Genomic DNA, 144,179 nt, shown 5'->3' with positions numbered 1-144,179 from the left:
AATCACCCAAGTATATCTGCGTGTCAGTAGTGAATCCTGTCTGTCTCGGTGACTCTCTGAGAGGCTTGGGAAAGAAAATCTTTTGCAAGTCACCGTGACTGTATAAACTGAGATTAAGTCTGCTGTTTTGACAGGAAGATTGGCTTTGGAAAAACACCATCAGCAGTGTTATCTTGAGTACTTAGGATGACACGAACACCTGTTTTTGGATAACCTGTCTTTGAGATCAGTGGGTTGATGCCATTTAAGTAGAAATAAGGGAAGTCAGAGATATCTAATGACATTTTGACCCTGTTTTGGGTGTTGATGTTTTTGTCTGTCTCGCTTTCCTCCCAGTGTGGACTCTCAGATACTTACTGTTCAGGATTGACACAGTTCTCCTCACATCTTGCCCAAGGAAGCTGTAGGAAGGGAAACAATCTCAGACAGGGAAATGGTCTCATCTGCTGTGCTCAGCAGTCTATGAGTCATCCCTCATGACTGCGCTGTCAGGTCAGTTGGTGACAGCAGGGCAAATACAAGGACAAGGTCATGGGGTCAGTCATGTTTAGGACGGTTTTCATCTCTCCTCTACCTGATCTTTATTAAATTCACAGTGGGAAAACCTGGAAGAGCAAATACCTAATCTGTTTTGGTTTTGTGGTGGTGGGTGAGCATCACCGCCTCTGTGAATGAGAGGCAGCATTTATACCAATTTGTTTGTCCTAGAAATTTCCTGATCTGTCTCTCGGATACAGTTCTTGTTCTCCTAATTCCCTATCAGTTAAAAATTGAATTCAACCCCACCGCTCTTCTTTATTCCCTCTGTACATCAATAACTCACCGTACAAGAGAAGAAGAGGGGAAAGGGAGGGGGAAAACTTACTGATTGAATAGCTACTCTATGCCAGCCAGATTGCTAAGAATTTTTAAGATTTCATAACATTTCATCACAATAACCATGCTGGTGGGTACATTATTTTGAAACGTTAAGAGACTAAGGCATAGAGGTTTGAGTAACATGACCGACTGCATACACCTATTGAATTGGCCAGAATTCAGATCAGACTCTCCCATGTACACGTGTGGAATGAATCACTAGAACCAGGGACAAGTCTGCTCTAACAGCTGTTGACATTGCTGTCAGGTCCCTTCTACTCCCAAAAAAGGAATGTCCCACTCCTTCTTTTACCTTATATTTCAGTTGACTTTCTCCTTCAAAAACCTCCCTAGGTAAACTTCTGTTCTAGAAACTGTCTCTCTCTTCCAATAACTTGGATGACTTGATATTTCAGGAAATCAACAACAAAGGCCACAAAGTTACTCTAAAAAGAGGCAAGAATTTGTACTTATTGGGAGTTTGTGGGGAGGGTGGAGGCAGGCAGGGGACACACCTGCATATGACATTGGGTGAAAAGGATTTGTAAAAGAACAAACAGCTGGTCTCTGCAGAAGACATTTGAGAAACTCCTGGTTTTGTTTTAATTTAAAATAATTGGCCACTAAGGATGACAAAGTATGTGTTTCCTCAACCCACCCCTGGTACTTCGCTTTGTTTTCTTGACTAAAGTTTAAAAAAAGCCTAAAGTGCTCAGCCGATAAAACGCCTCTTTTCAGGCCTGTTGCAAAAAGAGAAGAAACGAGAAAAGAAAGGAAGGGAACGACAAGGAGGAGAAGAAGCAGTAAAAAGAAAATACAAGAAAAAGCAAGAAAAGGCTATGGTTTCAGACATTCCGTTAACTGGTGTTTAGGAAGTAAAGTAGCACCCTCTCTGTTAGGAGCTGTTCAGGAATCTGAAACCAGCCCATTTCTTCATTTGCTTTTCTTCTTAATAGATTTCATATCTGTGTAAACGTCCCCTTGAAAGTGATCCAGAATTCCTCAGTCCAATGACTCTTTCTCAGCTAATGAGTTACTCAGAATCTTCTGCTTCTTAGTGGGGAGAAATAAAAAGTGCAAAGTATTTTAAAAGAGTTTTCTTTCTCAACTTATCTCTTATCCAGAGGCACCTAAACTGCTAGCGTAGTATTAGGGCTGATATGGGAAACACTAGGGGAATTATGTGCTTGGTTTTAATAATTTACTTGGTTTTTTTTTTTTTTTTTTTTTTGGCCATGCCACGCAGCTTGTGGGACCTTAGTTCTCTGCCCAGGGATCGAACCCATGCCCCCTGCAGTGGAAGTGTGGAGTCCTAACCACTGGACCACCAGGGAATTCCCAGTAACTTACTTGGGGTTTTGAGGGATAGGTGAAGAGATGTTAAAAGAGAGAAATATACATGAGACACTTCTAAATTGTCATTGCTCTCCTACTAGTATATATGTCCTTCTTTTCACTGATGTCATTAGTCACACATGCACTATATGTAACCCTATAATACTAAGGGAACATTCTAGTTATTCTTTTCCCTACCATCCCTTTGGTTCTATAAATGTCTCCCCCCTCATTCATTTCCCTCCAGGTTCTTCTGAGAGTTGATTTATCTGAGAAACAAAGAAACAAACAGAGGTCTTATGTCTGCGTTTTCACAACTCACCTGGATGAAATATACCAGGGCAGAAGCCATCAGGGCTCGGGATTGCACTCGCATCGGGCTGGACTCCTACTTCTCCAGGTCACGCACTGGGCGTTCGTTGCCTCCTTTCCATGCTCTGTGCCATGTCTGACTTCTTGACCTAGAGGACCTAAGGAGAGAAACTCTTCTCAGCAATAAATTGGTTTTTCCTCCTCTCTCTTTCTCTTCTCTTACTCCCTCGGGCTGTTATTTTCTGTGGTTTTTCTCTCTCCTTTCATCCTAGCTTCTTTCTCTATTTCTATTCCTGGTTTTAAGGTCTCCACGTTTGCTTCCCTGTGTCTTCTCTTCTTCCATTCTACTCTTAGCCCTTTCTAGATGTCTTTAAATTTCTCACACTGCCTCCAAAAAGAAGACGTTCAGGAAGGACACATCAGCCCTGTGAATTAGATATTTTTCTAGGCAGTGCTGGGAAACTGGACTTGAAGGAGGATCAAAGGCACGTTGAGGGCGACCACATAAGTTCCCTTCTCCATCAGAAAAGGAGTAATATTCTTGGTTCTTCACCCAAGCACTCCAGGGTGACTGTTGCCAGTTGAAAGTCACCCTGCCAATCTCCATTCACTCCCCTCTCCGTGTGATCAGCCCGCCTGTCTTGCTCTCCCCTTCAGTATGCAGGCCTCCCCTTCACTATGTTGATAATCAACTCTCCTGGTTCTGGGTCATTTATTCCTAGACACTGGAGTAGGGCTGAGAGGTTGCCAAATGAACTGGAAAGCTATAGCATCTTTGGAGAAAGCAGGTGGGGAGATTAGAATTTCTATGTGCTGTCCATGAAATAACCCTCCACCCTGGCTTCAATTCCCATTGAAATAGTTCGAGACATTTTTAAACAAGATTCAAGATCTATATATCTCTCTCACGCTCTCTCTGTCTCTCTCATATAATGTAAAGTCAGAGCAGAAATAAGCACACATGGAAAGGACATAGAAACTTTGTAAAGACGCATCTCTATAGGAACAAATGAATGCTGTATAAACGATGCATGCTTAGGCCAGTAATCTTTTAATTAATACAAAGTATTAAAATTTTTTAAATACAAAGTCTTTCATAAGAAAATTGGACATTTGCTTACAGTGATCTATCTTATAAACATTGGGAAAAAAACAACTTTCAGATACTAACTCTGAAAATCTGATTTTACTGAGTTGTTGAGGGGAGACCGTTGGGTGGGGTTGATTCTAAAAGCCCGCCCACCGCATAACAATGTGATATGAGAATGGAGAATATAAACTTAATTTTATTTCTTAGCTAAGGAAATCAAATAGTGAGAGAAAAATCTGGTATGATACTGGTGATTCAAAATCATTCATTTCCAAAAATAAACGAACACTACATTATATTTGTAAATGTAAGAGTACTTTCCAAATTTTAGCAGAGAATTGGGCCAGGTAGGAGGTATTTTACAGGGTAAGAGAGCAGAATTCTAATCTAAACCCTCCACTAAATTATTATATAGTTTCTTCAGTTCTCAGTGTTCCCATTCATTAAATAGGAGTGGAATGCCCACTGGATCTGCCCTAGATGTTGCTTTATGTTGCATCATGAAGGCATTTTGATTGGAATATTTCTAGTCAGAGTGTCATGTACATGTTCATATAGCATCATTAACCTTGCCCTTCTCTTTCTCTTGTCAGACAGGCAGTAGGGCATCATGGCTAAGAATCCAGCTTGGTTGTCTGGGATTAAATACAATACTTACTTGGTCACTTATTAGGTGTGGGATCTTAGGCAAGTTATTACATCTCTCTGTTGGCTCAGTTCCATCCTATATAAAATGGATAAAATAATGTTACTTCATACACTTATAGAGATTAACTATGTTAATGTGTATGAAATACATATTCTAGTCCTGATATAACAAGTATTTTGTAAGTGTTAACTAAGATTGCCTTGATTTCCACTCAATTTTAACAGTAACTTTTCCCTTCAATATGCTAGTAACTGATGTCCTCCTGCCTCTCGTGTGTATTGTCACCATGACCTTGTTTTAGCTGTCCTAGCATTCCCGTTCTGGAGTATTTCCCCTTGGTATCCTGGCCCTCTCTTCTCCCAGTCATGCCAGCCTTCACCTGCATGAACAGGTTTGCCCATTAACATTACTTTTTTCCCCCAATTGCACTTTTCTGCCATGTGTTTGCCCTCCAGCTTTCTAACAGGTTAGAACAAAATGGAATTCTGTTCATGACCTTCCTGTTACTTTTCTTTCTTAGAATTACTACTGCCCCTTGCCCTCCCCCCACCCCTCCCTCCACTGGATTATTCCCAGGAGAAAGAGAACTTCTTGTTTATCCTAATGGAAGTGATTATGCCTTGTGGCAGTTTTAGCTCTGAGCTCAGTCCCTATCAAAGCATCCGTGTAGGGAATGATGAGACAGGAGAGAGGATTAGGGTGGGAAGACTGAAGAGGTCCACCCTGGAAGGGCAGGTGCTGAGGTAGAGGGGCATGAACTCATTACAACCCTACACAGTCTTGTGGCTCCATTACGCTTGTGAATTATTAGCTTGTACCCAGGTTGTTAAGAACATGCAGTGGAACCAATGGAGGGCACTGTACCAAAGCCTTTTCACCTATGCTTCAGGGAATTGTTATACAACAGTGATAACAAGTGGGGCGAAAGAATTTCTTACTTCTGGTTCCTTTGATTATTCTCCTTTTGACCTTGCCTAGGTCAGGTGACTCACTGCAGGTTCCCTTCCTCTCTGTGCTTCAGTGAAATAGAGGCTAGGACTTTTATTCCTCTGAGACAGCAAGAGTGAGCTATGAAGAGCTGACAGTGGGTTGGACCACAGCCATGGCTTCAAAAATAGATAATACGCCAGGAGAAACCAGTTTTATCTTCCATCTACTGGAAGCTCCACTAGGAAGACATAAAATAATAGTGTCTCGACTTTATGAACCATGATTGCAGCCTGTTTTTTTTTGGCCATACCACACGACATGTGGGATTTAGCTCCCAGACTATGGATAGAATCTGTACCCCTGCAGTGGGAGCTCAGAATCTTAACCGCTGGACTGCCAGGGAAGTCCTAGATTTTTTTTTTTTCATTTTGTGTAAGCAGCTTAAGTATTGAGTGGGAACCTCAGAGGCACTGAAAGTCAGTGATAGGATTAGATTTAAGGAATTTTACAAAACAGGAGGATTAAGATTATTAACTTTATATATATACCATGTAACACATTACCACAAATTACGTAAGCAGCAGTGTAAAATGACACACATCTTTATCTCACAGTATCTGCGGGTCAGAAGTGTGGCACAGCTAATTTGGGTCCCTTGCTTAAGGTCTCACAAGGCTACCATCCAGGTGTCTGCTGGGTTGTATTCTCATCTAAAGGCTTCACTGGGGAAGGATTCATTTCTGGGCTTCCCTAGGCAGAATTCATTTCTCTGTGGCTGTAAGATTCATGTAAGCTGTTTCTTTAAATACAACCAGGGAGAGAGAGAGAGGGAGAGGGAGCGCACAGGGAGAGATCCATACTTTAGTGAGATATAGGCTCTACACCTTATGTAACCACATATATGTGATCACGGACATTACATCACCTCTGCTGCACTCCAAGCCACAGATCCCACCCACACGCAAGAGGAGGAGATTACACAAGCAGGGATAATGAGAACCACTTAAGGTCTGTCAAGTCTGTCCAGCTATCTGCCACGTAAAAATTGTAGAAATTATTCCCATGGGTGTTTCAAAAACAGAAGAAACCCAAATGTCCCCCAGTGAATGAATGGATAAAGAAAATGTGGTATACCTATGCAGTGGTATATTATTCAGCCTTAAAAAGGAAGGAAATTCTGACACATACCACAACATGGATGAACCTTAAAGATATTATGCCAAGTGAAATAGGTCAGACACAAAAGGACAAATACCATATGCTTTCACTGGTATGAGGTCCCTGCTGTAGTCAAATTCACAGAGGCAGAAAGCAGGATGGTGGTTTCCAGGATCTGGGAGGACAAAGGAATGGGGAGTTGTATTAGTCAGGGTTTTCCAGGGAAATGAAAACAATAGAATTTGTATATATAGAGAGAAAGGGATTTATTATAAGTAATTGACTCATTTAATTATGGAGGCTGGCAAGTCCAAATCTGTAGTGTGGGCTGGCAGACTCAAGACCTAGGAGAGCCAGTGGTGCAGTCCCAGTCCAAAGGCTGTCTCCTGGAGAATTTTTTTCTTTTTTGGAGAAACGGTAGTTTTTTGTTCTGTTCAGGCTTTCAACCGATTGGATGAAACCCACTCACATGGGGAGAAATCTGCTTTATTCTACTGATTAAAATGGTAATCTCATCCAAAAACGCCCCTGCAGAAACACTCAGAAGAATGTTTGACCAAACATCTGGGCACGTTGTGACCCAGTCAAGTTGACGCATAAAATCAACCGTCATAGGAGTTCTTGTTTAATGGATACAGAGTTTCCGTTGGAGAAGATGAAAAACGTTCTGGAGATGGATAGAGGTGATGGTTGCACAACAATGTGAATGTGTTTAATGCCATGAAACTGTACACCTAAAAATGGCTAAAATGGTAAAAATTTTATGTTATGTAAGTTTTACCACAATAAAAAAAGAGAGGAATAGCTTAAAACCTACAGGCTAGAATAGCAAATAGCAAATAGAGTAGCAAATAGCAAATAGAACAGCAAAATATGGCCATGTTGAGGGGCTAGATCACCCAGAAGATGGTGACTGGTCTAGTTTTCACACTGTCCGTGTTGTAGCACTTCTGCATGAGCTTCTGTTTGGAGGGACATCAAGAAAAGATTTGAGGGTGCCCCTGATGTGGGTATCCTCTACTGCATACCACATTTAAAGTCTACTATGAAGTGGATATGCTCTGCCTTGGTGATCTGAAAAGTCTCTCACTGAATCCTTTGAGAGAGATTCACACTGCGTTTATAGTATCACTTAGAAGAAGTCACCTATGTCTTTCATGATCTGGCATAATTGAAAGAACAGTGAACTGAGTTCTTGTCTAGCATCAGGTAGAAAAGAGATATTCAGTAACCCACTTAAATTTGGGGGACTTTAGTTCCACTTTCTCAAAATAAAAGAATTGAGATAGATTTTTCTTAGATTTCTTTGTAGTTTAAACATCCAGTTTATGCTGGGGATGTCTTCACAATTAAGAATCTCGTGTTAACTGTCAACTGTCTGTAGAATATTGGCACAATTAGTATGGTATGCTAGGGTGGTAGAAAAGAATGAGATTTCCTTAATAGAAGGGGATCTATCCTTACTTTTAAAGGGCTTATAATTTAGTTGGAGAAATGGAATAACATTAATGAAGTTGAAAATCAATACAGTGCATGTTAGAGTGTATAAAATGAGGGGAGAAAAAGAAACTGATGATGACAATCCGACCTGTAGGTGCTAAGGTGAGAGGATTTTTTAAAGAAAAAAAAAAGTTGTGTTTGAAGGAAGTATAGGACTTGTAGAGCTCACCACCAAGTCCTGGACTGCTTAGGGAGATTCCTGTGAGTGTTGACCCAAAGGACAACGGATGATTATGCCCTCCTGGGTCTCATGGGTGAAGTGTGGAGGTGAATATCAGAGATCTGGGCGATCTAGCTCAATCTTAGGCCTTCTGTAAGGAATGTATTTCTTTCTGGTCTTGTGTCTTTCTTTGGGTATTTTTTTTTTTTTTTTTTTTTTGCGTTACGCGGGCCTTCTCACTGTTGTGGCCTCTCCCGTCGCGGAGCACAGGCTCCGGACGCGCAGGCTCAACGGCCATGGCTCACGGGCACAGCCGCCCCGCGGCATGTGGGATCTTCCCGGACCAGGGCACGAACCCGTGTCCCCTGCATCGGCAGGTGGACTCTCAACCACTGCGCCACCAGGGAAGCCCCTTTCTTTGGGTATTTTAACTACATACTCACATGCATCCTTCTGAGATACTTCTTCCTATAAAAAGCTATGAGGATGTGATGGGCTCACAAGAAATATGTGTCATGTCCATTTCCTCAACAAGGGTACCTATATGTCTCATCTTAATCCACTAGAATATTGATGGCATCTGAAATAGCGTCGCTGTGGGAAATGATAAAGTGTCCACTTCACTGTGGTATCATTTCAGTATTTATTAATCATCATTAAAATAATTTCCTGAGATCCTATTTATGTGAAAGTCCCCATGGCAAATGCAGTTATGTATCTAATATTGCTTCCTGGCACTCACAATCAAGGGAGGTGGTGTGGGGCTTGAGGGATAAAGGTAAGAAACACTGATTTGTTACAAGCTGATTGGACTAGGATATATTTGCGAGTTGCTGAGCCTCCTTTGTGATCTGTCTCATAGAGTAGCACTTTAAATGATCAACTATTTTCAGTTTGGCCTCAGATACCCTGCACAGAAAAGGGGAATAAAAAAAATTTAGGGAGGAGGAGAGAAACGGAGTCCTAATTAGGCTTTCATTTTGGTGAAAAATTACTAGTGAAAACTATTCATTTTCCTAATAGTTTCCTAGATTTTGTTTATTTACATATTTTTCTCCAATCTTTTATGTATTCCCTTCTTTTTATTTTTCTCCTGGTATAGTTTAAAGCATATACTAGCTATCATATCATTTTTGCCCATAAATACTTCAGAAGATATCTCTAATAGATAAGGATTTTTTTTTAAAAGCATGTATAACTGCAACAAGATTTTTTTTTCTGGTTATGAGGTTGTGAGGGAAAAATAGGTGAGAATTCTATCAATGAATACATATAGTATCTTTACTGGGTTCCCATAGAAGTCTTTGTGACTCAAGGCAGACATATAAAATGTGTTCTTTGATGAGCAATTCCACTGTGTTGAGTATTACTACTGCTAATATTAATAACTACCATTTATTGATTTCTTATTATGTTTGAAGTACAAAGCTTAGCATTTTCACCCAATATCTCATTTGGACACCTATAGCAGCATTATCAACAGTATCAAGTGGACATTATAATGTCCTAATGTATAGCCAAAGACATTCCCCAAGATTAGAGACCAAGGGAATAGCAAAGGAAGGATATGAAACAATCTCCATCTGGCCCCAAAGTTCTCTCTGCTGCTATGTTATACGCCATTGTACGAAATAGCACTCCTAACTAAGTTCTAAAATTGCCTAGGTTATCATGGCTAGAGAGATAAGAGTCCTAAGTGATTAATCCCCAAATTCCTAAGTCTATAGCTGATGAAAAAAAGTCAGAACTAAAAAGGAAAATGCGAGACGTATGAAAGACTCAGTATAGAGATAGTCCGCTACAGCGAAATAAACAAATATGGATATTGGCATCAAGTAATCTGGTCTAGTGCACACTCTTCCACAAATTTACTGTGAATTACCCTTTTAAATTTCAGTTTCCATATCTGCAGCGTGGGTGCAAATTCCTCTCCTCTAATGCTCATGGAAAATACAGTTTTCCCTTTCATAAATTACTTAGTGAAATATCCTGAAACACTATCAGAATCACCACTTTCCCCTCCTGCAATAGACATAACCCAAGAGTTTGCGTCAGCCAAGTTCCCAGTATGAAGCAAAGCCTCTCCTTCCTCCTACCAATGACTGAGTCATTGTACTAGATATCAGTAGCTATTTAAACACTCCAGCAGGAGCTCACACATTTTTACTTTGTAGAAGTCCTCGGCTGCTTCACTCTCTCATTCTTGGAATAAATTTGGAAATGACTTTTGCTGACCTGAAGAGCCAGAGTATGAAGGGTCAACTGGATCAGAAGCCAAATGGAGAGAGAGACAAAGGTACTAGGGGTGGATAAATATGTACAGGGACAGAATTAGGTTAGAAATGTAAACTAACTGAATAGAGGATTAGAAGACTACAACACCTGAATGTGGGAAAATATTAAAGAGTTAATAGCACTTACTTAAAGGAAAAACAAGTCAGATGTAATGGTGATAACGAAGATGATGTTGACGAATAAACTAACTTGGTATGAATGATGCTGTAGTAGAGGGTGATAACTAACTTTTATTGAACATTTGCTATAGGCTATTTTCTATGATATTCACTTTACATGCATTATTTCTCTAAATCTTCACACCTTGAGATTAGGACTAATCTTATCTCCCTTTTACAGAGGACTAACTAGGGACTGGGAGGATTAACTAAATTACCCAATTTTATGTGGCTAGTAAGTGGTAGAGCTAGGATTGATCTATAAGACGGAATGAACATTGACCAGAGAGAAACGTTGATTGAAAGATTTACTCAGATATTTGCCTCCAAGGCTAGGATTGGGCAATTATTTGCAAGACACGTAACTGTCTTCAACTTCTTTTCTGCCAAGTTGCTATACACATTTCTGGGAGCTTAATAACTTTTGAATCAGAGAATAAACCACATTGCTTCCTGTCAAAATTTCTATTTTGTTTGGGTCATCTGTAGAGTCTATTAGGAGTGCTTCTGACACGTGAGAACTCTGTGAATATATTTGACCACTGATTGATTGGAATCATCATACCTTCATGCTGGAAGTTTTGTGATGTGACGTTCTAAGTCACATAGCTACTGACAATTGGATTAAAGACCTATATTTGGATCTTAACATTTGTGTGATCTTAGGCAAGTCTCTGAATGGTCAGTTTCCTTGTTTGCATATAGAGGATAACATTATCAGTGTCTTATTTGTTTATCCAGCAAGGTGAGGAGTCCAAATCCATTACATGAAATGTTTTCCCACTGAACCAGTAATATCTGTGCTTTTTAAGTGGTGGACCTCATAATAAGATATTCGTACACCTGTGAGCTACATGATTGATTTATTTTTATAATAATGGTGAATTTTTCTCTTGTAACAAGAAGGCCACAGCTGGTGTGAGTATACGACATGATGTTAATATGAATCAAGGGAATATTGAGATTTCATTCCTATTTTTCTTTGGTCAATAACCCCAGTTCCAAATAAAAATTGAATGGCACAAAATTATGTATTAGTTCTTTGAGGTTTTCTCAGTTGGTTAACTGACTAAAGGCTTATTTGCTTGATATCTGATATTCGTTTATGGTATGTTACTTATAACTGTGTGTGCGTGTGCACATGCGTGTGTGCGTATGTGCATGTGTTTGCACGCGTGTGTGTGCACACGTGCATGCGAGCGTGTGTGTGTGCGTGCACACGTGCACGTACAGACACATGGTCCCTATTAAAAACATCAGGCTCTCTACCCTGTGGAGGAAGTTAATCTAACCAAGCTGGGCTGAGAGTTTCTTGAAGACTCACTGTGGGGACAGCAGACAAAGCATAAACTTTAGATTCTAGATTTGGAGTCAAATATCTGGTATGGAATCCTGGCTCCTAGAGTTGCTAGCTGCATGACCATAGGTAAATTACTTAAATTCTTTAACTGTACATAGTTCGCATCTGTACATGTGAATAATGAATTATTTGCAAATCCATTGGGAATACTAGAGGTCAGTAATGCAAAGCACCAGGTACAGACAGTACTCAAAGAATTGTTTGATCCCTTGCCTCCATCACTTTTGTCTTTCTGAATCTATCCTCTGTCACTTTAGGTCTTCGTTTTCTTTCCTCTCGGAGGTGGTACCCTGCTGCTATGGTTCTAGGGATCCTTTGTCTGGGATTACTGGTGACGGTTATATTGCTGATAATCCAATGTAAGTGCTGAAGCCGGGAAAAGATGGAGAACAAAAAATGAGAACTTATAAACATGGTTTATTTGTTGGTTTCATAACAGCTATAAACAGCCTTCATTTAGATACATTTTAGGCAAATTGTTTTAAGAGTGAGTGGGAAGATGAATGGGTATATTGTGCTCTTCCCTCAAATAGATTGAGGCATGGGATGAAGATTATGAATGGTAGGTTTTTGTTTGGTTCTGTTTTCATAACTTCATGGATAAAGCCTATTTAAACCTCAGAATAATGAGGAAGAAAATAATTTGAAGTTACTAATCCACAAGGTCACCCAAGGGGCCCAAAAGTAAAAGAAACTTCATTTAGTTCATGCTGAGTTTTAATAGAGATGATTAAATACCAATTTAAAGTTAAGAACCCAGAAATACAGTCTTCATAAAAAAAACATTCAAAACAAAACATTCTTCAAATTTATAATATGGCCATTTAGGAAAGAGGGGATGTTGAGAGGAAAAGAAATGAAAGGAACCATGAAAATGGCTAAGAAAGAAGGAAAATGGCGTTGATTGTCCATCTAATACACCTGTGTATTTAGGTCACAGATCTGAGTTATTCATCTCTAGAATCCTAGGCTCTCTAGAGCCCTAGAATCCAGGTTACTAAGGCCTTTGAAGTGCTAATTTGTTTCTCGGTTGTTTAAGGTCTCAAACAACTTACGTTTTCAATCTATGAACACTTTCAATCTATAAAACTTTTCCTACTGATCTGGGAGAAGAGCCCTTGACTCAGAGATAGTCATTGGAAGAGTCTTCCTCTGAGGCTTGGACCACTCTGCAACAGGGTCAAATCTGGCTTTCAACCCAAGAGGTCTACTTTGTACTGAACCGTCAACCTTCTAGAACTGAGATATTGAACCCTTAACATTTGCTGCCTGCTTGATTTCACAACTTTCCTTTCATCTCCACCCTTCCTAAAAAAGCAGAACAAAAAAACCAAAACCAAACAAAAAAAATAACAAACTAAAACTGAAAAATATGTTTTCAGACTCTTGTGTTAGCAGCTTAAAAAAATTCCGTGGGAGGGTTTCTCAAAAACGGGGTGAGTGTCACAGTTTTTAACTAAAATCAGGAAATGTGGAAGGGTAGAGAAAGGGCAGAGGAATTAAGACACAATTAGAGTAAGTCATTAATGACAAGTGCTACTAATAGTCACTGAGTCCGGTTTGTGTCTGACTATCTTAGATCGTCTATATTTTATTTATGCCACTCGTATAAGACTTATCCCGTGATTCCTTTTAACTTGTGTGTAACTCTCAACAACGAGTAAAATCCTGTCTTATTTTTTTAAATCACAAGTATCTGTGACAGTTCCTCACATTAAAAAAATATTGCATAAATATCAAGTAATTTCCAAATCTGTAATTCCTGAATAAATTTGGGTCATTTTGAAGCAGTCTGTTGTCAAAAAAAATGGTTTGATTTAGTTCTTTGATTTCCTCCAAATCCTGTGGAGGAATTTTTACTGGGGTTGGAAATGGAGTCTTAATTCAGTTCTGATTTAGTATCCCAGGTGTCTGATCTAAAGCAACAGCAAGCAAACCTTACTCACCAGGAAGATATCCTGGAGGGACAGATTTCAGCCCAGCCCCAGACAGAAAAATCTTCCCAGGAGTCACAAAGGGAACTCAAAGAAATGATAGAAACCCTTGCCCACAAGCTGGATGAAAAATCCAAGAAACTAATGGAACTTCATCACCAGAACCTGAATCTCCAAGAAGCTCTGAAAAAAGCAGCAAACTATTCAGGTATGAGGGAGGGAGGGGTGAAGAGAGACTTCTCTGTAAATCTTAACATTTTTTGGAAATATCTCTAGGCACAAAATTGGCATATTGATATATGTATCCTTTTTTGTTCATCATGTTCTACACCAGAAGTCCTCTCTTTTTGTCATCCTCACCCTATCCCGTGCCAAATTCTTGAGTTAATCTGATTCAATCAACCATACTTTTTGGTGGATTTAAGTTTTCCTGCCTCACAAGAGCTTCTCTTTCTTTATAACTTTCTGGTTTTGAGATTTTTCTGGAAGAAATCCCTCACCTTTACCCTTTGCACAGATTCTTCTCTCTTTCCATTCCAAGGTATCTTAATCATTGATTTCTTTTCCTAAGGGTCTTCTTGGTCCTGGGGACCCCTTCCTCTTCATTAGCATTATTCTATGGGACTGTTTCTCATAAAGTGTACTGCATCCATGTAAACTGAATCAATAGAGGTGAGCTGGCTTGTGTTAAGTAGATACTTCAAATTAGACAAAGTTATGAGACCCAGGAAGTCAATGTATATGAGAAGAACTGAGTTGATCTCAGCTGATTAGGTACACTCAGGATCTAGGAGGCAGATAGAAACATTTATAACATGGAGATAATAATGTGAACTCAATATTACAGAAGTGACCTGTACAGTTAGTATAGTTTTTCTACAACGTATAATTAAATCAGGTATGTGCTTTTAATCATGGGGAGAATTTGAAAGTGGGAAATAGAGTCCCTTTCAGTGGTACATTGCTTTCTTGGCATTAGTAACTAGCTGTCACTAATAAACAGAGATTTCTGCAGCTTCTTGCTTGTACAGCTCACCTTAATCTCAACCACGTAGTTTTGTTGAATAAAGATGATAAAGGAACAGTTTATAGGTACCCATCCATTTATTTTATAGAGGAAACCCAGGGAAGTTAAATGATAATAACGATAAGTAGTTTTGTATAAAGTTTTGCAGTTTATAAATCCCTTCAGTATGTACAGGGTTATTTAAATTTCCAAAATTAGCAGACGTTTATAGACAAGCTGATTTTTTAGCAAGTGTCAAACATGTATTGAATCTCTTTAAGGAAAGAGCTGTTTAGGACATAAAACCATCTCAAAGAAGGCTTAAAGGAAGGAGGCTAATATATCAAGGACAGGAATGTTTATATAAGCAGACATAGCTACATACCAAAAATGGTTTATTTCACAGGTGGGGCTGTGAAATTAGGCTTGTTTTTATCAGTTGTATGGGAGTAAAATTATGTCAGGATTGTTCAGGCTCGTATCCCAGAGATGCCAAGTGTGGACAGCTAATCAAAAATAAAAGGTGATATGTCTCTTGTAGCAGATACACCAAGTAACGTGTTTTCATTCCTTGGCAGTGTCAGATAAAAGCCAATTAGTAGAGATGTCAAATAAAGCACGGCTGTCCATTAAGCAGCTTTGAGAAGATTCTGAAAAACATTAATAATAAAATACTATGCAAAAAAAATTATGCCAGTTTTCTCAAGTTTGAGACAAGTTTTATCTTTCTTACTAACCAGTCTGTGGTCCTCGGTATATGTATGAAGAGGGCAAGACGCTGAGAAATTGGCATATGTGACTTGCTTGAGGTCAGCCAGCTAGAAAGATACAGAGTCTTCAAAGTAACAGACTACATTAAAATTCACCACCTGAATTAGTGGTGGTTCTCAACCCTTCGTGTACGAAATTATCACCTAAGTAGCTTGTTAAAAGTGGCAAGTTCCAGATTTACCCCAAAACCCTGTATCAAAATATCTTGAGGGGGCATCAAGAAATATTTCCTCAGTTAATTCAAACTCAGGAGTTTGAGAGGTAGTGTAATATAGTGATGAAACACACAGATGCTAGCGTTAGACTGCTCGTGTTCAAAGTCCCATTTTCTCTATCTTTCAAATGAAGAAAATTAACCTAACTCTTACATACTGTGGTTATGAGGATTAAATGAGCCAATACATAAAAATGACTGCCAACCATTTTTGGCACGTTGGTTAACACAGTGGTTATTGTGTTTGTTAAATAAAAAAATAATAATAATTAAAGGACATACAGGTGGTTTGAATGCCACATTTTAACATTCATCTTTTTCACTTTTTCGTGGCTTGGAAAACCTACCTAGACCTTTCTTTTAGTTCAGGAAAACCAATATACTCTTTCCTTTGACACAGTAAGACAGGACTAGGCAAATTAATAAGTTAGGAAGCTTGCATTCTTTGCTTTCAATCCGGGCTTATGTATAGCCTTCCTCATTCACTTTCTTCATTCATAGTTCAGTCCCTTCTACTTTGTCCTCTCTGATAAAGCCTATTCTTACAAAATTATCTGATGGTTTTATGCCACAATGAAAATTGAAATTAAAATGTTGCCTTGCTCTAGGATTTGAGGTTTGTTTTTTTTTTTTTTTTTTTGGTCACAGCATAGAACAAAGGGCTTTGTTCCCCAGTAAAGAGATTCCAAGTGTTAGTAACACATGGAAGGGATGATGATGATGAAGGGGAGAAGAAGGGGGAGGAGAAAGAGGATTTGGGGATCGTTTAAAATATCTGTAAAACACATATCTTGCCTATTGTCTAAGCCCTGAGTTGAGTTTTTTGGACTCTCTGGGAACTTTCTGCTGAAAACTTTCCCCTACTTTCTGAAATCTTATTTAAATTGAGACGCTCTCTTTGCACCAATATACTGTTCTCCCTAGAACAGTTCTGTCCAAAAGAAATACAGTGTGTGCCACATATGCAACATTAAATTTCCTACTAATCACAGTAAACATGAAAAATAAACAGATGAAATTAATTTTAATGACATATTTAACCCAATATACTTGAAATATTATTTTGACACTAATCAGTATAAATATTATTAATGGGATATTTTATATTCTTTTTTTCATAGTATGTTTTCAAAATCAGGGGTATATTTTACACTTACAGAACATCATCTCAATGCAGACCAGCCGTACCTCAAGTACTCAAGAGCCACATAGGGCTACATGTCCAGAATCAGGAGGCACAGTATCTAAACCCAAATCCATCATTCAAAGACCTGAAGTTTTAAAATATATAAGCATATCTTTTTTAGTAGCAGAATACCTATTACATATTCATCCCCCCAACTCTCACTTCCATGATTCCAAACGTAATTTTTAAAAAATAGATCAGATTCTAAAATTACATCCCAGCTCAAGCCTTGCTTTTTAACAGTCTTGCTTTTTAATTGAGTTTTCTAAAATCAGAATGCTTCATTTCTTTTTTCTGCAGAAAAGGGAGCAATAAAGACCCTAGGCTATTTAGGTATTTGCAGAGTCTGGGTATAATTCTAATTAAGAAGAGGTGGTAGCATGTGAGAGTCCTGAGAGGTGAATTGATTTAAGAATTGTAGAAATATTTTCACTCAGGCATAACTCACTAATTAAGTATATTACATTTCCCAGGTCCTTGTCCCCAAGACTGGCTCTGGCATGAAGAAAACTGTTACCAATTTTCCTCTGGCCCATTTAATTGGGAAAAAAGCCGGGAGAATTGCTTGTCTTTGGACGCCCACATGCTGAAGATTAATAGCTCAGATGATCTGGTGAGTTTTTAATGGACGTGTGTTGGGCTGGAATATTGGTTTACAGGGAAATAGGTCAGGTTAAGGCCCTCCTTGAGAATCAGAATATGTACCTGTTTTCTAGCCTAGGCTGGCCACTGGTTACGTGCATGACCTTGGATGGACAGGTTATGAAGTATCTCTAGGCTCCAGTAGACATTTCTGTAAAGCCATCAGGAGGATGTCTAAGAGCTCTTTGGGTTCTTTCGTTTTGTGAATCTAATTTAAAAAGTCCACATCGACTCTTTCATCAACTCAGAAACATGACTTCCCACAGGAATTCATCCAGCAAGCAATCGCCCATTCCAGTTTCCCATTCTGGATGGGGTTGTCTCTGAAGAAACCCAACTACTCATGGCTCTGGGAGGATGGTTCTCCTTTGATGCCCCACTTGTAAGTTTCCTATTCTTTGCTGAACCTACTAGTGAAGTTACTGCCACATTCCACGCAACGTCCTCTTCTTGCTGGAAAGAAGCTTGGGGAATTTCTGAATATCTCTCCCCAGCTCTCTCACACAGGGACTTGCCCGTTTACCCATTCAGATCTTCTCTTACATTTTCCTTCTCACGTTTATTGCGGACTTGAAGCTTTAAGACAAGGCTAAGTGCCTGACACAAGGTGGCAGTAAATCTAAATTTGTTTTTCTCCCTGCCTGCAGGTTTAGACTCCAGGGAGCTGCTTTCCAGATGTATTCTTCAGGCACCTGTGCATATATACAAAGAGGAGCTGTTTTTGCTGAAAACTGCATTTTAACTGCATTCAGTATATGTCAGAAGAAGGCAAACCTATTGACAGTACAGTGAATGTGAAGGCTCTGGAAGAAAAGGAGAAGACCTTTGAATTTTCTTCTGAAAATTAAGCTATACTTCGTCACTTAGGTGCAAACCATAAAAGCCCTGAGGACTTCCTGTTACTAGCTAAAGTGCAGAACTCCTTAGCAGAGACTGGGGCCCAGCTGCTTGACACCTTGATAGCAAAAGTTTTAATTCTCTATGTATATTTTTTTTCACCTAGCTTGTTCCAAGCCCCCCTGCCAGTCTTCAGTGAAGTCCATTTTCCTGTTTCTAAGAACTTGTTGCCTAACTCAAGGTCACAAAAATTTTTCTGCTATGTTTTCTCCTAGACATTTTATAGTTTCAGATTTTACGTGGGAATCTTTAACTTCTGGGGGGATAATTTGTAAGTCACGTATGGATGTATGGAAGTTCTTTTTCTTTTCCTTTTTGCATGTGGATATTCAATTGCTTCTGCAACATTTGCTGAAAAGACTATTCTTTCTTCACTACATTGCCTTTGCACTTTTGTCAACAATTATGCATACACGTCTGGGTCTATTTCTGGACTCTATTCTGTTCCATCGATCTATTTGTGTATTCTTCGTGCATAACACCATTACGATATTTTGGATTCGGTAGTTTTATAATATATCTTGAAATCACATGGAGGTAGTTCTTCAATGTTGTTTTGGTTAATCTATGTCTTTGCATTTCCGTCTTAATTTTTGAATTGGCTTGTCAATTTCTAAAAAAACTTTTTGAAATTTTGAATGTGATTTCACTGAATCTATAGATAATTGGGGGAAATTGAATTCTTTAAAATACTGATTTGTTCAACTCATGGATTTTCTTTATGCGATGTTTTGTAATTTTCTCTGTATAGATGTTTCACATATTTTATTAGATTATCATCATGTATTTCACATTTTTTATGCTACTGTAGACGGTACTGTTATCATTGTAGTTTTTATTTCCAATGTCCTTTGCTATTGTATAGAATTATAATAGTTTTTTATATTAACCTTATATCCTGAAACCTTGATAAGCTCACTTATTTCTTTTAGTAAGTTTGTGTGTGTGTTTGCGTGTGTGGTGTGTGTATGTATTTCATTGGATTTTCCTCATACATAATCATGTCATCTGCAAATAAAAATATTTTTATTTTTTCCTTTCTGGATGATTTTTATTTCTTTTCCTTGCCTGATTTCATAGACTAGACCCTCCAGTACAATATTGAATAAAAATGGTGAGAGTGCAAATCCTTATTTTGTTCTTGATCTTGGGAATAAGGCAATGTTATACCATTAACTAAGGTGTTAAGTGTATATTTTTCATAGATGAATATTATCAGTTTGAGAAATTTTCCTTTTGTTCTTAGAATACTGAGAGGTTTTATCAGAAATGGGTATTGATTCGTCTAATGCTTTTCCTATATCTGTTGAGATGATCATATCGTTTTTCTTTTCTCTTTTTAGTTTTTTAACATGATGAATTAACTTAAGTAGTTATAGAAGTTTAAGCCAGCTTTCGATTCTCGAGATGTATTATCATTTTAATATATCACTGGATTAGATCTGCTAAACTTTGGCTTAGGATTTTTGCAACTACGTTTATGAACGACATTTCTATGTAATTTTCTTTTCATGTAACAGCTTTGTCTGGTTTAGGTTTCAGAGTAGTACTCCTTTATGCCAATTTTCTGGAAGATTTTGTGTAGAATTGGTATGATTTGTTCATTCCATATTTGAAGCAATTTGCCATTGAAGTCATCTGGGCATGGAGTTTTCTTTGTTTCACAAGATTTTTAATTATTTACTGTTAAAGGTTCAGTTTCTTTAATAGATGCAGTGTTATTCAGATGATTTATTCTTGAATGAGCTTTGGTGGTTGGTGTCTTTCAAGGAATTTGTCCATTTCATCTAAGTTGTTTAATTTTTTTGGCCTAACACTTTTCTTTACATTTTCTCATTACTTCAATATCTCTAGAGTCTGTAGCGATGCTACTTCTCTTATTCCTGGCATCGTTAATTTATGCCTCCCGTTTTTTTTTTGCGGTACGCGGGCCTCTCACTGTTGTGGCCTCTCCCGTTGCGGAGCACAGGCTCCGGACGCGCAGGCCCAGCGGCCATGGCCCACAGGCCCAGCCGCTCCGCGGCACGTGAGATCCTCCCGGACCGGGGCACGAACCCGTGTCCCCTGCATCGGCAGGCGGACTCCCAACCACTGCGCCACCAGGGAAGCCCTATGCCTCCCCTTTTTAAAAAAAAATCAGTTTGGCTCTATAATGTTTGCTCTGAACTCTATTTGAATGAAATTAATACAGGCACTCCTTTCTTTCTCTGATTAATGTAAATATGATATATCTTTTCCCATTCTTTTACTTTTAACCTACTTTTTGTCTTTTTAGTTAGAGTGTGTTTCTTTTAGGTGACAAATAGTTGAGTGCTGCTGTTTTATATAATTTGACAATTTCTGTCTTTTTTTCTGTGTGTTTAAGCCATTACATTTAATGTGATATTGATGTAATTAGATTTAAGTCTACCATCTCGATATTTCCTTCCACTTTCTTTCAACTTGTCCTTGTTGCCTTTCCCTCTTTTCTTGCCTTCTTTTGTATTAATGAAATATTGCTGACTCTCCCATTTTATCTTCCTGTTGGCTTATTAGCTATTACTCTTTGTTATTTTAGTAGTTGTTTCAGGATTTATATACAAATCACGACTCGCTGCAGTCTACCTTGAAGTGATACTATACAACTTCATGTCTACGAATAGAACCTTAGAATAGCATACTTCCATTTCTTTTCTCCCAGCCTTCACACTAATGTTGCCATACATTTTATTTTTATATCTGTTGTAAACACCACAATGCATAGTTAGCATTTTTGCTTAAATAGTAAATCATCTTTTAAAGACATTTAAACCGTAAGCAGAAAAATCCTACATATTTGCCCAAGTAGTGACCATTTTGGGTGCTCTTCATCTCTGTTTTAGATCCACATTACATCACGTGATATTTTAAGTTTTCTTAAAGGACTTTCTTTATCATTCCCTATAGTGAAGGTCTGCTTGTGAGGAAATCTTTCTTCTTTTCCATCAAGTTTGAAAAAATTTAAGCTGCTAGGCTATTACCTCTTCAAATGTTTTTTCTGCCCCGCCTCCCGGTACCCCCTCACTCCACCTCTTTTCCCTCCCCGCCCCCCGCCCCTATGCACACACACACACTGTTGAGGGACTCCAGTTATGTGAATACTGGGCTGCCACAGTGCCCTAATGCTTCTTTCTTTCTTGCTCTCTTCCCTCCCTCCCTCCCTGTCCTTGTTCTTTCCTTTCCCTTTAAAATTATTATCTCTCAGTGTTTCATTTTTGTTAGTTTCTATTATTATATAATCAAGTCCATGAATCTTTTCTACTGAGTGTCTATCATTAATATCACACAGCGTATTTTTCATCCCACACTTTGTAGTTCTCATCTCTAGAAGTGTGCTTTAAAAACAAATCCTCCATGTCTCTATGTAGCTTTCTAAATCTACGAACATACGAAGAACATATTAACTATTTTAATGTCTGTGCCTTCTAATTCTAACCTCTAAGTTGTTTTTTTGTAATTTTATTTTTTAATTGGAGTACAGTTAACCCTTGAATGATGCGGGGGCTAGGGGCACCAGCCCCTTCATGAGGCGGAAAATTTATGTATAACTTTGTAGTCAGCCCTCTGTACCTCCTTTCCAAATGTGGATTGGGTAGTATTGTAGTATGGATTTAGTGATAAAAATCCACATATTCGTGGATCCATGCATTTCAAACCCACCTCGTTCAATGATCTACTGTATAATTGACTTACAATATTATATTAGGTCAATGCGAGATATTTTTTGTTCCTCTAAATATTCCTGAGTTTTATTGTGAGAACAATTTAAGTTACATAGAAACAGTGAGATGCTCCTGAGTATTGCTTTTATGATTATCAGGCAGTACCAAAGAAGTTCTCAGTCTGGGGTTAACGATTCTCCACTACGAAGGGTATATTTTCTGAGTATCCCACCCAATACTCAATGGGCTATGATCTGGTCCAGTCTTGCTGTTGGGAAAGGGCACTGTTTCCTGCCCCACGTGAACTTAGGCATTATTTCCTTCGTTTATTTTATTTTATTTTTTTAATGATATATCTTTCCATTTATTTAGATATTATTAAAAATTCTCTGCACAGCAATTTGGAGCTTTTAATATAACACTCTTGCACATTTTTATTACATGTATTATTGTATTTATTATTAGGATATTAATAGTTTTCTTGCTATTGTAAATGACAAAAAATCGTCTATTTTTGCTCGTATATATGAATACAACATATATTTGAATATGGAGTTTTGTATCCAGTAAAGTTGCTATAGGCCATGAAATAAGATAAGACAAAGAATTAAAAGATATTAAGATTGGAAATGAAGAAATAAGACTGTCATCTCTTGCAGATGATATCATTAAGTGCTTGGAAAATCCCCCCAGATCTACAAATTATTAGAATTAATAAGTAAAAATAGCAACTTTACTGGAAACAAAACCCCTTTGTTTATTTTTGATGGTTCTTTCTCCAAACCCTCTGGTTACTCCCTCACACTCATGCTCTGAGCTGTAGGAGATTCTCTGCGGGTCTCTAGGGTTCTCTCTCTGTGCAGCTCTCCCCTCTCGTACTCTCACCTGAACACTTGCTGCCTTATGTCTGTCTCAATTCTGGGGTTTCCCAGTAATCTCCTCAGTTCCCCTTCCCTGTGTGTGGCCTGCAAACTCCACAAGTGTGGTAAACTGGGGCAATCCCGGCACTCACCTTGTTTGTTTCCATCTCTCATAGATCGTTGTCTTGCTTTGTTGCTTGATATCCAGTGTTTTGAGAACTGCTGATTCATGCATTTTGTCTGTTTTTGTTTGTTTGTAACTGTCAGGTTGGAAGGTAAATCCAGCTGTTGACTGAAAAAAAAATTGCACAACGTGAGTGTTGTGAGTTAAGTTTTATTTGGGGCAAAATGAATATGTCGTCCCAGGGGACGACATTTCAGATAGCTCTGAGAAAGTGCCCCTAAAAAGTAGGGGGGAAGGTCAGTGTTATATACAATTTTAGTGAAGGGGGGATGTGCAGGCAGGCACACATTTTGGCAGAGGGTGGCTGCTTGTCACGAGGAGCGGACGACACCATCGATGATTTTAGTGCTTTTCTAGGTACGAGGAGATGCAAGAATTGGGCTCATAAAATTTTCTCCTGAAAATATCTAACTATCTAAAAACCTGTTCTGCCCATTTTTCCCAGAGCACAGAGGGCCTCATTCCTGATCTCCTCCCTGAACTCCTTTCAGGGGTGTTGAAGGTCAGCAGCTGCTGTGGCTCATGATTTAAACCTTGTAGAGGTAGATGGCGAGTGTCAATTTGTAGGTGGCACGGTCTTTATTACCCCATTTGGCTTTGAGCAAACGTCCAAGAGAAGGATTTTGTAATTAGGGACTTTAGTTTCTCTTTCTGTTGGAACTACTGATATCTCTAAACAAAAACATCTTAGGCTGAAAAAAGAAATCTAGTCCAGATTGGAAGATGAATTTCTTGCCTCTGTGTCTGGTATAGAAATTTCAAAGTTGGTAACAGAGCTATCTTATTATTATTATTATTATTTTTGCGGTACGCTGGCCTCTCACTGCTGTGGCCTCTCCCGTTGCAGAGCACAGGCTCCGGACGTGCAGGCTCAGCGGCCATGGCTCACGGGCCCAGCCGCTCCGCGGCATGTGGGATCTTCCCGGACCGGGGCACGAACCCGTGTCCCCTACATCGGTAGGCGGACTCTCAAGTACTGCTCCACCAGGGAAGCCCCAGAGCTATCTTCTTTAGCCAAGCTGACAGTGCCAATGAGTCATCGTTCAGTCACTTCTACTATTTCTGTCTCCAGTTCTTCCGGACGTTGGCAACATGTCTTCCTAAACCTTAGGTTTGGAGGAAACTGCCTTACTCTGATCTATCTTGGGGATATATCTCTCAGTTTATAGACTGCTGCTTGATCCCAAAGACATAAATATTCTTATCCTTGCTTGTTACTATTTAAATGAGGGCTACAACTACAGCCTTGGGCTACAACTGCAGCCTTGGCCTTCAGTCTATTTATGTATGCCCTGAAAGCTAAGACTGGTTTCTACATTTTTAAAGCGTTATTAAAACAAATATGCAGAAGAGACTATAAGTGACCCACAGAGTCTGAAATATTTATTCTCTCATCCCTTGCTGAGTTTGCTGACCCCTGATGTAAATAGCTTACTGTTTAGGCCATGTTTATTTCTCATTAAGGGAATGAACTCTGAATTTGGACTATCTGAGTTCAAATGCCAGTTTTTTACATCTCTGTTACCTAAGGAAAGTTACTCAACATCTTTATTAACTTGATTACCTTAACTGAAAGATAGGAATAACACTAGTAGCTCATAGATCTTCATTTTATTTCTAGCAGGTCATAGATATATGAGGATTTAATGGGATAATGTTTATATAATAATTCATGTAGTGCCTAGGATTCGGTTAGAATTCAAGAAATGTTAACTATTCTATTAGTTCATTTTTTCCTTGCATTTATAGTGTCCTACGAGTGTTTCTGGTTTTGGTAGTAGGTTCTTAATCTCATACAGCAAATTGACCAAATAACTCCTTAACTTAGTTTAATGGTGTTTATAAACATTGTTTAGGATTCTTTTTTGCTGTTGTTGTTGTGGAAATAATGTCCTGTGGAATACCTCCTGACTTGCCTCTTGTTTCGTGAACCATAAAGAGTATTGTCCAGCATTTCTTCAGTTTCTTCTTTGTGGAGATTTTCTGAGTTTATTAGGGCTTGCAGGGCATTTGGGTCAATGAACATAGATGGTATCCTATTATAGAATAGATGGTATATAAGTGAATATTATTTAAAATACCGAATTATCTTAGAGTATTTCACAGAGTTAGGCTGTTCTGGTTTGGAAAGATGAGCAGAATAGGTATGCTTTCCTGCATCTATTGTTCAAGTTTTTAAATCTTAGCAAGTAAAATGAGCAAATTTAAAATATCTGATCTTTATACCTTAATGTCTCCAAATGTACCTTCTTTGCACCTATATTTACTTCCAAAATCCCCTCCATGATCAGTCATCCTCATCCCAGTGATGTGCAAGGTATTAACCCATGAAGGATGCCATGAACCAGAAAGTTAATGAACTGCTCGTTTCCTGGGAGCAAATTTTAAAAATGAGAGAGAAGTACATGGTCCTGAGCATTTGCACAGTTGCGAAAACATAGAATTTTAAGTAGGAGGATTAGGTATTTGACTTGTACCTGAACCATAAGGAAATCTCAGTGGCTTTGAAAATTATTAAATTGGCCATTTGTAGAACCCATTAAACTTAGTGGTCCACATTATACTCCAGTGAGGAGCCACATGCCTCAGCTCTTCCCTAGTTCTTTACCCCATTAAGAGCACAGCTGACAGACGATTTATAATTCTACTCTTAGAGAATATACATAATTTAAGCTTAGTAAAGCATCCTATAGGACAGATAGCAGGAACCTGAATATATTCATAAACATATATGTGTTTGCTAAGCTCTTTTCGGGGATATGCTTCTACAACACTAAGTCTTTTACTTATTTACAACAGACCCCAAACATTAAAAAAAGTATAAATAGACAACTTTTTCTCAATATTATGCCCATCTTATTAAGCATGTGGGTTGTATATTGGAAATGAAGTAGGATGCCTAATATAGAATTTTCAAACACCTGCTTATATACCTCAGTAACCTAAACATCAAAATAACAGTATCAGGCTATTTTACTTTCTCCGAGTTATTCTAATTTGCTGTGACAGAGATGTGGATTAGGCATTTTTCTCACTTTTTTGGGGTTACACATTCACTTATTTAACAACTCTCACTCAGATGCTTTCTTTCCTTAGTCCTAACAGAGTAGGCAGTAATTAACATACAGAGAGCCTATCCTTAGGGTCCTTACAGTCTCGTGTGTAGGAAGAAAACAAGCAAATTAAAAATAGCTACATATGTACAATTTTATTCATTCATTTAATATGTGAAGCGCTACTCTAGATGCTGGGAATTTGTAGTGAGCAAGACAAGTTTCCTGCTCTCCGGAAACTTATGACACACTGAAAATTAAAAGTATAGTAAACATATGTGGTTATTATTGAAGGAATCCAACGGCTGCTCACAATAGAATAACTCCCAACAACTACAATTTCTTAGGAATAAAGTAATACAGATGCCTTTAAGCAGAGTGAAAGTCACATTTTTATTATGAGTCAGGTCCACCCTGCAGAAATGCTTCTGTTTTACTCACAAGTGGATAAAACAGAATAACTTCCTCTAATTTGCCTTGAAATTCATAATATAAAGCAGCAGATGGCGCCATCACCTCATTCACTTCTGCCTGATTTTGCTAAATCTTTTTAATGAATTCGTATTGACTCAGCTCAGATCACACCCCACAGGAACTCTGTTTTCTTTTTTTAGTTACCCTGTATCTTTCTTATTCACCATCCAAGGATACTAGTTGGGCTTAAAGACCCATCATCGTTTTGCTGGTGAGGAAACAAGCAGAGAAAATGAAACAATACATCTAAAGTCACTCAGTTAATCCAGTGACAGAATCAAGAGGGACATGGTTCATTCATTAGCTAGAATGTGGACTTTGAATTTAGAAATTCTGCCAATAACTTGGAGATTTTTTCCCCCTCTGCAATTCAATTGCCTTATCTCAGGTTGTTTCCACTTTTAAAAATAAATGAATAGAATATACCAGGTGAATAGCTTCCAAATATTTTATGGGTTCAATAAAATTATGTACTAAATTCCCAGATATAAAACAAGTAAAATCAGGGATGCTCTGGTTGTATTGATACTGGGACAGTCTAGACACTTTCCTGTTTGGCTTGTACTGCACCACATTTTGCTATATTTTTCTTCCTATTAAAGATGATACAGAGTTTAAAGGTACAGGAAAAGAAGAAAATATAGTCAATGTATTTGACCAAAACATGACTGGCCAATACAGGGACAATGCCACAGGTAACCTAAAACAAACAAACATACATATGAGAAACACCTCCCACTTGAAAATAACACCCACCATTCTTTGTTTTCCCCTGCTCTCCACAGTCAATTTAAAGACAACTTGGGTGTGATTTGGGACTAGAAATTGGAATTACTAACAGTTTAGCTCTTAGTTCATAAGAAGTATAATTGTTAGTGTTCTTGCCTATTTCCCCCAATAGACAGGACCGTTAAGACACTGGTCTAGACATTGGGCATAGAATACTTATAGAGACAGAATGCTTGTCCTTTTGGAGTTTATAAGCTGAACCAGACACTAGCATTAGGTAATTTTAGGCTATAATATAGGTAGGCATTTATATATATTTTGTACGTGTATTATTATTTTTAAAGTATTTTTGCTTACTTCTTCTAATCTTTTATACCTATATTTACTGATAACCTGCAATGAATCAGAAACTAGTCTAGGTTCTCGGGATATATGTGTGAATGAGCAAGGAATGAACAAGCAAGGTTCCTAACTCATGGGGCTTACAAACATGGAGACATGGCGAGTCTAACTACAAACAGATGAGATGTATTCCAATAGCGTGAAGTACTTCAAAGAAAAAAAGAAAAGCTGTCTGATGTGATTCAGTGTGATGGAGAGGTGCTGTGGTCATATTCTACGTCAGACTGAATGATCAGGGAAGGCCTACCAGAAAGAGTGATATTTGAACTAAGAACTAATTATGAAGAAAAACCCCACCATGCAAAGTTCTCAAGGCAAAGCATATTAGCCAAAGTATAAACGCAAAATTCCTGAGACAGGAACAACTTGATGTGTTTGTGTGATCAAAAAGAATATTATATGATATAACTCATATGTGGAATCTAAAAAATAGTACAAATTAACTTATTTACAAAACAGAAATAGACTCACAGACATAGAAAATGTCTGTGAGTAGAAAAACTTATGGTTACCAAAGGGGAAGGGGTTGGGAGGGACAAATTGGTAATATGAGATTAACAGATGCACACTACCATATAGAAAATGGATAAACAATAGATAAACAGCAAGGATTTACTATATAGCACAGGAACTATATTCAATATCTTGTAATAAACTATAATGGAAAAGAATAAAAAGAAAACGAATATAGACACACACATGTATATACATATATCTGTGTATCCAAATCATTTTGCGGTATAAAACTTAGAGGAAAACATAGGCAGAACACACTTTGACATAAAGCGCAGCAATATCTTTTTCTATCCATCTCCCAGAGTAATGGAAATAACAAAAATAAACAAATGGGACCTGATTAAACTTAAAAGCTTCTGCACTGCAAAGGAAATCATAAACAAAATGAAAAGACACCCCACAGAAAATATTTGCAAATGATGCGACCAACAGGGGATTAATTTCCAAAATTATTACAAACAGCTCATGCAGCTCAATACACAAAAAACAAACAAGCCAACCAAAAAAAGGGGCAGGAGACCTAAATATTTCTCCAAAGAAGACATGCAGATGGCCAAGAGGCACATGAAAAATGCTCAACACCACTAATCATTAGAGAAATGCAAATCAAAACTACGAGATATCACCTCACACCAGTCAGAGTGGCCATCATCAAAAGATCTACAAACAATAAATGCTGCAGAGGGTGTGGAGAAAAGGGAACCCTGTTGGTGGGAATGTAAATTGGTACAGACACTATAGAGAACTGGATGGAGGTTCCTTAAAAAAACTAAAAATAGAGCTATTATATGATCCAGAAATCCCACTCCTGGGCATTTATTCAGAGAAAAACATGTTTCAAAAAGATACATGTACCCCAATGTTCATTGCAGCACTCTTTACAATAGCCAAGACATGGAAACAACCTAAATGTCCATCAACAGATGAATGGATAAAGAAGATGTGGTATATAAATATATATATATATATATATATATAATGGAATATTATTCAGCCATTAAAAAATGAAATAATGCCATTTGCAGCAACATGGATGGACCTGGAAATTATCATACTAAGTGAAATAAGTCAGACAGAAAAAGACAAATATCATATGACATCGTTTATATGTGGAATCTAAAAAAAATGGTGCAAATGAACTTATTTACAAAACAGAAACAGAGAATGAACTTATGGTTACTAGCAGGGAAGGGTAGTGGGGAGGGATAGATTAACTAGATTACTACCGTTAACAACAGTTTAACATATGTAGAAATGAGAGCATGACCAGGCTAATTCAGCGGTACTGAATGCAGTTCTTTAAGTTGTTTTATTGGTGCAATATTCAGTCTAACTCTTGATTCAATTTATTGTATTTTTAGTTTATAAAACGTGTTTTCACTTCTAAGAACTTTTCTCAGATTTCTCATTTTTCTTTGAAGAAAAAACTTGCTGTATAAATGTAATTTTCATTAAATCTCGCTGAGAATGTGAATTAGTTACTTGTTATTTGCTGGGTTTTGTTTGTTGTTTGGTTGGTTAGATTGGTTTGTTTTTCACCTGTTTCTTACATTACAGTTTAACCAGGGGTATTTTTCTCAGAATATGCAAACTGTCTTTCCCCACTCCCTCCTGCCATCTTTTTTTTTTTTTTACTTTGCTGCGCCTCAAGGCTTGCTAGCCGGAGCTTAGTTCTCCGACCAGGGATCGAACCCAGCTACTGCAGTGAAAGTGTTGAGTCCTAACCACTGGACCACCAGGGAATTCCCCCTCCTGCCTTTTAAAATGCTGAGGGATTATTTTTCCTAGTTTGTCAATGGTTTGTGTAATCACTGTTTAATTGTTTTAGTCCTGGACAAAAGAGAAAGCTAAAGTTTACATTCACTGAAAATTTTCTTTGACAACTTAGAGAGTCAGTTGTTTTTGTAGGATTGTGATTAAACAGAGGACTGCAGTCAAAGAAAATAAGTTATTACATAAAGATTCTCCCATTGTGCGTGGGGGGTCTGAATCAATAGTAAAAAGCTTTTTATTACTGCCTAGAAGGTGCTGCCCTCATTCCTGTTCTCTAGTTCTACTTAGTTGACTGACCTTTCTTCCTTAAGCCAATTTATTCACTCTGAGAAAAAAATCCCTTTCTTTCCAGCTCTCCTCTGCTTTCCCAAGGGCTGCATTAGCGAACTGGATGTCTGATGGAGGTCGAGATTAGATCCACACCACTATTTTGTGTCTGTGAAAAGTTAGTAAAACTTTTGTGGCAGGCTAGGTAAGACAGTGAATTTTATTTTTTTTCATTGACCTCTCTTCCATGTCGATATGTGTTAATGAGAACTGTAGAACTCTTGGAACAGAACAACTCCATCCAAACCTTTGCACTAAGACATTTGACAAACTCTAACATGGCTTCTAGTAGTTTAAGGCTGTGTCCTGGAATGATCCCAGATCCCTTTAAAATGCCTGCCTGAGAAAGTTCATTGCTGCCAGGAGAATTTACTGTTTGTTCGTGAGAGAGTGGCATGGACATATACACACTACCAAATGTAAAACTGATAGCTAGTGGGACGCAGCTGCATCGTACGGGGAGATCAGCTCAGTGCTTTGGGACCACCAGAGGGGTGGGATAGGGAGGGTGGGAAGGAGGGAGACACAAGAGGGAGGGGATATGGGGATATATGTATATGTATAGCTAATTCACTTTGTTATAAAGCAGAAAGTAACACAACATTGTAAAGCAATTATACTCCAATAAAGATGTTAAAAAACACACACACATACACAAAAAAATTAAATTAAATTAAAAAAATAAAATCCTCTCTCTGCCCTTTGAGGTGTAAAGCTACCACCTAAAACTTTCCTCAGGGTCCTGAGAGCCATCTCTGAAAGCAAACAGGGAATTAGTTAGGGAGATAACCTGCCCTCTCCCAGTCCCCATGGGAGGGTAGGGCCCTAGCTTCAGTGGGGCACAACCTTGCTGCAATACGCAACACTGTCTCCTGTCCAAAGGATGAAGAAGCTTGTTTTTCTTCCAGAGAAGCACCAATGAACAAATCCGCATGGTCTAGTCACATGGATTAATCCTCCTAATACCACTCAGTGCCTTTCCCTTAGCACAGCCCAGCCTTTAAAAAGTCGCTAGTCTTTTGTTTGGGGGAAGTTGAGTTCAGTTTATGCTGGGCCCTTCTCTCTGTTATAATCGTATTACTGAAGGAAATCTGTCCTCACCAACTTTCTTTTTTTTAACATCTTTATTGGAGTATAGTTGCTTTACAATGCTGTGTTAGTTGCTGCTGTATAACAAAGTGAATCAGCTATACATATACATATATCCCCATATCCCCTCCCTCTTGCGTCTCCCTCCCACCCTCCCTATCCCACCCCTTTAGGTGGTCACAAAGCACCAAGCCGATCTCCCTGTGCTATGCGGCTGCTTCCCACTAGCTAGCTATTTTACATTTGGTACTGTATATATGTCTATGCCACTCTCTCACTTCGTCCCAGCTTACCCTTCCCCCTCCCCATGTCCTCAAGTCCATTCTCTACGTCTGCGTCTTTATTCCTGTCCTGCCCCTAGGTTCTTCCTGACCATTTTTTTTTTCTTAGATTTCATATATACGTGTTAGCATACAGTATTTGTTTTTCTCTTTCTGACTTGCTTTACTCTGTAGGACAGACTCTAGGTCCATCCACCTCACTACAAATAACTCAATTTTGTTTCTTTTTATGGCAGAGTAATATTCCATTGTATATATGTGCCACATCTTCTTTATCCATTCATCTGTTGATGGACATTTAGGTTGCTTCCGTGTCCTGGCCATTGTAAATAGTGCTGCAGTGGACATTGTGGTACATGACTCTTTTTGAATTATGGTTTTCTCAGGGTATATGTCCAGTAGTGGCATTGCTGGGTGATATGGTAGTTCTCTTTTCAGTTTTTTAAGGAACCTCCATACTGTTCTCCATAGAGACTGTATCAATTTACATTTAATGAGTGTCTGGTTTTATCTTTGACAACTGCCAGTAGTCTCTTCCATTCTGCTTGCTTTGAAGTCTTGTGTACAGATGGGTACCTCTCTAGTTCCTAGCAATGATAAATGTTTTTCCATATCTCATTAACTTGGGTATTACTGTGGAAATTGGCAAAGAGGAAACATTAAGCATTTAACATAGTATTTCAGTTCCAGAATTCCCCGTTAGCTGTTACTTGCAATATAAGTGTACAGAATGGTGAAGGGGGCAGGGTAGCATAACAGAAAAGATCATGAGTTTTGCAGTAAGAGTGGACTTCGGTTTGATTCCTTGCTTCATTATTTTTATTAGTTTCTTAAAACTGAGCAAGGGAGTAAAATTTCTATGTCTCAGTTTTGTCATTTGAAAATAGGACTAAACAACAAGGTCCTACAGTCTAGCACAGGGAACTGTATTCAATATCTTGTAATAAACCATAAGGAAAAGAATATGAAAAATATATATCTGAATCACTTCGCTGTACACCAGAAACTAACACAACATTGTAAATCAACTATACTTAAGAAAGAAAATAGGACTAATAGTGCCTATCTCATAGACTTCTTGGAAAACTGAGATTGTATAAGAAAACACATGCCATAGGTAGTACTTAGCTCATAGTCATCGTTGAATAAATAATTTTCTACTTTGTATTATAAATCTCTGACAAGCCCCAAAGAGATTTGTTTCCTCTCTCTGTTGTTACAACAATGTACCTCCTTATGGTATCCTTCATGAACCTATCTGTGGGTTTCCTCCTTTACTCCATAAGCTTCTTCACAGGTATCATTTATCCTTTTATCCCCACCTCCTGTCAATCGAAAAGATGGGCATTTGATACATGTTTACTGAAAGAGCAGTACATGAATGAATGAACAGTTGTAACAAAGTATTGGTGAACTCAAGGGACCAAAATTGTTTTAAGTTTACATAGGCCAAGTCAATTAATGATGTCCAGTTCGGTTGTGAGAATAATGAAAGTGGCATAAGACATTAATGGTTTCATTTTTCTTATGTTTGATCTGAAACAAAGATCTATCTATTGTGCTACCTTATAATTTTCTTAAGCATCATCAGTCTCAGAAACAGGATCTAAAGGTACCAATGGGAAATTACCACTGCACATTTTTCATTTCCTGCTTTTGGGTATCTGGTTGGACTGCTTAAGCTCAACTTGTTAAAGCCTAGTAAATGCCTCCCCCACTTGACTTGACTCATAGGTCCTCTTTTGCCCACAGGCAGTTGTCTTTGGAGAAGAGAAGAAAGAGTTCTCGTATGCTGAGGCAACTCAGGAGCTCAATAGAACAATGGAACACCATTCTTCCGTAGAAAATTTGGATGAAGACGGATATACTCAATTAGACTTCAGCTCTTGCAATACCATCAGGAAACCTGTGGTCTCAGAGGAAGGTATATTTTTTTCTTTCTGACTTCAACATTTACATTCTCATCAACTAAAACTGGAAGTGGAAAAAATTGGAGAGACTTGCGATTTGTCGGGCTTTTATTAATATATTGTAAAAGGTTTTCAGAAGTCACTGAAGATAATTTGAACGTGCACTAACACTTTTGGTAACCATTCAGGGACTAATCATCAGTACAGCTGATCCTTGAACAACACGGGTTTGAACGGCACAGGTCCACTTATACATGGTTGTTTTTCAAAAGTAAACACTACAGTACTACACGATCTGCTGTTGGTTGAATCCATGGACTCCAAACTGTGGATATGGAAGAACTGAGATACAGAGGGCCAACTCTAAGTTATATGGAGATTTTTGACTTTGGGGAGGGGCGGTGCCCCTAATCCCTGTGTCGTTCAAGGGTCAACTATGTATAAGTTAATTATTATGATGATAGAAAATACTCACAATTTCTCTGTTCTATAGGAACAGACACTTCAAAAATAAGAAGTTGGTAATAAGTGTGATGAAATGCAAAGCTGAAAGAATTTCAATAGGAGTGACTTGTTTATTTGACAGAAAAGAGTAAATTGCAGAATGGAGGTCAAAGAAACACAGAAGTGTAAATGAACAACATCAGGATATTGGAGATAGAAGAATGAAAAGATGGAAAAAACAACTTGTGATTTTATGGAAAAGGCCAAAGGGAAGTCAGAAGTCATAGGGTTTAGAATCCTGAGCCTGTTTGTGTGTGTGTGTGTGTGTGTGTGGTAATGAGATTGATTTGGAATTTTTTTTTTTTTAAACAAAAGGGAGTTCTTTGTATGCCCGTGAAGAAATATATATGTATTAGCCAAAAAGATCCCATTATCAGGACATGAGTCTTAGACATAACGTAAAAGAGGTGAAATCTGGGGAAGGGCATTAAAAGATTTCTCTCTTCACTGAATGAGCAATTTAATCTCCTCTATGGTTCCCCTATTTGACAATTCTCTGAAATGCTTTTATTGCTTATTCTCAGTTTTTAAGTGGTGATATTAATATATAGCGAGTTTCCTGTTATCAAGAGATTATTCACAGGTTTTGACGGCAGAATTTACTCTCTTCTGCTTTCTGTTCATTCCCATTGCACAATCATTTTCCTCTTGTCACTTATGCAATTCTTTTCTTGGGCAACCTGATGGGGAAGAGTGGAAAAACTAGATGATGCAAGAGGTAGGGAGGCATGTGTGTGTTTATAGATGTGTGTGGACAAATTGTGTTACCTATAATGTGTTAGTAGTCCCTAAACTAGGTACTTCTACATATGTTAACTTAATGCCCACAATAATCCTTTGAGGTATTATTAACCTAATTTTTCACAAAGAGAAATGGAAAAACAGAGGAAGTAATTTGCCCAAGGACGTGCAAGAAGTAAGTGAAAGGAGAAGATCCCTTAGTAACCAGCATTATTTCTGCTACATTAAGCTATCTCTTCTAAGAATAGGTAGGATTTCTTGAATCCTGGTAGTGTCAAGAACTATAGACATCAATGTGGAGCTGAAATTAGGAGTGCATAGATATCAAGCTTCAGAACCTGAAGAGGTATGCTAAAGGTGGAGAAAAATTCAGACTAATCCTAGATGACTAGCTTATCTGGATATCAGATTTTGATGAACTGTAGAATTAAAGTGCTCTGCGATCCATCATCTAATTTCTTTATTCAATTTCTGCTCCCTATGGTGCCTCAGGATTTTGTGCTGCATCCCCTCGTTGGCGTCCCATTGCTGTGACTTTGGGAATTTTATGCTTGGTAATGCTGGTGATAACTGTGGTCCTGTGTACCATGGGTGAGTATTGGTGGGAGAGATTAACAACAGACATTTAATAAGCATTTACACTGTTCCAGGCACTCTTTTAAGAGCGTAACATAATCTAATTGAACCTGTATATTGACCCTATTGAATTGGCGCTATTAGTTCTCATTTTATTTCTAGGGTCATAAACTAGTTATTGGTAGGATCATGATTAGAAATTTGGGTGATCTGTCCTAAAAACTCATACTCTTAACTGCATGCTCTCCTTGAATAGCTGGTTTCAAAGCTATGGAATTCCTAGGATAAATTAATGAAAGCAAACCAGAGGAGATAAAAAGGAAGTACAATTGGTGCTTATCTTCCTAACGAAATAAATCCTCTAAAGAGACTATAAGCTATTTTTTATGTCTTATGATTTAAGGAAATTATTTTATACCTGATCTTTACTCTAAACTCCTTTGGATAATATCAGGAAATACCTGAGGCACTTATCAAATACTAACTAGTTATTTTGTGATGGATGAATAAATTTCCATAGATTTTATTGCTCATGCATTCAAAATTGAATAAAGTATTATTGTACCTTCAAAGAGGCTATATGAAAGATTTCTTAAATAGACAAGTGTTTATTGAGTACATTCTATGTTATAGGCACCAGGCAGGTTCTCAAGGAACTCTCATTTTTAAATAATAGAAGAAAGATAGAAGATTTATTACTTTTTCAAATCATTCATGGTACCAATTGACTGTATTCCATTTGCTTCATTTTTCTCTTTTGTATTAAACCATCTTCATGGAAGTTATTTCTTTTTTCTGTATATTTCATCTATCATCTATTCTATCTATCTATCTATCTATCATCTAACTTTACCTCTCCATCAGCAATGTATTATCTATCACTAATCAAGTATGTATCCCTTTACATTTCAACAAAAATATGGTTTTGGGGATTTGAATTCTCAAACATAGCAAAATGACTTTTTCTTCTGTAATTACTATTGTTGTTGGTATATGAAGCTATCTGGAGACCCAGTTCAGGGAACAACCTGTTGAAGGATAACAGCTTTCAATCAAGAAATAAAGAGAACCACAGTCAACCATCTTTAGAAGACAATGTGGCTCCTACCAAGGCTCTCACGACCACAGGCAAGGCAGAATTAAAAGATTAATAAAGTCCTTGATTCAGAAGGGTTAATTATTGGTGCTAAGGTTTGGAGCAACGGGTGAAGAAAGTACTTTTATGTGCGGTGATTTGCATCCAAGGAAAGCCCACAGCATATTGTCTCAGTAAAATACGTCCCCTGTCATATATAAAGTGATATCATAAATACCTTATGAACTTAGCTGAATCTCCAACTTAGTTGGATTTTTTTTAAATCAGTAACTAATTTATCACAGGGTATGTATTTAGGCTTATAGGAGATTGTATAATTTGATGTGAAGGAACAAAAAGTGTTCTCATCTCTTAGGGAATTGACATTTTAAAATGATATAGTTAAAATAGGAAATAGGACATCAGAAAAGAAAAACGGACAGAAAAAGGAAAGAAGGGAAAGTGTTGCTAAGAATTAAACATTTACAAAAGAAATAAACCTAATAGATATGTTTCTGAAAACTCTGGTTAAATTTGTTTTTCTTTAATCCTGCAAGTTCATTTATTTAATTACAATTTTATATACACGAAACTTCGATTTCTAATTGCATCATTATTGACTATGACAATATTTTGACTTCAATTTTCCATCTCTGGACACATACCTCCTCACTATTTGTATCACATTACTCTATAATGTGAACGATTGCTCTTATACTTTTCTTATTTGGAAAATTGCATTCTGAAATGGATCTCACACTTGTAAAATATGTTAACATGAAATTACTGTATATCTCAGTGATTGATTTTGAATTGATTTATTAGTTATCATGGAGAAAAGGAGTTCTGGTCTGACTTTGAAGGAATAGAAGACAAGTCAAGAAGGAAAGGAGGGTTCACTGTCTAAAACACTGTTTATAGCCACTCAATTCATTTTTTAATTGTAAATGAATAAGTGGTTTTAATGTAGCCTCTTCTGTAAGGTTGTATCCATATAGTTTGAATTGAAAATGAAATCTATTAATGGTAATTCATTGATTATTTATCAAGTGTCCTTAGGATGAATGGTACTTGCACTGAAAGAGGGAATTGGTATAGTATGAATCTCATTGTATTTATCTTTTATTTCCAGGAGTTCTTTCTAGCTCTTGTCCCCCTAACTGGATCACACATCAGAATAGCTGTTATCTATTTAGCACATCATTAGATTCCTGGGATACAAGTAAAAGACGGTGCTTGCAACTGGGCTCTAATCTCCTGAAAATAGACAGCTTAAACGAGTTGGTAAGTGTAGATTTCAGTTATAATTATCTGTGGTCTATATTGAACAGAAAAATAGAGGTAGGTTCCAGGTAATGATGATTTTTCCCTAAAAGAAAGTAATTTTACATATCCTCCATGATTATAATAATAGCATATATTAAGTGAGTAAAGTGCATAATATATGCTTCTCTCTGTAATTAATTAATTAAAATATGAACACATTTTACTTTGAAATAAACCCTTTAAGCACAACTGCACGTTGACTATAATAGTCAGGCCACTACTCATTTCTGTGGGCTTGGATTTCAGGTTGTAAGTGTGGTGGAGTGAAATAGAAAAATCTTCCCACATTCTATACTACAAATCTAAACAATCTATAACTTCTGTACTTACTTTCACTACTCTCAATTTTTTTGTTTCTATTCTGTCTTACCCAACAGTTATAGTTCACATAAAAATGAATGGAAGTAGATGTATGATTAAAAAAAGAGCATAGGACTGGAAGTCTGTCTGACTTTTAGACCTTCCCATAATTGCCGCTATGTTGTGCTATATTTGTCAAAGATTCACATATGATCTTTAACCCCCAGATTACTTATGCATAACTCATGCAGTGGGACTAAATGACTTTAAAATTGTCATCTCACTCTGAGAAGCATTTCTTGACAAAGGTCATATAAATTTATATTTTCTGTTAAAATTGTGGAGAAGATAGTGGCCTGTCATCCATGGACATTGCCTAGGATATTCTGTCGCCCTTGGATTTTGTCAGATAGGTTGAATGCAAGCAGTGCAATGTTGACATTAAGGATGCATTCTTTATTGGAAAATTAAACAATACGACTCTGAAGAAATGAGATACGACTTTTGAGACACTCAATGGCATTCAAGAATTGGCACTGCTGTCTAAGTTAACGCCAGTATATGTGTACATCCTCCACCAAGGTGACTCAATCTCTGTTTCTCAAAATCTCCAAGAGTCTGTTTCTGTATCTTCTCTTTATCTCTATCATCACTGTCTATCACACTCTCTCTCTCTCCTTGACTTGTATTTGTATTTATGTTTCCTTACAGGAATTTATATCTAGGCAAGTGTCTTCCCAACCTGACCGTTCATTTTGGATAGGGCTTTCTCGCCGTCAGACTGAAGAACCATGGCTCTGGGACGATGGTTCAATGTTGTTGTCTAACTTGTAAGTATCTGGAGAGACAAAGCTTCATACTCTTTCTCAGAGAGGTGAGAGCATGTCAGGCAGTTAAGAATCTGATCTGTTGGCCATAATAAGAAAGAGAGAGAAAAAGATACATAGTGATGGGGAGAGAGAAAGAGTGAGCCAGGAGAAAAAAAGAAAACAAGAGGGTAGAGGAAGCCTGAAGAGTCGCAAAGAGCTGAATGGCCATCTCGAGCTGTCAACACAAGTGCTCCCTCAGCTTTCTTACTAGGAGGGCATGTGAGGCTGCCCAGGAAGGTGCAATCACTGTGACTCAGTGTAAAACTGTGCTTAAGAGCAATGCTTTGAAGTCAGTTCTCAGCTTGAGTCAATGATTGGCCCACTCATTGTGTGAAACTGGATGAGTTCCTTAATCTAACGGCACCCCTCTTTCTGCACCTGTAAATGAGAATAAAAATACTACGTACCTCTTAGGATTTTGAGATAAAAGTAAAATCACTTAGCACAGCATCTTGCACATAGGAAATGTGTGATACATGCTATTATTATTAATTTTAAAAGCAACCACATTTCACTTTTTTTTTTTTTTTTTTTTTTTTGCGGTACGCGGGCCTCTCACTGTTGTGGCCTCTTCCGTTGCGGAGCACAGGCTCCGGACGCGCAGGCTCAGCGGCCATGGCTCACGGGCCCAGCCGCTCCGTGGCATGTGGGATCTTCCCGGACCGGGGCACAAACCCGTGTCCCCTGCATCGGCAGGCGGACTCTCAACCACTGCACCACCAGGGAAGCCCACATTTCACATTTTATAAAGCTCTTTTAGACATATGAACATTTGCACGATTATAAATTTTTCCTCATTGTATGTGTACGCACTAATATACACACAATGAAGAAGAATTTACATACGGAGACTTATTATGAGGAATAAGCTCACACATGATTATAAAGACTGAGAAATCCGACAATCTGCCGTCTGCAAGTTGGATACCCAGGAAATCATGTAGTGTATGAGCTTCAGTCCAAGTATGAAGGGCTTAAAACCAGGGGAGCCAATGGTGTAAAACCCAGTGCCAGAGCAGGAGAGGGTGAGATGAGATGAGATGTCGCCACTCACACAGTCAGGCAGGAAGAAAGGAACAAATTTCTGCTTCTGCCTTTTTGTTCTATTTAGGCCCTCAATGGATTGGGTGATGCCCGCCCACGTTGGGGAGTGAAGTCTAGTTTGCTGAGTCTAGTTCACTGATTCAAATGACACACTCGAAACTAATGTTTGATCTGGCCGTGGCTAGTAAATTGACACATGAAATTAACTCTCACAAAGTGTTGAAGTCTTCCTCACTGCAGTTGTCGTTCATTTTCTCTTTAATATCTGCAGAATATGAAATTATCTTCCCCTTTTCCATTTCTATTATTGGTGTGTGTGTGTGCTTTCTTCTTTCTTTTCTTTTTTAGTTTTTTAAGCAGTCTCATTGGGTGTAGTTTTCAAAGAAAGAACTTGTGGCTGTGTTGATTCTTTCTCCCTCTGTGTCTTTTTCTCTCTCTTTTTTCCCCATTAATTTTGGTTTTCACCTTTATCATTTCCTTCCATTCAATTTCTTTGTGTTGAATTTGCTACATTTTTTTTTTTTTTGCGGTACGCGGGCCTCCCACCCCTGCGGCCTCTGCCGTTGCGGAGCACAGGCTCCGGAAGCGCAGGCTCAGCAGCCATGGCCCACAGGCCCAGCAGCTCCACAGCATATGGGATCCTCCCGGACCGGGGCACGAACCCGTGTCCCCCGCATCAGCAGGCGGACTCCCAACCACTGCGCCACCAGGGAAGCCCCAAATTTGCTACTTTTTCTCTAACTTCTTGTGTGGACTCATGAAGTTCATCCTTTTTTTTCCTCAAGTATGTACATTTAAGGCTATAATTTTAGTGTATTTTCATTTTCATTCAGTTCAAAATACTTTCTGATTTTCATTGTGAGTTGTTCTTTGGCCAATGAGTTACTTCGAAATGTATTTCTTAATTTAGAAATATCTGTGTGTTTATAGTTATCCTTCTGTTTTAGGTTTTAGTTTAGTTCCACTGTGGTCAGAGAACATACTCAGTGTGATGGCAGTTCTCTGGTTTTTGGTTTTGTTTGTTTGTTTCTTTGACCACACCATGCAGCACAGCTTGCAGGATCTTAGTTCCCTGACCAGGGATTGAACCCAGGCCCTCAGCAGTGAAAATCCTGAGCCCTAACCACTGGACCGCCAGGGATTTCTCAGTTCTCTGGTTTTTATTTGCTTCGTCTTCCCATACTGAGAGAATTATAATAAAATCTTCCACTGTAATTCTACTCACAACTCTGTAAACATTTTTGTTGATGTGTTGAAGCCAAATTATTAGGCACATATAGTTTAGAATTGTTATATCTTGCAGGCTCAGGCTCATTCAATGTACTTTTTCTTTTCTTTCTTTCCTCTTTTTTGAACTTATTTTTTTATTGTTCCACCTTTTCTTATGTTAATTTAGAATTTACTTTTTAACTAATTTTAGCAGTTACTCTAGAGATTTCAACATACAGTCTTCACTCATCAAAGTCTAATATTAATTGGTCTTTTCATGTTTTTCCTGGGCAATATAAAATTATTAGAGTATTTCTTTACTCTGTATACTCTCCCCCCCAATTTACATGCTATTATTTTTGTGTATTTTAACTCTGGCCCATATTTTCCCACATTTTAGTATCTCTAAAATTGGCATATGTCTTACCACTGCTGGTCTTTTATAATCATTGTCATCCTGCACTAAAATTGAGCTCTGTCAAAGCGTAGTATTTGTTTCTGCCAGTCAAAGAGGAACACCACAAACCTGAGGCTACTTAAATTAAACACTCCACTAGGGGTTTTGTGTGTGTGTGTGTGTGTGTGTGTACTGTTATAGGTTCAGACAGAAAAATTGTATGAGTAGCAGCTTGTGGGGGTATAATTTTTTCCTCCCACCTTCCCCCTGGTGGCAAGATTGAGAAATGCACTTTTCATTGTTACTCTTTTTTGTTTGGCAGTTTTATTTTTCATTTACTCCTGCACCAAAATAGTCCTTTGTTTTCCAGCTTCTGCAGGGTTTTCTGTTAAATTCCCATCTCGAATGCATTTATTTCACAGAATTAAATAAATGGTACATCAATGGTTGATGGCATCTTGGATTCAATAAAAGTATACCCCTAGAAAACAATATAGATTTATGCAGTCAGTTTATTAGATTTTCCCACATATTTATGGTTTTCATTGCTTCTTAATCCTCTCTGCCTCTCTTACCTTCCATTTTGAATCATTTCCTTAAATATGAAGAATACTCTTTAATATTTCCTTTAGAGTTGAAATTTTAAGGTCAGATTTTCTGTGCTTGTCTAAAACTGTCTTTATTTCAACTTTTCTAAAAAATATTGAGTATAAAATTAGAAATTTATAGTCTCTTTTCTTTCAAGCATTCAGAGATATTACTATAATGTATTCTATTTTTATTGTTGTTTTTGAAAAGTCAGCTATTTGAAGGTAATATATGTTTTAAATCTGATGTCTTTTTTCAGCTTTGAAAAGTTTTCAGCCACATGCTTCAGATGTTGCTTCCTTCCTGACTTTATTGCCTTCTTCTGGAATTCCAGTTAAATGTATTACAGACCCATTCACAATATCCTATATGTCTCATTTGCTTTTTCCTATATTTTTATCCTTTTTTTTCCTGTAACCTGTGTATTTATTTCTCACCTACCTTGCAGCACTTATTTTTCCTCATCTGTAGCTAAATTGCCATTGAAAGCCTCAGTTAAGCTTTTAATTTTGTTTGATGGATTTTTCAGTTTTACAAGTTCTCAAATCTACCCAGTTGCTATTTATAATTCCTAGCTTTCTTCTAACATTCTCAGTATTGTGTTTTAACTCCTAGAATACACTGTATAGTTGTTTTAACATTTGTGCTTGATAATACCAGTGTCATATACTCATTTGTATCTGTTTCTACTATTTTTCTTCTAATTTTTATTCATATCGATATATCTGATTTTTTTTGATAATGCACTTAACATTATCTCTTAAATGTTTGTAGAATTAATTTGAAGTTTACAGAGAAGCTTTTCATTTGCTTCTGACAAGCACCATCGGGTATGAATAGTACAAACTGAGTATTATCACATTTTGATTTTAATACCACTTAACTATTTCACTTCCACTAGCCAAAGCACAGTGAATTTATTAACAAAGAATCTTGACAAAATATATCTCCTACTTTTCTATAGCCCTTTGTCTTGTGTTTTCTTTTCTGTTTTAAAAAATGAATAGTGGACTCTCTACAGTCATAAGAGTAGGTCCAAATTAACATTTTGATATGTAACTACTCATTGGTGACAGTAATTTAATCTGGCTCTGTACATACTCCAAAATCTCTTAGAGGTCAAGAAAATTTTTTGGAGAAGATCACTGGTCAGAATTCTCCCTGAGGCTGGATCAAAGTTGTTTCATGTCCTTAGTCTAGTTATTTCAATAGAAGAATTCTCTCAATCCTCCAACTCCAGGGCAAAGAAGAGATAGATGTACAGGATGAAAAGTACCAGACCATAGCTTTTATACTGAGGCTCAGTGATGCCCTTTGAGCTTGACTGAATAATTAACACTGCTCTTTTAGGAGACTAAAGAGCAAACAGAACAGAGCGTGCTTCTATTAACCCATGGTAATTCTCATAATCATCTCTCATTATATTGCAATACAAAGCAAACTTCAGGATGCATTAAAAATATAGGGTTGTTTGAACTGCCTTTAAATGGCTTTGATATCAATGATTCTTCACTTAGTTCTAAATAACTTTTAGCAAGAACGCTTCAACTTGGTCTACTCACTAAACATACCCAATAATATTTTTGCTAAACTGTTGCTTCATTTGATAAATATACTTCTAGGTAAAAGGTTAAAAGAGAAGTAAAGAACTGTCTATAGAATGTTAAATAGTTTTTCTTTTTCGTCAGTTTTATTTAATTTTATGCAACTAGTAGTATTTCTTAAAATTTTTTGAGTCATTTTTATGCCTTAGTAATGAAGGTTATTTTGTTACCACTGGAAACAAATAGAATCTAAATTCAAGTTTCCTTTTTCAATGATACGTACACTTCAGAAACTCTTTTCACCAGTATCCTTACCAATTTATTTCAGCATTGTGGAGACAGTGGACAACATTCCTTATGTTTGTTCTATACAATTACCTTATTGTATTTTATTTTAACAGGTTTCAAATCAGAAGAACAGTTACCAAACAAGACTCATCTCACAGTTGTGTATGGATTCATGTGTCAGTCATTTACGACCAACTTTGTAGTGTGCCTTCATACAGTATTTGTGAGAAGAAGCTGTCAACATAACGGTGGGGGTGTCGCTGTGGAGGAGCAGAGAGAAATATGTAAGATAGTAAGGAAGGTAGAAAACAACATGTTTATGACCAAAAGCATCATAAAAAAATCATCCAGTTCCGTCTCTTTTTTTCTCAAATAGCCGAGAGAATATGTCTGCCATATCTCTGACTAAGAGAATCTTGTAAAATGCGAAATTGTAGGGAATCTGCTGTTATAAGAAAGCTTTCTCCTTTTTAAATACTATCAATCAAAAAAAGATCTGACAATGAATATAAAAAAGTAACCTGTCCTATTGACAGAGGTATTAACATGTTGTAATGCAAAATATGTTTTATTACTTTTTATGATTACTGTTTTGCAGTTTTCAGCAATTCCTCAGGAATTAATTACTGTTAAAAGGTATTATTGGAACATAACTAAGTTCCCTCCTATGAGGATTTGTCTCTTTCTTATTTTCTTTTAAATTTTCCCATTGGTGCTGTTTATATTTCCAATGGGGATTTCCATATTACTGGAGAGGTATTTACATCCTTCTTGTATTCATTAATATGTGAACAGAAATTGCATCACGTTCACTGCATTTTTCACTTTAAAATGGTTAATGTTATGCAAATTTCATTTTAATAAAAAATGCTAATTAAAGAAGCTTTGGCCTTTAAATTATGTGCCATGTGTAATTAACACTATCTCTATTTGCCCTCTCTCCAGAAATGATGATGAATCTGGCCCTGGGGAGGAGGTAGTATAATAGGTAGTTTTGTGTTGAAGAATAAATGTTGGATCTTAAATATTTAAAAATCTAAAAAAAGAAGATAGAAATGTTTGGTGAGGTTGACTATTGTCTTTTAAGACACTAACTTGTGTTGTCACTATCTGAAAAGAAATGTGGAAGGGCAAAGATAATTCAGGTTGAGAGTTAAATTAAGGCATAAAGCAGGATTTTGAAGCGATGCCATGCATTTTAATTTTGTTTTTGGTTTAATTGGGTCTCCTGTATCCTCCGAATGGAGTGGATGATTTGAAGAAATCTTGATAATCAAGGAAATAATTCTGTATGCTGAATGTCCAGCTGCACTTATCTAGACCAGACAGGTGAGGCAACAATAACCTATAACGTAAAGATAAAAGCACGACTTTAACAAAAGTGGTGGTGTAAAGTCAGAATGCTCTAGGCTGTCCAAGGCATACCATACCTCACTTGTCAATACACGTGTATACCGCAGCCAAAGTGGGAACGTGCATGGGAATGAAGAGAAAACATCCACACTTTTCCAAGAGACAGAAAAGGGAAAATAGCTACTAGCTGACGTTTTGTCTAAAGGGCAAATTCAAGATGAGTAATGATCATGCCAGAGGAAACACCTATTCAAGGGCCACCATCTCCTCTTGCCTGAGTTATTGCAATACTTTTCAAAGAAGTCTCCCAGCATCTACACTTGTCTTTCTATAGTCCATTTTCAAACGTAGCAGACTGATTGCATTAAATTGAAAACAAACCATGCCAGCTCTCTACTAAAACTCTCCTTGACTTCCCACATATCTGAGTAAAAAAAAATAAATAAATCAAAACAAAAACCAAAAGACCTTTACAACGGTCTACTCACCAGGACAATTAATTGCTGGTCATTTACTCCTTCGAGCTGAGCTGCTCTTCTCCTCATGACTCATTCCATTCAGGATGATGGTTTCTGTGTTGTTTCTCAGCCACAGCTGGCATGCTTGCATCTCAGGGCCTTTGAGCTTCCCCGTCCCTTTACCTGAACTATTCTTACCCTAGATACCTGCAGGACCTACTCTTTTACCTTTCAAATCTTTGCCCAAGTATCACGTGTTAATGAGGCTGACTCTGACTACCTTATTTAAAATTACCGGCCCACCTTTCTGTACATTCTTAACCTCCCTCACCCTCTGTATATGTCCATAACTCTTATCACAGTATCATCTATTCTACTATTTACTTACTTATTATCTTTCTTGTATATCATCTGCCTTCTTCCATACAATGTAGGCACTAAAAGTACAGAGAGTTTTGTTTTCCACTGATGGATCTCAGAATCTGAGAATAGTACCTGCAATACAGTAGGTATCCAAAAAATATTTTTGTCATGGTTGAAAAAAATATTTAAGGACAAGTATTAAAAATGTTAATGTGGGTTGATAAAAATTATCAAGAATCTACTTGAATAAAGTTTGAGAAATGATTCTAAGCTCTATTTCATTAGAATCATAATATCAGCACCTCCTAAATTATAACACCTCAGCTGTGACCATTTCTAATATCCTATTTCCTTACTTCATGTTCATATGTGCTTCACTTACTTCTCTCCCTTGCAATTTTTTTTTTTTTTTTTTTTTTTTTTTTTTTTTTTTTGCGGTACGCGGGCCTGTCACTGTTGTGGCCTCTCCCGTTGCGGAGCACAGGCTCCGGACGCGCAGGCTCAGCGGCCATGGCTCACGGGCCCAGCCGCTCCGCGGCATGTGGGATCCTCCCGGACCGGGGCACGAACCCGTGTCCCCTGCATCGGCAGGCGGACTCTCAACCACTGCGCCACCAGGGAAGCCCCATCCCTTGCAATTTTTTACTGCCTTCTCTCCTGTAACATTTTCTAATACATCAATCCAATGCAAATAACCAAATAACTTTTGATATCCTACTTTTTATAGGACATTATGCAGGAGGAAGGTCTCTTTAGATCTGTTTAATTTAAAATGATCTGACGAACAATGCACAGGTTGAGACACATAGTGAATTCACAATATATGCTTCCTGAGCCATCCCTCCTAGGGCCTGGTTGCTCCAGCCCCAGCATCTTCCACATTCGTTTGTGTTTAGTATGTTTGATTTAACCAAGCTATCTCCCCAAATACAGAAAAGCATTGGTAGAATAATGTAATTCTACTGTATTTATTTGGGAAAAATTTTTGGATATTTTCTAAAGCAATCTTCTGATTTCCCTCTCTGCTTAGGAAATTTAGGCAAAAAATTGTTACCTGGTTTTCCAGTCATAGGTAGTAAAAATCCTAAAAGTCCTACTTCCAGTAATATATGTGATTGTTCATGATCATTGTGTACCAGATGTGTTGTATACAAAATGTTAAATTGAGTCCACATGCTGTACGAAGAAAGATCATTGAATTGACTACAAGAGAGCATTTTTAAAGTGAATTCTGTCCCTCACCAGCTATGTGCCTTCAGAGCAGTCACTTCATCTAGCTGGACTTCCATCTCCCTTTTTGTAAAATGAAAGAGTAGTATCAATTAGATATACCCCAAAGGACTCTCTTAGGCTGCCATTCCGTGTATATGATGCTTTACACTATGCCCTTGGGGAAAGGAAAAGGCTTGTCCTATAGTCTTTTCTCTTTTGACAAACGCACAGAGAGGTTAAACTTACTCTGAGTGACACAGTGAGTGTGTGATGGGTGAGAACCGGGTGAGGTCCCTCTGACTGGGATTATTGCTCTGCAGAGTCTGAAGGAATCTTCGGCAATTGTAAACTCTTGCCATCTTTTACACTGCAGTTACACAGGAAGTACTAACAAGTAAGCAAAAGAGAGCTGACAAGGGCAACCCCTTCCGTAATTGTTCAGAGACCGCCCAAATAGAAAACACATGCTACTTCCCCTCCCCCTGACCAATTTGGCAATCAGAGTCCAAGTTCACAGGAGAGGGGCCGGGCCTCTCCAGACAGGAACTGGGGTTGGAGGCTTCCTCTGCTACTTGCTCAGACAGAAGAACCTTAGGAATGCCATTCAGTGCCTTGGTTTCTGAGCTGTCTCACTTGGGGAAATCCAACCATCACAGCTCACGGTCACCGCTGCAGGAATCCGGATGCAGGCCAAGTACAGCAGCACGAGGGACATGCTGGACGCTGATGGGGACACCACGATGAGCCTGCATTCTCGAGCCTCTACTGCAACCCAGCGGCCAGAGCCTGGCCACACAGGTACCCTGTCTCCCGTAGTCCAAATTGGCCAGACCCTTGAGAAATGCACAAGATGAGCCACCTCTCCTAGGAATGCACAAAGTGGAGGAAAGAGAGAAAATGTTTTCATGATTTACAATAATATGTAACGGAGCACTTTCTACAACTTGCCTGCCACATATATGAACGTGTGAAAAATGAAACGTATATGCGTAGATGTTTTTCTAAGATTCTGTCTCTGGCAGAGTGGTTTGCAGCTGAGGGTGTGTTGCTTTCACCAAGCAGTTTCAGCACAGAGACGTGAGACTGTATCTACAATGAGAGCAATGTCCCTTCCCCTTCCTGCGTTCCCATGAAGGCCAGATCCAATGCTGTTTTATTTACCAGCTGTGATCTGATCCAGAAATTTAGATTTGTAAAGGCTACCTTTTTGCAAGTTTTGAACTCATGGCTTTAGAGGGGGTTTTCCAAGCAGACACACCAACCCTGATATTTTGTTATAATAGTTCTGCATCTTGAAGTTGTGAGGTCTGTGAGAGTCATGCCAACATTAAGTATTTGCTTTATCATCTATGAAGTGATAGGGGATTAAATCAAATGCCTTCCAAGGTCATTCACCTTTGAAATCCTGACTTGTTGATGTAAATAGTGGCCCCAGATGGAATTTACATCCCATCCCATTCCCTTTTGTTCTGTTGACTCCTAGAATATTATTGAGAGGATTGGATTAAATTATGAAAGTATTTAATTTTAGTTACATCTTATGCTTCTATTTCAAATAATTCACCCTTTGACATAGCCATAATATATATTATTACTATGTAATAATATATATTATTGCTATGTCCATAGAAGAGACCATTCACACACATAAAGAAGGATTTTATTTCCTAGGAAACTCAGCCAATCTAAGGCAGAAAGGTGAGTTAAGTTCTAGTAAAAAGACATCAAACTGTAGTAGAGACAGGACTAGGTTCTAATACCAGGGGTGTCACTTACTAACTGTGTGATATTGGACAAGTTACTTAAGTATCCTGTGGCTTCAGCTTCTTCATTTATAAAATGTTAATGATGGTAACCATGTATACAGTGCTTATTATGTGTCTGATATTATTCTAAGCACTTATACATATTAACTCATATTAACTTGAACTGATGTTAAATAGAAGTAACAGAACCTCTCTTATCAGGTGGCTATAAGTACTAAGGTTGATAACTAGGTAAAAAAAGTCCTTGGTACGTTGCAGACACATCAAAAATGTTGAGTTCCTTTTCAATATTTCATTCCTTGAGAATTCTTAAAGCGATCTGTTTAAAATTTTTGTGTGGGTCTGCATCAGAGAGAGATTCACGTAGTGCCTGTATTTTCATATGTCCTAACTTTTTGACCATATCCAGATATTCTTCACCTTTTAAAATCTGGACACTCACTTTTTCACTGTTCTCTTCCTTTCCTCCTTTATCAAAAAATTTTAGGTTTTCTTCCCTTTTCTTACTAAACTTTTCCATTCACTTTCTATTCGTTGAATGACCCTCGACCTGAGACCCACTAATGGGGCTGCTTTTTACATTTTTATTTACTTATTAATTTTTACTAAACTATCTATTAAGTTGTGAGGCGGTCCTGGGGATTTCCAGCCTCCTTGATGGGAAGAAAAGTGATAACTTTGGGATGTCAGTTTCTGTAGCCACCAGATATGTGTAATAGGACATGGTATGTTTTCCTCCAACAAATCCTGTGAAGAGTCAGCTGTGGTTTCAAGTGGCTTGTGTACAACTTCATTTTCACCTTTGACTAGAGCTGGGAGCTCTCACAAGGCTTAGCGATCCGCATGATCAGGAACAGGGTGTACAAATAAGTTCTGCTGAGGTTGAGGGTGGAAAGGGGGGTGGGGCAGGATAAAGCACCAGCTGAAACATCTGGCAACCTTTCTGTAAGAATGGAAATGCAAACAGCAGGAATAGGGGTTACAAAGAAGGATCTTAGAGGCAAACACCTGAAAATAGTTATCTTACCCTATGTGTCTAATATTTTGTTTCCATCTGGTGATAATGCAAGTATTTAGAGGAATGTCACTCTAGAAGTCTAATTATCTGTTAGAAAAACAGATCTGATATCATTTTGCTGTTAAAAATAACAGCAACAACTACTCTGGGAATTTTTTGGCAATGCAGAAGATTCAGATTCAACTTAATATTGGGGCACAGCTATGACTAGAAAATATTAATGTTTTCTTTAGAATTAATAAAAATAAATGAGACACACTCACTTATTGTCTAGTTTTCAATTTTTTGATATAAAATTTATGTTTGTGTTAAAAAATGCCAAATAATTCAGAGGATAGAAAGTAAAAACGAAAGACAACACCCTCAGACCTCCTTTCCCTAAATTTATGCTTGGGGTCATGTTATGCCAGGCATGTTGCAAAGTACTGAGGCTACAATGTCAAATATGACATGATCCCTGCATATGAGGAAACTTAAAGTCTAATACAACTGTCAACTGAGCAGCAAGTGTGATACAGTGCCGTGATGGGGCATGAGCTCGGTATAAGGGAGAGCTTGGTCACTTCTGTCTGGTAGGGGTAGAGATCAGGAAAGGTTTGAGAGAGGGAGTGACCGTTGAGTGGACTTGACTTTAAGATGTTCCCCATGATATGGGAGAAGAAGTGGGAGGTTTAAGTGGCTGCAGGCACTACAGGCAGGCAGACACATGAGAGGAGAGCCATGGCAATCTTATGTAACTGTTTTTCAGAGGATGTTAACAAATATGTTATGGTGAGGGGCAGAGTTGGAGGGGGAATGTTGACAGGAGGTAAGTCTGGAAAGTTACGGAAGACATTATGTCATACGGAGGTAGTTTGATTCTATTCAGTAGGTGAAATGAGTGAGATTTAAACAGGGAATAACATGATCAATTTTGTGTTTTTAGAAGAACATCTAGGCTGCATGAGGAGTATGAAACTGGATGAGCTAATACCCAGATTTTGCACTAGTCTAAGGATGAGAGGAGAAAAACCTGAACTGAAGTGGTGTGGAAGTGGGGAGGAAGAATCAGATATGAAAGATACTGAGCTGGGAGAGTTTAAAGAATTGGTGACTGGTTACAAGGGGGAAGGCAAGGAGAGGGAGAGCATAGGTGGAGTAGGTTCCATCTGACGACATGTAGATGGTGCTTCCATGAAGTGAGCTAGAAACTACGAGAGGAATAGGAAAGATGATGGATTCAGTTTAAGTTTGAGATGCTTGTAAGAGAAGGCACATGCAATTGGAGTTGCCCTAAGGCACTTGTATATACAGCATGTGGGTTGGAGGTAAGGATTCTGAACTGCCTATACAGGTGAGAATTGTAGGCATTTAGGTAGGAATTAAACTTTCTGAGAGAGATCACTGAGGAATGTAAACTGAAAATGAAAATGAAACAAAACAAGACAAAACACTGGAGAAGAGTGCCAAAGAGAGAATCTTAAGGAATACAATTGAGGGGCAGGCTAAGAAAGAGACTCCAGTAGGAGCTGCTAAGGATGAGTGGTAAAGAGTGATGATGTAGAACAGGAGAGAGGAAGCTAAGATGCAATAACTTCAAGAGAAGTGGACAAGTCAATGGTAATGAACAGTGAATTTTAAAAATAATAAACAGTCGGGCTTCCCTGGTGGCGCAGTGGTTGAGAGTCCGCCTGCCGATGCAGGGGACACAGGTTTGTGCCCCGGTCTGGGGGGATCCCACATGCCACGGAGCGGCTGGGCCCGTGAGCCATGGCTGCTGGGCCTGTGTGTCCGGAGCCTGTGCTCCGCAACGGGAGAGGCCACGACAGTGAGAGGCCCGTGTACCGCAAAAAAAAATAATAATAATAATAATAAAAATAGTAAACAGTCAATACGGCAGAGAGTACAAGTATGAGGAAGGCAAAAACCAGCTTACTGTTTTAGAAACAAGAAGGAAAATAGATTATTATATAGCCCAAGGAACTCTACTCAATACTCTGCAATGGCCTATATGGGAAAAAGAATCTAAAAAAAGAGTGGGTATATGTATATATAAAACTGATTCACTTTGCCGTATACCTGAAACTAACACAACATTGTAAATCAACTGGACTCCAAAAAAAATTTTAAAAAAAAGTCATGGCATAAATCTCATCTACTTGATTCAACAAATCTTTAATTCATGCCTACTAAATATTAAGCATCACGGTAGCACTGGGGAGACTATTTTCAGGTGCTTGGAGAAGTGGAAGGAATAATCTGAATCACTAATTAGAAGAACGTCATGCACGGCTATTGAACATATGTAGGAGGCTACAAGCAAAGCAGAATGCAAAGAAGAATGAATAAGTTACTGACCATGTTTAGTCATGTGGGTATTTTTGGACGAGGTGACATTTGACCTAGTCTGTAAGCCTGAGTCCAGGTTTTCCAGGTAGAGCAACTCAGGCACTGGGTGACCTTTCCAGAGTGAGGAACACACGTGCAAAGATAAGAGCACAGAGGTAAGTACTAGCTTGCTGCTGTGTACTCCTGGGTAAAAGAAGGAAGACGAGAGTACAGAGGGAAGAGATGAGGTATTGCTTCTGGATTGGAATTTAGATCAGGATAAGATCATTTTGGGAAACACCAGCAGAATCAGACAGGATGGCAAGGTAGACTGTCGGTCTGAGGAATGGGTAGTCCTCAAAGAAGGGGTGGATGAGGGGATTTGGGGCAGCTGTGGCTAAAAAGTAGGATGAGAGTCTACCATGGAGGGTTTTACAGCATGCTGAGGGGTGCTCATGCTCCCTTCTCCTTAAGGGAGAGAGTAAATGTAGTAAGCTCGCCTTGCTGGTAGAGTGGAGAATGTATGATTTAAAATGACTGTTACGAACATATTCACAATATAGAAGTGAAAAGTTGCAAGTGGTAAAATGCTAGTGTTTCTGTAATTCCATACGGAACTGCCATATCCAGGCAAATATTAATGTGGGGTTTGTTGGGAGGGTTGGAAAATGATTTTAAACAAGCGCTCCGGGGACTTCCCTGGTGGCGCAGTGGTTAAGAATCTGCCTGCCAAAGCAGGGGACACAGGTTCGAGCCCTGGTCCGGGAAGATCCCGCATGCCATGGAGCAGCTAAGCCCGTGCGCCACAACTACTGAGCCTGTGCTCTAGAGCCCGCAAGCCACAACTAGTGAAGCCCGCGCTCTGCAAGAGAAGCCACCGCAATGAGAAGACCGTGCACCACACAAGGAGTAGTCCCCGCTCGCTGCAACTAGAGAAAGACCGTGGGCAGCAGTGAAGACACAATGCAGCCAAAAATAAAATAAATTAATTAATTAATTATTTTTTTTAAAAAAACAATCAGCTCTGGAATGAGAGTGCTCGGATAGAATGTCTGGCTCCATCATTTACTAGCTGTGCAACCCAAAGCAAATTAAGCAGCTCCTGGGCACTGCAGTTTTCGTATCCAAATAAAGGTTAAAAATAGTGCCTTCTTGGGCTTCCCTGGTGGCGCAGTGGTTGAGAGTCCGCCTGCCGATGCAGGGGACGCGGGTTCGTGCCCCGGTCTAGAAAGATCCCACATGCCGCAGAGCGGCTGGGCCCGTGAGCCATGGCCGCTGAGCCAGCGCGTCTGGAGCCTGTGCTCCGCAGCGGGAGAGGCCGCAGCAGTGAGAGGCCCGCGTACCGCAAAAAAAAAAGTGCCTTCTTGGTTGCTTCTGGTTTCCAGGCAGCCCACTCTCATCCTTTCTTGGGAGCGTACTTTCCCTTTGCTTAATTTAAACTTAATTAAACTTAATTAAAGTAGCAGTTTACTACTTAAAACTGCTCCATGCCTCTCATCTGAATTCTTTCCCTGGAGAGGACAAGAACCAAGGAAATTGCTGTTCCACAGTGTCTTTCACAGAGCAGAAATTTTAAAGTTTAATGAAGTTCAGCTTATCGACTATTTCTTTCATGGATCACGCCATTGGTGTTGCATCTAGAAAATCATCACCAGTACTTCCAATGGAATAAAACAGAATGGAAGCTTGCCACTTGTGACAACATGGATAGCCCTTGAGGGCATTATGGAAGAATTGTCAGCTGGGGAATGCCCATGAGTCTCAACCCACCGAGTTAAACTAGTTCAAGGGCTTCCTGGTACAACAGCTGCTCTAAACCTTGGCTCTGCAAGAGGGGGGAGCAGTCACCACAGTGTCCACTGCAATTCCAAACAAAAGCGGAGCAAAAGTAACATCAGTTACCGGCAACAAAAACACCTCAAATTACCTGGTACTTTCATTATCCTGGGCAGCTTTATTCTCGGTAAATGTACCTTTGCTGGACTTTTCATTTATTAAAATGGCTTCCAAAATTTCAAAAAAAAAAAATAGAGCCCTCTTGAATAATTATTGGGAGATTCAAATAAAATACAACATATATAACACACTCAGTAAGTACTATTATCAGTTGCTGTGTGTCCTTGGGTAAGGCAACTAAGCTCTCTAGGTCTCAGTTGCCTACCTATAACATTGGGATTATAATAGCATCTACCTCATAAGGTATTTGTAAAGATCGATGAGATAATTCATATACAGCTTGTATCTCAGTAACTCAAGGAATGTTAGCAATTATCATTAATAGTAATGTTATTTTTGAATTATGTTTCAGAAACAAAGCCCCTTGACGGGATAAACAATGGACTCATGTAAATTTTGCTCAAAAGGAGAAGGAAAAATACAATTGACTTTCTAATTGCTGTGAATTAGAAACTCGATATTCTAGAAATAGGTTATATGTTTTTAGAAGTATAGTCTGTTGAAATTATAGGAGGAGTAACACTCATTTACTTTGAGAATGAAAATAGCAAATATTTGAAATCAATTCATAAGAGAAAGGAAACATGCATTTTCACGAACACTGAAAACTATGCTCAAACCACAGAACCTCCAACCTTTTCCCATGAGGTTTACTGTGCACCACATGCTAGGATTAAGGAAACAAAGTTGCTAAAAAGACAATATTTAACATTTAAAAATATATCCAAAAGTCAGATATATAATCAGCAATGTCTCCTGATTGAAAACTGTTGTCAGTCATCTAAAGGATGAGGCAAGTCACTTCTGAAATATTATATACCTTGTCACCTGTTTAGCCCCATGTCTCTGTGAGGCTGGTTCACAGGAAGGGTACAAACTGATGTGCTGTGGTTCACAGGGAAAGGTACAAACTGAGGTGCTAAGCGTGACAATTTAATCCTGGCTCTGCCACTAGTTTGCAATGTGGCTTTGTGCAAATTATTTCAATTCTTTGTGTCTTTTCAAGCTTTTACGATCCTTTCTATTTCAGAGGCATATTAATAGCCTACCTTTGGTAGTTTGTTTCATTTCTTAGAAGGCCTGGGAGTGGAGGTGTACAAAGTGTTCCTTCTGATGCCTGATGAAGGGCAGCTGGTCAAGTATGACAACTCTCTTCGTCCACAAAGTTTCGCATAACTACAAAGGGATTTATATTCAAAACTTGACCTTAGCACTGTAGCGTTTTATAGTATAGTTATAGTAAGAGGATACAGGAAAGGGGTGTTTTTTTCTATGTATATCTTATTATTCCTAGGGATCTTTGTATCATTCCTTGGCCCGTCCACACCTTTTTCTAAACATGCCTCGGGACAGCATAGGGGTTCTCTTCCAAAAACTAAAACCGCAAGAAAGCCAAGCCAAACTGAAGCACCTCCCAGGCAGCTTATTTTTTCTTATTTTAGGGTGGGAGTGGTCCCTAGAGAGAGACCTCATTATGATCAGGGCACTTGGAATAAAACTCAGGAACGGTAAACCCACAGTCAGAAAAGAAAATACCTAGAGGGAAATACAGCTTCAAAGAAAAGGAAAAAATAAAACTTTCAACACTATATAGCCTTTCCATCTTGGAAGCCTGGTTTCCTAGGAAACGGTCACACCTGCTGTAGAAACTCCCTAGGGTTGTGTTTCTCTGGGTCTTTAGTTAAAGCAGGAGGGCTTGTGAATATTGAAGCAGGGAGGGAAGGAGACAGGGAGCAAGGAAGAGGTAGAGAGAGGAGAGTCCAGGTAAAGACATTTCCAAATGATCAGGGAAAGATAATTCTTTAGAAGGGAACTTTTAAAACTTTGTGTCCTTTAGCAGAGATACACTACACTTCTTTCTTATTATGTCCTAGAGGCAGCCTTAGGAAGGATCATGTATTTATTCTTTGCATGGATATAATTATTATTAAATAATGTTCTAATCCCTAAATTCCATCCCCTCATTTCACAGTAAGGATTTAAGTCCATTCTTGTTGATCCTTTGGGCAGAAAATCAACATCTCCCTTGCCCCAAATATTATACAAGGAAAAGTGGGTTTCTGGAGGTATAAATGAGTTGGTTGATTTACATAGTTCTTCTTCTCCTTTACTTTCTTCTTATTTCTAATTTTGGCTGGGGAATTGTTAATCATAAAAAAGGGACAGGATCTTTTAAAATTTTATGCCTTTGAGATGTGTATTAATATGAATAGGTTTCAGCAGGAAGAGCCAAGTATATAACAGATATTTATACATACTAAACCCATTCATTCATTCCATTTTAACTGAACTTATTTCAACTGATGTTCTAGGTGCTGGAACTGATGTTCTAGTGACTAAACAGACAATAGTCTTTTCCAAGAAGGAGCTATTTTCTCCTGGAGTAAGACAAGAGACTTACTCAATTTTCTCCTGGAGTAAGACAGGAGACTTACTCAAATAAGTAAGATATAGAGTATATTTGATGGTAATAACAGATGATGGAGAAAATAAAGCTACCATGGTGGTGGGTCTATATATGTACTTTCCTCTGGAGTCTAGAAACATCCACCTGGTTAATTTTCTTGGGCTATATAGAACTTTAAAGAGACGTAGGGTTTTGGAGAGGATGTCTAATTTAAGCTATATTCTGCTCTGTGATCTTATTCTTTTATGTTCTGCTGATTTGAGATATTCTTAAGGACAATGCTGTGAGAAGCTAGCAATTTCCAGAAAAATTTAGGCCAAATCAGATAAGCCAGCTAATGGAAGGATAGGGGAGAAAGCAGATCTCTATTATATCTGTTTATGATTCAGAATCTCACATAAGTCAGTGTATAGAAACCAGTTTGGCCAGGAATTTAGCTGAGTCGGCCCTGTGCTGACAGAAATATTGCTGAAAAGTCAATAGATTTTTTAAAAAAATCAACCTGTAAAGTTTAATTTTAGATAACCTCACTAGGTTATTTTAGATGACCTCACTAGGTGATGGGCTTACTCTTGACCCAGCAGAGCTTCTGCAATCACCACAAAGCTCTGTGCCTCTGTAAAAATTACATAGTTAGGTAATATTAATTTTTCATAATTTCATTCTTCATTCATTCACTCGTTCAAATATGTATTCAGCCCTTATTTGCCAGACACTATTTTCAGTACTGGAAATACACTGTGAACAAGATAGACAAGATCATTGTTTCAATGGAATGTACATTCAAGGGGAGGTGATAGACAGAAACAAAGAAAAACCATGGAAATATCACTTAATAATCTTATTTTTAAAAAGCATACATAATGCGGTGATGTGCTAGAAATGGACTTCCAAGGACATCTTCCAACGATGCGCCATTTAAGTGGAAAGCTGGGTAACAGGAAGTAGGCTAGCAATAAACCATCTGAGGACTGATTATGCAAGGGTATAGGAAGAGCTAATGCAAAGGTACCAAGACATGGACACACTTGTTTAGATCAAGGATAAACGGAAGCCCACTGTGACTACAGCATTTGAGTGAGAGAAGAATAGTTCAGAAATGGATGACAAACCTAAGTAGGGCCCAGGTGAAAAAGATTCTTGTAGAATTTTATTCTAAGTACAGTAAAACTACAGGCAGTTTTTAAATCACAACGTACCATAATAAAATGTCCACTTTAAAAAAAGAGCCATCTGGGTCTTAGGAAAAGTGATGTAGATTTTATTCTAAAAATAATGCACACTATTGAAAGTCTTTATGAAGGATATGGTTATAAAGTGAAAATAAGATTCACATTTTAGGGGCTTCCCTGGTGGCGCAGTGGTTGAGAGTCCGCCTGCCGATGCAGGGGACACGGGTTCGTGCCCCGGTCCGGGAAGATCCCACGTGCCGCGGACCAGCTGGGCCCGTGAGCCATGGCTGCTGAGCCATGGCTGCTGAGCCTGCGCGTCCGGAGCCTGTGCTCCACAACGGGAGAGGCCACAACAGTGAGAGGCCCGCGTACCGCAAAAAAAAAAAAAAAGATTCACATTTTAAAATATATCAATGTCTGTATCCTGATTTTTACTTATTTTCCCTGTTAGATTGTAAGTCTCAGAGGATAGTGATCATATTTTCTATTTCTATACTATCTTTGCTAGTTCTCATTCCCCATTTGGAAATGATGTTTGGCACAAATTTCTGTACCTGAAGTTTATCACACAGAGGACTTTGCTAAAGAGGAAATGAATTTCTGTGTCTTTAATCTTTCTGTTTTCGAACCAGACTTGAATTCCCAATGAAGTGAAACTCACAGGTCACGAAGAGACCAGGGTTTGTTTGAGAGTTTTACTGTCCCTTTATTTTAATCACAATGCTACAGGATACCTGCAGCTGTTTGAGGGTCTTCCTGATCAGATATTGCGGGCTATTCAGATTGATAGTTGACCTCACTAGGTGATGGGCTTACTCTCGACCCAGCAGAGCCTCTGCAGTCACCACAACGCAAACCCGTGGGGCGTGGGCAAAGGAAGGATGCTGGCTACAGTTTTTCTTTTTTCTTTTTTTACTTAACAGGTACAAAGTTGAGATCACTTAGATCCATCCTTGAGAAACTGATGATCGTGTTGCTTTTATAATCTATTTTTGGAGCTATAAAATCAAATGAATGAGCAAACAAAATCCTTACAAGAGAGAGACATTTGACAAAGAAATCCCCCAAAAGAAACAGTAAAGCAATCATTTCTCATTACTGATAGGCAATTTGCTTTTTCAGAAGAACCATATGGGAGGGGGGCGTTTTGCAAAACATAACAACAAATTAATTCCGCCTCTTCTCTGACGATGTGAAAAAGTGTTCTTTGTTAAGGCATTTTCGTGAGAGTCTCTTACAACTCTAATTTTGACAGAAAGGTTATACGAATAGCCGTATGGAGATGATGGTAATGCATAACTTGATTCAGTGCAAAGTAGGACTGGGTGGATGGGGAGGGTAGGAGTGGATGGGGCTTGTGAAAGAAGCTAGCCGTGGTAAGTGAGGCTTGGCGTGGAGCCTTGTGACAGTGTTTCCTAGGACAGAGGGAATGTTATCTGGCCCCTGAATACTGTTGTCCTGTACATTTTGCTCCTTTCTGGAACCAACTCCTCTCACTAGCTTGCTGCTGACATAGATCCAAGAGGAAGAAGAGTGTCTTTTCTTTTGTCCCCTGCAGAGCCCCGGCGTCCCTCTTCCGCTTGGCGTCCAGTGGCCCTGATCCTGCTGACTCTGTGTTTGGTGCTGCTGATTAGCCTGGCAGCTCTGGGGCTTGTGTGTAAGTCTGCACTCTGACTTGGGGGAAGATCCTGGTTCCAAGGTTTGTCTAGGATGAGAAATACTTGTTATGATATTCTTTTTTTTTTCTTTTTTTACTTTGATTCTGGAGCCTGTGAATAAGTCCTTATTGAAATGCAACTCTGTAAATGATGTACCTTATTCTAATGCAACTCTGTAAATCACGAGCATAGTGGAAGAAACATTAAAATACAACAGTCACTTACCAGCTAGACTTTTACATTCTGAGATAAGAAGGTTTTTGTTCTTTGTTTATATATCAATATTGTTGTTTGTTTATATATCAATATTTAACATCAGCAGTTTTTAATGAATGCATACTTCAGCCCTCTTCCATGCCACAAAAGACGACAGCGGCTGTGGTTTTTGCTTTTAGCATTCACGGCTCAGTGGGCTAATCAGAGGAAAAGATTTCCCACCCCCTCAATATACGGAGAATAGACCAGGTCTTAATCACTGTAATATTTTTCAAAAAGTCCAGGAAGTTATAGAATCATTTTGCAAAGACTCATGAAAATCAAATAAGGAAGAATTCACGTATAAAGTCTTTAAATTTCAAACTAGTAAGGACAGAGTAAAAAACTTAAAAAGGAAGTGAGTAAATGGGTTTCATCAGATGGGACCCTACAGCAATATGTCCTGAACAGTTGAAGAAGGTGGTTCAAGGTAAAAGAGCACATAGAAAAGCAGGTTCAAATGTCAAAATTGGATTTTTTTATAGGACATTTTAGAACTTGTTTGTAATCTTAAATTTTAAAATTAAAAAAAAAATGTATCTTATTGTTTCTACCCTGGCTCCCAAATTTTTACTTCATTTTGATATAACTGTTCGTTTGCATAAACCATTCTTTTTAGTGGTAGAAAGCAACTCTCATGATTCATGAAGAATTTTTTTTACTTAGATTTAGAAACCTGGAGTTTCAAGCTAAGTGTTGAAATTTTCTAGCCAAGTGATGTTGAGAAAGTTACCTATTCTCACTGAGCCCAATTGCAAAACTTTAAAAATATAGAAACAATAACATGACTCTTTCAGTGACTGAATGGGATAACAATATATGGTACATTGTCAATATACCGATCAATAGATAAATGGATTTATGATTTTAGGTTGAGTAACGGTTTGACAGTGTACACAGAAAGATTTATTGAGCAGTAAATATGGTTAAGGAATTTATCCCTGAAGTCAGGAATTGTCATTATGACTCCATATTTTCAGATAGGGAAACAGAAATCAATTTGCCCAAGGCAATACAATTTATTATGTACTATAGTCCAAACCTGAGTGTAGGCAATGCGCTCAGAGCCTGGAATCTTAAATAACATACTGTTGCTGTCTTCCCCAGATGTAGAAAATAGAAATAGAAGTGAAGAATATAAGGTGTCCAGTCTGACTTGGTAAATTGGGTTAGTTTTTCAGTTCTACCAGCTCTCCAACACTCAGCAAGAAAACATTTCTCAAAAGGAAGAAAGGCTGGGGAATCTCTCCCGACAGCTTCAATCTCTCCAGACTCAGAAAAGGAAGCTTGCAGAGACTCTGCATCACGTGGCTGAAAAACTCTGCCGTGAGCTCTATAACAAAACAGGAGGTGAGTCCTGATCGTTGAGCTCCCCTTTGGGAGCTATACGGAGCGCTATACAGCGCTATATGGAGAATCAGTCCGTATAGCGCCGATTCTCCCATCAATGTACCTGGGAACCATGTATTATTCAACTAGTTGTCTGGCAAACTTAATAAAGAGTTCGGACATCCAGATCATCCCCGGTTATTGGGATCACGTAGTTCAGCTGTGTCTGTGTTACAGAACGTGAAGGGATTCAGCAAATTCAGACATTTAGAATAATAAATACAGTTAACTTCAATTAATCAGAATAACACTACAAGTAAATAAAATACAGGTTTTTTTCTCAACTGACCTTGGCACCTAAATACCTAAGAGTAGGATACATTTCCTAATGTATTCACAAATCCTTCCTCATGAAGAAGTTAATGAACTCATAACTATAGTTTTTGGATTTTAAGAATCATATAGGAATCGAGTTAAAAAGACAGATAAATGGAATCAGGCTCTAGTTATTTTAATGTAGTATGACTTGTCTGGGTACCAAAAATCTGCATTTTATTAAGGACCACCTATGATGACAATGCCAATTTTGTTTGTTTGTTTTTGCGGTACGCGGGCCTCTCACTGCTGTGGCCTCTCCCATTGCGGAGCACAGGCTCCGGATGCGAAGGCTCAGCGGCCATGGCTCACGGGCCCAGCCGCGGCATGTGAGATCTTCCCGGACCGGGGCACGAACCCGCATCCCCTGCATCGGCAGGCGGACTCTCAACCACTGCGTCACCAGGGAAGCCCGACAATGCCAATGTTGGATGAACTGTGCTTTGGTAAATACTACTGGACAAGCCTAGAAGCATCACCTTAGTTCTTTGTCTTCTTTTTCTTCTATCCTTCTGGGTTTCATAACACCCAGCTCTATTCAAGTCTGTCTTCTTTTCTGTTCTCCCTATTATGCGTGCATAGGAAGCCAGATACATTTCCAAGTCCCCGATTTGTCTTGCGGGGACTCTACAGTCAGATGAAGTCTCCCAGTCGCCCCCACACAGACTGGTTTCCACACTAACCAGACAGCCTGATTTCATGGTTACCCAGTAAATAACATCAACACGCACACTTCCACTTCTCTAAGTGATTCCTTCCTACACGACTAATGACCTCACTGGTCATAATTTTATTTATTTTCTTTATTCTTCTTTAACTTTATTGAGGAATAATTGACAAATAAAATTATATAAATTTAAAGTATACTACATGATGAGTTGATATACACATATATTATGCAGTGATTATCAAGATCAAGATAATTAACACACCTACCAGATTACTCATGGCATTAAGGGACATTGTAAGGGGTTTGGCTTCTATTTTTTTTTTTTTTTTTTTTTTTGCGGTACGCGGGCCTCTCACTGCTGTGGCCTCTCCCGTTGCGGAGCACAGGCTCCGGACGCGCAGGCTCAGCGGCCATGGCTCACGGGCCCAGCCGCTCCGCCGCATGTGGGATCTTCCCGGCCCGGGGCACGAGCCCGCGTCCTCTGCATCGGCAGGCTGACTCCCAACCATTGCGCCACCACGGAAGCCCTTGGCTTTTATTTTGAGCAAAAGAAAGATTCATTTCAGGACCCCGAGCAGGAGAAGTACATGTCTGACATGAGTTTTTAAAGGCTCATTCTACAAATATGTTGAAAATAGACTGGGAGAGGTTAGGAAGGATAGAAACAGAGAAATCACATAAGAGATGACTATCGCAATAAGCCAGGAAAGAGGGAATGGTTCCTCAGGCTAGGATATTATTGATGGAGATGAATGCATGATGTAATAAAGTGGGGTGTGAGGGGTATGAGGGAGATAAAGGAATCAAAGATAACTCCAGAGTTCTGGGGCAAAGCAGAAATGGGGAAGAATTCTGTGGTCATGAGGGGGGAGGTTAGGAACCAGGGATGCTGTTTTGAGCATGTTGACTTTGAAATATCCCTTAGATATGTGTGGTGATATGAGTAGGCAGTTTGATATATAAGGAAAAAGGTCTGGGCCAGAGATATAAGCCAACTTTCAAAGCAAATCTCCCAAATAATTGATTTATTTAAAACCTCATTTTACCTTATGAAATATTTTAAACAGTCAGAAAAATACGAACAATAATGTAACATCCATCTGTGTATTGACCACTCAGATTTTCACATGTTAACATTTTGACACTGGATTGCTTTTAAAATAAAGACATTTTTGTGGAATCATTGAGCTCCCATCTCACCATACACCAACAAGGGATGTGGATACAGGTGCCCAACTCTCAAAGGCCCAAGGCCGTGTATCCACATAGGTGATAAGACCATGGTTCTCAGGGCCTAGTTCCTGTATTTACGATCATGACCCACTCAGTCCATCTCACCCTTGACCTGTGCACTTATTCCTCTGACTCTGATGACCATTTCAACTTCTGACACAAGGAGATTTACCATCTTAACTCAGGCTTGGCTTAGTATTGTATTTATGTGATTTTTTTCTAAAATTTTATTCACTTATGCTTTGAATGAAAAAATAATCCAGGGCTTCCCTGGTGGCGCAGTGGTTGAGAGTCCGCCTGCCGAGGCAGGGGACACGGGTTCGTGCCCCGGTCTGGGAAGGTCCCACATGCCATGGAGCGGCTGGGCCCGTGAGCCATGGCCGCTGAACCTGTGCGTCCGGAGCCTGTGCTCCGCAACGGGAGCAGCCACAGCAGTGACAGGCCCGCGTACCGCAAAAAAAAAAAAAAAGAAAAAAAAGAAAGAAAAAAAAATCCAGATCTTACTGATATATAGTTCATTAAAAAATCCTTTTACTACCATATAAGTGGATTTTGAGGAAGAAAATTATAGAAACTTCAATGGTTTCCCAAATCCAATGCATATTGAGTTTTTGAACAGATGAAAAGTTCTTTATGAAATTGACTATCCTCTCTGTATGCTGAATTACACGGGGCAAGGAACACTGAATTTCCAATCATTCACTACTAGATTCCATTGTCCATAAAAGCAGGTAGTGTCTATTTTAATTCCCATTGTATACCCAATTATAATTCCTGGCATATAGTGGGTGTTCAGTAAATATTTGTAATTATCATTGGGCAATTAAATATCTAAGAGCTAGGGAATCAATTCTTTCTTGTGTCATCAAATATTATGTAATTTCAAGAGAACAAAAACAACAGACCTAGGTAGAAGATAACATTAAATTTGGTTTCTTTTCAAGAGCACAGATGCAGCCCTTGCCCAGAAAAATGGAAGTGGCATGGGGACAAATGCTACAAGTTCTATGAAGAAAGCAAGAGTTGGCAGGGTTGTGAATATTTCTGCATTGCTGAGAACTCGACCATGCTGAAGATTAATACACGGGAAGTACTGGTAAGGTCCTGAGGCTTGGTCAGTGTTTGAAGTACACTCAGAAAGAAATCTTTAAAAGATTCTAAGGTGTCAAAGCCCACAGACTCTCCTATTTATTGCAATCAAGGCCTAAGTCTTATTCCTATTGCTTTGAATGATCTCTTAAGGTCATCGTTTGTGGAATGACCTCCACAACTATCCACCCCTTAGAAACAAGACCTTCAAGTTCCCCATCAGTCAGGAATCAAATGAAGAAGGTCTTAATTTCTTAACCTCTTTTGGTTTGGGTAGGAAGGGAACAATATTGATGCCACGTCAGAGACATGAAAATAGCACTTCCTGTCTTTCCATGTGAAAGTGACAGAACTTTTGATTGAAAAACATTTAATTAAATCATTGCCATATCTGCAAATAAATATCTAGCCTTCCAGAAGTTTACACCCTAACATAGACTGGACAAGGCAAATAGGAAAATGAAATTGGCATATATTGAGTAAGTACATGCAATTAAAGTTCACTATTAAAATGGCATGATTGTTCCCTTTTACATTTATTATTGTCTTTGGATTTTTTTTTAAACATCTTTATTGGAGTATAATTGCTTTACAATGGTGTGTTAGTTTCTGCTTTATAACAAAGTGAATCAGCTATACATATACATATATCCCCATATCTCCTCCCTCTTGGGTCTCCCTCCCACCCTCCCTTTCCCACCCCTCTAGGTGGTCACAAAGCACCGAGCTGAGCTCCCTGTGCTATGCGGCTGCTTCCCACTAGCTATCCACTTTCCACTTGGTAGTATATATAAGTCCATGCCACTCTCTCACTTCGTCCCAGTTTACCTTTCCCCCTCCCTGTGTCCTCAAGTCCATTCTCTACATCTGCGTCTTTATTCCTGTCCTGCCCCTGGGTTCTTCAGAACCATTTTTTTTTTTTTAGATTTCATATATATGTGTTAGCATACGGTATTTGTTTTTCTCTTTCTGACTTACTTCACTCTGTAGGACAGACTCTAGGTCCATCCACCTCACTACAAATAGTTCAATTTCATTTCTTTTTATGGCTGAGTAATATTCCATTGTATATATGTGCCACATCTTCTTTATCCATTCATCTGTCGATGGACACTTAGGTAGCTTCCATGTCCTGCCTATTGTAAATAGTGGTGCAATGAACACTGTGGTACATGACTCTTTTTGAATTATGGTTTTCTCAGGGTATATGCCCAGTAGTGGGATTGTTGGATCGTATGATAGTTCTATTTTTAGTTTTTTAAGGAACCTCCATACTGTTCTCCATAGTGGCTGCATCTATAGCCTTTGGATTTGATTCCTCAAACGGTATGACCATTATTTATTTATCATTGTTTTAGCAGAGGTCTTGGCACAGAGTAGTTTATCAACAAAGAGTTATTTAATTGAAATTCATACCCTGCTAACTGTGCAAACTCTTAACATCTTTCTAGTTACATCTTAATTCCTATCCACTTCCTGAAATCTGTGATGAATGAAACTCTGCAATCTCTCTCAAACCTCTAAGATAATCTTTTTCATCCTTTCTTTCTTTTTTTTTAACATCGTTATTGGAGTATAATTGCTCTACAATGGTGTGTTAGTTTCTGCTGTATAACAAAATGGTCAGCTATACACATACATATATCCCCATATCCCCTCCCTCTTGCATCTCCCTCCCTCCCTCCCTTTCCCACCCCTCCAGGTGGCTCTTGATGGCTCAATTTAGGCAGAAAAAGAGGCGATTTATTTGACTAAGCCCATGTATCCCAGCATAAAACCTCCTAATTTTTTTATTCTCTGTTTCCTCCACCTCCAGCACAAACAAGATTCAGATATACCACTGAAGTATACTAGATGCAGTGGTTAGAAGTATTATTATGAAAGTTACATAGTAATTTTATCTTATGCACTTCATGTATTTGCATATATTTAAGTCACTTTCATATGATTTATTTATAGAACTTTTAATGTGAAGGGGCCACCATTCAGTTGGAAACACTATTTTCAACTACAGTTTCTTTGATATGCCTATACTGTAACTATCACTTAGTGATAGTTTCATTTATATTTCCAGTAATCTTTTATTGAACCAACATGTGCCATTAATTATCCAAGGGATTGAGGATGTGAAAATGAATAAAACAAAGTATATGTCCTTAAGGAACTCACAGTATCGTGGAAAAGGAAGGTGTAACAATGGATAATGATAAAAGATTTAGATAATTTCTGTGTTAAAGAGTGAGATGATATAGAAGGAAATAAATAACTTTAAACATTTTTCAATATGGATAGTAGAAAAGGAATTACATCTATGTAAATACACAAAAATGTAAATGCACATATATGAAACATTTCTCTGTTTTCCCTTCTTAGTCTGAGACATAAATCAGCCTTATAAATTTTTCTTTTACCCTGCTTTGCATTAAAGTATATTCGTTATTCTTTTCTCGTTCCTGGTCAGTCCTTTTCACATGTATTCATGAAGATTACTTCCCATTCCTGCACTCTTCCTTCCAGATTCTTCCAGTTTCCAGAATCACTCCACATCTCTACATCCCATATTTTTTATATCAATCTTGTTTAATCCTGTGACTTGAAAATAATGGGTCATTTATAAATCTTGGTTGACGTGATTCTTGGTTTCGGAACATCAGCATATAGTCTATGCTTATTAAGAAAAAATAATTCTTTAACTTGGACAAATGAACTGACCTCAGCATGGACACTATTTTTCTTGAATGTACTATCATCTATGTTCTCATATTAAAAGTGAGGGCCAGCTCTACGTATCTCTGTATGTATAAAACAATTCTAAAGCTAAATGTTTTCTTGTGTGCCTTTCACAGGAGTTTGCCATGCCTCAGAGCTACTCTGAGTTTTTCTACTCTTATTGGACAGGGCTATCCCGCAACGGCAACGGGAAGGCCTGGCTGTGGATGGACGGAGCCCCTTACTCCCATGAACTGTAAGCCTTCAGCACATTTCATGGGAAAGGCATTTAATAGAGAGCTTTTGCCTGAGTGACAAATATAAATGAAACTATCACTGTGTTTGTAGGAGGACTTCCAAAGGTGTATAAAACATAGTACTTACTCTCAGAATGGCTCATAAACCAGTGAGAGAGACAGACCAGGATTCTCTGAGAGAGAGGGAGAGAGAGAGAGGGATCTGTTATGGGTGAATAAACTGAAGCCCAGGTGGTAATGGGTGACCTGCCTAAGGTCGCACAACTCTACAACTTGTCAATACCCAGAGGCAGTATAAGACCTCAGATTTCTTGGCTCTCTGTGCAGTGAAATGGGGAGCACATCTTTCAAAATACAGTCTCTGAGAATAGATTTACTCACAATATAAACAGTAATATTATCAAAAATTAGTTTTACTTATATGAGCATTTAGATAGGCATGTGTACGGTATATTGTTTGAGATCGGTAAACGTAATATCTATATCAAAATATATTACAGTTTAAAGCCTTGTTTGAGCAGACACCTTTCTATATACCTATATAGGATTTATTTTTCCAGGAGATAGTACATATTCAATGTGATTACTTTTTACAGTTAAATAAACTGAGTCACAGAGAAGGTAGATAATTTTTCAGATGGCAGTAAAATCGAATGATAAATTGGATTATAACGTGTATTTTCATTTTAGTTAGAAATAGTTTTTGTTGTTTTGGGTGAGCTGATGCTTCTAAGAATGCGTATGGAAACTGAGGGGCTGAGAGGAAAGAGTCTGGTGACCCCATCTTTCCAGTAGACTCATTATGGGTGTCTATTCTATAATTTTATCAAGCTTAGGACACTCCCTGTGTACTTTTGTATTTTAGAAGTAAACTATGATAAGATGAACTTTTTTTTTCTTTTTTGAGGTTTGAGATTATAATAGATTTCACCAGCCTAAGAAGTAGGGACTGTGTGACCATCCTCGATGGAAAGGCTTTCTCCAAGGACTGCAGGGAGTTGAGGCGATGCGCATGTGAAAGAGCTGCGGCCACGGTGAAGCTGCAGAGGCTCCGTGAGCCTCTCTGAGCCGGACATGGAGGCCAATGGTTCTCCAGCTACAACTGCAACGGCAGGCTCCCTTCAGAGAAGTGGAAGATTTCTGCTCTGCAGAACAAAAGTCAAGTTCTTTATGTGCGCCTGGCCTAGTGCGGTTTCTGTTCCTTTTCCTTCCATTTAATCCCTGTTTATACCTTCCAGGTACTGAAGATTTGATAATAATAAATGTAAATAATGGAAAGTGTTGGTGGTTTTAGAAAGGACTTGTGCTTTGGGGAAAAATTCCAACGTACAGATGCTCTTCAAAATGTGAGAGCAATCAGTGTTGTGGTTGTGTGTGCCTTATTGAGAGTTTGTGGGGACTCTACAAGAGTGCTGATTATTTCATTATTTGAGAAAAATAAGAAGTCTTGGAGAGGCATGCTGTCTGCAAGAGGATGGTTTTAACATTTTAAATTTTAAATCTTTTGAGGCACGTTTATAACATCAATGTGCGGCTAAAGATGAGTCAACCGAATTGTGATAGGGTGAGTTATCCAATCAGGTCATGGCGAGTGAAAGAGACACTCTGACATCTGCATACACAGCTGGCTTCTGTGCAGGTGCCAATAGCTCAGGACAATATGCACGCACATAACAGAAATCATTGCAAATAACACCATCACAGCCACTGACTTCATCGACTTAGAGATAAATCAATTTTAGGGGTTTAACACTAGAAAGGCTAATCTATTATCATTCCTTGTTTTTCAACAGTGGAAACTAGGATGCTTCAGTTTTATTTTCAGTAAACATCTATCTCATGGTGAAATGACATTGAATTAGCAAATACATGATAAAGGGGAGATGTTGGTATTTATTCCTGTAAGACTGTGTCACTTATCAATCGTTGCTTGTAGACTTCTTCCTTAAGAATTTTCCCTTCAATTTTCTGTTAATTAGTTAGGAAATTTCTTCAGCATTGAACAAATTTTGCATCGATTTATTGTGTACTGCAAAAAGAACTGCATTTGTGGCCATAAAATGAAGTTTTAGATCCCGTATTGTAATTTATTATCTGGCAAATCCCTTCACTTCACAGAACTTATTTCATCAAGTATAAAGTAGACATATTTAGTTTCCTCACGGTGTTCTTGTTGGCTGAAATGAGGTACATGTGGAATTAGTTTCATAATCTACATTGCAGTGTAAAATGTAAAGGATATTAAAAATATGTAGAAAAGCAGAGGAGGGATTTAGTTTTTAAAAGTAGGGAAGCGAAAGCAAGCATAAACCACCTTCTTCAGAGACCTACATTCGTGAACAAATTATAGAGAGGTCCCTACACTGGGGCCCTGTGGATGTTACTAAATATTTTCTATGACGGGTGCAGGTATTTAATGAACGTGGTTGATATAATAAGCGCATAATGAGAGACATGGATTAGACCTTTAGTTAAGCAATTAAGTGTTATTTAAGACTTGTTCCTGCAGCAAGAAAATATGGTTAATCTGAGAAAGTCAAATGATTTTGTGAACTAAATAAAAGTGAGGTGGCGCACATTCAGTTTTGACCCCTGGCATCTTACGTGACTGCGGACTAGCTCAGGGCTGGATGACGGGTGTCTCTTTAAATGTCATTGCTTTAACAAGTCTAGCTGCCTGGTTAGTGGGTGATGATTAGTGTTTTCTCTCCAGATCTGCAGCCTAAGGGAAAGTGTCACTTTGGATGGCGAGAAAGGAAAAATAACAGCATGTTATCTGACGTTTGTTATTCTTTTTTTTTGCGGTATGTGGGTCTCTCACTGTTGTGGCCTCTCCCCTTGCGGAGCACAAGCTCCGGACGCGCAGGCTCAGCGGCCACGGCTCACCGGCCCAGTCGCTCCGCGGCATGTGGGATTTTCCCGGACCCGGGCACGAACCCGCGTCCCCTGCATCGGCAGGCAGACTCTCAACCACTGCGCCACCAGGGAAGCCCTGACGTTTGTTATTCTTGAGCTGATTCCTCTCCATCTTTGCCCTCAACCTCCTCATCTACCTAATAAAATCCACAGCACTGATCACGACATGAGCAAGTATTTCCGAAGAACAGAAAGGAGTACGGCACAGCATTCAGTCCACAAACTTTTTTTTTTTTAATTTTAAGAGTAGGCAATAATCCTAATATGACTTTCTGAGAACAATTTTCCGTCGAGAATCAGACAGGGTAGCACACCGTGAATGGGTTTTCCAACATGAGAAAACTTTTGTTCTTCTAGGCTCTTGTGTGTTTAGGTAATTCTGAAGAAACTGGGGGGAAATGTTAAATGAGGAACGTGGCCTTTCCTGGTAGACCCGAGTTCCCCAGGGTACACAATGAGCTATTTCTTTTCCTGAGGATATTAACCAGCTCTTAAAATTTATCAACAGGAAGCAGGTCAGGGGTCTTGTAACAGCAGGAAATGTGAGAAGTGTGCTGGGAACTTTTACTTTGGAGATAGTAGCAGATTGTGAAATACACAGAAAGGTCTAGAAGGTTGCCTCAGGGTTGCCCTCAATATTTGGGAGTCGAATACTTTCTAATGGAATTCTTGCAGTTTTCGAAGAACACAAAAAGCTGCATAATCTGATTTCAAGTGTACATACCTTCTTTTATTCATTGTATGAATAGATTTTTAGAATCTAATGATACTTATTATTATTCTATCAATATTACCAAAGTTTTTCTTTTCATACATGTAATGTCCTTTGGATAGAGCATGTTAAAAAAGCCTTTTACATTGATAGAACAGGGTTTTATTTTTCCTATCCTTTCCCTTTTTAAAAACGAATCCGGGACTCAGTGAGATAGATCAGATACCCAGTTCATTATTGGGGGGACTAGGATATGAAACTGATTATCCCGGTGTTAAGGTCCAGTCTTTTACCACTGTGTTGAAAAAGGCAGTGCTTTTCTGGGCCAAAAGCAAACGGCAAGGAAAAATCTCCCACCCGTACCATCTGTGTGGAAAGCAATATTACCACTGAGGAAATCTGTAGAGGCTTATGCCAGCTGCTCTGTAGATAAAACTCGGACTTGTAAATACTGCATCACATGCTGGCGGATGACGTCAGCTGTAGGATGTTTGCCTCTGGCTTCATTGTACTTCTTCTGAAAAGAGTTATTAAATGCTTCCTATCCTTTCTCTAAATACAGCTCCATGACAATACTTTGAAGAATCTTGAAGACAAACAGTCTTTGCTACTAAAATTTGCTATTATTTCCCCTTTATTCCAGGTTATTAGATTGAGCTGCCAGCTGGAAAAACCAGAGCGGACAACTTATACTGTGTTTTCTTTGCTATTTTCCTTTTCTAGGTTCAGCAGAAAACTAGAGAATAATCCCTTTTATTGACATTCCCACCATTTAAGCTCCAAGTCAAGGGTAAATAAAGAAATAAACACAAAAACATGCCCTTCCCATTCCTAAAGGAATGTCTCCTTCAGAGGTCATCTTTTACAATAGACTTCCAGGTTCACTTAAATGATTTCTTACTGCCTCAATTAATTAGGTTTTATTTCACCTTATTTATTTAAGTGGTGTCTTTTTTTTTTTTTTTTGCGGTACACGGGCCTCTCACTGTTGTGGCCTCTCCCGTTGCGGAGCACGGGCTCCGGACGCTCAGGCTCAGCGGCCATGGCTCACGAGCCCAGCCGCTCCGCGGCATGTGGGATCTTCCCGGACCAGGGCACGAACCCGTGTCCCTTGCATCGGCAGGCGGACTCAGCCACTGCGCCACCAGCGAAGCCCTCAAACAATATTTTGAAGCAAGTTCTATTATTGTTTTTCAAGGAGGACATTGAGGCACAGAGAGATGTAGTTAAAAGTGCTGGAGTATTAACCTTGAGGATGCAGATCATGAGTCTTTTGATTTGCGAGTGGTGGGGATGTTCAGTGAGAGGCAGAAAGGAAGCTCGCCGCTCTTTACTGGAGACACGCTGATATCGGCAGCCTGGCTATTTCTTCCACTTACGTGTAGCTCTGGTTGTTCATCTCTCCAGCAGAATTCTGCAGTCCGAAAAATGGTATTGTCTTACAGGCAGCAGATAGCAGCCTGTCTTCCTTCCAATTTGAAAATCCATATCTCTGTCCTCCCATCCTACTGGTCCAATAACATAATGCCTGGAAACCCAGCAAATGCACAGAAAGATCTGGCAAACGGTGAGTTTAAAAGATCACATTTATTCATTTATTAAAAACAGTATCAGTCAGCTAAAACTGCATCATCTCCCCAGTGACTTATAGATTTTTCTGTCGAGTTCACGGTCACTCTAAGTTAAAAAGAGAGAGAGAGAGAGAGAGAGAGGAAGAAAAAAAATGACAAATAGAAATGATTTTTCTTCAGCTTGTTTTCCACTCTTTAGGGTTTTGTCCTCTGTTGCTCTAAACCAATTTTATTCTCGGTAATTAATTTGAACAATGTCAAAGGAACATCTGGAAAATGTTGAGGAATATTACCAAGTGTAAATGCAAGATAGGTTTTGTGTCTTGGGTAGCTGGTTTCACAACCCTTGCACTGGTTTACTTCTGCGCTGACTCTTAAACTCATTGTTACAGGTTTTCCAATGATCTGTTGCAGGTATTACCATAATGGAGCAATCACTTCAAGCAAACTTTCTTTCAGGTAGAAGATCTTAACGCGTATTTCTCACAGATGAAATATTTCCAAGTGCTGCAGTCAGCGGAAGAAAGGCCGTCGTTTCCGAGGTATCCACAGACCTGGTTAGTTGATTGGGGTCCCTGTATTGGTGACCTGGAGACGCAAGTCAGTGTATCTGAGGTTAGGTGTTGGGCTTACGGGAATGTCCTCTGGGCAATAAAATGAGAGATGTACAGCTTTTCCTTTTGTTTTAATCTGTCACCCTCGCGGTAGTTTTGCCCTTCTTCTTCAATAACAGAACTATTTTCTCTCAATAAAGTATGTAAATATTACTTCAACAAGCAGCACTTTAAAAAAAAAAAAAAGCTTGAATACAAAAGGATAGGCTCTAATTTGGAATCTCTTTTCTGATTCTTAATTCTCAAAATACGAAGGCACTGCTGACCAGCCTCCCTAGCTCTTTCTGAAAGCTTACTATGGAAATTGCCTAATAATTACTATAGTCTCTTGCCCTTAGCACTCTAGCCTTTAAAAGATACAAAGGAAATGTACGTGATAATCACATAGTATTGTTCATTCAGACTCGAATTTTGATGTGAATGTGCTAGGGTGTAATGGCAGTGGGGCTGAGACAGAGAAAATTTAGAAGTCATGTAGCCATTCTTAAATTATCTTGGCTTTGATTCCAATCAGAAGCCTGTGAAATTATCATGCTGGTTATGTCTTCTGGAGGAAATGTAAGGTATAAAATAAAATGAACTTTTGATTTCCCCCCTGTGTCTAATTCTTCGTGGAATGTTTCCCTCAGAGACTTACAGATCAGGGGAAGGAGAGGAGCCGTCTTGCCAAAGCCAAGGTTGGCTGGACCCATCCTGAGACAGTCCCACCCAGTAATCATCGTTTCTTTTGATCTTCCTCAGGCTGCCAGTGATAAAGTCCTATAAGAAACAAGAACAGTGAACTGAGGATGGGGTGGGGGGTACTACCAGAAAAACCCCAATAAATGACTATGAAATATAAAGTGTGGTATTTTGTTTCCACAGAAATAATTAGAATTTGAGAGCTGGAAATAGAGAGAGAGAGAGAGGATTTTTAAAAGAAAGGATACCTTTTTCCCTATTGCTAAATGATCAATGTGGTGTTAAGGACTATGGAAAAAGTAGGCATCTGGTATCAAAATAGTTTTAACAGATTCAGAATTTGGCATATAGTATATGACTTTCCCAGGATATTTCAATGTGAGAAACAGTTTAGAAGATTCCAAAAGCAACTTAACTGTAGGCATATTTTGTGAGAAGAAATATTTCTAACTTTTGTCAGTAAATTTGCACAGAAAAAATAATGTGAACCCATAATTGTAATAAGTTAGTCCAAGTTGCCTTGGTTTATTACATAACCTTAACAAATTGTTCTACTGTTACTCTTACAAAAAGGAATTTTGACTAGTTACTGAATACAGTAGGCACACATTTTTAATAAATTCAGAAATGTGTAACTATGTCTTCTACTTCGCACATAATTTATGGGTAGAATGATTTCAGGGAAACATCTTACTGTTTGCTCGTTAAGATGTTAGTAAACTAGATTTAAGGTCAATTAAACTTTTCATTTAGCAAATGCTTATTTTCATAAATCTCTCCATTTCATGACAACACCTCACTTTTTATACTTCTACTTTTCTTGATAATTACAAAATTGTTATAGCTTATTATACCTCCCTACAGCATTGAAAATAAGACATTTAAAACATACATACACTTATAATGTATGCATATCTTGGAGTGGGTTACCATGTTACAAAACGGTATTTCTCTTACCCTTTCCCCTTCTTGATTAACAAAGGACATAGAACTAACATATTCTCCTTGATTTTTGAATAACCATCTCGTTTTTTGTTTCTCCAGTTAAAAGGAAACTAAGCCATGCTAATTCTTACTTTGTGTGTTAAACCTTTTTTTCAACAAATCTACCATTGTTATAGAGTATCAAGGAATTCTGTCTTATGAGAACTAGTCTTTTCTTTTAATGGGTAATATGGTATTTTCAGAATGATGTGAAACCATAAAACAGTGTTTACCAGTTCTTCTTTGCTGTCTATTTGTAGAAGCTTAGATCCCTGCTTCAAACAATCCTCTCTACTGGTGTGCCAAATTGTCCAGCTTTCAAAGACACGGTAACAACTTTCTCCATTGCGAATCCAGTTGTCTGGACAAGGGCTGCAGTTATGGGCTTCAAATATAAACATTTTATTAAAGTTATTGTAAAAATATTAGTAGCATATCTTCTCAAAAGAACCCTTGTGTCACTCCCAGTAAAGCTGGACTCTAACCCAATGGTTCATATGATGCAGTACTTACCAATTTCAGCTGCTTTGAGGCTGAATACAGTAAGATTTATACAATTATTTCCAAGTGCAGTAGGTCTCTAAGAATTAGTTTAAGATAAAATTAATTTGAGAATATCTATTCCCAAATTGTTCCTCCTCTATAATAATTGATCTGATTATTCTATTTTTAGAAATCTTTCCTCCTTTTAACTTTACATCATTTATAATCTTCATTTGTTTGCTTGTTTCATGTCTTTTAATCTTATTGACCCAATTTAATTGGGAATGTACCAAGCATAATAATAAGTACATTCCCAATTAATTAGGTGAGTAACATAATAAACCTCAAGTTGATGTTTACATTCTGAGAGTTAAACATGAAAATTTTTCGCACAGAATGGAGAGAACAAACAATGCACCTTGAGGAATGGTTTTAAAATTTGTGGGTGAGGAAAAGTGAACAAAAACACAACTGACCAATATGTTTATTTTAGGACTTTGATATAACTAAGAAGTAAGCCACAGTGTTTAACCAGTTTTACAGAACCTGTGTTAAGAAAGAACGTACAAAAGAAGGATGCTCAAATGTATAAAAGGGGAACCAAAGAGCAGGAATTTGACCAAGTGTTTCTGGCACAGTTTTATAGAGGGAAAGACACTGCCAGATCACTAGTCATTAGAGAAAAGCCTTCTACTTAAGGTCAAAAATGGTTCATTATCAGTTTCCATGGCACAGATGTCAAGTTATTTAAGGCTCTTCAATATCCTTTGTTTGAAATACACTCTAGTCAGTATCCTGAATATTGTTAAAGTCATAGCATAAGTAGTGTTGAAGTGACAGTTGAAAGGTTGACAACATGCTGGATTTGCAAGTCTCCAAAATGGATATCGTCACTGATTTAAGGTTGATGGCTCAGAGGTGGGCCTAACTCATGCTTTCGGTAGTCTGCTATATTGAAAAACATTGATGTTTTTAAACATTTACTTGACAAAATTTCAATTAGAAGGAGCTATGGTAGGTTTTTGACCTCTCTTATGGACAATTACTAAGATGCTATCCACTACAGGGAAGTTAATTCTCTAAATTTTTTGTATTAGTATTATTAAACACCAGTTAAGTAACCGTAGAGTACTTGACACACTATTAACAAGTAGAAATAGACAGGTTTAAAATGCCTGTAAGGGATGAAAAAGATAAAACCAAAGTCACTTAATAGAATTTTTAAAAATGAGCTGAACCCTGCATTGTTATAATTTTTGTAAGTCCCTGATTTTCAAAATGAATCTTCTGCTTCAAGAGATATCTACATTTGAATCTAAAGCAAGATCTAAACTAAATAAATTGAGGCATTTGGAGCTCTAATTAAAGATACGCGTAAATTTGAATGATTGGATAAAACACAATATGTTGCTTTTTTTGTTGTTTAATCTTACCTACTAATCTCACACATTCCATTTTGACATTTGACTGTATATTTTTCTTATCTGTGTTTCGTGGAACCTCAGTATTTTCCACATACTATTGATATATATATATATATATGTATATATATGAGATTGAACTGAAGTGTAGATCAAAAGTATGTCTCTCCTATTATGAAATCCTGACTATAATTTTACAAAGAATAAAATGTATGTCACTGGTTTTTTGTTGTTATTGTTGTTGTTTTGAGGAATTGGTGTATACATGTGTATCCACACAGTGGAAACTGATTTTAGATCAATTACCTGAACTGAAAGACTTCTGCATTAACATTTGGCAATATTTCATCTGCAGGCCATGGTTTCTCTTCCACTGTGTGAAATTGAGCAGTGCTCTGTCCTGTTGGATGAGTTTTTGTTGCTGCTTCATTGCAGTAGTGGACACCTGGAACACTTCAAACAATAACAACCATTCCTGATAAAATACTGACATATAACAAAGTAAAGCTTCAACATAGACTAAAGAGAACTACACATTACTGATTATATTTGTGATTAAAACCTACAAAGAATGCACAGCAACAAGGCTCTTTGCCATTCCTGTTTCCTTATTCACCCAATTCCAGTCTCCCAAAGTAGTCGGGTTTGCCAATTTCTTTTTTATTCTTCCAGAGATATTTTGAACTTTGCATGCAAATGGATATAAAATCTCCTCCTTCCCCTTTACACAAATGGTAACAATCTTTTTACATGGTTTTTCACTTTTTATTTTAACACTTAAAATATATTTTGGACATAATACTGTGTTAGTACATAAAGAGCTTTTTCATTCTTTTGTTATATAGCATTCTACTGTATGGATAGGTCATGATTTATTTTAATAATTCTCTATTTTAGACTATTTGTAATCTTTTGATATTACTGAAGTACTGTAATAAAGGACCTCAGTTATACATAATTTCACACATGTGTAAGTATATTTGTAAGATACGTTGATGGGTCAAAGTTTTGTGCATTTAAATTGTATTAGCTATTTCCAAATTACCTTCCATGTGTGCCGATGCAAACTGTATAGGAAAAACTCAGTTTTTCCTTCTATAAACCTTTCTCCTGTGAATCATCTTGACTTTTCTGACACTTCTTGTCACCAAATGTATGGTTTCTCCACCACCACCACCCTCGCCCTTCTCCACAACACCAGCTCAGTGTCCTATAATTTAATTCAATCTGACACTATCTTCTTGGAGAAAGTAACAGTCCCACAGGTCAAGGGCTCAGTCCCAAAGACTGCTCCCCCCTTCAGATGCCAATGCAAGTAGTAGGTCCCCAGGTTTCCACAACTTCTGTTTGATTTGGCTACAAATTGGAGGTTCCCATGACTCCCTCCTGGGTTCAATTAATTTGCTAAGGCAGCTCACTGATAGGGAAATGAGTTACCAGTTTTTTAAAGGGTATGATAAAGGGTACAGATGAACACCCAGGTCAAGAGATACATTGGGAGAGAGCTGGGAGGGTCCTGAGCTCAAGAGCTTCTGTCCCCATGGAGTTGGAGTTGGGTGTGTCACCCTCCCAGTGTGGATGTGTTTACGAACCTGGAAGTTCTCTGACTCCACACTATTGGGATTTTATGGAGGTTTCCTCACATAAGCATGATCAATTGTTTTTCTTTTTTATAAATTTATTTTATTTATTTATTTTTGGCTGCGTTGGGTCTTCGTTGCTGCGCATGGGCTTTCTCTAGTTGCGGCGAGCGGGGGCTTCTCTTCATTGCGGTGCGCAGGCTTCTCATTGCGGTGGCTTCTCTTGTTGCAGAGCGTAGGCTCTAGGCACGCAGGCTTCAGTAGTTGTGGTGTATGGGCTTCAGTAGTTGTGGCTCGGGGCTCTAGAGCGCAGGCTCAGTAGTTGTGGCACACGGGCTTAGTTACTCCGCGGCATGTGGGATCTTCCCAGACCAGGACTCGAACCTGTGTGCCCTACATTGGCAGGCAGATTCTTAACCACTGCGCCACCAGGGAAGTCCCATGCACGATCAATTGTTAATGCCATTTCCAGCTCCTCTCCCCTCTCTGGACGATGGGGGGTGGAGCTGATAATTCCAAGCTTCTAATCATGGTGTGGTCTTGCTGGTGACCAGCCCCCATACAGGAGTCCATCCACAGTCACCTCATCAGAACAAAAGATATTCCTAGTGTTCTTATCACTTAGGAATTTACAAGCGTTTCAGGAGCCCTGTGTCAGGGACCTGGTCAAAGACAATTATTAGAACGAGAGATGTTTCTAGTGCTCTTGTCACAGCAGAGTAGAGGGGAGAGACACTAATGTATATCTTCTATTATCTCATACAAATGTTCTCTCAATTTCATTTGAATTTGCATGTATCTTTTTATGTTTGATGTTGAAACTCTTTTCACACATGTATAAATAACGGTCAGTTGTGTTTTCTTTTCAATGAAGTGTATAATTATATCCTTTGTAATTTTTTTCATTGGGTTTCTCGTCTTATATATGTGGTCCTTATTGTGCCGTGAGAATTAATTTGGGCTGGCCTGGAATCAGCATGAGCAGTGTTTTTAAAATTCCTACATGACACTGATCTCCGGACAAGGCATGAAACATACAGATTAATAGTGTAGCTTTGTTATCATGGGTATGAGGATTTGGGGGGCCAGATTATACTATCTTGTCAGCATTGTTCATTGATGACATACGATTGACGATTTGTCCCTGGTTACAAAGAGACCCTGAGAAGGCTCTGCTGTTGAGGCTAGTTACCTCTCAGGAATATATCAGGTGGTCAGCAAGACATAAATTCCCAAGCAAGACTTCATTTTGGGGTACCAAGGTGTCTTGTGTACACATCGGTGCTTCCTGATCCAAGAGAGAAATTGTGTCGTGAAAGGACACTTACATGGAGAGGAAGAGTTGCCTGTTGGAACCTGGTCTTTCCACACACTTTTGTAATAAACATCCTTCCTTTTTTTTTTAATGCGGTATGCGGGCCTCTCACTCTTGTGACCTCTCCTGTTGCAGAGCACAGGCTCCGGACACGCAGGCTCAGCAGCCATGGCTCACAGGCCTAGCTGCTCCGCGGCACGTGGGATCCTCCCGGACTGGGGCACGAACCCGTGTCCCCTGCATCGGCAGGCGGACTCTCAACCACTGTGCAACCAGGGAAGCCACACATCCTTCCTTTAATGCCTTCCCCTGCCCCTCCTCCACCTTCATCTCCACTTCCTCCTTCTTCTTCTTCTGGCTTCTTGGTATCCCATAGTGTGGAGGTATCATTTTTTAATTAAGTGGTCCTTTACTGATAGGCAATTGCATTTTTTTCGATCTTTTTTGTTTTTCTTCCTATTGCTACATGTGCAGGTTTATCAATAGGAAAACTTTCCAGAAGTGGGATTTCTAGATCAAAATTAATTCATTCAGTTTAAGATAACCCAGAGTTTGTTAAGAACATGATTGTCATGGTTGATCTTGACAGATTTCATAAACTAAACAGAGAAGAAAACAAAATTATGTGCCCATCAGAGAGCAAGATTTTTGAGGACATAAAAGTGTACAGTATGACTTTATCAACATCCTTAATATGTACTATGTGCTTTTTGGCTATATAATAACTGATGATTGGAGACTATAGATTTATTTTTATGTATAAAACAAATTCTACATTCCATTCACTTGACAACATTGTTTCAAGATGTTGCACCTTCAGTTATTTTGCTTTAAATTGAAACTGTTCTCTGTACTTCAAGTTTCTTTCATCTTTTTACCCTAAGTAGTTAATATTTATAAAATAACACTGAAACTTGTTATACAGAATGGATACCTGGACCATATCTTTTGATATTTGTAATGTCAGTTAAATATGTATTCTTGCAGTTAGAATGGAACTTGGCAATATTTCATTAAGAGTCCCCAGTTTTTACAGAAAAAACTGGATTATTATATGTTAATTGACTTATATGGTAGTTCTCTTCCAACTCTGCAAATCTGCTTCCAGTATATATGTTTGATAAACAGATATTTAATTGTGAATTTCTTTTAAAAATGGACTAGTATTTTATATATATATATATAGTATATTATATATACTATTTATGTTTATTTTAATAAAGTACAGAGGGAAGATAAGGTGAGATAAAGGAAGTTCTGACATTTATGTTGGGCTGTGAAATTTTATTTGAGGAGATAGACAAGGTAACAATTACTTCTTGAGAGCCTAGAAATTATTAAAACATTCCTCTCTGAACCGCCAGGAAAATAAGATCATAGCTAACATGAACAAGGTCAAGTTTCCTGTACTTTGTGGAAGCAAACCTTGTACTCTTCTCTTCTTCATTTCAGAACTCCTAATTCTCCTTTGCCAGCTAATTCCTCCTAGACAGAAAAATGATTTGCCAAGATATACAAGAAATAAGAATTATCCAGACAATAGCCTTCCTCTCTGTCTTGCTAAGCATATTTCTCAGTGCTAGCATGAGTGATAATAAAGGGTCTTAGTCCTGATTCTGGAACCTGCAGTTCTGTAATTGTTACATTTTATAAAAAATTCATTTGCTAGATATAGAAACATGTCTCCAGTTTGGACTAAAACGAATAAAGAAATGTGGTTAAATATTGGCTCGAACAAAGTTCTCACATTTACCTTAAACATACTAACTGGTACCTCATCAAATATAAAGTGAAAGACATATTAAAATAATCATATAAGTCAAATTTAGAACAAATGTATATTAGAAAAGGAAGAGCCTATACTGAAAACTTACAAATTGCAAGCTTTGGCATACTAACATGATTCATAAATTGAGTCATGATATAAGCAATTATTTGCATCATTTTCCCCAACAGACCTATGGTATTAGATTTGAGTTAAACAACATGCAATTGAACATTAAAAGTTATCATTAGCCTCCGAGTGCTTGAGAGTTATATCAAATAAATGTCCCATAACTTAAATAAGGAAGCCATTATCTTATATCATTTATGTCATTTAGATGTTTCTAATTAATTTGTCTATCCATTTATAAATTACGAAGTTCCAGTTCCACGACATACGTACATATAATTGTATATAACACTACATGAAGTATGTAACCTATCTATAGATTACTTTGAAGATATCCTTTTGTACTTACACTTGACACCCAAGAAAATGGAGGTTGCTAATGAGCCTATGCAGAAGATACATAAAACCACCGTCACAAGACACCATGTTCCTAAACAAGGAATAGAGACAATGAAATTGAATTAGAGAAAGTAGAGGAAAGAGGTGGGTCAGGATAGGACTACACTGAGTAGACTAAGGAGTTAACATTAGACATTCCTTCTAGAGAATCACCGAGGCCTTGTAACTGTGTGTAACAAGAAAAGGTGAACTCAAACTCTTGGAAATGCAAGTCATAACTTGGAATACACTGGATTTGGAAAAATGCCAAATTGAACAGTTTTAATAGTATACTTCTCTTATCCTTATATAACACCACAAACTTAGTAACTAGTTAGGTGTATTCTCTTCCAACAATCTTTGAGAGATGATGGCAAGCCAGGCAGCAGGCTTTAGTTTTTGAGAGCAAAGAGGCTGTCTCCAATCTCATCTCCTGTCAGTGTCACTTGAGCATGATTGGTTCAAAGGTATTTCCCTTTAAACGTATGATTTTGGATGAGGACAATTTTTTAAGGTAATTTTGCAACTATTCAGGAAAGGAAAATGAATGTGTGATTTGCTATATTCTTAATGCTAGTTACAGAAAAATGTATAAAATTTATCGTCGGATAATGTCGTAGGCTGAATAACAGCTTTGCCCGAAATGCCTATGTCCTAATCTCTGGAACCAGTAAGTGTTACTTTACATGGAAAAGGAGATTTTAAAGGTATAATTAGGTTAAGGATCTTGGGATGGGGAGATTATCCTGTTTTACCTGGGCACTTATAAGTGAGATTTAGATTAGAGGGACAGACTGCCATATGATGGAGGAAGCAGAGAGACATTTGAAAATGTGCTACTGTCTTTTGAAGATGGAAAAGGAGCCACAAACTAAGGAAAGCAAGAAATGCAGCTCTAGAAACTGGAGAAGACAGGGCATGGGTTGCCCCCTAGAGCCTCTCTAGGGAAGGTAGCCCCATGACTCCTTGGTTTCAGCCCAGTGGAACCCGTTTTAGACTTCTGATCTCTAGAACTATAAGAAAATAAATTTCTGTTGTATTAAGCCCCTAAGTCTGTGGTAATATATTACCTAAACAATAGGAGACTAATACGAATATTAAATTATAAAGACAGAACTGATCCAGGCTGATGAGTGTTTGCCAGTTTTTTCAACCTACGTTTTCTCTTTTACTTCTTAGTATTTATCAGATAATGTGCAGGGTGTTTTTACGTGGGAACTAAAATTACACAAAATATATGATTTCTTTCACTTATTTTCCAAATCCAGGAATTCTTTGTCTTTCCAGCGAGAGGAGAGAGAGAGAGAGAGAAAACCAATGTAATACATATTTGTCAAGTCCATTTCTCTTTTCCTTTTTACTTCTCCTCCATTTCATTTCATTTTTAATATTATGCATATTATAATACTATTGCATATTATGCAATATTATGCATCATATTACGCATATTATACTACTCTTAAGTGGGTTATCTCAGATTAGAAAAATCACCTTGGGCTCCTCATAGAACAGGAAAAAAGAAAACCCATAAACCACAAGGTCTTGGTCTAAATAAGTAGAACTGGTTACCTGAATTTTTGGTGGAAGACAGATGTTTCTGGTAAGGGTTTGGTGTTGGATTATCCCACTGAAGAGAGGTGTATGTTTCTTCCTCCTGCATGTCTGAGGTGCTTTGATAGGTAAGGGTCCACATGAGAAGCTGAGACAAATAACTCCTTTTGTAGTCAGGAGCAGATTAATGGAAGAACTGAAATTAGCTACCTTTTCACACCAGTGGGGAAATATGTTTGAGTTTAAGGAATAGAATAGATGCATCTTCATCCAGAAAGTAGAAGTTTAAGCCAAAGCATAACTTGGTAAAGAAGGAAGTGAGAAAGAAACTGAACTCAAAATGGCCAATAATAGAATAGGTTATTGCTCTGGTTTCTACAATGTAGCAGATGTTGAAGGTGATAGCCCTGGATTACTGTTAAAATGAAAGGGCCAGAAGTGCAGAGAATGAGCTTACATTTGGTTTAGGATGTGAAGTGTGGGAATGACCTTGATGGCAAAGATACGAGGATAGCTCACATTGGGCCAACCAGCGTGGAAGGAGTTGTAGATCACTGTACCTCCTTAAACAAGAAAACTGGGAAGGAATTTCATCCCTCAAATTAATTTACACACTGTATTATTTGGGGTGATGCAGTTGCTGTGACAAGGAAACCTCAAAATATCAGTCATTTAACACAAAGTTTATTTCTCGCTCACGTAACATTTTAGCTCCAGTAATACTGGTTAGTGGGTAGTTTTCCTCCAAAGGCAACCCCGCTCCTTCTATGTTGTGGGTGGTTGGAATGTCATACTTCTAGCCAATGGAAAGAAAAGGAGAAGATGGCATATCCACATCTGCTTCTTAAAAGCCGTAACCTTGAATTATCATGTATGACATTCACATCCACTAACAGTGCCCTGTTTGGATCTGCAGTTTGATCCTGATAAGCCTAATTTTTGCCTGGCTAGCAAACTTTCTATAATAATTTCACTCTAGAAGGGAAGCATGAATTATTTAGTGGATAGAGGGCTGTTTCAGCCACATCCTGTGACTACAGCATTGGTATTGAGAAATTTGATACTTTAATCATCATTCATATATTGGCCATTTGTCCTTACGGCCAAAAGTAGTGTCTCAGTAATTTACAGTCTGCAAATCCCAACAATCTGCAAAATTCTTTTTGGTCGCAGTGTCTCACTGGATCAACCATTGATCCTGTAACAGAAGAAAACAAATGGCGCACTCAAGGGGGCATCTGAGGGCATTTAACAAAGACGGTTTTATAAAGATTGGGGAAGGATTAAGGAAACCAGAAAGGGGTTGTGAAATATGCATTGGGGAACGATTATCACACCTAGGCCTGAAGGGTTAAGGGGAGGGTAATTATTGGAACTTTGTGACCTATCTGAAAGGGCCATGGCCTAAGATACAGAACATGAAGTCTTTGCCAAACCAGGGTGTGGTAGGTGACAGCCAGTGGCATAAACACCCGGACCGTTCTCCCCTTTCACCCCCCTGATCACTGCTAGTACCTCCCAACAGAGGAATTAACTGGAAGCCAGAGGCCACGTTTGCCCAGATATTGCTGTACCTTGGAGTTCTGCCTCCCAAGACATAGGATGGGGCCAAGAGGATCTCAAGAGGCAAATGGAGAATATCCAGCAAATTCTCCAAATATGTCATATGATTTTTAAGTGACCTGAGATTCTGACAGAGAAAATAATGTGACTTAACTCCCTATCGCCTTTACATTGAAATGATTTCTATCGAGGTGAAGAAGAGGAAGAAACAACAAGCACAACAAATATGCATTAAGAGCAACGTCAGGAAGAATGCAGGAACCGAAATTCAGTGATTGCCATTAATTTCCAGGGGCTCTCAAATTTTATCAGCACTAAATATAACGCTCAGAAAGATCTAGGTTTCCCCAATATAGTATGCTCTCTGATAAATTTCTTTGGGGGAAACATTGGGCTCTCCCAGCCAAAGATTAGTATGTTACTTGTATGATGTTTAATGTTTTTAATCATACTATCTTATTTATTGTTCATTATATTCCAAGCACCGTTTCAAAGGCCTTTTACATGAATTATTTTGAATCTCAAAATAGCTCTGTGACATAGTTACTATTATTAGTATGTTGTAACAAAATTGCACATTGAGGCATGGAGAAGTCAAACTATTTTCCCAAGTTCACTTCCCTGTGCTACTAAAGTCTATGCTCTTCTGATTTTATGTATAAGATGCTTCTGATATGAGTATCAGAAAAAAAGAATCTTTGTAGGTACAGTTTGATTGGTTTACATGTTTTAATTGCACTTTTGCCATCCACTACAATATTATTCTTTAAAATTCAGTCATGAATAGTGATATAAAATGTATGCTTTTCCATTTGGGGGAGATAAAACACTAAATTTCAGAGGTATGGCTGAATTTTGGACAGTCTTCTGAATTATTAGTTCCAATTTGGTTTCTCTAAATAAACAAGTACAAACAGGAAAATAATGGCACTATACCCCAAAGCCAAGATCTCAACGCATTTGAAGTGGAAGCAGAATCTCTATAGTATTTCTATTATTTTTCCTCAGTGCCGCCTCTTGCCACCCCTCCCCTGCCAAATCTGCTTGTTTATGGATAGTCTAAAACAAAACAGATTCAAGTGTCTTTGGGTGTCAGTGCACAAAGCTATAAAAGTTATACATATTCATTGAGTATTAATTATATGCTTGGTACTCTGCTCAATGCCTTACATAATTATATTAAATAATCCTCACAATTACTTTATGAGTAAGGTAATAATATTAAACTCCTTTCATAGATGAAGAAACTGAGTTTTAAAGAGACTAACCAATTTACCAAAAGCCAGATAAGGAGTAAGTTCCAAAGTAACATTTCTCGAAATGTATTAAAGGATACTTGTATCAGAAGCAAGTCAGGGTGCTTATTAAAAACATAGGACTCTGTCTTCTCAGCCTTCCCACTGAGTACCATAAGTATTTGAACATCTGCATGTTTTTTGGGGGGGTTTTTTTGTGGGTTTTTTTTTGCGGTACGCGGGCCTCTCACTGTTGTGGGCTCTCCCGTTGCAGAGCACAGGCTCCGGACGCGCAGGCTCGGCGGCCATGGCTCACGGGCCCAGCCGCTCCGCGGCATGTGGGATCTTCCCGGATCGGGGCACGAACCTGTGTCCCCTGCATCGGCAGGCGAACTCTCAACCACTGCGCCACCAGGGAAGCCCCTGAACATCTGCATGTTTTAACAAGCACCTCAGTTGGGATGTTTGAGAATCATGTTCATAAATTTTATTGCCACGAATTTAAGGAGAAAGAGTACCTTCGGGGAAGCTGTGAAAAGAAATGAAATTTTTGCCTATTATCCTGCTAAAGGGTGCCTCTCCACATATCTATAAATACTGCATGAGTTACTCAGCAAAAGCCAAACACAGAGCTGTCAGGAAAAGAACTATATAAAGCATTTTTGCTTGCTGTTCCACTAGCCTGTGCAACTTGTTAAAAAGCATTTACTCATTTTCAAACCCCGTCAGTTTTCTTGCAAACTTTATTTTCCTTCTCTTGGACAGAAAATTACTGCTCTTGAGTCTGACCATAGGGGGGCTTGGAATAGAAATTATATCTGTATAGTGTTTTACTGATTGCTGTGCTTCCTAATGAACTGTCTCACACAAAGAGAAGCAAATATTTTTCTGTTTCCTATGAACCAGGAGCTGTGCTTGCTGGCATAGAATAGAAAATAAGAAAGTCATGGGGTTTGCTTTCATGGAGTTTCTGATATAATTAATACTTTGAAGTTTTTATTTTAGGTTGTGGAACTGTGAGGTATATAAGACAGGTGTTATCCTATTTTAAATACTAGAAAATGGAAGTTAAGAGGCAACATGATTGAGCCATGGTTGTACTTGAGTGATCATGCCATCGAAATTATTCTAGTGACTCCAAGTTTAGTATACTTTCCACTACTTTATGCTGTCTTTCAAACTTAGATATTTTGCATAGTCTCAGACTTAGATATTTTACACAGCTTAAGTCATTTAAGCGCTAACCTTTCTTGTTTCAATGTAAAATGTATATGTTTATGTCTGGAGATGCAGTGAATCATAGCATGTTGAGATAATTAGGAATGGAAGACAAGAAGAATGAAAATTAATGGAAATTAATTAATGGAACCATTGGGAAATAATCAGCTCATAGACTGGTTTCTGGATGTATAAAGAAGGCACTAAGTTATTCCTCAGTATAAAGGGTTATATAAAGAAGGAACTAAGTGGTGTTGGTAGGAAAGATAATGTAAAGGTCACTCTAAGGGGAATAAAGGGAAAAATAAGCAATTCTATGGCCAGTGATTCCTTCATCCAGATCTCTTATTGTACCATCGAGCACTTGTCTGTGACGTGCTGTGCATGTCTTTGCATTAAAGTAGTTGGTCCACCTTTGCCATGCCTGCCTTCCTTTCACACATTAAATAATGTTTGTTCTCACAGAAGGTAGGGTGAATTTTCCCATTATGAAAATAAGCACAATTCATATTTTCTGTTGCAGTTCCAGAAAGCTTGAACCTGTGAATGGAAAAGCTAGAATGAGTTCCTTTGGAAGCTAAATGAACAATCAACAATCAAACTCTGTGTATAGTATTTTGTTGCATAAAGTGGAGATAAGAAGTACGAGGCAAGAAATTAAAAAGCAACATTCAGATCATTGAGAAACTTCCAATCTGCTTGGGAGTATAAAGTATGTACATTTGAATAGCTCAGGAGCAATTTAATATGGCATAAGATTAAGCAGACGTGAACAGTAGGTACAGTAGGAGCCCAGAGGAAAAGATGGATGGGTATCTGAAATAATGAGAAAGGCTTTACCTTTTCCTCTTTTCACGGAAGATCATACTTTAGTTCTGCCTTGAAGGAAGGGTAGGATTTAGATAAACAGAGAGGAGCCCTGTAGGACAAGTAGCTGCACAGGTTGGAAATGAGCTCAAGGAAAAATAAGTTGATTAAAAATTTTTGAAATGAGGATTTATGTTATAGGGCAGCTGGATCCAAGACTGTATTGTAATTGCTTGTTATATTTCCTGCTACAGTGCTATGACAAGAGGACAAAGAATGTATATTTATTCATTCATTTGCAAATATCTATGGGATATCTACTATGAGCCAAAGTTGTTTTATGTGCTGATGATAGAGTGGTAAACAAAGACAAGGTCCTTTCTACTGGGGACCTTACATTATAATGAGAGAAAGTTGGTAAGAAGCCAACAAATAAGTAGAAAATTTCATAGAGTGTTAAGAGTCATGATGAAACAGTGTGATATGATAGACTCAAGTGCATGTGGTGGAGGGAGGCTAGGTTAGTTTGGGTAATTAAAGCTGGTCTCATTGAGGAAGTGATGATTAAACAGACGTGAGTGACAAGGAGGAGTCCTTCATAGAGTTCTGGAGGCAGAGCTTTCTAGAAGGGAAGAGCAAGTGCAAAAAACCCAAGACCTCAAATCATGTTTGATTCATTGAAAGAACAGAGGGATCACCAGCGTGCCTGCACTATTGTGAATGAGGCAACAAATGATAAGAATAAAACCCAGGCCTATGAAGAAGCTTGCTTGTACTCATAATATTCTTGACTCCTACCCATAGTAAATTCTTAATAAATACCTGTTGAATAAATTAATTAGAACTTTAAGTAATGATCAGATTGTATAAATTTTTAGTTATAAGTTTAAATTTTAACTGGAGAGACATTGCACAAGATTAACAAAAGGTGATTAGAGATTGGAAAACCATATTAAGTAACGCAATGTAATTGGTCCCTTTGCCTGGATTGTCTGTAGAAGGCTACAGACAAATGGCACGAGCTCAAACTGGGGCCGATTCTGGTCTGGTTCTTTCTAGCTGAGGTCTGGGGCCCCCTTTTGACATGAACATTAGAATCACCTTGTGACTGATAATGTGCCTGATTCTTGGATACCCCTAAGGTAACAGATGAGGTAAAATGATACTGAAAAGTCAAAAGAAGCCTCAAAGTAATCACTTTCAACCATCAAATAATGAGGATGATAATTTTGTTCTGAAAATATGTGAAGAGAATCAGATCAAGCTAACAAAACAAAATAAAACAAAACTACATACATAAAATGTTCCAGTGGTGAAGTTAAGGGTAGAAATGAATGGGAAAAAAGTATCAGGAATAGAGGTGGATTGCGACTTAGATAAAAAGCAGAGGAATGGGAGAGTAGGAAGGTAGAATCTTATTACAAGTGCTCTCTTGTTAGGATTATGGTGTAAGTGACTCAGCCAATGCTTATGTAACACACAGTAAAACACAGAGCCACCTCCCAACTTTTAAGTAACCTGTACTCAAGAGGGTAGAAGACCTCAGGACTCAAAATTCCTAGTTGTGCCTTGTATTCTGAGCATCCAATAACTTACAAATTTTTGGAGGGAACTGAGCCGTCTTCCCACATCCAGACGTCACTGGGTTTCTGGCGGGACAATCCAACCCAACGAATTAATCCAGTCCTGCTACTGATGTATTGCTATTGCAAACACAAGTAAATGTAATGGTCAGAGTGTTTCTACAGTTCTTGTAACGGCATAAAGGCAAAGCTTCATGATAAGACGCTGGACATAAAAAGTGGATTATATGTCAATATTAATACTAATTAATTAGATTTGATATTTAGAATTGTTCCAAGTTCACTTGTTTTTGCATAAAAATACTTGCAGGATACAGGGAAAACTGTAAGCAAGATAGATAATATTCTAATATCCCTATGTGTTTATCTTCCATCAATTGAAGGTTAGAATCCCAAATAAAGTATCAAATATGGCTCTTAAATGAAATAAGTGGTAAACAGCTAGAGAAGGAAAACGAAAAGAAATACATTGTTGATGAAACTTTATATTCCCCAGAATTAAGCTCTACTCGCTTTGGTTTCATTGCTTAGCTTGCCTACAGAATCTTGCATACAGGAATATTCATTTATTTTAGTTGACTGCGTAAAAGAGAGTTATACAATGTCTTTCTCAAAGGGATTTACAAATGACGTGCATCTACTTTTTCCTACTTTGAAATTATCACTATTTACTATACTATATACTATACTTGTTTATTTTGTTCTTTGCTTATTGCTCCAACTGGAATAAAGTTCCATGAATTTAGGAATTTTTGTAGGTTTTATTAACGCATAGGTTCAGGTCCTGGAATAGTTCCAGCACATATCTGTTGAATTAATGGATGAATAAATCAGTCAATCAATCTATCTATGGGTAACAGAATTAAAAAGAGGTCAAATGTTCACGTACTCGCACACCTCCCGGAAAAAACAAGTGAGGACACATTCTTGGCAAATAAAAAATGACTTGAGCATCTTGGCAGACATGTGAGACACAAAATGGCATTCCATAAGAGATGTTCTTAAAGCTTGATCTACCTGTCACCTTTCTGTTAATTTATGGGTTTTTTTTTAAAGTACATCCATATTGTATATTTCACTATAGGACCTGACAGATACAGTCTACCTGAAATTTAACTGTTTTTTATTTCTCAAAAATTACATTACTTCCTCTTTTAGTTGTTCATCTCCAACCTGATATCAGCCTAGAGTAATAAGATTCAAGACTTGTTTAGTCTCCAATTAATCTCTTTGTAATAGAATTGAGATTTCAAAGCAGGTACTCTCTTATTTTGCCTGATTTGAAAGAAGTTAATTTATCTGAATATCTCCTCTATGAGTCTGAGCCACAAAAAAAGTATATGGTACAGCAAGTTAGAATAACAGGACACCCAAATGAGCGTGAACATCGCTGGGCTGATTTCCTCATGTCCGGTCCACTACTGGTTACTTCAGCTCTCAGTAAGGTACAAGTCAATTTTGCTGATTACCTATAGCAGTTCTGTAGAAAATGGCTTGCCTGAATATTTGAATTCTATTGAATTTCTGTCTGCATAGAGCCTGAATCCTGATCTTCTATTCCAATTTATATTTGCATTTATTTTAATATGCAAAAATGTGAATAATTACTATATTAGAAATTGTAGGATAAGTACAATAAATAATTTCTGCCTTTTAAAAAATATATGTTTTGACAAACTCTTATTGGGTAGAAGGGAGACTCCAAAGCTTGGTTCCTGGCTTGCCTCAGGATTTATGAAAAAGCAAAGCTACATTCAATAATATAGAGAGAGTGCAGTAGTGGATGTGAATGTACATTGCTTGAAAAGAGAGCTTTTGTTAGAAGCTGTCAAAAAGGGAAATATAGAAGAGGAGACATGTTTAATAAAAAATTTTCAACTGAAATCCTGTGTGTTGTGCAAATAAGATTGTGCCCCAAACTACATCTGGGAGGGCCTATGGAAAGATAGAGTTTGCCTCATGGTTCGTTCAAAGTGTCAACAATTTAGCAAAAACTGAGAAGGCATGTAATGTTGGGATAACACTGATATTTATATTTTCCAATCATATTGAGTTTCTTTATCCTTTCAGATCCTGTTTTGAATTAATAAACAGAGTTAAGGAAGCCAAGAAATTATCTTAACTCTTGTTGCAGAGGTAAGACCAGAACTCAAAGTTTCATTCGTTCTATTTCAGCACTTTCTACTCTCAAATGTAATTTTTACTGAGCTTAATAAGGTTCTGAGATTAGCACAAACTGCAAGACATAAAAATGTAAAAAAAAAAAAGGCAAGTGTTTCATTTGAGATTTCTCTCCTTATGACTCCAAAATATTTGACATAGAAATATTCTTACCAGCGTGTCCTCCCTGGTGATCTTCAGAAGAGTAGCATTTACATCAGCACAATACTTCTTACTGTCTTTCCATGTCAAGTTGTGCCTGAAGAATCCATAGCAACTGTCTCCATAATATCTCCAGTTTATGTCACATGGGCTGCATTTATGGCCTTAAGGAGAATCCAAGCATAGGATCCCTTTCATTCTGAAAGGATGGGCTTACTTTTTCCTCATATTCAATGTTTCCTGAAGATCTCAAGATTCCTGACAGATAGCATCACAAAAATACTCCAGAGTTAGGGGAGATGAAGAGACTAGCAAATCATACTTACTTTCCTTTTGTCCTGATTGTTGTAGTAAATCTTGGCAGAACTTCCTTGCTAATTGTTTCAGAGTTCCTGAGAGATGTTCGTTCTCAGCTTGTAGGTACTTTTGCTGCGTGACAGCTAGATGTAAAAATTAGATCATAATTTGTAATTAGGATAATAAGGAGTGATGCAAAAAAAAAAAAGTCCTCTCAATGAACTTTATGTTCAGCAGAGTTGTCAATCTGTGAAGTGTTTACTAGATACATTATGAGTAAAAGAGTGCTGAAAGGGGATCAGGGTAAAGGGGTTATAAAGAAAACATTGTGCCAGGCAGAATGACAACCGAGAGTTCTCCAAAACAATAGGTGAACTATTTGAAGGAGATGACCACAAGTAAGAACATGCCGTAATCAAATCGCATGCCCAAAGCAGCTGTTTTGACCTTTCCTTGAACACAGATTTCTAAGCACATTTCACAGAGGTGAATGACCTCTGCTATTATGTTTTCTATGTAATGCCAGAATATCCATTCACTTAAAAAATACATATTGAGGGCTTCCCTGGTGGCGCCGTGGTTGAGAGTCCGCCTGCCGATGCAGGGGACGCGGGTTCGTGCCCCGGGCCGGGAAGATTCCCACATGCCGCGGAGCGGCTGGGCCCGTGAGCCATGGCCGCTGAGCCTGCGCGTCCGGAGCCTGTGCTCCGCAGCGGGAGGGGCCACAGCGGTGAGAGCCCCGCGTACCGCAAACTTAAAAAAAAAAAAAAAACATATTGAGGACTTCCCTGGTGGTCCACTAGTTAAGACTCCGTGATCACACTTCAGGGGGCACGGGTTCGATCCCTGGTTTGGGAACTAAGATCCTACATGCCCTGTGGCGTGGCAAAAACCAAAACAAAACAAAACAAAAAAGTATTGATTTGTTGTGCTCGAAGTACTGTGATATTCAGGTAAATCAAAGTAGTGGATGAAAAGTTCTAAAATATCTTATGAAAAAATAAACAAGCAACAATTATACAAATGATAATGTGACGTTGGAGGGCTTTTAGATGTATAGGAAGAAAAAATATTTATCAATTAGGTGGGATATGAATTGTCTCAGTGGAAGTAAATACATTCATCTTAAAAAATGGGAAGGAGGACATTTTAGGAAGCGGGGACAGAATCAGCAAAATCTCAGGCAGGGGGACATAGGATTTATTTGTGAAACAGAAAACTCCACGTTGGCTGGATTTTAAGATGCACAGAATAGGGAGGAAAAAAAGAAAGTTTCAAAAAGTAGTGTGGATCTATACTGAGGAAGATCTTAAAGACCAGCTTAAAATTCTTAAACAATCATTTTTAATTAATTTTAAAAACCTAAAAGGAATTTTAATCAAAAGGTAGAGTTCAGAGTTCTCCTTTATTGAGAACATCCTGGCAGCTATGTATAGGATAACTGCAGTAGCGACGAATAGATAGTGACGGTTAAGCTTCACGGCATACACCAGGACACTTACGTATTGCCTTCCTCAGATCAAGTCATTGGCACTAAGTCAATACTTACACATAATCCCCAGAGCCACCAGCCCAGCAGCTATCCCCATGCTCAAGATCAGCAGAATCAAAGCCATCACACGCCACAAAGAGGAGGAAGCAGGGTCACCTGTGGACATACAATAAAGATGTTAGGCGGCAGGCAGTATGGCATCGTTTTGGGGGACAGCTTCACCCCCATCCCCTGCCCTCTCAGGATTATCCAAGTGATATAAACAGCTTCTCAGGCCCATCTTGCCTTTGCTCCCTTGGTAATCACCAGCAGTAAACACAACCCACTCCATCCCACTCCCACCGGACTTCTCTCTGAGTCAAAATGTAACTAGCAGCTAAGGTCTTCTGTGTTTGTGTTTGTCTTTGTTTTATTTTGTGCTCACTCCTCTAAATAATGGTGTTTATAAGCCACAACTGTGGAATCACACCCACTTGCTGACATCTTAGAAAGTGGAGTTTTCAAACATTTTCTCCTCTTATCCCTTAGATTTCTATTCCCTCCAGCATTTAAACCTATAAGCCTTAATGTAATGTGCCCTGCTTGTATCATTTGTTGTTTATATTCTAAATAACATATGTAGCCCATGTACATACCACTCAAATGATGTAGGGAAAGAAGGTCATTCAGGAAAATAAAACAACACTACGTATGCTATCACTAGTAGAAAAAAGGAAACTAGGGTGGATCCCTTTCAACAGTTAATTTCCAAATTGCTGCCTCTTGGGCATTCTTACCTGAAGTGAGAGCTGGTTTTTGAGTTTTAATATTTAAGGTGACGTATCCATCTTCATCCTGCATGGCTTCCCTTGGAATGAAAGTGAACTCAGCATTCAATGACTTTGCAAAATGTAGTGTCCACCCTTATGATTTCAATGTCTACCCGTCTGTGACCCTCCTCTCTCTGGTAAGGTGGAGACGTATGAGTTGGGGCACATGATTTTTTGTTTTTTGTTTCTTTCCAGGAAGCCCTTTAATAGCTGCTCAGATATACATGGACCTTGAGCACCAAAACACAAAAATAATAACTTGTGGTAAACGAGTAGATATGGCATTTGTTTCCTGTTTCCTTAACTTCCACTCTGACGGTTCCATCGTGTATATCCTTTCAAAGAACAGAAGTTCATGCTTCATCGTAACCTTGGCAGAGTCTAAATCATGTTATTTAAATGAACTTATTTCTGATGAAAACTCACGGATAACACATCAACAGATATAGAGTCTATCTCATTGTGGTGTAAGAGTCTAATATAATTTGATCTAAGATGAGCTATATTAGATGTTTCATGGTCTTGTGTTAGAAGCTCTAATTATGACCTAAAATTCATCCAAATTCTTGCATGTTTTGCAAATCAAAGGGTTTTTTTTTTTAGAGTAATTCATCCATCCATTTATTTGATTGCATTAAGTTGAAAAACTGAACAAGCTGATATTTTAAGTAATGAGTCAAGGATATTCAAATTATATTATACTCTTTAGTCCCTGCAAATCAAAGTTTTAAAAAAGTTGAGAACTCCACATGAGGCAGGATTTATATTGCTTAGGTTTAGGCATCAAAGGAAAACAATCTAATAAAGTGAAGTAATACAAAGTTAATGTCTTGATGTATTGCCTTTCAGTCATGTTTTCACTTTAAAGTAAATTTCCAGGAATGGCTTTTGGATCTTTGATAACTTTAACCATAAGCTGAGTGTCTTGTGGCTGGATCTATGCTTCATAAAAGTATATTTGCCTTTATTTGTATCCATCAAGCGTGACTTTGTGGTGTTAGAAATATGCTGGGTAAGTACAGAGGCTGTCAGGGTCAAAGGAGGTCCTGATAACACGAGTCTTAATTCTGCTTCCTCTCTCCACCTACCCCATAAATACAAGCTGAGTTACTCAGCAAAAATTAAGCAGAGAACTGCAGGAGAAAACGATAGATACAACACAGTTTTCTTTTCTCTTTTCTGAAATCCAGAGGCTTTTCCAGCTATCTCTCAATCACCCTATCAGGCCTATCACTGACGTTTTATTTCTACTTGCGTATTTTATCGCTCCCTCTTTTCTTGGCTCAGGGAAATATAGCTGAAGAAGTCTTTATTCCAAATATCCTGATGAGTTTGAATTTGGAATAAAAACCTCTGTTTAATATTGTAGAGGTTGAGTGTTACATAAGTTATCCCTTTTATTTTAAAGCAAATATCTCATTAATTTAATTATGTGTCAGACACTGAAATTAATAGCAAGTATTCATGGAGAAGTCATGGCACTAGTCCTTATGGAGCACGGAGTCTTAGACTTTAGGTACTTAACCTTTGCCTCTTAGTATTTAGAACAACTTTCCACTCCACCCCACCCCAGGCCACATTTTTGTCCCTCTTTCTTGTTTCACTCTTTTCCATTGCATATATGTGAGGGTGTGTGTGTGTGTGTGTGTGTGTGTGTGTGTGTACATATATATATATAACATTTTTGTCATGTATACTCACAGGAGTGTATTCCATCGCTCTAAAACAGTGACTGACATACAGTTACCACCCAGTAGAAATTTGGTGAAGGAATGAATGAATGAGTATATGTAAAATGGGCACTTATTGGAATATTACACATGCAGAAAGCAATTTAGGGAATCTTGGGAATTTTCTATGATCATGCTTTTTGCAAGAAGCCTCACCATCTACCCAGTTTCCAAGTTCCTTCCACTGTACTATGATGTCTTTCAAATTTAGGTATTATCCAGACTCCGTTTTCTATATTTATAGCCGAAGAACCAGTAAAAGACACTAGGATCACAATGACAAGGTATAGATACAAAAACAAAGGAAATTAGTGAAATGCATAGCACGGTGGATAAGACTGATCAATATATAATGATGGCTAGAGGACGTGTAAAAAAGAAAGACAAAAAGAAAATGATGTTGACTAGTATGAGTGTTATAATAATGTCTCTAAACTGAAAAAAATATAAAGGACGTCAACATTTTGCAGTTAGCGATATCTTTTTATAGACCTTTTACTGTACATCACCTTAAAGCTAACCCTTAGGTGCATTTATCAGTGATATCCTGTTCCCTCTCTCAGTTCTCTGAATTCAAATTGTTGGTTCACTTCTGACTTTCTAGCCTTCTACACACATATCAAATACTGTTTATCTTTGGGAAAGGCTAGAATTTTCTGTCATGGAAAAAATGCCTAATTAATATTTTCATTTTCAGAAAGCTTAAAGCTGTGGACTGAAAAGTGGAATGAGCTTTATTAAAAGTGAATAAACTAAATGTATAACTATCAGACAACAACTGTGGCAGAGCTTTTGGTTACAAAAGAGTAGATAAAATGAAGGGGAAAATTGTTAGACCACATTCACAACACTGAGACGTTTATCATGCATGTGCATACAAAATCCCTGTAAGTAAGAAAGTCAAATAATATTCAAATGGACTAGATAAGACTTAAGATTTGACAGAAAGGCAAAGATTGCATAAGAAGAGAGAGGAAAGGGGAATATTTATCAGGGAGGGCACGCATCTGAAACAAAGTTAGGGAAGTTGGAATGAGTATGCTGTGATCAAGGAACGTGAACTGATCAAGCATATTTGACCTGAGTATTCACATCACAGTATATTGGGATACAAGGTGTCCTATTAAAATCACTGTAAAACTTACAGTTCAGGGACAATTAACCAATCAGTTATTTGAACATATATCTATTGATCACTGTGTATGTCCCAAGCACTATCCTATTTTCTGGGGATCAGGTGGTGAATGAAACACACAAGAGTTGTGCTCTTATTGAGCTTATGTTCTAGTGGAGAGCAGTGAACACAGATAGCAAAGAAGAAAAGAAAGAAAAGAGCAAGACAATTTCAGATCATCATAAATGCTATGAAAAAAGTCATACAGTAGAGCTTTATTGGTGGGGCTTGGAGCAGCCCTGTTTGTGCTCATTTGAACTGGTTTCTTTAACCTTTACTAGAAGGGGGTGGAGAATTGCAGTTTTCTTCCATTTTTTAAAATTAAAGTATAGTTGGGCTTCCCTGGTGGCGCAGTGATTGAGAGTCCGCCTGCCGACGCAGGGGACACGGGTTCGTGCCCCGGTCCGGGAGGATCCCGCATGCCGCAGAGTGGCTGGGCCCGTGAGCCATGGCCGCTGAGCCTGCGCGTCCGGAGCCTGTGCTCCGCAACGGGAGAGGCCGCAACGGTGAGAGGTCCACACACCGCAAAAAAAAAAAAAAAATTGAAGTATAGTTGATTTACAATATTATATTATTTTTCAAGTGTACAAAATAGTGATTCAATGTTTTTATAGATTACATTTCATTGAAAGTTACTACAAAATAATGGCTATATTTTCCTGTGCTGTACAACATATCCTTGTTGCTTACTAATTTTATACATAGCAGTTTGTATCTCTTAATCCAATATCCCTATCTTGCCCCTCCCCCGCCCACTGGTAACCACTAATTTCTTCTCTATATCTGTGAGTGTGTTTCTGTTTTGTTATACACATTCATTTTAACTTTTAGATTCCACATACAAGTGATATCATGTGATATTTGTCTTTGATTTATTTCACTAAACATAATACTCTCCAGGTCCATCCATATTGTTGCAAATGGCAGAATTTCATTCTTTTTTTATGGCTGAGTAATATTCTACTGAATATATGTACCACATCTCCTTTATCCATTCATCTGTTGATGGACACTTAGGTTGCTTCTATATCTTGGGTATTGTAAATAGTGCTGCTATGAACATTGGGGTTCTGTATCTTTTCAAATCAGTGTTTTTGTTTTCTTCAGATATATACCCAAGAGTGGAATTGTTGGATCATATGGTAGTTCTATTTTTAGTTTTTTGAGGAACATCTGTACTGTTTTCCGTAGTGACCACACCAATTTACATTCCTACCAACAGTGTAGGAGGATTCCCTTTTCTGCACATCCTTGCCAATATTTGTTATTTGTGGTCTCTTCGATGATAGCCATTCTGACAGATGTGAGGTGATATCTCATTGTGGTTTTGATTTGCATTTCTCTGATGCTGAGTGATGTTGAGCATCTTTTCATGTGCCTGTTGGCCATCTGTGTATCTTCTTTGGGAAAATGTTTATTCAGGTCTTCTGCCAATTTTTTAATCAGATTGTTTGTTTTTTCCATATTGAGTTGTGTGAGCTCTTTATATAGTTTGGACATTAACCCTTATCATCATCAATATTTTGCAAATATTTTCTCCCATTCAGTAGGCTGTCTTTTCATTTTGTCAATGGTTTCCTTTGCTGTGCAAAATCTTCCACTTTTAAGAGCATCCAAATAATTTATGCTTAATTCTGATATAATAACAATGATACCATTTATTATTGCTTCTATATGCTTGTATTAATTGCCTTTGTGGTAGGCGTTATACTTATGCCAGTTTTACTAAAAAGAAAAATAAAGCACAGAGGTTAAGTGACTTGCCAAAAGTCACTGGACAAGTAAATGTTGATCCAGGATTTGAATCAATCAGTCTGTCTTCATAGTCCTTTATTTTAAACAGGATATTTTATTACCCTCATTGGATGAGTCTGTTGATACATTTCAAAAATAAATTCTTTCCTATATTCATCCTCTGGCTCCTCCTTGTGGTCATTTGTTGTTGTTGTTTCTGCTTTTATCTTTAGGTCTTCTGGTACCTCCAGGTTTAATTTTCAATTTTCTCCATTCCTTTTTGTAAATAATTTTGAATTCATTCCTATTCTGCTCATTGGGTACTATCCAATATAGGTCCCTCTTTGAAAGTGTTCTCTGACATAAGCATAATATGTGGGAATGGAATGATTATTGAAGAACAAAGTGAGAATACAACTTCCCATTGTGTAAACTCATTATTTCTTTTAATGTATCCCAGGTGAACAATACTTCTCTATTTAAAGCCTGTGTTCCCTTATTTTCTGCAATGAACAGTATTTTCTGATGGATTTAATTCATGTGAGAGCAGTGAGGGAAATCAAAGGTGATTTTAAGTTTTTGGCTGAGGAACTGTAAGTGTGAAGTTCTCATTTACTGAAATGGAGAAATGTAGAGTGAAATGATTGGAAAAGGGTTGTTCATTTTTTTAACGTGTTAAGTCTGGAAATTCTATCACATATTAAGTGAATATGCCAAGTCTCCATTCAGATACCTGAACCTGGCGATCAAACTCTGGCATGAAGATATCCATTTGGAGGTCATCTATGTATGGCTGTTACTTGAAGCCCTGAATCTGGAAGAGCTCATCCGACGATGAGAATACACAGAAGATAGAGGGTCAAGGACTGAACCCTGGGGCTCAAAAGTATTTTGAAGTCAGCTAAGGAGGAATCAGCAAATCGGATGGAAGATTAGGTAATGAAGTAAAAGAAAAACAAGATAATGGTGTCCTGGAGAGCAAAGTATTTTGGAGAAGAATTTTAAATTAAAGGGAATAATCAGTTATGTCAAATGCTGTTTATAGGTCGAGTAAAATGAATCCTGAGAAATAGCCATTGATGTGTTGATATACAGGTTAACAGTGACTTACTAGCATCTTACTAGAAATAGTGAGGGGAAAAGCCTGATTAAAGTGGGTTCGGGAAAACAGGAAGATCCAGCAGGCATGGACAGCTTTTGAACCCTTTTGTTGTTAAGACAATTAGAGAAATGGGGTGATAGTGTGTGTGTGTGTGTGTGTGGCAGGGGTGTAAGCAAACATTTTTTGGCTTATTTTTAATGGAGATATTATATCATGTTTACAAGTTAAGGTGAGTAAACCACTAGAAATTAAAAAAATGATGATTCCAGAGAGAGAGAGAGATATTTACAAGTTAAAAATATTTGACTAAGCAGATGGAATGGATTTCAATTTGTAGACGGAGATTGACTGTAGATGAGTGTGTGTAGAATTTAACCACAGAAAACGGTTGAAAATGATATTGCTTTACATATACAGATGTAAAATATTTTTTGTATATATGCTCATGGGGCAGAGGAAATGCTCTTCTGATATTTTGATTTTCTCAAGATAAGAGGCCAGGTTTTTAATTGAGTTTGAGAAAGGAGAACCGAAATTTGAGAATTGAAAGAGAAAGAGAAATTGGGAGTAATCTTCTAGCAGATTCACAGAATAGACTGATTAGTAAGACTGCTGGCAAATTATCATTCAAAAATGTAAAATAAGACCACAGAATGCGGTCACATTTAGCTGCTCGTACACAAGTACAGAGCAGGTAGAGTTGGATTCGCTGGGATGCATTTTCCAGATAGGTACAATGAAGGAAGGGACAAGCATTGAACTTGTAGCTGTACATAAGGAAGTGATCATTATAATTGACCCTGACGAGCGGTCTAAGCCAGGTAAAACAGGAAATGAGACATGAAGGATTTAGGACAATGAAAAGGTGGCATGGTCACTGAATTTGATATCCCAGGGGGCATCAAAGTGCCGTAGGCCATAGACTCACTCTAGGGAATGAGTTGGAGAGAAAGGACTTGGTAGTTAGAGAGTAGAAATATAAAACTGAAGTAATAGAGGGGGTGCTCACATTGGTAATGAAATTGTCTGGATCTAGTGCAGCACTGTCCAATAGAATTTTCTGTGATAATGGAAATGTTATACATTGTGCTGTCCAGGTCCACAGCCAAGAGCCCCACCTGTGGCTACTGAGCACTTGAAGTATGACTGAGGAAATGAATTTTTCATTTTAATTCACTGAAGTTTAAATAGTCACATGTGACTAGTAACTACAATAATGGAAAGCATAGCTTTAATGAATGATCACCATAATGAGTGGTCGATTTGTGGTGTGGTCAAAGGTGACTGGAGGTAAATCCAGGACCTGAGAGCACAGGGTATTGGAATTTTCACCTGCAAGAATACTGAAATTACTGATAATCATGACAGGAATAGAAGTGAACAAGGAGATTTAAGACATTTGAAAAAATGGTAAAGAAATGAGAAATGCCCTGGAATTTGTAGATGCTTGCAATGCATTGTGTTATTTGATAGTATAATATGATATAATGTGCTACAGAGGAGCTGGATATTTTTAAGGGGGAAAGTATAGACAGTAGTTTCTAAAATCAACTAATAACAGATAATATAGCATTTTAGGATCATAATAGTAGAAAGTGTGTAGGAAGTATGATCAATCTTCTTTGCTATAGAAATAATTAGGAGACAGATGAGATTCCTCATCATGGTTTTACCGAAGCATTATTTCTTTTTTATTTATTTATTTATTTATTTTTGCGGTACACGGGCCTCTCACCGTTGTGGCCTCTCCCGTTGGGGAGCACAGGCTCTGGACGCGCAGGCTCAGCGGCCATGGCTCACGGGCCCAGCCGCTCTGCGGCATGTGGGATCTTCCCGGACCGGGGCACGAACCCGTGTCCCCTGCACCGGCAGGCAGACTCTCAATCACTGTGCCACCAGGGAAGCCCTGAAACATTATTTCTTATAAGATAGTAAGAAATTAAATACTTTTTAAGGGAACTTTAAGGCATATGAAAGAATTAGGGAAATGAAAATGAAAACACAGTCTTTGCAAAATTAAGTGAAAGACCAGAACAAAGAAAAACACCCCTGAGTTCTCATTTCGTTTTAATGGTCAGCTAATTTTTTTTTATTTTTTTTATTTTTAACATCTTTATTGGGGTATAATTGCTTAACAATGGTGTGTTAGTTTCTGCTTTATAACAAAGTGAAGCAGTTATACATATACATATGTTCCCATGTGTTTCCATTGCTGGGGTCTTCTCTGGGACTCCAAATCTCCCCCTCTGTCCCCGCCAGTGAGGGGAGTTCCCAGTGTGTGGAACCCGTTCCTCCTTCACAGCTCCCTCCCGGAGGTGCAGGTCCTCTCTCTTTCTCCCCCTTCCTTTTCTTTTTCCCTACCCAGTTATGTGGAGATTTTCCTTCCCTTTTGGAAGTCTGAGTTCTTCTGCCAGTGTTCAGTAGATGTTCTGTGAGAGCCATTCCACATGTAGATGTATTTTTGATGTATCTGTGGGGAGAAGGTGATCTCTGCGTCCCACTCCTCTGCCATCTTGATCCACAGAACTTTTCGTTACAGCACCTATAAAATTTTATTCAACCAATATTTATTGAGCATCTATTATGTATCAGGCATTGATTTAAATGATAGGGATGCAACAGGTTTCCAAACAGGAAAAAAACCCTGTCTGTATGGAACTAGACAAGGAGACAGAAAACAAAATGTAACATTTTAAACTACAAAGAGAAGCAAATTATTTGGAAAAGACATTTTTATATTTGTCTGATTAAATTATTTTATTAATGTTTATGAATCAGACTAGAACATAAAGTTCATTTCAAACTTTGGCAGAAATGGTTATTGGTATTCTGCTGAAGTTATTATCATTAAAAAATAACAACAACAACAACAACAAAAAAAACTGCAGACCAGCAAAGGGTTGTGAAGATTAAGAATACAGATGTCATCTTGACTGGTGACTCTCATGAGTAGTTCTGAAACAATTAGACCATCAAAACAGGAGACTATAACCCATTGAACAAAATATGAAAGTGGAAGCCCACAAAGGTATACATATAAAAATGAATAAATTGAAATTTTGATGATGAATGGGATATTCACAGAGTTTAAAAATACCACCTGTGAAAGTGAAAATTGCACAGAACAATGTTACACAGGAAAGGAAGACTTTATTCAAGGTTATTGCAGTAGGGGAAATAGACCAGAATTCAGTCTGAACTAAAAATCTGCTGAAACAAAAAGCAATAAGCTTTTAAAGAGATGGGGTAAAAGGGGGATCACATACCATCTATACGACTTTACTGAAAAGAAAATTAAACTTTCTCAGATATTCATAATAGGAGGTAGTTTCACAACTTGGAGCTAGGCACCCACTGAAGTTTGGCTCCTACCTTCTCAAAGAAACTGAGAAACAAAGGTGCAATCTTTCTTGATGATTGCATTTCAAAAGGATGGCTCCCAGGTCCTGGCGAAAGACATTTCTGGGCTGTAAAATATTTAAGAGGCTTCTTAAAAGATTTACATCTCTTCGGGGTAGAGAAAGAATTTCCAGTAGCAAGTTTCCTAGAGAAAATGCTCTAAAAAGGGGGAAGTCAAGAGTGCATCATCAGGAAGAATGAAACTTGTCTAAAGTTTAGTCAAGCTCAGGGGAATGTTAAGGCCATCTTGGTCTTTTCCAACAAAATATTAATTGATTACAAAGGGAAAAGAGAAGCTTTCCAGTGAAGTCTGGTAGGCATCACATTAACCATGTGAATAAAGTGAGCATCGTCAATAATGGAACAAATAAAACTGCATCTTCTGAAAAGTTGCAGCGAGAAAAACAAAGCTTCGCTGCACGATTGCTCTGCTATTCGATAATCAGACAAATGTAAACTGAAGAACATTTTACAGAACATCCAGCTTGTAGTATTTAAAAGTATCAGGTCATGAATGTCAAGGAAGGCTAAGGAACTCTTCTAGATGCTGAGAGACTAAAGAGGCAAAATAACTAAATGCAGAAAATGATTCTGATCTGGGTGTTTTACTCCAAAGAACATTATTTGACAACCGGCAAACCTGGTAGAGAGTTAGAGATGGTAGCACTGTATCAATGTTAATCGGTTGATCGATAATTGTATTGTGATTAAGTAGGGGATTTTTTGGGTAGGAAATATACACAAAAGTATCCAATGATACGTGAAATTTTATAATGAAATTCATCAAATTGGCAACTAATTCTCAAGAGGTTTGGAGAAAAGGTAATTTTTTTTTTCCTGTACCTATAATCTTCTTATAAGTTTGTGATAGTTTCTAAATTAAGACAAACGTTGTATAAAGCCAACCAACAACATTTTTAACACTTTTTACCCAGAAAGTCCAATTTTAAAGTTTACATCATAGAAATAAAAGTGCTACTATTTAGAAAGATATTCAGAATGTTTATCGCAGCATAGTTCACGTAGCAAAAATCTGAAAAAAGTTAATGCTCATCAATAAAGGAGTGAAAAATGTATGAATCCACACTATAATGCAACTCGGAACTATATGAAATTTCCATAGGATATTGTTAAGAATAAAAGAAAAGCAAAATAACAGAAAAGCAGACATAATTTGTTCACATTTGTTGTAAAAGAAAAGGTGAATTAAATCATGAATATAAATGCGTGGGTTCACTCTGGATTACATTATCACATAAAGCATCGGAGGGGTATATTTTAGATTGCTAACATGGGTTACTCTGTGGCTAGGACCCATGAAGATGATCAAGGGAAAATAGAAAAGCGAGGCTGGTGTTTAACTGCAATTTTAAATTCTTACTCCTGAAGATTAATGTTAGGCAAAAGAACTTTTATCCTTGATTATTCCACTATCACTTTTAAAATTTTAATACTGGCGAATCCATTTGAAAACCCTATTGCAAGTTTCAGAGTAAATTCTGTTTTCCTTGATGGGAGCACAGCTATTTTCTTTAGTTGGTCCTTTTATGAAGAACCTGCAGAAGAGAAGATGAATACTTAGTTAATCGTTGTTGCTGAAGACATCCATTTGTGTTTGCAGTTAATACCCACCCTTTATTAAAAGGTAATTCAAATATTCGAGGAAGTTTCAAATATCTTGACTCATTAAACATTCCAATAACTCTGTAACTTAGTATTACTGTCTGTGATTGGCAGACAGTTCCCTGAGGGTCTGTTTGCAAATGACAGAGCTAAGAAGAAATTTGTGCCCGTAATTCTATGCTAGTATTCTTTCCATTGTTCCATGTCATCCATTAGATTAAAAACAGATTGAGACACGTGAACCGCTCACTTAACGTTTCTTGGCTTTTCATATCTTATTGTACAATAGTGATAATAATATTTATCTCATGATATTGTTATAGAGGTTAAATGAATTGATGTTTGTAAAGAACTCAATACACAAACTGACCCATGTAAGCCCTAAATAAATTGTACATTTGTTATTACTTATCTATAAAGCAACATGTTAAATACAATAGTAAAGTTATCTCTAAAATACTGTAGTCTTAGTGATTTATTCTGTTAGGAATTTATTTAAACTTAGAAAAAAAGTTCAAGAAGGTATCATGGAAAAGAGACCCATGATCATCAAAGCTCCCAGAATAATAATAGACAAGTAAGTATTGGATTTTCATATTGGAAAATACACTGTTATATTTGAACTTATGCACCTTTATATTTGAATTTTGTATAGGTGGTGTTGAGTGAATCTGGCATGAGGAGAAAACCCAGGTTAGCATCTTCATAAGTAGCCAATCAGGTCATGTCCAGTGATAGAACTCTACCCTTTCTACACACATCCATAATTTTATGCTCCATTCCAAAGATGTCTTCAGTTGACTTCCTTAGATTGATTAATTTAGAGCCGTGAGATAGAAAATAAGTAATATTTAATGATGAGATAGGAGTGAAGGGAAAATCAGTTTTGTGAGTTTGTTAGCGTGTCTGGTACAAGCAGTCTAGTGTCCATAGAATTGTTCTTGGCATATATACTCTCAGTTAAAATTAAACAGGAATGATCATATTTTAGCATCCTAGTCATTCAAATTTACCTAATGTTTACTGAGGAATTATTACATGCCTGACACTGTCCTGGATATTTATTTCAAGCAAACTGTTTTTAAGGTAAAACTTTCATGAAAATATAGTTGAAAAATTTAACATATAATCATTAAGTTTGTGATTCAGATTCATTGTTGTGGGGAATTTAATCTGTTTAATTAAATGATATATAAAAGATATGCCACATAGTTATTCTAACTGCTCATTAACACAGCTCCCTGAAATTTCTGGAAACTTGACTTTCTTTCAGGTTTAGGAACCCTGAGTTTGAGAAAATACTTGGACCAGGTTGTTAGCTTGGGAAAGCTCAGGTTAAGCATTAAAATTGTGTTCATATCTGAGCATACTACCTGAGTCATATGGTATAACTCCAAGAATAATGAAGTCCAAAAAGAGGCCCCTGGAATATATCATGACTGGCCTGAAAGCAGAATTTTTCTTAGGGAAGCACCTGCATGGTTGTAGAAAGTCTATCTTGATACTCATTCATTCAGATGGTATCATTCACAACTGTGGGCTCAGTGATACTTAGGGAAAAAAAATCTATTCCTTGATCTGGCTTGGAAAAATGTTACTAATTGATCTTTACTTTATTCTCCTTTGGCACACTTTAAATAAATATATCCTGCTTGATTTTCTCGTGGGGTATTTATGCCTGCTTTTGCACAAATCCATATCTACAACCGATATTTTTCAATATAGTAGTCGTGCAACAAACGAAAGTAAATAGTTTTGTTGTACTAAAAAATATTAGATTAACATAATACTGAGCTTTGAAAGAAGAACTTAATTTTTAGGAAAAAATCTAATTTAAAAGAATAAAACTCATCCAATATCTGCTCTCAGGTTGCGATGGAATTAAACTAGATATCATTAAGAAAGATAACTAGAAAATCCCAACTACATGGAGATTAAACAACACACTTCTTTTTTTTTAATTTTATTGGAGTATAGTTGATTTAAAATGTTGTGTTAGTTTCAAGGGTACAGCAAAGTGGTTCAGTTATACATATACATATATTCATTCTTTTTTAGATTCTTTTCTCATATAGGTTATCCCAGAATATTGAGTAGAATTCCCTGTGCTATACAGTAGGTCCTTGTTGGTTAACTATCTTATATACAGTGGTATGTGTATGTTCATCCCAAGCTCCTAATTTATCCCCCCGCACTATGTTTCCCCTTTGGTAACCATAAGTTTGTTTTCAATATCTGTAAGTCTGATTATGTTTTGTAAATAAGTTCATTTGTTTCATTTTTTTAAAAAAAATAGCTTCCACATATGAGCGATACCTTTGTCTTTCTCTGTCTGACTTACTTCACTTAGTATGATAATCTCTAGGTCCATCCATGTTGCTGCAAATGGCATTATTTTCTTCTTTTTTCATGGCTGAGTAATATTCCATTGTGTATATATATATATATATATATATATATATATATATATATATATATATACTACATCTTCTTTATACATTCCCCTGTCAGTGGACATTTCAATTGCTTTCATGTCTTGGCTATAGTAAATAATACTGCAATGAACATTGGGTTGCATGTATCCTTTCAGATTATGGTTTTTTCCAGATATATCCCTTGGAGTGGGATTGTTGGATCATATGGTAGTTCTGTTTTTAGTTTTTTAAGGAACCTCTGTACTCTTCTCCATAATGGCTGTACCCATTTACATTCCCATCAACAGTGTAGGAGAGTTCCCTTTTCTCTAAACAACACACTTCTAAAAGCAGTCCTTAGAGGGAAATTTATAGAATTGAGTGCATATATTAGAAAAGAAGAGAAATTTAAAATAAATAATCTAAGTTTCCGCCCTAGCAAACTAGGGGAAAAAAGAGAAAATTAAACTCAAGGTAAGCAGAAGAAAAGAAATAATAAGAATTAGAGAAAAAAAATCAATGAAATTGAAAACAGAATGTGAATATAGAAAGACAATGAAACCAAAAATGGGTTCTTTGGAAATATCAATAAAATTGATAAGTCTCTGGCCCAGCTAACTAAGAAAAAAAAGAGAGAAGACACAAATTACTAATAACAGAAATGGAGCAGGGGATATCACTACAAATTCCACGGACATCAAAAGGATGATACAAGAATATTATGAACAATTCTATGCTAACAAATTTGATTACCTAAGTGAGATGGGCCAAGTCCTTGAAAGATACAATCTTCCAAAACTCACAAATGAAGAATGACTGGATGGGAAGGTAGGATTTGGCAAAAAATGTTCTGTTGGGCGAAGGAAGGTGTTTTCAGGGAGAGCAACATGAGAATCTTTGCTTCATTCTCCACCCAGATGTGTTTATCTCACAATCACATGGTAGCAGGCTCTTTCTTTAAGCCCTCACATTACCACTAGAGTGCACCAGTTCACAAGTGGAACTGAGGTCAGCCAGGGAGAGTCCTTGCTGGAACAGAGAAAAAGAAGGCTGAAGGCAGTATTGTAAGAAAATCAGCCTGCTGATTTCATTTACTCCTAGGTAGTGATTTGAAACACAAAATCATCAAGAAGTGTGCCTTAACTCACTGACTCCCTCGCATCTATTAATTAATCTAATTCTTTCCTTGAGGCATGCAGAAACAATCTAGTTATGTTTGTTTAATATTGAATCATCATCTATACTGATCTGGTCATTGAGCTCAGTACTGTCACATACTATCTATTAACATCTTCCTTCATTCTCCAAGTGTATTAGGCAGGGACAGTGGATCATTCTTTTAAAATTTAGTTTTTAGGACTACCTTCCCTACCAAAAAATTAAAATTATTAAAATAAAATGAACTAAGGTAACAGATTTAGAATTTTTCTGTATTATTTAATACAACATGAGTTAACTGAATATGCATTTCAAGTTTTTGGTTGAAAATAATCAATATCTATGCTATTGATTTAGTAATTTCATTGTACTAAAGCCAGCTTCCCTGAAATCAAATCATTTCTTTTTTTCAGTTTTATTGTTTGAAAAATATATATGCCACAAATAAATTTATTGCCTTATAAACATGTTTCCTCTTCAGAACGCTACTTACAAAAATAAACACCAAAAAACTTAAAAGAAAATAACTTACAAAAGCTTAAATTGAAATATTATCCGTGCCAATCTGTTTTGGAGACTCTATGCCAAATACCCTTCAACAGGCCTGAAGACTCTAACATTATTGTAAAATTAATACATTTTCTCTCTCTCTTTAAGGAGTAAAAAATGGAATTAATGAATTGTGTGTTAGGTATTGAGTCAAAGTAGGTCACAGTAAGATCTATGTAAACCTTTGCTAAAAAGTTACATTTCAAAAATTGCGACAAATGAAAATATGTGATGTTTTCTTTTTTCTAGGAAGTCATTGTCCTAAATGATGCTGACTCCCTGTTTCATGTTCTACTGAGAAAACAAAGTAGAACATGTTCCAGCCCAAATAATATCTGAATGTTTAATATTCTTTTGAATTGAAATCAAAACAGTGAAAAAAGAAAACAAATCTATATCTAGTTCTAATTTATTCAGAATCTTAGAATTTGACATTTTTATCTCATTTTTCATTTAAAAATAAATAAAAATTAGGACTATCCCAGTAAATGGAGAAATGGAGACATAATTCTGGCAATGGAGATATATATACACACACACACACACACACACACATATATATGAACACACATACATATATATATACTTATGGGAGAAAATTAACAAAAATCTCACCAGTGAGTATGAAATTTCAATGCAGACTCATGAAAATAACATTCTACATAAATCCTCCACTGTCATTTCAGATCACATAGCAGGCTACATATTACAGTTACAAATATGACTAATCTAAATATAATAAATAAATAAATAAAGCTTCCAAGAAAGTTCATATGGGACAAAGAATAACCTTTACGCATATTTCACATGAGAAAAATGATAGTGGTGGAGTCAGAGGGAGTGCTAGAGGTAGTGAAGATGGGAATTTCGATATTAATGATATTATTAGTCCTACTTCTCTAGCAAACAAAGAAAGTTTATAAAGGAAAGGATAAGATCATTATATCAAATTCTTCTGAGAAGTCCATTAAGAAGAAAATTGAGTACCGAATATAGAATATAGCAATAGGTCAATAATGACCATGACAATATTGGAAACATGATTTTAAGATTTATCCAGAAGAAGACAGCAGAAAAGCCAAGATTACTTTCCCCCTGAAGAAATAACATTGTAGTATCTTCAGCTGTCAGATATTAAATGATAATAATAACAACACCGATAACAACAGCAATAATGTTAATATCTTCCCAAACTAAACAACGATCACCATATAGGTCTCAGCTCAATTTTTAATTTTTGAATAGTCAGACTAGTTGTGAAGACTAGAGGTCAATCAAGTAGATCTGCCAAAAGCTCATGCAAAGGCCAACCTGTTCATCACACAGTATGTCAGCAATCTACATACCACTGCTCCTTGAATTTCTATCATTCTCCTATGAAAAAGGTATGAAAAGTCTTGAGGATAGAAACTTAAATTACAATAAATGTTTGGTGGTTAACTGACACAAGAAGAGAAATCAGTGCAATACAAACCGTATGAAAAACTTTGATTACTCAGACTAGATCCCCTGCAAATCCACCAGTATCATCTGCCCAGAAAAAAAAAAAAAAAAGAATAGGAGATTTTCCACAGGCTCAAGCTGGGTATATAACGAAGCATTGGTAATGAAGTTGTTTGGGAGATACAGAGTCATGGCATCTTTCAAAGCAGGGTAGAAGTGAAAAAGTACATGGCACCCCAAAGCTAAAAGGCTTCTGTGTCTTATTCTTGGACTTGGTATTGCACATTGTTTCTCCAGTGTCTGATTCTTTCCTGGGCCCTACTGTAGCCACAAATCTGAAGTCTAGAAGAAATCTGAATGATTCAGAGAAGTCAGCTTTTCTAATATGACCGCCCTCAATCTACTCACTTTGTTGCTATCATACGCACACATTGATTTATTAATTAATTCAAAAAATAATTAGTGAACATCTATTCCCTGGCAATGTTCTAGGTACCGGGGATGGAGCATTGAATACAACAAAACTGATGATCTCCTGCTGCTTACACGCATATGGAGGGAAATAAGCAATAAACCAACAAACCAACCAAACAAACAAAAAACTATATAATTGATGAGGAAATGCCTTGAAGGAAAATAAAGCAAGGTCCCAGCATAAAAATGGGCAGTGGGTTTGCAATTTCTGCAAGGGCAGAAGTTGAAAGATCACAATTAAAAACCTGTTACAATGACAGGCAAGAGTTGGTTGAAATACAGTGGTAGCACTGGAGCTGGAGACTGTGTGTATAAAGGAAGAACTCACAGATGGGTTAGATGTAGTATTGAAGACAAAGAGAGGAGACATTGATGCTTCAGGATTTTTTGGTCTGAGTTACTGGGATGAAAATACCATTAATTGAGTCATCAATAACTGGAAAATGACCCTGTATGAAAGGCAAAATGTGAAGATTAGTTTTGAACATTTTAAGTACAAGATGCCTATCTGACTTTGAAGTAGAGAGGTTGGGGGAGCAGTTGATGGAGAGGTATGGAATGAGAATGTAGGCAGCATTTAGGCTGAATGGGCTCATCTAAGAAGCTGATGAGTATTAAAAGAAAACAAAAGAGGAAAGAAAGGATTCTGCAGACAAAAGAAGTACCCAGTAACTTAGAAGCAGAGAGAGTTTCATGCAAGTCAAATAGAGAGAGGGAGTGAGAGAGAGCAAGGGAGAGAGAAGGAGGGATGGAGAGAGAGATAAAGAAATCTAGAGTTGTATATACTTCTAAAAAGAGACATTCCAATGTGGTTTTGTGTTATTCCCCAGCTAGATAGATCTATTCAGGCACAGGTAAAATGTAGGCACAAAAGTGGATTAAATTACAGAGGAATAACCAAATTATATTGGTTAAGTCACCTAGCTATGACAAGAGACATGCAAAGGTGATTCTGTTGTTACTAAAAGAAATTTACAATCCCAGTTTGTGCTCATACAGATACAAACATTTAAGAAAAAAGTTTTTTTTTTTTTGCTTCACTGGATTTTAAGGTGCATTGGGTTCTATATTTATACTCCTTATCATCCTTCTCATTTTATTATCCTTTCAATTAATTCAATTATTTGCTATTTTGACCTATGTTTTGCATTAGGGTTTAATTATAATAGTGTTGCAAACTGTAACTTATTATAATAAGTTATAATTAGAGTTACAGACTATGACCTTAGTTACTTCTTTATCTTGAGATTTGAATGAAATTGTAAACTTCCAGTACCCCTAAAAAAATACCCTTTAAATGTGTAACTTCCTGTTTCTAAGAAAAGAAGTTCAATTAACTTCCTATAAATTAGGTAGCTTTTGTGGTGAACTCAAGAGAAACATGTAAAGGAAACGGAAGTGTAGAAGTTACATCTTTATTTGAGCGCAAATAAATTCTGAGACTTTAATGAAAAATGAAAGGTGAGTTTTCCTAAAACCTGGCAACTTGAAAAGTTGTTCCAACATTGAAAGCAAGATTGTTACCTATATTGTCTACAACTGGTTTATTATACAGCCCCTTAGCAAGGCTTATTATTAAACCTCTCCTTTTTACCAACTTGGGTAATTATGTCATTTTAGAATTATACTTTTGCAGGTAAAATGATTTATTTATAAGGTTTATATCTTAAATTGGACTATAGATGTCCAGGGCAGGGACCATGGCATTCATCTACTTCTCATGGTTCTTATTTTTCTGATATTTTTTGAGAAGCATGGGACACTAGTGCTTTACAGTCAAAAATAGGGATAAATAAAGATATTTCCTATTTTATTCATCAATTTAATATTGGATATGTTCTGTTGTATTTTTGGATATTAGGTTCTTATTGACTTTACCATTCAATCATATTCAATTCAGTACACCTATCATTCAAACCAATTAGTCACTTGGTCAATGAAAAAAATTTATATAGATATGTAGCCTCAGTTATGATAATTATAAACATAAATTTTGTTTTCTCAGCATTTTTCTTCCTATTTCTTTGGGAAAATCATCTGCAAACATAATATGGCCTTGGGAGGTTGTCAGCCAGACTATACCATACTCCTGGTTAAAGTGATTTCTTAAAAAAGGGCAGATGACCAGTGGGTACGTGAAAAGATGCTCAACGCCACTAATCATCAGGGAAATGTAAATCAAAACCACAATGAGATATCACCTCACACCTGTCAGAATAGTTATCAAAAAGACAACAAATAACAAGCGTAGTGAGGATATGGAAAAAAGAGAACCCCAGTGCACTGTAGGTGGGAATGTAAATTGGTGCAGCCATGGTGGAAAACAGCATGGAGAGTCCTCCAAAAATTAAAAATAGAACCATATGATCCAGCAATTCCATTTTATCTGAAGCAAATGAAAAACTTAATTTGAAAAGATGTATGCACCCCTATGTTCACAGCAGCATTATTTACAATAGCCAACATATGGAAGCAACCTAAATGCCCATAGATAGATGGATGGATAAAGAAGATGGAATAAAATATTAGCCACAAAAAGAATGAAATCTTGCCATTTGCAACAAGATGGATGGACCTGGAGGGTATTATGCTAAGTGAAATAAATCACACAAAGACAAATACTGTATCATTTCACTTATACATGGAATCTAAAAGAATAATGAACAAACATAACTAAACAGAAACAGAATAATAGATACAGAGAACAAACGGTTACCAGAGGGGAGGGGAGTGGGTGGAGGAGTGAAATTGGTAAGGAAGATTAAAAGATACAAACTTGCCTCACTTTGGTGTACAGCAGAAAGTAACACAACATTGTAAATAAACTGTACTCCAATAAAACAAAATTAATTTTAAAAAGACACAAACTTTCAGTTGCAAAATAAATGAGTCACAGTGACGAAGTGCACAGTGTGGAGAATATAGTCAATAATTACGTAATATCTTTGTACGGTGACAGATGAAAACTAGATTTATCATGAGGGTCATTTTGAAATTTATAGGAATATTGAATCACCATGTTGTGTACCAGAAATTACCGTAGGGTTGTAAGTCAACCATACTTCAAAAACAAACAAACTCATAGAAAAAAAGATCCGAATAGTGGCTACCACAGTTGGGGGGTGTGGGGGGAAAGGAAATTGTATGAAGAAGATCAAAAGTTACAAACCTCCAGTTATAAGATAAATAAACCCTAGGAATGTAGTGTACTACATGATAAAGATAATTAACACTGCTGTACATTACATGTGAAAGTTGTTAAGAAAGTAAATCCTAAGAGATCTCATCGCAATAAAAAATATTCTTTTTCTATTTCTTTAATGTTGTATCTATATGAGATGATCAATGTTCAGTCAACCCATTGTTGGAATCATTTCATGATGTATATAGGTCAAATCATTGTATTGTATACCTTAAACTTATACAGTGTTTTATGTCAATTATATCTCAACAAAAAAGGATGGATGAAGCTGCTGATAAGAAAAAATATCGATCTATATATTCTGACCTCAGTAAATAGAACCATGTTTGCTTTTCTTCTGTATGAGTCATTTTTATGTTTTCTACAAATGTGGGGTGTTTCATGCAAAAATATGCATTTCCACGTGTTTATTGGAGAGTCAAAACATTCATTGTAAGTATCCTCCAAAATGTCAAATGCAAGAGAGTTGGAGAAGCAGCTATTGTCAAGATACAGGCTACAGAAAAATTCTACATTTTCTCATTCCTTTGTAGTATTGCTCCCAAGAAGAAAAGATTACAAGAATCATGCAAAAAATAAATAGACCAAGGATGAAACTCCATTTTTTTTGGCTAAGCTTTGCCCCCAGTATTTCTTCAGACTGTGTTTCAGGTCAGTTTCCTCAGGAAACAGACTCTCAGATGGAGGTTTGCATACAGGATGTTAATTCGGGAGGTACCTCCAAATCAACACCTGTGTGTGAGAAAGAGAAACTTCTGTTTGGGTAGAGGGAAACTTTGAACTGTGATTCATTTCCAACAAAAGCTTCAGTTGCCACTATAGGGAGCTCTGAAACTGAGTGGTCCTTTTAATTTGTCCTGATATAAGGCGAGAGGTCTAGGTGTTTATAGTCTCACATGAAATAGTCATTTGATGCAGTTGTTCCTGAAGGGGGGAGCGTGACTTTGAGAAGGTGGTATCTTTTGGCAAAAAGCCATACCATAGAGATTCAGCTGAAGACTCTGAGGTGCCAACTCCTATCAACTGAGGGAGTGAATTCTTCAGTCGAGAATGGGGCCATGACACTGCATCCGCTGCAGATAGAAAATTACTTTCTAAATCAAAAGATAGAAAAGTCGGAACATATATACATATATATGTGTGTGTGTGTGTGTGTGTACACACACACACACACATACATATATATATAATTTTCTTGATTAGAATCCTTTGCTTAGGGCTAGAACCATATATCTAAATGTCTATTAAAAATACCCAGGTGAATCCCCCAGAGTCCAGAAACTGACCTCATCACTTTGATTCTCCCCTGAGTCCAATCTCTATTCTCCATATTATTTAAGGAATACTGCCCACATTGTCTGTATCAAAACACGAGGACCATATCTGACCTTCTATTTCTGCATCTCCTCTCCTTGAATTCCCTTATCCAGTTAATCATAGACTGTTTTACTAATCGTGTCTTTAATTCGACAACTTTCCTTCATCTCTACTGCCACACACTTGTCTTGAATACAATCACCTTTTTATGGCAACAGTTTATTCCAGTACATCCTATATTACTCAGCCTGAGTGATTCCTCTAAAAATGAATATCCGATCCCAGTTAGTACCCGATTTAGAATACTTTAGAGACTTACCACTGTACTTAGAATAATTCTAAACCATTTAACAACATTTATTTTGGTTCTTTGTAATTTAACTCTGTCCTCTGCTTCACTCTCTCGTCTCACTTCATTCCAGCTTGTTGGATTTCTGTCAGTCCCTCTAGTTGGCTATTCCTCCTCCCATATTTGAGATTTGTACTATTTGTCCCTGTTTAAAAGCTCTTCTTCTGTCTTATTTACCTGGAAAATCTATGTTCAAATTTACTCCTCATATTAAATACTACTTTTTACATAAAACTATTCTCATACTTGAGAAATTCCCCAATATGTTTCTATAGCTCTCTTTATTTTTATTATCAAAATAATAAACATACTTCATCATAATTACACATAAGATTTTCTAGCCAAACATCAGCAGGAATGGAATTATGATCTACGAAAAGCTATCCCTTTATAAAGTCAATAAGAACATTGACAAAAAATGTCAAAATCAACTTTCTCAGAATGCTGGAAATTCACCAAAGACTTTCAAAAATATACTATAAGTTATTCAAGAAAACAGCTGCATCTCATCAAGAACAGTGACTGTTGTGGAGTTTTCACTTGCTCTGTTCCCATCCCCTTCTTCTCAGCTTCATAGTAGCCTTGAAAACCAACAGTCTTGCAACTACAGTAGCTGTGAAAACCAGCAGCAGAACAGGAACTGGAGGGGACAGAAAGAATTTGGAAGTCCTCAAAAAACGAATCTCAGAGTAGTCATTATTTGAACTAGCTGGATTCCCTGGAAATTCCCATCTGTAGGGCATGATTTTTCTTGACCTGAGAGAGTCAAACATAACTTGCTCAGTGCAAACAGCCTTTTCCCCAGGGGCATTTGTCAAAAACGATCTGTACCAATTGCTGAACATTATAGCTTCCTGAGGTAGCAATAAGTGTTGGGGCAAAGAAAAGGCTGATTAAAAAAAAACTTAAGAGAGAAACATGGGGATAAGATGCTCATAGAGGGCTTTGAAAAATTTAACATACTGCTAAAAATATGGAATGCTTCGTGCATGTGTATGGCTGTGAACATGCTCAAGGAAGACCTGAGAAGGCCCTAAATTCTCACTTCTGACTGACCTTAAGGCTCTGTGCAAGCAAAGGTTAAGACAGAGCTTTTCAATCAGCTATTTTAAATATGTTCAAAGGACTAAAGCAACCATGTTCTCAACCATGTATGAGAATAACGTCTCAGCAAGTAGAAAATCTCAATAAAGATATAGAAATCACAAAAAAGAAACAAATAGAATTTCTGGAGTTGAAAATTACAAGAAGTGAAATTAAAAATTGACTAGAAGGGCTCAACAGCAGTTTTGGCTAAAGAAAGAATCAGTGAACTTGAAGGTGAATTGACTGAGATTATCAAGTCTGGGGAACAGAAGAAAAAAAAAAGAATGAAGAAAAATGAACTGAGCCTCAGAGAGCTGTGGAACACTAACAAGCATATCAATCTAGGTATATAGGAGCCTCAGAGGAGAGGAGGGGTGGAAAGGAGTAGAAAATTTGTTTAATTATAAGTATATAAGTTTCAGGTGTACAGCATTATAATTCAATGCCTGTATACACTACAAAGTGATCACTAAATACCAACCATCATTTTACAGTTGAACTTCTTCAACCGTTTCACCCAGCCCACCAACCCCCTTCCCCTCTGGTAACCAATAATCTGACCTCTTTACCTGTGAGTTTGTTTTTGTTTATTATTTTTGTTCATTTTGTTTTGTTTTTTTGATTCCGCATATAAGTGAAATCATATGGTATTTGTCTTTCTTCCTCTGATTTATTTCCCTTAGCATAATACCTTCAAGTTGCATCCATATTGTTGCAAATGGCAGGATTTCATTATTTTTTATGGCTGAATAGTATTCCATTGTGTATATATATCACAGCTTCCTTACCCTTTCATTCACTGATGCACACTGTGCTGTTTCCATATCTTTGCTATTGTAAATAATGATACAATGAACATGGGGATGCATATATCTTTTCAAATTAGTCTTCCAATAAATACCCAGAAGTGGAATAGCTGGCTCATACGGTAGTTGTATTCATAATTTTTTGAGGACTCTCCATACTGTTTTCCATAGTAGCTGCCCCAATTTACAGTTCCACCAACAGTGTACAAAGGTTCCCTTTTCTCCACATCCTCTCTAACATTTGTTATTTTTTGTCTTTTTGATGATAGCCTATTCTAACAGGTGTGTGGTGATATCCCATGGTGATTTTCATTTGATTTGCATCATGAATAATTAGTGATGCTGAACATCTTTTCATGTTCCTGTGGCCATCTATATGTCTTCCTTGAAAAAATGTCTATTCAGGTCTTCTGCTCATTTTTAAGTTGGGTTGTTTGGGTTTTTTTTTTTTTTTGAGGTGTATGAGTTGATAATATATTTTAGATATTAACCTCTTGTTGGATATGTGATTTGCAAATATCTTCTACTATTCAATAGGTTACCTTTTTTGTTTTGACAGTGGTTTCCTTTGCTTTGCACAAGCTTTTTAGCTTAATATACTCCCATTTGTTCATTTTTGCTTTTGTTTCCCTTGCTTTTGGAGTCAGATCCACAAAAACACCATGAAGACTTATGTCAAGGGGTGTACTGCCTACACCGGGAATTTTGTGGCTTCATGTCTTACATTTAAGTCTTTAATCCACTTTGAGTTTTTTTGTGTGTATGATATAAGATAGTAGTCTAGTTTCATTCTTTTGCATATAGCTGTCCAGTTTTCACAGTATCATTTTACTAAAGAGTCTATCTTTTCTCCATTGTATGTTCTTGGTTCCTTTGTCATAAATCGGGAGAGGTTGATTATTCTCACAGCAGGGACTTTTAGCTTAGTCCATAATAATGCAGGTTTATTTCTGGGCTCTTAATTCTATTCCACTGACCTCTGTGTCTGTTTTTGTGTTAGTACCATAGTATATATGTTTGTTTCCTATAGCTTTGTAGTATGGTTCAACATCAGGGAGAGTAATACTTCCAGTGCTGCTTTTCTTTCTCAAGGTTGCTTTGTCTATTTGTGGTCTCTTGTAGTTCCATACAAACTTTAGGATGATTTGTTCTAGTTCTGTGAAAAATGTCATGGGTATTTTGATAGGCATTGCATTGAATCTGTAGACTGTTTGTAGTACAGACATTTTAACAATATTAGTTCCCAATACATGAGCACAGGATATCTTTCCATTTATTTGTGTCTTCTTCAATTCCTTTCATCAGTATCTTATAGTTTTCAGAGTGCAGATCTTTTGCCTACTTTGTTAAATTTATTCCTAGGTATTTTATTCTTTCTGGGCCATTGAAAATGGGACTTATATTCTCTGATAGTTTGTTATTAGTGTGTAGAAATGCCACAGATTTCTGTATATTGATTTCGAATCCTATGACTTTGCCGAATTCATTTACTACTTCTAGCAAGTTTCTTGGGGTGGAGTTGTTAGGGTTTCTTGTTCCTGACCTTAGAGGAAAAGCTTTCAGCATTCACCATTGAGTACGATGTTAGCTGTGGGTTTGTCATATATGACCTTTATCGTGTTAAGGTACGTATTTCCATGCCCGCTTTGTTGAGAGTTTTTGTCATAAATGGATGTTGAACTCCATCAAATGCTTTCTCTGCATCTATTGAAATGATATGATTTTTACCTTACAGTTTGTTAATGTTGGAGTACCAGTCCTTAAATAATTTGATTACATAATAAATTTCTAGTTGCCTAACTTGAGGGCAATAATCTTGCAGTATGGAAATGCAGCAACAATGACAGCCACACAGACAAAAGCAGTATGTGAAACAACAGTTGAAAACATGGGTTCAAAAGTCAGGTTGTTTAGTAAAATGTACTTCTTTTTTTTTGGCGGTACACGGGCCTCTCACTACTGTGGCCTCTCCCGTTGCAGAGCACAGCCTCCGGACGCGCAGGCTCAGCAGCCATGGCTCACGAGCCCAGCCGCTCTGGGGCATGTGGGATCTTCCTGGACCGGGACACGAACCCGCTTCCCCTGCATCGACAGGCGGACTCTCAACCACTGCGCCACCAGGGAAGCCCAATAAAATGTACTTCTAATGAGCAAGTTATTTATTTATTTGAGGTAAAAAAAAAAACCTGTTGTGTTTGTTTCTGTGCAGTGTTTACAATATAAATAGAGCTGGCTGAATGAATTGTGAAATATTGAATTAAATGTGGTTATTTAAAAGTAGCTTGTGTTTTTTTAATATTTCTCATATTTTCCCTTTCACTGTTCTCTGTCCCCTTACAGTTACTTCTTTATTATAGAAACTATTCTTAGATATAGATTTATGTCATATAATTGAAATATTTCTCTAGCAATAGATACTGTAAGATGTTTAGAAGAAAAGATATTATGCAAAAGAATTAGGAAGATTAAACCATTCATAGGAGTGGGGAAGAAAACCATAGAAGATAGAAGAAGAAAATAAAATCAGCAGTTAAGCAGTAACGTCAGTAGACAAGAAATAAAATTTATGGGCTTGGCAATAAAGGATAATTAGCTCTGAGGTGGCTTTTAGAAAGCAGTCAAAAAAAGTTCAAACTGAATATAGGGAGAAACGCTATATCCATGAATTATGGTTGCCAGATATATTCACTTTCAGCATGATTTTATATGTGTGTCATTGTGTGTTTTGTATAGGAAAATATTGTAGGAGAAACGGGAGAGGTTGATTATTCTCACAGCAGGGACTTTTAGCTTATGCTTCTGTAAATATATCATATTGAACTATAACATCCTTCTTTTATCATAAACACAAAGTTAGGCTGGATAAACATCACAATAATACTAAATCCTTGTCAGTTTGCTTTTCATATTTAGGTCTACAATCCATGAGGAATCAATTTGTGTGTGTGTCATAGGGATCAAGTTAGTTTTTTCTCACATGGACATCCAATGTCCCAGCACATTTATTGGAAAGGGCATCACCTAGTCAATACCTTGCCATATCACTTGGATCATAAAATAGTCTTTGCGTACGAATGGGTATCTCTACTCTGCTCTGTATATCAACTTCTCTATCTGTACCATGACACACACTCTCTAAACTACTGTAGGTTTATAACTATTGATGACTGGTAAAGCAGGTCTTGCAATCTTGTTCTTTGTTAGGAGTGCTTGGACCACTTACAGACTTTTGAAAAGTTAACTAAACTTAGTACCAGTTTGTCAACTTTCAGTTTAAAACTTGTTAAGATTTTTGAGTGGGATTACAATGAATTTAAAAATCAATTTGAGAAGAACGATCAAGCTTACAATATTAAGTTCTCTAATCCTTAAGCAGGATATGTTTATTATTTGTGTCAATATTTCATAGTTTTGTTAAATGTCTTTTGCTAGACTTATTCTTTTTTTTTTTTTTTTTGCGGTACGCGGGCCTCTCACTGTTGCGGCCTCTCCCGTTGCGGAGCACAGGCTCCGGACGCGCAGGCTCAGCGGCCATGGCTCACGGGCCCAGCCGCTCCGCGGCATGTGGGATCTTGCCGGATCGGGGCACAAACCCATGTCCCCTGCATCGGCAGGCGGACTCTCAACCACTGCGCCACCAGGGAAGCCCCTAGACTTATTCTTTAATATTTGATTTTTTGATAGAGTTGAGAATGTCTCTTTTAAAAAATTTATCTTATATTTCTTATTCATTTATATAAATTCAATTATATATACATTTATTCCTCTACTATCAAGAAAATTAGGTAAACTGTCTTAAATATTCTAATAGTTTACTTAACAGTTTATAGATTCATTGGGGTTTCTTATGTACTCAGTGATGTCAACTGTGAAAACTAAAATTTATGAATCTACTTCTGAGAAGATATGAAGTATTTTCCCTATTCTCCCCACTAAGTACAACAAAATCCCTGGATATGACATATGAAATAACCATAAGAAGAGTGAAAGATGGTGAGGATAAGGCTGACGGGAGAATTCAGGACTAGAAAAGTGGTGCGGTGGTGAGTGCCATGGGTTTTCTTTTTGTCTCATTTATCCCCGACACGGAGCTGAAGAAGCCAGCAACCCAGAAATGCCAACCAGTGAAAACAGAAAACCATCCACAAAATCCTGCTCTCCACCAAAAATCCAGGAAAAGGGCAGCCTAGCAAAACAGAAAACTTGTAGCTAACAACTACTCTACTCCAGCCAAGCACCACAGAAAAAAAGCATGGTCCCACCGTCATGCATAGCAGCAAAGTCCAAGGTGCAAACCTGAATTGCCACACTTGCCTGTCTGTAACAAGACACTCCAACTGCCCCCACTCCTAACGGGATGGTGTTAGAGACAGCCACCTAAGGGCCCCAGACATTCATTCTCACTGGGCAGTAATGAATGCCCTCCCTCCCCAGGGAGTCACTGGCAACTCTGTGCAAAAGCTAGACTTCTCCTACCCAGCAGCTGGTGTCAGAGGAGGACTTTTACCAATGCCCAGTGGTGTTAGGTTGTACAAATATTTGCAAATGAAACAACACATTTCTAAATCATTCATGGATCAAATGGGAAATCTGAAGAAAAGTTAAAAGGACATTGAACTGAATGCAGTGTTTTTCTGACTTGATCTTTTTACATTCTCTAGAAGAATCTGAAATTTCTTATTTCTTCCTTAAATGTTTGGTAGGTGGGAACGTAAAACTATCCGGGCATGGAGTTTTTTACTTATGTTTTCATGTTTTATTTATTTCCCAAGGAGGATGTATTTAATTATGGGTTCAATTTATTTTAAAATTTATAAAACAATTAAGATTTTTAAAAATTCTTCTTGTTTCAGTTTTGTAAGAGGTGTTTATCTAGGATGTGTCCATTTTACTTAAATTGTCGAGTATGTTAGCTTAAAATTATACATGATACACTATTATGACTTTTCATGTCTGCCTCGACTTCTCCCACTTTCTGGCAAATTCCCTTCCATGGGTTTCATTTTCCTTTCCTAACATCTTGCCTCAGTAAAGGCTAATTCAATCCATCAAAAAATATTTTAATACATACATTCAAACTTTAAATTTATTGGGCAAAAGTGTGGTAATAATCCCTGAATGTCTTCTACCTGGAGATTTTTCTCTATGTAAGTAGGTACAAACGTATCCACAGGAGGTGGGAGAAGCAGCTCTGTTCAACTTCATTGTGTATCTATCAAGATTCAGATACAAATGGATATATATTTTTCATCACCTAGTGACACAGGCCCTTACCTGCCTAAAATTTCTACATGTTATATTTGCCATTTCAACACTATTGTCTTTGAGAATATTCCCCCAAAATATTTCCTACATATAAGAAGCCTGGAATTAAGTTACATAAAGGTATATCTCACCCTTGGTATAGTTCTTTTATGCCTTTTACTTTGAAAAATAGTCAGATTTTTCAGAGTCCAAGTTTATGTATTCATGAACATTGTATTTTACTATCACTATGTCAAGTTAGGAAGAAGGAACATACCAGCTCATACTTTCCAAACGAACTCACTTCTATGTTTTAGATGTTCTACCAAAGAGGAAAATTAGAAAGTTCAAAGGGTGAATTCAGAGAGGAGAGAAGGTTGGAAAGTGGTTAGAAGTGGAAATTCCCCACTTACTTACTCATGGTTCCCTCTTCTGACCCTTTACAATAACCAGTGGGAGAGCACACACACATCTGTGATTTAAAAATAAATTTTACCAATTTACATAATTTGTATAATTCAATAGGTAAGACATTAGAAATGGCAGCTTTGATTCCCAAGGAGATTAAAAGCCATTCAGAAACCCAATTCACCCACTGAAAGAAAAAAAGATGATTAAAAAAAAGATGAAGAGGTAGCCTCTGGAAATTCTATCAGGTCTGAAGTTTGCGGTCTCTGTGAACGTGGGCCACCAGAGCATCCTGCCGAGCTGCTGCCTGATAAGGACTGTATATCCTGTCTTCTTTGTATCACTTTGCATGCAGCTCACATTACTTCATTTCCTTTCTGGAACCTTTCCCCGGATTCTTCATATAAGGTCAAACGTGAAAGAGACGTGCATTGAGTTCTGGTGTCCTGAGTGACTTCTTCCAAATTTGTCCAGGCACTAATTTCTCTCTAAAACTCGGCTTTCTCAACTGAACTATGAGATCTTAATGATCATCTTTGCCCTGTGGATATCCCTTAATGTTTTGATGTATTCTTTATGAAATAAAACATAGAAAATATCTCTGAAAAATTTGAAAGTTATGTATTATGACCACGTGTGTTTTGTAAGGAGATTTTAAAGAGTTTATTTGCACAAGTTTTCTTTCTTTAGGTTTCTTGATGTGTTTCTTTGCTTTAGAGAATTGAAGCCATCAGGGCTGACCACACAGGAAGTTGGCTTTCACATTTAGATAAATAAGGAGGCAACCGAAAAACCTTCTGACCCCAAAATCTCTACCACACTGCATCCTGACCCTCTACACTTTGCTTTGTCCTAGTTAGTGTAATTTCACAGGTGAGATACCTTCCTTTGATTTAACAAATACTGATTAGTAATGTAAACTTGTAATTCATTATATATACATAGGAAGACACTCTTGCAAGTGAAATAACATGCTTTTAATAATCAGGACGACAGGTATCAAGCAGGACTGTGCTGGGCAACCCCTATTCACTGTTCATGCCTCTGCATGGATTTAAGTTGACTGCTTTCTCAGGCAGATTTCTTACACTTAAAAAATTGATTGTGAAAGGGGATGGAGGAGTAATAAGAAAATAATTAATTTTGCAATAAAGTTATTGTGGAGGGCTTGAATAGCATGAGGGCCAGTGGATACCTACAAAGCCCACTGATAGCATATGTTCTTGGTAATTTGGCCGGTTTTTATGTTTTCAATGTCTGCTTACTGCCACCTGTATGAGTGCTGATTTCAACAAAATACTTTGGCCGCTCTCCTAAAAACAAGTAGAGAAAAATGATTTCAGAACAAAAATAATAGATTTTGATCAATGTTATAATGTTTAAAAATATTTATTTTCATAAAGTAAGATCTCTAGACATCACTTTCCTGTGTCCAAGGAAATATAAAACAAATATTACATATATTATACATATATATGTTATATATAACATCAATTACATGTATTACACAATGGCATATATAACATATATTGCATATATTATACATTTATTATTACATATATTATACATTAATATATAAATGTATATGTGTGTGTTTGTATATATAGACATATGTAAATATATATATATATATATATATATATAAAAAATATCCATTCACCTGAATATGGCTCTGGAAGCAAGAAAACTTGAACACATAAAGTGTTTTAGTGTCACAAAAGCTGTTACAGTTGGTTGTAGGAGACTGCAGCTTCCTCTGTCTGTCTGTAACCTAGACAGACAAGCGTCACATTACATCATATCAGCAATTAGGCTGAGACTGCTCAGTTATTATCTGTTAACATCTTACATGAAATGAGGAACTTTTCTTTCTCATGACCTGAATCAAACTGTTAATCCTTTACTTATCGCTAAATACCTAATCTACACAAACACTGTGGTAGAAAGTTAATTTTCTCATTTATGATGTTTTCTTCCCCAAAACTTTGTAAGTTAGATGCTGATACCTTCATTGTACACATAACGAAGCCAAAATCCAGTGGAGTTGTATAACTTTCCCAAATCTGCATAGCTAACAAATGCTTGAGTTGATATTCACATACATTATTTCATGTATATATCCAACAAATAGTCGTTGAACTCCCTCTATGTTCTAAGCCTTATTATAGGTACAAGTCATTCATTGTTGTATAAGACAGCCATGTCCCTGCTCTTAAAGACCTTACTTTCCGGTAAGGGAAGTAAATATTAATAATTATTATCTTAAAAACTATATATATATATTTATATACAACTGAACTACAAAGTCTCAGATGATATTATGTTCTATAAAATAAAAGAGTGAGGTAATAAGTCATGACCAATGGGAGGTAATTTGTGCGGGTGGTCATGGAAGGTCTTATTGAGTAGGTAACATGTAAGGTAAATATAGATGAGAAGAAAGACTTAGCCATGAAAAATCTGAGATCAGAGGGAATAAGGGCAAGAGCACAGCCTATAAAATGAAAATAAGTTCAGCTTTTTCGAAGAACAGAGTGAAAGTCAACACAGCTGGGCTATAAGGAGTAAGAGGCAACATTGTGGGAGACATCTGTAAACACTACTCTATTTTGCGTGCCTGTTAGCCTGCTAATTGTTCTGAAACATTCAAACTTCGCAGGTAGTCTGTGTCCAGCTAAGAAAATTAGAGTTTCACACTTACATGGGAATCATCAGAGGGGAAAACGTACACTGGAAAATGGTATAACTGGACCATGGCTTTTGTGTCAGTCCAATAAGCTGTTGAAACAACCTGCTTTGCACTGGAAGAGACACAGCAAAGGTTATCAGTGTGTATAAGTATGTATTCTTTCCTTCTCTTTATATCCCATGGACTTGGAAGATTGCAGATAGATATATATATATATATATTTTTTTTTTTCTCATGCATTCTTCACAACGTGCTGTGTGTAATTAGTGTCAAAGTGCGGACATTAACCCAGATTCCCAACTCTAGGAGATGAAATAAACATTTAAAAGATCGAAGTTTCTTTAACCCAAAGAAATTAGTAAAAACATCAGCTATTCCCTTAAGTACCAAACTTCACTTCCCCTTTGTCATTCATCAGCAGTACTCAAGTATGCCCTTGCTACCCACTGGCAGTGTAAAGGCATTCATTTCTCAGCCCTACGATCCCACTAACCTCCCTGAGCAGCACTTTATATTTTGGAACTTTTATGTTTTTTATACATACTCTTTCATTAACTCATATTTATTAATTCACTCATTCAACAATATGTACTGAGTACATACTAGGTTCCTGTTACTATGTCACATGTTAGAGTCACAGAAGGGACAAGTCAGAAAAAGTCTTTACCCCCAAGCAGCTTACAGTCTGGTAAAGAAAGTAGGTGATAATAATGTAATGTCAGATCTTGACAAGTGACATAGAGAGAGATAAAGTCATGTGGAGTCATAGAGTAGGAGGTTCTATTTTACATAGAGAAGGCAAGTGAAGACCTCTCTGGGTAAATGATAGTTGAACAGTGAGTGAACTGAATTAAAGGGAGGGCAAAACATGCAACTAGATGGAGGAAGAACCTTTTAGAGAAAATGCATGACCCTGTAGTGGGAGGATGCTTGACATTTTTGTGGAACAGCAAAGCTGTGACTATTGGAGAGGGCAGTGGCTATGGTAGGAGAGGTAGCCAGGGGCCAGATCATGGATAAGGCAAAGTCTTCTCAAATATACAAGAAGGTCTTTGCATTGTATGGTAATTTTGATACGAAGCCGAGTCTAGTGGGAGAAGTGAAGAAGTGAACTTCTCACTAAAACGATACTACTTAATTATAAAACAACCCGTCTAGCTGCTATGTGGAAAACATACTAGGAACTGAGTGAAAAATAAAGAAGAACAAAGAGAGTTTTAGGACCAACGTGTACCTCTTCATGTCTTAGGTAAACAAATAAATATGACGGTCTAACTAGCCTACAGTAGATGGTAATTTTCTACCCACTTAACCATAACATTTTCACAAAGGCTTTATTCTGAAAACAGAATATCTGTACTCTAGTCATATTAATGATAAAATTTGAGGGCACTAAGATTATTAACCAGAGTGATATTTTTATCCCCTCCTTAAATCACTAGACACAGATATTCTACATTCATTTTGTGTTGACCTTAATAACTTATCTGGATGATATTAATACTATGGCAGTATATTTTTATAATAATCATTCTCAGATGTCCAAAGTGTCAGAGATATAGGAAAATAATAATCTAAAAGATTGGAGAAAAATAGAATAAGATATTACTGAGGGGAAATAGGGCAGTCTAAATGACAGTAAAATATGACATGAAAATTAACAGGAGATAAATGAAACAGATCATTTAAGATAAATAATTTTAGAGCATAGAAAGGAAGTACCAGCCACAAGGTCTATTGCCTCCATTAAACCAGCTACTGACTAAATGATACTTTGAAAAACTAGTCCCCAGGGAAGAATCGAATGACACATTTCTGGAAGCCAGTTTATAGCTTGCTAAGTTAAACCCTTCCAGACTGGAGAAAGATCCATGAGAATAGAGGTGGTAACTTTCTTATTCAACAATAAATCCTCTAACCCCAGACAGTGTCAAGTTCATAGTAGATGTTCAATAAAACAATAGTTGTTAAGTATATGATTATATGAATGAATGGGATTCCAGGGATATATTCCTCCCCACATTATTTCCATCTCAAAGATAGGAATCCCTAACTTTTAATTCTTTGCTTAGATATTCTGTTTCCTAAATTATTTGTTTTCTACAAATTTAAGAAAGGATATCTCGGATTCTGGGAAAACCGTGCTTGTCTCTTCACGCTGCACCTACAATTGTGAGAAAGCACGTTTCAGACAGCAGGGAAAACCCGTAGCTCACCACAACACCGCATTGTAAACTGTTTGGGCCACTAGAGCATGAATTAAAGAGGACAGGAGTAGCTGAAAGATCCGGAGGTGAGAGGAAGTGGGTGGAGACAATGTAACTGAATATAAATGCTAAGATATCTCAGAGACTCAGAGACTGAACAAGAGCTCCAGCAAAGACACTGCAGACTGGCTTGACCTGCGATTAACCAAGGGATCGTGACAAGGATAAAGATGAATTCTGAAGATTGTTCTGCAACAGAGACCAGCTCCTTGCATCTGAAAAGAGCACAACAAAGTAAGTCAGGTCTTACTCCTCATATACTGGTAGCATCTATCAATATATCTATATTTATACTATCTACCTACCTATCTATCTATCTATGATATATAACGGTAGTTAGGGGGAAAATGAAGCTTGTCTTTTGAAGAACTTGGTTACATTCTATTTCAGTTGGAATAAAGGAGAAAATGGGGAAGAAGTAAATATTTCTTTTTCTATGAGAAGACAAATAGAAACTTGAGAGGAAATCACAAGGGTGAATTTCAGAAGCTCTCTAAAGGTTTGTTTCTTTGTTTTAGTCTATATCATCTCAATTTTTCATATTTAATTAGAAACCTCACTGCCCTAGCCCAGTGAACTGGCCATCATTTTCCCAGATCCATCCTATAGGAAGCACTGACTCTCTTTATGGAAAACTCTGTTTTCCACATAAACAATTACATTCTTGATTGCCTTTACCTTGTACCATTTTGTGCTTTCTGGGTGGGCCTTCTCTGGTGTTCTCAAGACAGCATCCTCCAGTTGCTGGGAACAAAAGTTTCTAATTTTTGAGAGAATATCCATATGAACATCTGAACATTTACAGTGCCCAATGGTAACTTATTAGGAGAAAGTCATGAAAGAATTCTTGAAAATGAAATCTTCTATATTCTTTATGGAACTCTTTTCCTCCATTTCGCTCTTCTATTTCACCCTTCTAATCGTGGGCTTCAAATTCTACATGAATCAGATGTTTTTCTTCCTTTCTTTTATTTTTCATCAAAACATGATCATCTTTGCTATATGCTTTTTCTTCTTTTCTATTTGTCTATTCTGTCCTCAGACCTTTCATTTTCGATTACCAGGATTGTCCCATTGTTTTACAATAATTTGTTTTGGTGAGGCTTTCTTGATTGGTTTCATTTCTCTCTCTCTTCCTCTCTAATTAATGAGGTGCCCCAAGCACCAGCATGTAGGAACTAGAGTTTACTTGTAAGCAAACCTAGCCAGTAACAAAGAATGTGTTATGAACAGCAGAGCTAAAAAAATCTAGAGGAAGGGATTGTTTTCTGAGTATGGGTCTACTAGACTGGTTTGATTTAGAAAAGCATTCATTACCTCTGATAAACCCATCTTTCGCTTAAGAACACAAAATCAAGTGTGGATAACACGTACAAGCCACAAAAATTTTTTGGTAACCAGATAGCCATAACTTGATGGCTCAGCTGAGCTGCCCCAAAGAAAAAATATATTTAAGAATAAAACCACTCAATAAACAGCATAGTTGAAAGAAGAAGGAGCTATTGTAGTAATTCTTAACTTTTCCTGAGATCATTCCAATTTTCTGTTGAATATTTAATTTGTGAATGTTTAGTCTACGCTGCTATTTGTACTTGCTTCATTAGTATAAGCAATTATTGAGCACCACCCTTGGTGATTCAATATGTACTAGTGGATTTGTTTTCAATTTCTCCAGTAATGGACAGGGCTTGTAATCCGAGCAGAAGTATGCTCTTAGGGGAGTGTTTTCTTACCTAGGGGATAAGTCAAACTGTGAGTAACAATAGCCCTCACTAATGGATATAAAGTACAGTCTGAGAATCATCTCCATAGCTTACCCACTGGATAAGCCAATAGAGTGAGTCCAGTGGATAAGCCAATGGGCTCTGGCGTCCATGAGTTACTGGGATGTGTTGGCACTTGCTGAAGAGCCAGAGCTGTTACTGCATTGAGTTTGAACCCCATGATCGAGTCTCACGTGGTAAGAAGTGAAACTAGACAGAGAGCTCTGAACTTGCTACCCTAGCTACGAAAGGCTGCTTCCGGTGACAGTTGTATGCTGGTGAAAAAAGGAAGGTTTGCTTTAAGAAGCTGAGAGAAATAGAACCAGATGGGAGTGAAGTAAAGCCTTCTCTTGCAAAACCTGAATGCAGATCTATACTGGGAGAAACAATCCTCAGAAGAAGCAACAGTTGATGCTGACATCCATTACATAGCAAAATTACTGTGAAAGAAAGCAGCATCTCTTTGCCTAGTTTAACCTTAAAGAAAGGCTTTAAGGAAAAAAAATACACGAATTTCAAGTTGTGTCTGTATAGACATCCTTTTAATTATGAAAGCCACCCATACTGAAAAATAGGATATTTTTGCATATTGAGACTATCTTTCATGGTAAGTTTTAATATCATTCAAGTAGTTATTTTACATTTCAGTTTTTGAGAGCATAATAGGGATCTATATATTTCCTGTGAGGCCGAATTTTAAATATCCTGATAGCTCATCCTAGCAAAAATCAAATTCAAACTCTGAGTCACAAAATTCCCCTCTCTCCTTTCTCAATTATTTATTTCTAATCTAGAACAGATATCTTTCTAGCTTTGTTGTTGGTGGTGGTGGGTGTTTTTTGGTAACTAAGAATCATCATTCACATCATATTCATATTCTAAATCCTTCCACAAAAATATTCCTCATTGATGAAATAAAACTTACTTGGTTTTAGCATTATACAAAGGATAAATGAAAAAACCTATTTCCACCCAATATTTAGTCTATAGTACTGTTAAATTTCCTCTATTATTTTAACTTCTCTTGGAAAATTCAAACATCTTATTTTTCAGTCACCTGTTATTTTTAAATGAGGTAAAATTGACATACAATGTATGCACAGATCATACATATACAGTTTAATGAGTTATAACTACAACTCCAACCAACATTTGGCATTTTCCATCACCCCAGAAAGTTTCCCTGTGTTCCTTTCCAGTCAAATTAATTTTCCAACACATAAAAGCAATCACTTTTCTCATTTCTATCATCAAGTTTAGTTCAGCTATTCCTGAATGTCACATAAATGAATATATACAGTATATAATTGTGGCTGGATTTTTTTTGCTCAACATTTTTTTTTTGCGATTCATCCATTTTGTTGCATGCATCAGTTGTTCCAATTTTTAATTTCTGAGTAGAATTTCTGGTATGGGTATACCATAATTTGTTTATCCATTTTCCTGTTGATGGATACTTGGTTTATTTCTAGGATTTGGTTGTTAAGAATAAAGTTGCTCTGAACGTTCTTATATAAAACATTTTGAAGATGTATTTTCATTTCTCTTGAGAAAATAATAGGAGTAGAGTTTCTGGATCATAGGATAAGTGTATATTTAATTATGTAAGAAATAGTTTTCCAAAGTATTTTTTTCCATTCTACTCTCCCATTCAGTAAAATATGGAAATTTCAATGCTTCACATCTACCAAATTCACAAAAAAGTACCATCCATCTTTTTTTTTAATTTTTAGTCATTCCAGTTGTATATATTTTTATATCAATTCAACATTTTTTATTATATCACCCACATTTATACCCATTTATACCATCTCCCTTAAACAGTAACTACAGAGAATTTAAGGGATTGTACATAGGATGTTCTTTTTATATGTCTTCTAGGGTAATCAGATATTTACTAAATGTTCTTATTGTGATTAAAACAATACAATTATGATATATTTAGAATTTTCATAGCTACTGAGTACGTATTTGGGGGAGATATTTTATGATATCATTATTGTGACTGGATTGTTTTATTTCTAGCCAAAAATAAACTATCCAAATTCACTCAACACTTGAGGGAAATTAACTTATAAATTTCATATAAGAAGATAGGGAGACACATAGCTATTTTTTTATTTTAAATGCCTCAAGAGAAAATCAAATGTCTCTTTCTTACTTCTATAGCCTGCTTGAATTCATCATCTACTTTCTCTCTTCAGATAATGCCACCAGGCTTCATTTTGCGGCATATCATGAAGGGTCCATTCAAGTTCCCATCCCATGTGCTGTAGTGAACGTGGTCTTCATCACCACTCTAATCATAGCTCTCGTTGCTTTATCAGGTGGGTCTGCACTTCATGAATTCATCAAAAGTTCTGATTAATTTAGGACAATCTCATTTTTCATACATGGTCAATTTCCTAGGAAATGCTAAATATGATTCCACATTCCTTGAATAATTGATGCAATACTTTTGTTTAGTTTTCTAGTGCTTTAGAAATATTAAAAGTTCTTATGATTTATACAATACTGTGGGAGAAAATTACATGTGAGCAGATGTTTAAATCTGGAATAAAAGGGGCCGATTTAGAGTCTAAATATATAGACGTTTAACTGGAAAAATGTGGGCTGCACGTTCATTGTTGATGAAAAAAATAATACCTAAGCCATAGATTAATCAGGAATTGGTCAGTCTCTTATCTCAAAAGCCACAGAATATAGATATAGGTATAGAATATATCTAGAAGCTCCCAGAGAGTCAGTTGTGTTACGGTATTCGAAACATACAGCTATACCAAGATACATTTGTGTCTTATACAAACATGAAATTTTACAATTTTATGATACATCCCCAACCATAAATTTTTGTGTATTCTGAATTGCTCCTCTGCAAAGTATTCTCCCCTCTACCTTCCAGTATAGGTCTGTATATACTATGTCTTCAAATTCTTCCCCATCTGCATTCAGATACAAAACCTTACTTGGAAGTTTAATGTATTTTAGCCTTTCTAGTCCAAAGACTATTTTCAATATTTTAAAATTTATCCTCCACTTTCTGACCAAAGTGACTCCCTCTTATTTCTTATACCTAGTACCATGATGATTAGGCACAATGAGAGATCAGATAAAGTGAGAAACTGCCTTCTTATTACTCTTTCCAAAATTCACCTTCCTTTTTTATTTTAAATGGAGCATATATAACGTATAAAAATTTTGAATCACCATGTTGTACACCCGAAACTAATATAACATCTCTCGTCAACTATACTTCAACAAAATTTTTTTTAAAAAAGAATTCATTAAAAAAAAAAAAGAATTCACCTTCTTTCCTCTCTTAGTTTATCACCCAGCACAGCACAGCATCCCCTGAACTAGTTTTGCACACTGTGGGTATTTGGTTTCTTGTGTTACTAAAACAAACACTTTTCTTGTTCACAGTGGGCCAGTACAACTGTCCAGGCCAATATATGTCCTCGGTGTCACCAAACACCCATGTTTCTTCTTGCTCAGATGATTGGATAGTATACCAGGGGAAATGCTATCTTATTTCCAAGAAAACAAGGAACTGGACCTTGGCCCAAAACTTTTGCTCCAAACACGGTGCCACTCTTGCTGTCATTGATTCTGAAGAGGACATGGTAAGATAGTATTCAAAAACAATTCCATAAGATATTGCTATTCTATTTTATATAGCTACTCTGTGGTTTCCTTCTAAGGGAAGACATTGTATCTGTCTCTCACCCAGGAAAATTTAGTCACAGAAAGCCACATGATCAGTCTGAGGTCAAAATGAGAGTTGAATTTAGTCTTTAAATGTGATTTGTTTAGCCTCAAAGGCCAAAAATCCACATGAGCTGAACCTACGTAGAACTAGTAAATAATCAGCTTAGCTATCATGCCTACGAGTTGCAGATTTAAGAAACAAGATTTATTACATACTTATCAGGAGGGGTGGTTTAACATACAGTTCCTTTGTGCTTTCTTCAAGATCTTTTTAAAACAACATGTGGGTAGAACTGAACACTGGATTGGGCTGAAAAATGAAGCTGACCAGATGTGGAAATGGTCAAATGGCAAAAAATTTAATAACTGGTGAGTTTCAAGATATCTCTTTATCCTCCCAAGGATGGCAGCTCAAGAGAACCACTTTCCTTTTTTCCTTTAGAAGTACTGTTCTACATGAAGATTGAGCTCTTTATAAGCAGAACTTTAACAATCTCTTTTGTATGTTATACTCTACGGACTTCTTTAAAGAAGGGCTTTAATATTATCATTTTTTTCTTTTTATCTGCTTGGAATTCATACAATAAATGCTTCTTAGTAACTTGATCTCAGCAAATTTGAGTGGAATAAAACTCAGAAATATTCCAGGTATAAATATGATGATGGGAAAAAAATCCAACATTTCCAATCTCATATTTATATTTTATTGACAAGCTAGTAATTCCCTTTTTGCTTTCCCAGTTCTCCTCTCCACAGAGATAAAGAACAGTATTTTCAATACCTAATTAGAAGCTTCTATGGATCTGAGAGAAAACCTGCCCCAGAATTAAAGATGCTGACTTTATGGCCATTACCTGTACATTTTAAAGTTTGAAGGACACCGTATAAGTTTAGTGTTAATCTTTGTCATCTGAAAACTCAGACTTGAAACAATTTCTAGCTCCCTAAATAGTTTTATGAAAATTAAAGATACAGAAAATTAGTTTAAATCTCTAGAAAAGGACTCCTTGGTATGTATCACACCCACAAATGGGCACCAGGGACTGTTACCTTCTAAAACTCTATGCGCTAGTATACATGATTGTTGAATGTTTATACTTTCTGGGAATGGTTTGTGAACTCAAAAATGAACGAGTCACTCCTGTGGTGACACACCAAGCAAACAAATGGAGACGTCTACTCTTAATTTTGTATCTTCTCACCACATACTATTCTTTTGGGTCTTTGTCTACTGTCTCTGCAGATTACTCTGTGATCATTTGATTGGCACACTGGCCTCATGCATTCCTACTAAGAAAAAAAAAAAAGCAGAAACCACCACCTCCACCACCACAAAGTTGATTCTCATGTAACTGAACGGAAATGATAAACTGACAATAATTCTGGTTTCTTTATTGTTGACAGGTTCAACCTTACAGGATCTGAGAACTGTGCATTTCTGAACAGCACAGAGGTCAGCAGCACAGAATGTGAAAAGAATTTACACTGGATATGTAGCAAACCCTCCAAATAAAGAGGAATCATATTTGCTTATATACTATTCTATCATGGAACTCAAGGAAATGTGTGTTGATGAATGGCGCTCTATGGTCAGAAGTTTCCCACAAAGACTTTGTGAAAAAAACTTTTTACTATTTTGGAAATTTTCTTCCAAACAAGACTGTGGAAAAAAGGGAGAAAAATTCCAGGAATATCTGCACTGTGGAATACTTCTGCCATGAGCTGAAAATGTTACAGGTTGACTAATTTTGTCCAAGAATGAGAAAAATGACTTCAAAGCTTTTGAATGCACTTTATATTTTTTTAATTCAGAAATAATAAGGTAACTAAGTTTAGAGTTATTATTTATTGTTGAATGACTGTGAACAACGTGTGCCCTTCATGCATTTGCACTGGATGAAGGAATTAAATAGTAGTATTAAAAGCTGAATGTAAACAGAGGAAATTTTAACTGGCAACAGAGGTATTTAGTCTAAATGCATTTTTCTTGAACTCAGAGGACATTTATCAATGGGCAAATGCTTATGAAATGAAGCTTTGTAATGTTTCTCTCTTTTTAAAGAAGTTTTTCAAGTTACTTTGTCATTTGCCCCCCAAAGAATGGGGTGATCATATATTTACGCCAGTCTTTTTTTTTCACTTCTTCAGCGTAGACTTGTCTTTTTCAATGGTACATAATTTATTGCCTTATACACAGTGTTTTACAGAGATAAGGACAAAAACAAAGAATATGAGGAATATTTGTAAAACAGATAAAAGTGTTGGAAAATGTACAATATGTGATGTGGCAAATCTCTATCAGGAAAAAGTCTGTATTGTTCAAATCTGGAATAATACTAGTCCTATCTGTTTATAACCTTGTGCCTTTCCTGATCTATTCTCCTTTCCTGATCTATTCTATCATGTGCAATACTTCATGAGAAGTATTTTCTAAGTGCAATAACGTGTGTTTATTTGTTTGTCTTTTGTATCCAGTACAATCATAACCTGCTTTTATGTATGTTAAAATGAAAGTAGAATAAACAAAATGGTTTCTAAAAAGTGGTCACTCCTTCAAAATATATTAAAACATATCTCATGCTAGAAAGGAAGAAACAGAATACCGTAACTTTTTTTCAAAGACACTTCTATTGTAAAACCTTAGATTTATAATATGGTTTGTGCTTTGTAAGTTGTTGTCATGTGTGTTTTCAAAGGGCTGTATCTACTTTTCTGTAAACAGCAAAAGTTCAGTAAATATTCTAATTGACTTTAGAGGAATTTATGTCATTTAAGAATTTTTGACTCTATCATTTTCTCTCTTTCTTTTATTGTTTATCACCCTGAAGAGGCACAGAGAAATTTGGAGGCGGCTAAAGTCACTTTGCAAGGATTTATTTATAAGCTCGTCCTCTCTCCAAAAGAGAGCATAATTTGTCCTCATAACTGATGTTCTGAAAGCATCTTATTCATTTCTGAAATGCTATACTCATAGTAATTTACATAAAATAATTCATTCAATAGAAATAAGGCACTACATAATCTTCATGAGATTTTTCAATAAGGAAAAATAAAACTATCTTCAAAATTGTTTTATGAATGTATTTCACAGTATTCTCCTTCTCTGAAAGTTGGAAATGTATGCTATATGTAGTATCTTTAAACTGTTGTCACTAGTATGGCATATTGAAAAGAAATCTGGATTCCAGACACTGCTTAGCGATAAATAATATAGAGTTTCTTAATCTCAGTGTCCTTCAGTTCCTACAGGCTCCAAACTCTGATATCCTATCATTAATAACAACAGTCTACTCCTGGGTCATGTTAGGAAGCAACGTCTTGGATCCACGCACTATGAAATGTGTAAGGGAAAGTGTAGATGTTGAGAGCTGGAGTGAAAGAGAAATACTGTCCAAGTTTCATTTCTGCCTCTCTCTAGTTGACCGGCTGTTTTAGTTAGAATTAGGTAGAAATTTTGTTAAAATTAGCTAGAAGTTAAGCTAGTTAATACATGAAAATGGACGTAGAAGAGCACCTGGCTCACAGTGAACCCCAAAGATGTATTAAACTTTAGTGGTGATCATTATAAATGGGAACACCATGCCCTCAAAGTAAGTTTAGCAAAAAGCAGCATTTCTACATGATGTGTCTATTTCTACATAGCATTTTTTGAGGGTTTTTTTTAAAAAAAATTATTCAGTGAATGATTATTAAGCAACACTGTGGTGGACAGTAAAGTTGAAACACTAAGCAAATTTGGCACGAAAACTAGTCTTGGGGAATTTATGGTCTATTTGTAAAACAAACAGTAAAGTGTTATATTATGGTGGTGATGGAGCCTTATAGCAGGGAATATGTAGGATGCTGTGGAAATATATCACAGATATCCTACTTTATTTGGTCCTGTATTCAAACTTTTAACTATCACTTTTCTGTGTTTTATTTGGTTTTTCCAACATAATTTCAATTTCTTCCTCTGGAAAGGGGAGTAATAGTTTACCTGCTTATCTCAGATGATTATAGGGATTCAATAAGTTTAAAAGTATTTTTAAAAGGTTAAAAGCTGGGTTTCCCTGGTGGCGCAGTGGTTGGGAGTCCGCCTGCTGATGCAGGGGACACAGGTTCATGCCCCGGTCTGGGAAGATCCCACATGCCGCAGAGTGGCTGGGCCCTTGAGCCATGGCCGCTGAGCCTGCGCGTCTGGAGCCTGTGCTCCGCAATGGGAGAAGCCACAACAGTGAGAGGCCCGCGTACCGCAAAAAAAACCCCACCAAATTTGGCAAAAATTGACATCTTTATTAAGTCTTTTACTCCATGCCATGATTTAATTCTCCATTAAATTCTTTAATTTTAGTCTTCTTTAATTTCTACCTTTAATTTCTTTCTATACGTTATAGATTTTTGTATACAACTCCTATATGTCTCTTTAAATTTATTCCTAGGTATATTACATGTGTATATATACATGTATATATTACGTGTGTATATTACCATTGCAAATGGTATCTGGTAGGTGAAGGGGAGCAGGATGTGTCACCTCAAAATATGTCTCTTTGGCTTAAGGATCATGTTATGCCGATTATTTAAAAAAAAATAAAAAAACAGCATTCACAGGTGAAGCTCTGAAAATAGAAGTTACCCTTTAGTAAGCGACATTTACATTTATAAGAGAAATCTCCATTTGTAAGGGTGTCTCCCTTTCTGTACAGGAAGAGAAGGGACTCTAGAAAATCTTAGTGGAGAAGGCAACAACTTAAATCTGTGTAACAACCTTATCCTTGTTTACTGTGCTTTTCCTGGTGGCCTCCATACCAGGCCGCCCTCTCCCTCCCCAACATCTTCTTTTGTCTTTACCTGGAAATATTATTTAAGGTTATGGTTTGGATCGTTTTCAGGAGTTACTTGGTTTTCCTGGTTCTCTCCCACATGCGCAGGAGGTATGCATGTTATTAAACATCTGCTTGCTTTTCTCCCATTAATCTGCCTTTTATTACAGGAGATGTCCCAACCAAGAACCTAGAAGGGTAGAGGGAAGATTATTTTCCCTCCCCCACGTAGACAAGATAGTCGCCCCAAAAGATTCACGACTTGGAAAGTGTAAATATGTAACATTACATGGAAAGAAATTCAGATGGAATTAATGTTGCCGACTTTCAGATAGATTCTCCTGAATTGGCCAGGTAGTCCCAAACTAATTACAAACATACCTCGGAGTTTTACTGTGCTTTGCTCTATGGCATTTTTCACAAATTGAGGGTTTGTGGCAACCCTGCATCAAACAAACCTATCGGTGCCATTTTTCCAACAGCATTTTCTTGCTTCACATCTTTGTTATCACCTTTTGGTAATTCTCGAAATATTTCGTTGTATTATGGTGACCTGGGATCGGTGATCTCTGGTGTTACTACTGCAAAAAGATTATGACTCATTGATGACTCAGATGGTTCCCGGTGGATTTAAGATTCTTGCCTTGTCGTGAAAGAATTCGGAGACAAAGCGGGGAGGTTAAGAAAGTAAGGTGATTATTTACTTATGCAAGAATACGTTCTCAGAGGGAGAGAGCAGACAGGTGAGGAACTGCTACCCAGGGTTTCTTTGGCAAGCCAGTTATGAGAGGCTTACACATGAAGGAGCGGAATATTCACTGGGGAGGGAGGAGTTTGGGGGTCGTATTCCCTGATTTTCATCCCAGCTCCTTCTTCCTAAGGGAAGGAGGGATTTTTGTCCTTATTTAGCTTAGACCAGAAGTGTCATGGCGTCAGTGCATGATAGATACTTCTCACCTGCAAGGCTAATTCTACTGCAATGAGAATAAAATGAGCAACACGTTACATTCGGATGCAGGAGATTCCAACTTTCCTCAGCTTTCTTTGTCTGCTTCCAGGGTACTTACCACCCAAAATGTCTGGCTTCCTTTCAGTCTGGAGGTCGTTGCTTTTCTTTGTCTACCCATGGACCCCCGCTGTTTACAAGATGCATGATTTCCTGCCCCCTGCCCCCATTTCTCTGCTCACATCTAGCTATCTGCCTGCTGCAACAAGATGATGGCTAGCATTTTTTAGCAATAAAGTATTTTTAAATTTAGGTATGTTTGTTGATTTCTTAGACATAATTGCTATTGCTCACGTAATAGACTACAGTATAGTCCAAACGTACCTTTTATATGCACTAGGAAACAAAAAAATCTGTGTGACTCACTTTATTGTGATATTCCCTTTATTGTGGTGGTCTGGAACCAAACTGAGGCAGGAGGTAGGTGGGCCCCAGGCTGAACAGCCGGAGTCCGTCCCCTGTCGACAGATACTCCAAAATAGCAGGAGAGAGGAGAAGCTGAGTCCTCCCAGATGAGGGATGAAAGACCACATATTCCTCATTCTCGAAGTCAAGGAGACCTTCCTGGCTACACATTCGCAGAAAGGCCCCTTGAAGATCAAAAAGGGAGGGGGCGCCACCTCCTAATAAGTGATGCCAGCTACCCATAGGCCTCTTCACTAGAATCCATCTTGGCTAAGAGATGTGTGCACACATATGGGAGGACCCTGAGATAAACCAAATACGGACCCAGAACCAGGTGAAGCAAGATGATTGGCCAAAGGAAACCCAGAAGAAATGCCCCATAAAAGTGATTCAAACCACCACGAGGGTGCGAATCTCTGAGGCCACCCATGTGTCTATCCTCCTAATAAACACTTTACTTGTTTCACTACTTTGCATCTCTATGTGGAAATTCATTTCTACACAGCAGACAGTACAGGGCCTTGGCATTGGCCACTGGTCCCCGGTGGTCTTGTGGCTAGGGTTCAGCACTCTCACTGCCGAGGACTGACATCAACCTCTGGCTGGGAACAGAAACCCTGCTTCAAGCCGCTGCAGGCCAAGGCCACCGGGATAAGAACCTACAATATCTCTGAGGTTTGCCTATATATGAGCCTTTAAAAGCAGAGAGATTTCTCTAGCTGGAGTTACCGAAAAAGAGGTCAAAGAAATTAGAAGCATTTTTGCTGACTTGAAGACGGAGCAGGCAGCAGGATAAAGAAGGTTGTTGGCCTTAAGAAGATGAGAGAGGCTGACAGTCAGCAAGTAAGTGAGGACTCAAACACTTCAGCCAAAGACAATGGCACTTCCAACGACCTGCACAAACTTAGAAGTGATCCTTTCCGAGGTCCTCCACAGGGAAAGGAGGCCCTGCTGAAACCTTGATTTTGCCCTCATAGACCCTAAGCAAAGAACTAACCGAGTCACACTGAGCCTGAACTTCTGAGCTACAGAAACAGCCAGAAAAGAAATACGTGTTGTTTTAAGATGACGGATTTGTAGTAATTTGTTAAGGCACCAACAGAAAACTAATACAAAGTATTTTTAAATTTTCATTTTCAGCTAGTTTCTGCTGAAGAAAAGTACAATTGATTTTTTATATTGATTTTGCATCCAGGGATCTTCTCAACTCACTTATTAATTCTAATAATTTATCAGTAGATTCCCTTGGGTTTTCTATAAGCAGAATTGTGTCTATGGCTGATGTGTGCTATGATTTTTCCTTTCAAATCTTTATAACTTTGTATTTGCTAAGGCCACCAGTGATGATGTTAAATGGACGTGATGATCATGAACATTTTGTCTGGTTCTCGATCTCAGAGGGAAAGTTTTCAACATTTAACCTTTAGCATGATGTTTACTATAGTTTTCTTTGCTTGTTTTGTTCTTTTTTCTTTTGGTGGTGGTGGGGATACATATTATCATATTAAGAAAAATCTCTTCTATTTCTTCTGAGATCTTAATTTTAATTGTTATAGTCTTTAGTTCTAGAATTTCCACTTTCATCTTTTTTTAATAATTTCCAAGTTTCAGCCTAAATTCTAATATACGTATTTTGTTTCCTTGAGCTCATTTTAAATAAGTTATTATTTCAAACTATTTATATTTACTTTTAAAATATGAAATATCTATATTTTAGAAATTATATATATGTAAATCTAATTTTCTTTAAATTATATTTGAACATTCTTATGTCAAAGTCTGTGTCTCACTTTGCACTTTCTGGAGCCCTTGAAGGTCTTTAACAGCTGTCTATTATGTCTATTATTTCTATTTGTTAGTTTTCATGTTGCCTTATTTACTCAAATACCCATTTTTTTGTCATTGTTGTTGAGGGCTAGATCTTGTCTGTGAAGCATGGTATTAACTGTCTGAGAACTGAAATAAGGTTATATTATTTGACCAAGTTGGACTGAATATTCCTCTCACTGTAACTAAATCTTAGGTTTCTTCCTGACTACAGGCTCCTGATCTCCCTTTTCTTAGAGCACTTACTTGAAAAAACTTGTAATTGAAAATTCTTTCCCTGTCCCTTTGAGATGTAAATCTTCTTCCAGCCTTTTGCCGGTTTGACAGCCCAGAAATGTTTTTCTGAAGGACCTGTGAGCCATCCCTTCGAAATGTGATCACCAAGGAGAGAGCACCCCTACCTCCCAGTCTCTGCAGGAGGGTAGGGACCTAAACTAGGAGCAAAATACCAATGAACATATGAGCACCAATTAGTAAATACAAATGGCCTAAGCACATTGACCAGCTCCCCTAACATCCTCCAGCACCTTCTGACCCCAGCACTTGAAAATCTTCTTGCCGTTTGTTTCAGCAGAATTGACCTCGATTTCTTCACTTATTGCAGTAGTCTTGAATAAAGTCTTCCTCTCCTGTTCAACTCAGTATAATTTTTCTTTGACATCTTGCAGAAGTTAAATTTGCTTCCAGCAAATCATCACAGTCACTAACAATCTGGGATCACTTCCTTTAACTCTTTAGAGACTGAAGGAATTTGAAGTTCAGCTCTTCCTCCTTCAAAGACCAGTCTACTCTCAAATCAACCTTACTCCTAGGGTGGTGTTTTTCAACCTGGGAGGATTTTGTCCCTCAAAGGATATTTAGCAACGTCTAGAGATATTTTTGGTTCTTCAACATGGTATGGAGTAAAGGTGGAGGGAAGTTGCTACTGGCATCTAGAAGGTAGAAGTAAGAGATGAAGGGATGCTTCTAAACATCATACAACACACAGGACACCCCCCAACAGGAAAGAATAATCTGACTCAAATTGTCAATAGTTCCAAGGTTGGAAAATCTTGTCCTTGGGTATAGATTTTGGTGAACCAACTCGGTGAGATATACTGATTTTTCAGTCCCTTACCCCTGCTTGAAGACCAGAGTTACCCTCGCTTCTAAGACACCAAAGCCCTGTTCGGGAACTCAGCTTCTTTTTCTGTCTTTTAAAATCTTCTATAGGAAAAGCAGCTCTTCTTTTCAGGTTTCAACTTTCTCTTGGACTTGCATTATGTTATTCTTCACTACTTTCTATCTCAC

At 37.5% G+C, this 144,179-nt stretch overlaps 7 protein-coding genes and 1 long non-coding RNA gene across 15 annotated transcripts in view; 4 read left to right on the top strand and 4 right to left on the bottom strand.

Annotated features, from left to right (window-relative positions):
• The window catches only part of TMEM52B (transmembrane protein 52B), a 6,123-nt gene extending 3,554 nt beyond the window's left edge, over positions 1 to 2,569 (bottom strand). The window contains exons 1-2 of the mRNA XM_027093128.1: positions 2,516 to 2,569; positions 358 to 401 (exon numbers count right to left, since the gene is read on the bottom strand). Of these exons, the coding sequence (XP_026948929.1) occupies positions 358 to 401; positions 2,516 to 2,569 (98 nt within the window). The remainder of the gene's footprint in view (positions 1 to 357; positions 402 to 2,515) is intronic.
• A 7,577-nt stretch (positions 2,570 to 10,146) lies between these two features.
• On the top strand, positions 10,147 to 19,488 carry OLR1 (oxidized low density lipoprotein receptor 1). 2 transcript variants are annotated; one of them, XM_027093331.1, is made up of 6 exons: positions 10,148 to 10,288; positions 12,063 to 12,164; positions 13,705 to 13,947; positions 17,390 to 17,529; positions 17,825 to 17,940; positions 18,206 to 19,488. In XM_027093331.1, exons 1-6 carry the CDS (start codon positions 10,213 to 10,215, stop codon positions 18,348 to 18,350), a joined length of 822 nt encoding a protein of 273 aa, XP_026949132.1. In that variant the 5' UTR covers positions 10,148 to 10,212; the 3' UTR covers positions 18,351 to 19,488. The 2 variants fall into 2 exon arrangements, with proteins under 2 accessions (XP_026949133.1, XP_026949132.1); XM_027093332.1 differs by lacking the exon at positions 12,063 to 12,164 and having other exon boundaries at positions 10,147 to 10,288.
• A 14,056-nt stretch (positions 19,489 to 33,544) lies between these two features.
• Positions 33,545 to 45,076, top strand: CLEC7A (C-type lectin domain containing 7A). Of its 5 annotated transcripts, XM_027093142.1 has the most exons (6): positions 33,555 to 33,747; positions 35,471 to 35,569; positions 36,554 to 36,682; positions 37,762 to 37,913; positions 38,967 to 39,085; positions 44,308 to 45,076. In XM_027093142.1, exons 1-6 carry the CDS (start codon positions 33,645 to 33,647, stop codon positions 44,438 to 44,440), a joined length of 735 nt encoding a protein of 244 aa, XP_026948943.1. In that variant the 5' UTR covers positions 33,555 to 33,644; the 3' UTR covers positions 44,441 to 45,076. The 5 variants fall into 5 exon arrangements, with proteins under 5 accessions (XP_026948946.1, XP_026948948.1, XP_026948943.1 ...); XM_027093145.1 differs by lacking the exon at positions 38,967 to 39,085 and having other exon boundaries at positions 33,545 to 33,747; positions 44,308 to 45,073; XM_027093143.1 differs by lacking the exon at positions 36,554 to 36,682 and having other exon boundaries at positions 33,557 to 33,747.
• A 99-nt stretch (positions 45,077 to 45,175) lies between these two features.
• Positions 45,176 to 70,236, top strand: CLEC1A (C-type lectin domain family 1 member A). Of its 3 annotated transcripts, XM_027093140.1 has the most exons (7): positions 45,176 to 45,523; positions 48,237 to 48,378; positions 59,765 to 59,863; positions 61,293 to 61,469; positions 64,671 to 64,822; positions 67,662 to 67,780; positions 68,689 to 70,236. In XM_027093140.1, exons 2-7 carry the CDS (start codon positions 48,264 to 48,266, stop codon positions 68,846 to 68,848), a joined length of 822 nt encoding a protein of 273 aa, XP_026948941.1. In that variant the 5' UTR covers positions 45,176 to 45,523; positions 48,237 to 48,263; the 3' UTR covers positions 68,849 to 70,236. The 3 variants fall into 3 exon arrangements, with proteins under 3 accessions (XP_026948941.1, XP_026948942.1, XP_026948940.1); XM_027093141.1 differs by lacking the exon at positions 48,237 to 48,378; XM_027093139.1 differs by lacking the exon at positions 45,176 to 45,523 and having other exon boundaries at positions 48,103 to 48,378.
• A 2,741-nt stretch (positions 70,237 to 72,977) lies between these two features.
• CLEC9A (C-type lectin domain containing 9A) lies at positions 72,978 to 84,017 on the bottom strand. Its single transcript, XM_027093299.1, has 6 exons — positions 83,900 to 84,017; positions 82,302 to 82,382; positions 77,470 to 77,616; positions 75,493 to 75,644; positions 74,232 to 74,353; positions 72,978 to 73,568 (listed from the first exon to the last, which is right to left on the bottom strand). The coding sequence occupies exons 1-6, from the start codon at positions 83,988 to 83,990 to the stop codon at positions 73,436 to 73,438; spliced, it is 726 nt and encodes a 241-aa protein (XP_026949100.1). The 5' UTR covers positions 83,991 to 84,017; the 3' UTR covers positions 72,978 to 73,435.
• Positions 84,018 to 87,151: 3,134 nt separating this feature from the next.
• On the bottom strand, positions 87,152 to 95,301 carry CLEC1B (C-type lectin domain family 1 member B). Its single transcript, XM_027093362.1, has 6 exons — positions 95,175 to 95,301; positions 94,456 to 94,554; positions 92,936 to 93,049; positions 92,622 to 92,773; positions 90,301 to 90,407; positions 87,152 to 88,437 (listed from the first exon to the last, which is right to left on the bottom strand). Exons 1-6 carry the CDS (start codon positions 95,236 to 95,238, stop codon positions 88,293 to 88,295), a joined length of 681 nt encoding a protein of 226 aa, XP_026949163.1. The 5' UTR covers positions 95,239 to 95,301; the 3' UTR covers positions 87,152 to 88,292.
• A 30,097-nt stretch (positions 95,302 to 125,398) lies between these two features.
• Positions 125,399 to 127,623, bottom strand: LOC113612833 (uncharacterized). Its single transcript, XR_003429985.1, has 3 exons — positions 127,121 to 127,623; positions 126,080 to 126,190; positions 125,399 to 125,732 (listed from the first exon to the last, which is right to left on the bottom strand). It is a non-coding gene; the product is annotated as an uncharacterized LOC113612833 (long non-coding RNA).
• A 1,857-nt stretch (positions 127,624 to 129,480) lies between these two features.
• CD69 (CD69 molecule) lies at positions 129,481 to 137,388 on the top strand. Its single transcript, XM_027093361.1, has 5 exons — positions 129,481 to 129,609; positions 133,343 to 133,465; positions 134,562 to 134,761; positions 135,112 to 135,215; positions 136,251 to 137,388. The coding sequence occupies exons 1-5, from the start codon at positions 129,546 to 129,548 to the stop codon at positions 136,357 to 136,359; spliced, it is 600 nt and encodes a 199-aa protein (XP_026949162.1). The 5' UTR covers positions 129,481 to 129,545; the 3' UTR covers positions 136,360 to 137,388.
• Positions 137,389 to 144,179: the final 6,791 nt, after the last annotated feature.

Source organism: Aethalodelphis obliquidens, unplaced genomic scaffold, assembly GCF_003676395.1.
Source record: "Aethalodelphis obliquidens isolate GAN/ISIS:26980383/991018 unplaced genomic scaffold, ASM367639v1 scaffold83, whole genome shotgun sequence".
Taxonomy (NCBI): Eukaryota; Metazoa; Chordata; class Mammalia; order Artiodactyla; family Delphinidae; genus Aethalodelphis; species Aethalodelphis obliquidens.
Note: the sequence above shows the minus strand (reverse complement) of the source record. Positions and strands in the feature narration are given on the sequence as shown.

Coding starts and splice junctions, on each gene's coding strand:
- CLEC9A (XM_027093299.1), bottom strand. CDS start 83,990: ATGCAGGAGGAAGAAACATACACCTCTCTTCAGTGGGATAATCCAACA. Junction 77,617..82,301: donor CATTTTCTTGGGTGTCAAGT/GTAAGTACAAAA, acceptor TATTGTTTGAAG/TGTTCCAGGTGTCCACTACT. Junction 73,569..74,231: donor TCCTCTCCTTCCCCTGATCT/GTAAGTCTCTGA, acceptor TTGCGTCTCCAG/GTCACCAATACAGGGACCCC.
- CLEC1B (XM_027093362.1), bottom strand. CDS start 95,238: ATGCAGGATGAAGATGGATACGTCACCTTAAATATTAAAACTCAAAAA. Junction 93,050..94,455: donor GGTGGCTCTGGGGATTATGT/GTAAGTATTGAC, acceptor TTTTACATCTAG/CTGTCACGCAGCAAAAGTAC. Junction 92,774..92,935: donor ACAATCAGGACAAAAGGAAA/GTAAGTATGATT, acceptor ATTCTCCTTAAG/GCCATAAATGCAGCCCATGT.
- OLR1 (XM_027093331.1), top strand. CDS start 10,213: ATGACTTTTGCTGACCTGAAGAGCCAGAGTATGAAGGGTCAACTGGAT. Junction 13,948..17,389: donor AAAAGCAGCAAACTATTCAG/GTATGAGGGAGG, acceptor TACATTTCCCAG/GTCCTTGTCCCCAAGACTGG. Junction 17,530..17,824: donor TTAATAGCTCAGATGATCTG/GTGAGTTTTTAA, acceptor GACTTCCCACAG/GAATTCATCCAGCAAGCAAT.
- CD69 (XM_027093361.1), top strand. CDS start 129,546: ATGAATTCTGAAGATTGTTCTGCAACAGAGACCAGCTCCTTGCATCTG. Junction 129,610..133,342: donor TCTGAAAAGAGCACAACAAA/GTAAGTCAGGTC, acceptor TTCTCTCTTCAG/ATAATGCCACCAGGCTTCAT. Junction 135,216..136,250: donor GGCAAAAAATTTAATAACTG/GTGAGTTTCAAG, acceptor TATTGTTGACAG/GTTCAACCTTACAGGATCTG.
- CLEC1A (XM_027093140.1), top strand. CDS start 48,264: ATGCAGGCCAAGTACAGCAGCACGAGGGACATGCTGGACGCTGATGGG. Junction 48,379..59,764: donor GCCAGAGCCTGGCCACACAG/GTACCCTGTCTC, acceptor TGTCCCCTGCAG/AGCCCCGGCGTCCCTCTTCC. Junction 59,864..61,292: donor GGCAGCTCTGGGGCTTGTGT/GTAAGTCTGCAC, acceptor AAATTGGGTTAG/TTTTTCAGTTCTACCAGCTC.
- CLEC7A (XM_027093142.1), top strand. CDS start 33,645: ATGGAACACCATTCTTCCGTAGAAAATTTGGATGAAGACGGATATACT. Junction 33,748..35,470: donor ACCTGTGGTCTCAGAGGAAG/GTATATTTTTTT, acceptor ATGGTGCCTCAG/GATTTTGTGCTGCATCCCCT. Junction 37,914..38,966: donor TAGACAGCTTAAACGAGTTG/GTAAGTGTAGAT, acceptor GTTTCCTTACAG/GAATTTATATCTAGGCAAGT.